Raw genomic sequence first — 144,179 nt, 5'->3', positions numbered from 1 at the left:
GTCACTGATCCTTCCACCCATCCACCCTTTCAGTCATCCATCATCCTCCCTTTCTCTCTCCATCGACTCTTTCACTTAGCAATCCTTCCTTCCATCCATCCACCCACCCACCCACCCATCCATGCATCTACTCATCCGCTCATGAATCCATCCATTGACCTTATCACTCATCCATCCTTTCTCTCATCCATTTATCCTTTCACTCCTTCACTGGTCTATTCACCATTTTGTCCATCTACCTTCCCTTTCACTCACTCATCCATCCTTACATCCACCCTTGCACTTATCAATTCACGAATCCACCCATCATTTCACTCATCCATCTACCCACTCACTCATCATCTACCTTTTCACTCATCCATCCTTTCACTCATCCATCCACCCTTTTACCCATCCAGCTACCCTTCCACCCATACATCCAGCTATTTTGTTTTCTCTCTTCCATCCTTCGACTCACTCATCAATCCATCCATCGCCTCCCATTATCCATCTGTTCAATCTTTCATTCATCCATTCACCTTTTCACTAATTCATCCAGCCATCCCTTCACTTACTCACTCGCCCACCTTTTCATATTCATTTTGAGTTGAGCCTTTTTGAGAAGAGATCCATCAAGAACTTCACCCTCGCTGCAGGAGCCATTCCAGGACTGGGACAGAAGGCACCCAGGGCAGAGACAGGATCCACTACAGGAGCCACCACAGGCGGGGGGGAGGGGCAACAGGAGCCACCACATGGGGAGACAAGAGCCATCACTGGAGGGGGAACAGGATCCACCAGGGTGGACACAGGGGTGGGTATGCAGTATTCTAGTATCATCTTGGTCTCTTCCAGGGTGGGGGAGGGCTCCTCACCCCCTCCTGGACAAGACAACGAGACGACAGGCTTTGTTTCCAAAATGTTAGTTTTGCCCCCTCCCCCCACACTGATGTACAGTACTGCAAGGAGATACTCCAAGAAAACTGATTTAACTGATTGTACTCCATACTTTGTTAATCAGTGTGAGTGCGATTGTGCCATTTCTCTATTTTATTACAATATAGACTGCATGTTTGAAGAATCGAGGTTTGTTTACAATTTAGTGACAGTAATTAAGCTCTGTGAAGTGAACCACGTGCTGCCTCGGTGTAATCAGGGCCGGTTCTAGGATGTTTGGAACAATGGGCAGAAAGGGAATGTCTCACACCAATTGCAGATACAAGACCATTCAGTGCTGTTTGCATCTGAATAGATGCCCCTGCTCCTGAAGCTGCCGCCCCTCCCTCTGTCACCTTCAAGCACCTCCTAACAGCTCATCAAGGGCTGAAGGTGTGAGGGTTGCCATCCCGCTGTGCCTCGCCAATGCTGATGGGTATGTGAGCTTTTGTACTGCCTTGGAGTCTGTTACACCCGACCTCAGCAGCATCGCTGTCAAGAAGGGAGGTGGGGGCCAGCTGTGCCGGTTGTGCGACCAGTTAAAATTACGGACAAATGGTGTCCGTTGAAGAATCCTTCATGGACAACGGACAGACGGCCGAAATTACGGACTGTCCGTGAAATTTATGAACGGTTGGTCACCCTAGGATTGACAGATAACGGCAGTTACTCACCTTGTTAGGCCCTCATTACCAGTTTGGCAGAATAGGGCGGGACATGTACCACATGTGGTAAATACATCCAGCTCGGAGCTTTGAGCAAGAAAATGAGGCATACTATGCGGTATCCGTGTTTAACACCCCGAATTCCACGATTTAGGTCGAGGACCTAAAGGCTGTGCTTGCGCAGTCTGGGGTCGGAAAATTAATGTCCCTTAGTAGGGCTTTGGAACCCGCCTCCCTGCCCTGTCTCTCCTCCATTGGCTGGCTTCCTAAACGGAGGCCAGCCATTGGAGGAGAGATGCGTCACTCCGATTTAGCCCCGTCTCTTTCGGATTCGGGGGCGTAAGTTTTGCTGTTCTTTAGCTCGTGACGTCGTCCGTCACTCAGGATAGCAAAACACGCCCCCGAAGCCCCGAAGCCCCCGAAGCCGAAAAATTTTGGAAGCTTGAGGCCGCCATTTTGCTGCTGGTAAGGTTGAGGTAGGCTGCCCTTTCCTCGTTCCCGCCATCTTTTTTTCCGCCCCCTCCCGCTGTCCGTGTCTTTGTTCCCGTTGTATCCCGCCCCCTCCCGCTGTCCTGTGTCTTGGATCCCGTTGTATCCCGCCCCCTCCCGCTGTCCATGTCTTTGTATCCCGCCCCCCTCCTGCTGTACCTGGATCGCCACCTGCGCCGCCATGACCCGCTGCCGCTCCACATTCTCCTAACTAGGCAGTGAATGATGAAAGGTAGCAATCTGCGAATGTGGGGTGCTTTTTTTGATTGCCCGGGCGGAATTGTGGCCACAATCCAACCCTGCTCGGTGGTGCATCCGGGCGAGGGCCTCCTTGGATAGCCCGGGTGGATAACTACACATTCAATGAATAAAACCTGGGTAATGTAGTCCGGTTCTTTTGTGAAGTCCACTAACGCCCTTGGCCCAGGTCACGCTATATAAAATTGCCAAAAATGCATAAATTACACATACGTGGATACACTCTGGCAAGTTGCCTGTTCTTACGTCGCTGTCTGGCAGCAGGGCAGCACGGAATCTCTTTTCAGCAATTCACCGGTAACATATCCGAGGGCTTCACGGGCGTGAAAGCGAGCCGTGATTCCCGTCAGAGGTCTGGCGACACTCTGTTTTCACAGCTGTCTTTGTGACCCTGCGCAGAGCCAGTCTGCCGCGGGGTTTGAGGCCTGGCGCGAGTTCACTCAGAACCAACACCACGGAAAAGAGCAAAGGGTGTATTAGGGCTTAATTGCAGGCCACGGCTGCAAATGTTAATATGTTCGTTTCACCGCTTCCCACGGCCTTAGTCCGGGGCTCTGCTCCTGGGAAATCTGACCCACAAGGCGGAATATTTACAAATTAAACATACGCAGTAATTTGTTTTAATCCCCTTTACTGGCCACAGGGGGAGACGGGGTGGGGGCGCCCCATTCATCCCATGTCGATGAACATGTGCGAGATATTACCAGGGCTTAAGTGGGCCAGGTCCTGCCGGTGCTCGCCGGCAGTTCTCAAAAGCAGGTGGCGAGAGGGGTCCCTGTGGGGCTCTCCGTTTGTGCCATCACCATCAGGGTGAAAAACAAATCTTATCTCTGCAGCAGTGCCACCCTTTACTGTCTTTGATGTAACTTCAAGAGACTCGTTATAGTACTTTCACAGTCTCATCATTTCAGAACTGAAGCATTTTCAATATTCTATACAACTAAGCCATAGTTGTTGCTTATTTATCTTCTGCAACCAACAACCATTGACAAAGTCAATAGTTATGGCTTGTTGTAGGTGTAATGTTCCATGTTGTATTATGTCTGGGCTCTCCGTTTGTGCCATCACCATCAGGGTGAAAAACAAATCTTATCTCTGCAGCAGTGCCACCCTTTACTGTCTTTGATGTAACTTCAAGAGACTCGTTATAGTACTTTCACAGTCTCATCATTTCAGAACTGAAGCATTTTCAATATTCTATACAACTAAGCCATAGTTGTTGCTTATTTATCTTCTGCAACCAACAACCATTGACAAAGTCAATAGTTATGGCTTGTTGTAGGTGTAATGTTCCATGTTGTATTATGTCTGGGTGCAATGACAATAGCAGCAAAATACCAGTGGGGCGGCACACTTTGCGAAGCACAGATTTTTAGGGCTCGACCTCTGCAATGTGCTTGCGCATTCAGAGGTCGAGACATATAGGGGCTTATCCAGAGTTTACCAAACTGGCGATTTGATGCTGTGCCCGTGCGCTTTTTAGGTCAATGCGCAAGCGCATTGAGCTAAAAAGCGTGTGCACATCAAAGCCAGCCATCTGTTCCCTAGCTTGGTGCCGCCAGCAGCTCTTCAAAGGATTTCTCCTCCCCTAATTATTCACGGCCGGCCGGCCGCACTTTCTCCCTCTCCCCATCTCCCCCTCTGCCTGCTCTCCTCTCTCTCTCCCACCCCCTCTCTCCCCTCCGTCCTTCGCACTCGCATGCTCAAAACATGACATTTAACTGTCACATTGGCATCTGGATCGTAAGCACCATTGCTTTTTTCTCTGATTCGGGTTCATAGTTTGTAAAGAACTTTTTACGTTATTATTTGTGCCAGCGATCGTGTTATGTCAATTACAGTAATGTCGTCATCATGCTAAATAAAAGTATTAAGACTTGGAAAATCCAACCTCATTTTCAAATGTGCAAGATTGGTGTGCCCCGGGACTTTTTAACCCAATCTTTAAGCCAGTCATTTTTTATTTAAGAAAGTTTTATGCGGTTTGTTTTTCTGTAAGGTGGTTTACGGACCCACCTTCAGCCGCAATGATCAAATGCTGAAAGAATGTGGTTTTGTTTCATTTTCGTTCACTTGCATCTGAGACTGCTTCCTCCAGAACGCTGGTATTCCCCTTGTGCCGGAAGTCACTGCCAGATCTGATCATGCCTATACTGTTCTGCGCATTTTTTTAGGCTTGCTGCTATTTGTTATTGAGTATCTTGGCAGCCAGGCACATTTCAGACTTGTTTATATAGGGCTGACCCAATTTGCTAAAAATAAACCTTATTTTCTGCTCTGTGACACCCGTTTTGGCTTCTTCTGGCTGCACCTCGGTGACGCTCTGTCTTTAAAGACACTACAACAAAACACAGTATTCACATTTACATCTGTATATACATGTCTGACCCAGCAGTGATTAGCCAATTTCCTCCCTTTCCTGTTACAATATGGCCCCTTTCAACATCAAGGTGCACCATACATTAACACGCATACCTCTCTATACGACTACTGGAGAGGTGATGACTGAGTGTGCATTTTGCGAATTGACTCTACTTTTTGAGGCACTCGCGAACTATCGGTATTTTGGGGTTCTTATAAACACTATCGCTTGCCAAAGAGCCCGCTCATGGTAGTTCGCCTTTTCCTTATAAGTGGCTTGTCAACAAACACCGGTTATCTAGGTGTTTGCATATTACTAATAACAGACGTCTTTGCGTTCCCCACTATAGAAAGCGAACTGCATAGTGCTACAGTGAACCACGTAATGCTACAAACACTATTTCTTGTCATAGAGCCTGTTCACGCAAGTTCGCGTTTGTTTGTCAACAAACACCGGTCACCGAGGCAATTGTATCTAACCAATGGCAGGCGTCTTTACATTTCCTTGGTACAGGGAGCGTATCACAGAGCGTCTTAAAGAACCACGTGGTTCCTCCAACCAATCAGTGTGGTCCTTATAACATGGCGCAATGCTATCCGCCGATGCCTCCCCAGTCCGTTCAGACGCTGGCTCAGAAGTACCGACGGATAGGTAAGCACGCCACGGCCATTTTTTGCCTCTTACTCTGACGCTAATTCGGCATTCTTTAAGCATTCAGCACTATGGTGTCTCGCTAGACGGACACACTGCCCGGTTATACATCTGCACATGTCTCTACACGCTAAGGCTTTAATTAACATTGAGACATTCTCAATACTAACGCTGAGATAAGTAACGAGATCTTGAATAGTTCACATCTTGAATCGGACCGCTGATTCAGTGTTTCTCTATTTTTCACTATGGGGATTTTCGGAAAATGGGTGCCTGTTTACAGAGGAGAGACAAGTTCTTGAATTGTTGTTTACTTGTCCCTTTAGAGCAGTGCTTCACTCTACTCCTGAGCCACTGCCAGGTTGGGTGAGGTCTTCACTTCTTACAAGTTATGGTAAGAGTCCCTCTCATTTGGGCATATAATTTATATATCCTAATACTGTTAAATCAACTGCACTACGTATATGAGTGCCTATAGTCAATTCTTATAATCTGACTTAGCTGTAGGTTTATAATCATTAGACCTAGCTGCCCTGTGTGTGTTTGTGTGTGATTCCAGTTTTTCTGACACTTGACCCTTCTTGTTCTGACCTTTCCTTGTGAACGACATAACCTGTAAGGAACAAGACAAGACTCTTCACCTAGAGACTGCAGGTGAAATCAGCACTTGTCTTTGAACTGTGTTTCTTATTGTCACTTATTATTTCTTTTTCATTTTGGAGTAGCATTAATTTGTTGTAAGGTCCTGAAGAAAGCAAGGACAAACCTGTCCGTTAATTGCTGAAACATGTTGACCTGGTCCATTTCTAGACAGTTCATTTCTTAAACTGTCTTAACGAATTTTTTAATGTTGGCAGAGTGAGTATCACCTGAATAAATTCTGTTCTGTACTCCCTCATCCAATTTTAAGCACACCTTTTTATTTTATTTCTTTCACCTAGTTTTTTGCACTGCACTCCATCAGTCATCTTACACTTTTCCTCTTACTAATCTTGAGAAGTGGTACACCATACTACCTGTTTTTTCAACTAAAGGGATCTATTAACATCTTGGTCTCCTTCTGTTTGAGAATAACATACCTGGTTAGATGGTTTTGGAAGAAACCCAAATGATGAAGGGCGGTTCCGAATGGTGACTGATGGGTATCTTTGACCATCCATCAGGGTGTCATTGAATACTTCTTCTCTATAGGTCAGTTGAAAGGGTGACTGTCGTTTGGTTTCACACATCACAAACCCATTGTTTTTCTCCTAGACCCTCTGGTACTCTTTTGTTGTCATATAAAGACACTACAACAAAACACAGCTGCAGTTTGATAAAGATTTTCCCAGATTTTTGCCAGAAAGGTACAGATCTGTGAAGGACTTGGAGGCAAAGGCTATGGATGTAAGTAGCAAACCCTTTCACGTGAGATCCTTGGGTACGCTGTAGCGAGAGGTGCTGCTACTCCGGGACCTCGCCTTGGAGGAAGAGGAGGAAGTCGATGCGGAGAAGGAAGAACTCGCAGTGGTAGAAGAGTTGGGCTGCAACATGGAGATTGCGGCGGAGCTGAGAGTTGTCTGCAGGTAAGGTTGTTTCACTGAAAGAATACATTCTTACAGAGTAACAGGAACTGCAGACATAAGCCAATATATGTTTCATGGCGCTACGCTTCCGCCAGTCGGGTACGTTGCTTGTTGCCCACACCTTACATGGCGGCCGCCTCTGCTCATGCATTATGTGTTCTATTGACAATACGGTGACCAGGTTTTTGAAAGCCAAAAACAGGGTCGTTTAGTAGACGTAGAAGAAGGACTACAATGTTATATCTGAGTGGTAGTGGCGACTTAAAAGACAGCGCTTATCAACATAGGAGTACATACAACGATGCACAGATGCAGCTTGTACACCTATCCTGTTATGTACTAATTAAATTGCTTTCTGATAAGAACTGCTGACTCGTCCTTCCTTGGAATACATATGAAGACAAGCCTCCCTCTGTTTCCAGTCGCTCCTGTGTGAAAACCTGGACATCCGCTAAATTTGCCAGAATAGCTTGCTCCCCTGCCCCCTGGCTGTGCTTGCTCCCCTGCCCCCTGGCTGTGCTTGCTTCCCTGCCCCCTGGTTGTGCTTGCTCCCCTGCCCCCTGGCTGTGCTTGCTCCCCTGCCCCCTGGCTGTGCTTGCTCCCCTGCCCCCTAGTTCCCCTGACCCCACGCTGTGCTTGCTTCCCTGCCCCCTGGCTGTGCTTGCTTCTCTGCCCCCTGGCTGTGCTTGCTTCCCTGCACCCTGGCTGTGCTTGCTTCCCTGCACCCTGGCTGTGCTTGCTCCCCTGCTCCCTGGCTGTGCTTGCTCCCCTGCCCCCTGGCTGTGCTTGCTCCCCTGCCCCCTCGCTGTGCTTGCTTCCCTGCCCCCTCGCTATGCTTGCTTCCCTGCCCCCTCGCTGTGCTTGCTCTCCTATGTGTGTGTGTAGCTCTGGGTGTGTGTGTGGCTCTGGGTGTGTCTGTGTGGCTCTGGGTGTGTGTGTGGCTCTGTGTGTGTGTGTGGGGGGCTTTGTGTGTGTGTGTGGGGCTCTGTGTGTGCGTTTGTGTGTGTGTGGGGCTTTGTGTGTGTGTGGGGCTCTGTGTGTGTGGGGCTCTGTGTGTGTGTGGGGAGCTCTGTGTGGGGGGGGCTCTGTGTGTGTGTGGGGAGCTCTGTGTGGGGGGGCTCTGTGTGTGTGTGGGGGCTCTGTGTGTGTGTGTGTGGGCTCTGTGTGTGGGGGCTCTGTGTGTGTGGGGCTCTGTGTGTGCGTGTGTGTGTGGGACTTTGTGTGTGTGTGTGGGGCTCTGTGTGTGTGTGTGTGGGGCTCTGTGTGTGTGGGGCTCTGTGTGTGGGGGGCTCTGTGTGTGTGGGGCTCTGTGTGTGTGGGAGCTCTGTGTGTGTGTGGAGCTCTGTGTGTGGGGCTCTGTGTGTGTGTGTGGGGAGCTCTGTGTGTGTGGGGGGGCTCTGTGTGTGTGTGTGGGCTCTGTGTGTGGGGGGGCTCGGTGTGTGCGTGTGTGTGTGTGGGGCTCTGTGTGTGTGTGTGTGGGGCTCTGTGTGTGGGGCTCTGTGTGTGTGTGGGGGGAGCTCTGTGTGTGTGTGTGGGGGCTCTGTGTGTGTGGGCTCTGTGTGTGGGGGGGCTCTGTGTGTGGGGGTCTCTGTGTGTGTGTGGGTGGCTTTGTGTGTGTGTGGCTCTGTGTGGGTGTAAATGCAATAGGTCATGCATTTGCGAGCGATTAACCTATTGGCATTGTACATGACAATGCCATGTATTTAAGATTTTTTTTTAAATTTCATGAGCAATGCCAATAGCTCTACCTTTGATAATACCGAGACCATTGCATTGCAAATGCTTGTTCTGCATGACCTGTGGGAATTTAAAGGAAAACTACGAGGGTGTGATAGTTATTATCACACAACTGTTTGCACCGGGATCGGAGTTCAACCCTGAAGTCGCACCTTACCGACCTTGGAAGCATGAAGGGCTGGGTGGCTCAGTAAACAAGGACGCGCTTTTTTGGACCTGCCTTGAACTCCAGCCTCCCTTCGGCTGAGTCGATTAATAGCCCCCGGCCCCACGGTCTGCCGCATAAATATCCGTATATTAGCGCTGGCGGCGGAAATCAAGCGCACGTTTAACACAGCGAGAAACAAACCCCTGGCGGCGAGGCACAATCTGAGTGTAAATACAGCGAGAACAGAGCGCGGGATGTTATTACAATGAATTATGCGCATTCACGCGCCTGCCAGTGGAAGAGAACTGTGGGTCTAGGTGAGGGTGGGGGGTGCATGAGAGATCTGCCCTGATGCCCACCCCGTGCCCTGCTGCTGGGCGCTGCATGCCCCGCCCAGCCTAAACGCCACCGCGCCCGACAGACCCCCCTGATCCCCTCCCCGTGGGTGTCACTCATGGTCCATTGTGTGCATCAGTGATGGAGTTTTACATACAAAGGCAGCTCTGAGTGGCGCCCTGGGGCTGTGCTGGGCCTCGAACCGCTGTCCTGCACTGACATCCAGCGGCTCCCTACGGAAGTGCAGCGAGTTGGCACTTATCAGTAGGGTGGAGATCCCAGCATCTCTTTGTGGGGGAGTCGAGATAGCGATGCGTTTAAAAGGAATGCTGCTGGTCTGAGGGTCAGACGGTGCCGGGTTACAGAACACCCCACATTTCGGTCCCTGTAGCTGAGGTTTGCGGATTATAAATGCATTACCGCAAGTATTAGAGCGCACATAGCAAACCAGCCCTCTCTGACTGCTCACTCGCACCTGGCTGGAGTGTAACCCCCTGCGCTCTCTGCACCCTGCAGGCCTCTCTCCTTGTGTACTCTCCTTCGCCCTCGGCTGCGCACCCCTCCTCTATCCTAGACAGCCAGCAGGTCCTGTAACCCAAGGCTTTAATCGGTCTGAAAAAGCTGGCGTCTGTGGTGGGCGTGGCTAATGCAACTAAGGGCGCGGCTTGAACATGTACACTAAAGTTCTGTGATTTCCATAGAGCGCCACCGACCGGTAGTCTGTGCCTCTCTGAGCTTTACTCCATCCAGATAAATAACACAACAACAGATGTACTCCTAAACCAGCCGGGACTGTTGACTTTGTCAATAGTTGTTTTAGATGAATAAGTAACACTGATGGTGCTAATAATGCTGAAAACGCTTCTGCTCTGAAAGTGAGAGTGGATTAAACATAACCGAGGCTCGTGGAAATGATCTTCACAGAGTCCCAATGGCTCCTGGAATGTTCACTTTATGTTGCATATTTTCTCTTTTTTTATCTCCACATCTTGTCCATTTCCATATCTTACTCCTCATTTCACCTCTTTCCTCTTCAGTACTCTCTTTTCTCTCTCTCCTGAGTGCATTTCTTCGCATCTCCTGCTCTTCACTACACACTAAACACATAATACACGCACCCCCCACTATCAGTGTATTTTCTTACTTCCACTTTGTCAAATATTCAACAGCTGTTTGCCTCCTTCACACAGATTTGCTGGGGGGTCCATATGACCCCCTTTTCACCCTGCAGAGGGCAGCTCTCAGGTTGTGCACGAAAAATACAGAAACAGAACATTAGAAATAGCTTATTAATTTTACATTCCCTAAGAGTTTTAAACATGTGAAATATAAACAGGAAATAAATCACTGACATGGATCACTTTGACGTTTTTTCACATACATTGTATTAAAGTTGATCAGTGTTTTTGACAGCACAGTTAAGGACATCAATATAGGGCCTGATAGGGACTCAATTCAATGTCTCATTTTAATTGTTACTGGATTTGAGACCTGGAGGGACCCAGCCCGCTTAAAGCGCCTCTGTAACCTAAGAAGAGACCTCCCCCTTTCCTGTGGGCAGAGCTCCCTATGCACTTTGAGTAGAGAGCTCCCTCTGAAACCTAGGCAGCGAGCTCCACTTGCACTGTGGGTAATACGTTTTTGGCCGCTCCAGAATCAACTATCAACATCCTTCAGCGCGTCCAGAACTCAGCGGCCAGGCTGCTGACAGGCACCCCCCGGAGATCATCGGCCAAACCGGCACTTAAGGCCCTCCACTGGTTGCCAGTCCGGGAAAGGATTACATTTAAGTCCTTGTGCATCACCCATAAATCCCTTCAGGGCAAAGGGCCCCCTATCCTTGGAAACATGCTCTATTCCTATAAAGCCACCAGGACTCTGCGCTCCGCTCATGGTAACTTGGCCACAGTCCAAAGAGTTAGGAAGGCCCGAACTGGAGGGCGCCGTTTTTCGGTCAATGCCGCGACCCTGTGGAACTCCCTTCCGGTTAGTCTTCGATCCGACCCGAGCTACCTACAATTTCGTAAACTCCTGAAAACTCTCCTGTTCCCACAGGATCCATAATAAAATCATACCCCCCCCCCCGTTCCCCTTGGCTGTCCTCTGTACTCCAGCGCTGGGACGCTCTCGGCAGCCATGCGCTTTAAAAATCCATTTTCTTTCTTCTTCTTCTTCTTCTTCTTTCTTTCTTTTAAGTTCCTCCTGCACCCTAGGCAGTGAATTCTTCAGACATCTTAGGCAGTGACCTCTCCCTGCACTGTAGACATAAAGCTCCCTCTCTACTATGGGCACTGATCTCTTCTTGCACCCTAAGCAGTGAGCTCCACTTGCACCACGGTTAATAAGTTCTTCTGGCACCCTAGGCAGTGCACCTTTCTTGCACCTGAGGCAGTGAACTCCTCTGACCACTTAGGCAATGCGCTGTCACTGCCATGTGGACATAAAGCTCCCTTTGCACTATGGTTACTGAGCTCCCCTTATAACCTAGGCGGTGAGCTCCTCTTGTACACTAGGTAGTGAACTCATGCTTTTCCCTGGACCAATTCACAAAAAATAAGTCCATAAAAGAAAGGAAACAAACTCCCCCAAAACATTGAAAAGTGCAATAGATAAAAAAAATATATATACACAGGGAAAAATTCTCAAACCTGGGAAACCTTAAAAAAACACCAGAAAATGTGAATTAGAAAAACCGCTCCATGAAAAACAAAAAATAAAGGAAATTAAAAATGTTGTTAAACATATAACCAATCTTATTTCCTTTAAAACAATATAACTCATTCAAAAAATAGGGACAAAACCTGGAATCTGATGACAAACCTTCAGAAAGTGCTGTATACCCACCTATACAAAGTATGTAAGAAAAGGAGGTAGCCCCGACTAGAGTTCCTAAATCGGGATCACTAAAGTATTTGAAAAGACGAATATTTAGGAACATAAATTTCAAATGGACACAAACTGACAACAAAAGTTACTGACTATGGATAAACAATACACATTAGAACATATACAAAACAATGAATCACATAAACATTATCATGAACATAATATTAACTATAAATAGATATGCATATAATACCAAAAACAAAACATAACATGAACATAGCATACTAAGGCCTACTGCACTATACCACAAAACTTCAAACCCCAACCTAACACTAAACTAGAACAACCCCTAACTTACGCTAACTATACTAATCCTAAACACATCCTGCCAATCACCAAATACACCAAAAGTAACTTGAAAGTACTCTTACCTTAATCATTGAGCAGGTTCACGACTGACATGAACCTCAAAGGACCTAAAAATTAGGTGAATAGACTAAAAAAAAAACAAGCCAGCAATAAAAAATGGCAGCTTAATTAAAATACAAAAATGTCTGTTTAGCCATACAAACAATTTGAATAAAAAAGAAAGTGCAAAAATAATTATTATTTATTTTAAAAAAGTAAAACACAAATATCGAGAAATGTATTCAAAATTATGTAAGTGGTATAAGCAGAAAAAAATATAAAAGTATCGAAAATAATTGGAAACGGTATCATTTTTTTATATTGTGCTACTTATTAATATATACTAAGTATGCTCATGTGTTTCAAAAATTGCAAAATTGTGTATGTAAAGAAACATGTTTGCTCAAATATTATTGTTTCTAACATGTAAACATATTATCATATAGTGAAATATAAAATGCACAGAAATGAAACTATAAACATGTTACAAAAATATAAAACCAAATGTAATACTGTTTATTTCTTACAATGTAAGTGAAAAAAGTGTGTACACAAGAAAGAAAAAATGAAAAATATGTTAAAAGTATGTAAAATGTGAAAGTGTCTGTATAAAGGTTTCGAATTGTGGGAAAATAAAACTAACATTCAAAACAAAGGGCCTCATTTACAACAAAATGACATAGCTTAGTGCTGCAAGCACTTTTGCTGTGCCGTCTTGCATCATTTTAAAAACACTGTGATGCATCATACTTACAACAATATGACACAGACCTGTGCTTTCCCCAGCCCTGGAACACAATTGTCTGCCATACGCCAATGCAGGCACCCTTGCACCACCATGCAATGGTGCTTGCGTTGTCAGAATGTTTGTTTTTGTGCAGGAAGAGACACCTTCCTGCACAGAAACAATAATTTATGGTGTTTTCCTCTTTCGATGGTTACATGCATAGAAAGAGGCAAAAACAAGGAGAAATAAAAGTATTTCTTCTCGGAGGCATAGGATTGTGACGCATTACCAGGTTTAGGAAAGGTTGTAAGTCTGGGAATGTGGGAATGTGGAAGAATCCATGGGTGTTGCATTGGAACATCCACAGCAACACCCATGGCATGCCCATTTTCACCCAAAGTGATGCGTGAAAAGGGGCCATATTTACAAAGCCATGAAAAGCCACGCAGGGTGGCTTTGCATGGTCTTGTAAATATGGGCCAGCACACTGAGTCGGTGGTGCATCTAAAAAGAAAAGTGATGCACCGGTGGCGCAAGGGGCTCGTAAATAAGCCCACAAAATGTTTAAACATCGAGGCCCTCATTACGATGTCGTGCGGAAAGCCTCAGACCGCTGGTGATGAGAAAGGAAGTAACAGATTTCTTTAGTAGACTTGAAGAAATGTTCATGGCCCACAGTGGACAGAATATAACAGATGCAGGGCAACGCATATTTGCCATTCAGTTTGTTAATTAATGATTGATTTAGGAGACAGTATAAAAACATATGAGATTACCTGGACAGCAAAGAGTCCAGCACAGTTATTATTATTAATGGCTCCTACCGCATCCTCACTCTATTTATGTCTCTCTCTCCCTCCTCTCTCAATGTCTTGAGACTGAACTATTTTGTCTGATGCCCAATGAAGCTACTTGGTTTAGCTCTAGGGGAGATGGGCCTTGGATTCCCTCCTTGGTTGTCACCTACCCAGTCAGTCTTTAGGCAGACTTCTTTTCGTCTCTCCTTATTGTCTCTTCCCTAGCCCCTATCCTCTCTACCTTGAATCTCTCCCCTTGCCTGCTACTCTGCCTACCCCCTGTCCTTTGTGCCCTTTGACTAAGCACTCCTTCTCCCCTTGTTGGGGAAAGACCCAATATTTATACTCTGGAGTCTCAGCGAACCCGCTGAGCGAGTCCACTGCGCCAAGGGAGCCACTCACAACTGAGGTATGGTATGGCAACCCTTGCCAAAGCACTTCCTTTCCCCTTTTTGGGGAAGGATCCAGTATGTAGGCCTTGGAGTCTCAGAGACCTCTCTGAGAGAGTCCACTGCATAAAGGGAGCCTCTCGCAATAGAGATAGAGAAGGGTTACCACTTCCTTTGGGATCACAGCTTACTGGACTTTGGACGTTGCCTTGGCTCGTCTACCGGTTTGTGTCCCCGTCACCCTTCCCCTCTTCTCCCCAGGCTGTGTCTCTCACCCTCCTCTCCCCTCCTTTTTCCCACCTTCTTTATCTGTCTACTTCCCCTACTCCAACCCCCCCCCCTGAATCTCTCACCTTGCCTTCTTTTCCCCTTACGTTTTTGTGCTTATTGTTTTTCTCGACCTTACAAGTAAATATGTTGCCATGCTCTAAGAACTGTATAACCTTTGTAACGATGTATCCTGTAACTAATGATCTGATGCTCATGTAAAGCGCTCTGATACCTCCGGGTCTAGCCAGCGCTATATAAAACTTTTAAAATAAAATAAATAAATAAATAAAATTATGAGAAAAAAATAAATACTTTAAAGGAAAAAACAGATAAGAAAATGAAAGAGTTAAAAACTAAAGCTCTAATGCAGCAGGCACATCTAGAAAGAGGGTGTGGAAGTAATATGAGGGCAAGAAGAAGTAGTAGAGGGAGAGGCCGAGCGCAATCAGCTCTGCCACCGCATTGAACTGGGATAGGCTAAAATACTTGCGTTCATTGCTTTCAAGAAGGGCACTGGAAGAATGAATGTCCTTCCCTTCAAGGAATAGGTCTAGGGATACAATCAGAATTAATGAGAGGCAGGGGCAGAGGTAGAGGCTGAGGACAGACAAGGGCAGAAAATATAGGACACAATACACGTGCCAATTGTTTGATGGATGTAATAATGCTTTTCACACACAAGAATACTTGGATAATGGGGATTATTGGGAGTGGATCAAGTAAGGAGTCCCAAGAGAGAGAGAGACAGGAGTGAGTACCACTACCTGTAGACAAGTCTGGTCCAGATGTCAAGATAACAGTTCATGGTGAAGAGCATACGTTTCTAATAGCTACAGGCACTGCTAATGCCTCTATTTCCAACCGCTGGCTCCCTGATGCATCTCTCTCTGGAAAAATAGGTACGCCTGTGGGATTCTATAACATTGTAGTGACGAGCCCCATATCAAAACCACTTGATTTTACAATTGGCCCTCTCACAGAGCAAATGCCATTCGTATTACCTTACAAATGCTCCCTAAATTTGCTGGGGTTGAAAGCGTTAAAAATGATGTATGGCACCATTTATTGTACACCAGATGGTGTAAACTTGATATGTAAAACGATGCACTAAATAAGAGCTATATGATGACAGGGAAAAATGGTTTGCCCCAAGAATTGTTGTCCATAAATCCAAGATTATGGGCCCAAGGACCAAATGACACTCTTTATATACAAATATACCCAGTCCATATACAAGTGAACAATAATGCTGTGCTGCCTCGCATACCCCAATACAAGATATCGAAGGAAGGTTAACAAGGACTTAAAGAGGTTTTAATGGATTTATTGGATAAGGGAATAATAGGAGGGGTATCTGCAAATGTATGTAATAGTCCTATTTTACCTGTAGTCAAACGAGATGAAGTACGGGAAAATGTTAACATCGTATGGGTGTTGATTTGCGGGCAATTAACAAAATAGTTCTAACCAGTACCCAGTGGTCCTAGATATAACTGCAATGTTTTCTTCTATCCCAGTTAATGCAAACTGGTTTACAGTAAAAGATCTCGAAAACGTGTTTTTCAGCATTCCCATTCACACAGACAGCAATATTTGTTTGTCTTCAGTTTTCAAGGTAAATCTTATGTTTTCTGTCAGGCACCACAGGGGTATACAGAAAGTCAAGCCCTTGAGAAACAGCTAGATAGTTGTTTGCTGCCAGCAGGAACAATGTTATTACATTATGTAGATGACCTGTTAATAAAAGCAGAATGTGAAGAGGATTACAAGAATGCCTCACATTAAGTGCTGTCTTTTTTGGCTTCACACAGACATAAGGTGTCCCTATCTAAATTGCAGTATTGTTAACAGGAGGTCACCTACCCAGGTCACCTCCTGTCAAAAGGGGGAAGAAGAATGTCACAAGATTCCGTTAAGGTAATTCATAATTAAACCTCACCCTACCACACAAAAGGACTTATGTGCCTTTCTAGGCATGGTCTCATTCTTTAGACGAAGGGTGCCAAATATTTCCTTTATAGCAAAGCCTTTACTGTTTTTGACACATGAAGCCATATCTGACCCCGTTCCATGGCATGATGAACATCAACATCGCCTTATCACTTAAAATGATCCTCTTTGTAAAGCACCTGCTTTGGGTACCCCTGATTATACTAAACAATTTGCTTTATTCTTCCATGAAAAAGATGAATGTGCTTTGGCTGTACTAACACAAAAACAAGAAGAGAAGAATAGACCATGTGCCTATTTTTCCTCAACATTGATCCGATAGCAAGAGGCCTTCTGAACGGCCTCTGAAATATTGCTACAGCTGCATTAAAGTAGGCAGATTCAATTATTTTGGGACATGAGGTTGAGGTATATGTACCTCATTTGGTTGACATACTATTGAATAAAATAAAACCTCAACATTTAACTAATGCCAGATTGACGCGATATGAATTAATACTGGTGGCCCCAAATGTCACTCTGGGACGATGAAACACAATAAACCCAGCCACTCTGATGCCCCTTCCTTGGGCACAGAATGAAGTACAACATGACTGTGTGATTTTTACTGAAACTGAGACAAAGGGTGGACCTGTGGCTGTACCAACGCCGATTGTTGATGGTACTTTGTTTGTAGATGGATCATTTCTACAGAATCCATATGGGACTATCTCATCTTCATACGCAATTACCACCATTTACTCTGTACTTGAGACATGTAGAATAGAAATTACATCAGCACAGTCTGCAGAGTTGACAGCCTTGACTACAGCATATGAATTTTCAGAAGAGTTAAAAGTAAAAATATACAACGATAGCCAGTACGCATTTGACATGACCCGTAGCTTTTGTTGCCTACGAGCCGAAAGAAGATTTATTATCACTTGTGATGCTAAGATACAGCATGGACATCTAATTTCTAGGCTTTTGAATGCTATCACTTTCCCGAAAAGTTTATCTATTCTTAAATGCAGTACACACAAGAAAAGAAAAGATGAGGTGGGACAAGGAAATGCATTTTCAGATGAGAGCGTGAACTACAGCTTTGGCAGAACAGTCACTGATGTGTGTGGTAGTGAAGAATGATGATGAAGGAGAGGTGCACGACCCTTATGAAGAGGTGAAGGAAGTACAAAATGTAGCCGATGAGCAAGAAAAGAAAAAATGGCAGGAGAAAGGATATGTGTCTGACCAACACTTTCAGGGTTGAATGGAAGGTCCAAATGGAATTAGATTGGATTCTACCAGACAGTTTTGTTTTGCCTGTGGTCCAAATAGTGCATAGAGCAGCTCGTGTTGGGGTGGATGGTATAGTAAACACAATTTCAAGAATATAGGAAAACAATACGATCAGAAAGGTGGCTATAAAGTTTTGTAAAAATGTTATAGTTTGTGTCCAGCATAATGTGACAAAAAGAATTCCAGTACCAACAAGTCATTTTCGCATTCCAGTATATCCCTTAGAATGTTTGCAGATGGACTTTATCCAGATGTCTCCCAGCAATGGGAAGCATTATGTGATTTATTTATTTATTTATTTTTAGAGTTTTATATAGCGCGAACAATATCTTTGCAGATATCAGAGCGCTTTACAGAAACAGTGGGTAGGAAAACAAACTTTTGAAAACAGTGTAATATACGGTAGGGCGTGAGTTGCAAAGTAGGGTAGTACTCGCACAAGAGTATGCACGCTAATAACAATCAAGAAGCAATAATATTGAAGCCGTGCAATGACGATTCGAGTAAGATTATAGCACCCCAGAGGGTGAGTAAACACACTGTTGAGAACAGAATAATAGGCAGTAGTGAATGGATTGCAAGTTAGTAAGGCACTCAGGTCACAGTGTACAGCCCTAGTAAACAATCTGGAAACAAATATTGAGGCATCCGTGCTATGATTTTGGTCCAGTAGCAGTCGTATAAGAGTCTAAGATAAGCAATCAGGTAGCCGCTAGACTAGGAGCCCTGTACTGTCATTGATCCAGTAGCAATAGGGTTCAGGTGAACTTAGCCATAGGGATGGCTTTTACCTCTTTCTTGAAAAGTACAGAGGAGGGGATAAGCCTAGTTTCTGGCGGGAGTGCATTCCAGATCCTGGGTGCCATTCCTGAGAAGGAGCGTTTGTATGTTTTTTCCTTCCGGAATCTGCGAGGTTTCAGGAGGAGATTCTTTGTGCTTCTGTTGGATCTTGAGCCTCCTGATATAGTCAGTTTGTGAGTGAGGTAGTTGGGTGCCTTGTGGTGTAGGGCCGAATGTGTCATACAGGCAATTTTCAGCTGTACTCTGGCTTCAAACGGCAGCCAGTTCAGGGCTTTTAGGTCAGGGGATATGTGCGAGTGTTTTCTTGAACCAGTGATGAGCCTTGCGGCCGCGTTCAAGGAGGCTCGTAGGGGCGCCGTTGTTGTTAGGGGGAGCCCGCTGAGAGCCACAATTCCGTAGTCTATGCGAGGAATGACTAGGGCTTGTACAACAGTTCGGAAGTCCTTGGGTGGTAGGAAGGGTTTGAGTTTTCTCAGCGTGTTGATTTGGAAGTTGGCACCCTTGGTTGCTTTGCTAATATGCTGCTGCATGTCGAGATTGGAGTCAAGTGTGATGCCAAGGGATTTCGCCGAGTCCACGATGGTGGGGTGGACATTTAGTGCGGTTAGATGATTGAGCCAGGTTTGGGTGATGGCCTTTTTCGCAGGAGGTGACATCAAAAGGAACTCAGTTTTCAGAGCATTTAGTTTAAGGTGATTGTCGGCCAGCCATGCTTGGGTCTTTCTTAGTGTGGCATTCAAAAGTTTGATGTCTTCAGGGGATTGAAGTTTGAGGTAGAGCTGAGTGTCATCTGCGTACATATGGAAGTGTACATTTGATGCTTGAAGCAAGGTGGTGAGTGGTTCCATGACGAGGTTGAACAGTGTGGGGGATAGGGAGGAGCCTTGTGGGACGCCTAGTGTTACGGGCACAGGCGAGGACAATGCGTTGTTGGTCTTGAACTTCTGAGACCGGTTGTGCAGAAAGGAAGTGAACCATTTGAGAACCGTCCCAGATATGCCCATTCTGTTGTTTAACAGCTCCAGTAGATTCTCGTGTTTGACCGTATCAAATGCGGAGGAGAGGTCAAGGAGGATGAGGAGGCAGGACTCGTGATCAAGGATTTGGAGGGCGTCATCAATTATGTGTGTCATAGCCGTTTCCGTGCTATGTTTTGCTCTGAATCCTGATTGGTGAGGGTTGAGGAGGTCAAACTGCTCAATGTGTTTTGTCAGATGGAAGAATGAGTTGCTGCGGTGGTCTGACTGCGAGAGTGTGCTCCGGATGAAGCAGGCTGTCAAGATGGGGAATGAGAGGGCATTGGATGCGGCACGTGCATGGGAGTTAGTGGTGCAGGCCTTGCGAGACTCCTTGGTAGAGGATGAGGATGATGAGAATTGAGCCGGTGGACACCGCGGGGCGAACACAAAAGTATTATAACCCGCACTGTAGTGGATCCATCCAACTCGACAGGACGAGGCATACACCTTAGCAGTTGCCGGGGGGGGGGGCATTGGGGGGGTTGGTTAATGGGAGTTTGGGGTGGGTCGGAAGCCATTAGATGGTAGCCCGCCAGGGCACCTTGAATCTACTAGGATGGTGGGTACTGTGTGGAGTGTGGAATGGCTAGGGGGAAGCGGCAAGGCATGACAGAACCATAGCGCCTAGGGCAGGTCCCGACATGGGTGGTACCACTGATTATCACTGGGATGGCTGACGGGAGCGATGTTGAGGGTGGGGGGGTAAAAGCAGATACGTAAACCGACATTTCAACCATGGTCCCTATGGGACGTGCACCGTGATGTTTTCCTATTGAATGGAGTAATATGTGATGGTTGTAATATACCGTTTTACCAATTGGGTCGAGGCCTTCCCTTTGAAAGACAACACAGCTTTGAGTACGGGAAAGGTACTATCGAGGGTATATTTTCCCAGGTTTGGCTTGCCCAAGAGCATGTGGAGTGACAATGAAGTACATTTTGTAAATTAAGTACTGGATTTGGTGTGCAAAGGTTTACATATAACACGGAAATTCAATTCAGTTTATCACCCTACAGTTGCAGGATTTGTTGAAAAGTGTAACGGAACACTGAAGAATACGTTTTGTGCATCTAGTGAACTGAGTTGGCGGGATGCCTTGCGTTTACCCTTGTTCTCCATGAGAACGACCGTAACAGCAAAGAATAAATTATTGTCCTATGAATTAGTGATGGGTAGGCCGGCCAATGTCAATGGGTTTGCATCTCCATCGTGACTGCGCGATATGCCACATCCTGTATTACTGGATACAGAAGCTTTCGCTCAGTCACTCGTGCTTACTTATTCCCAGAAAAGTATACAGAGAATACACAGTGGGACGTTTAAATACGTTTATTGAAGCAACGTTATTATTGCATAAAATACGTGTGCTGCAATGATTAATAGACCGAAGCAGATAAAAGTGATTACAAACACCAAAAACATAAATAGTAGATATACTTCTACCATGCTGCTAAAACAGTGTATATATGAAGGCATATAAAACAAAGCAATAATCAAGCGTACTCCTATGGTTGGGACCCTACTCTAAGTTTACCTAGAGTGTGTGTAGGTGTAAAGCCAAGAATCCCACCAAGGGACGATCCAACCCCATTACCTGATGGGATAGAATGAAGGACCCCGTCGTGATCACGAACTGGACAACCCTCACAAGATAGTAGACCGCTGCATGGTAATTTCTTAGCATGCAAGGACCCTCGGTGTCAGCGGAAGTACCTCCTCTGCTAATCTATCAGGATGCTCATATTTTACAATAGAAAGCAGCCTTGCGATGTGCGTACAGATTTGTGATGTTATGGATATGTAGATAGCCCTGTCGCCCCGTGGATGTAGATAGAGATGACATTTGTACATAGTGCAAGAAGAGACCTTGTACATGATGTTCAGGGCGTTGTGATAATATTGTGCAAAGCTAGATGTGTAAACAAGTTTAGTGTCAGGGAGACTAATACCACATTGTCGTACACGCAAATATGTGCAAAAGGTCTCAGCTGAAAGTTTTATCATGAGGACAATGTAAGAAATAAGCTGCTTTGCTACATGGGCCCAGTTTGGGAATATAACACTCCCTACATGCGCTCGCCGTGCGCAGGAGACAGTTTACCCAGGTCCTGCCTTCGGATGGGAGCAGAAGGATAGCTTGCTCCCACCAATGTGGGTGGACAAAGATGAATGCCATCTCCCACATGGCACCAGAGGTGTGTGCCAGGAGCCGGCAGGCCAGAGGGATGTAGGGGTCCCCAAGGGTCCCCAATGAACCTCAAAGACTGCTGGCGCCCCGGATGGGACTGGGGCACCCAAAAGCAAAAGAAGGACCACGGCAGGAGGCCGCATTGACAGCAGGAAAGAGCAGAGTCAGCTGCTTATATTATTTGTGTTGCATTTTCTTCTTATTTACCTGTTTTGGTGCTTCCTGATGCTTTACACTTGTTCCTCTGATAAAGCCTGACCGCTGAAAGCCTCAGCGACAGAGGACTGGCCTAAGGTTACAAATGGACTTGACTGGACCTAATATGGAATTGGGACTTTATTATATGGTGAGGTCACACAACCACACCATATCATAAACCTTAGGCCATACCACCTCCCCTGGATTGGCCTTGGACGGGTCTGCTTCGCTACCCTGAGAGAGTCAAGTGCTATAAAGGGGTACCTGGTTCCCAGTAATAAGACAATTGTAGGCTTATTACTTGTGAAGGACTCACATCTCTCCCAACTCATAACCCAATTTCTTGCAAGCAGCCAGTTGGTAAACTCCATATAGATGGTGTCTGCTCTTAGCACAAAGCATGGATGTGGGGGTAAGAGGAGGGTGGGCAAGTGTTGCTCTCTGGCCAGATCACAGCTTGAGCTTCTGACACAGGTTCACAGTCCGTCACCTGTAACAAAAGGCCCTTCCTCTGGATGGCGATACAAAGCCAGACACCGCACTTGGCTTTACAATCGCTTCTTTACATCTCACAGTGACACTTAGATATGGGATGATAACAAAAAGTGCCCAACCCCAACATATCTCTCCTCTTCTTTCTCCCTCCAACCATGCCCTCTCAGTTCCATAACAATACACACAATCTCCGATTGGACGATCCTGCGCAGGAACCACCTAAGCAGACTATATCATATGAAATACCCTATAGGACCTGTTGAAGCTACCAGAAACCTAAGACCATAAAACAGTGCATCGCTCTCTCTCACTTCATCATCCACCACACTGCCGCACACTGCGTTCCATAACACGATAATCGCACTACGGTGGCCGTCACGCACAACATGGAAACACTTTCCACATAGGATGAAAAAAAACAACTTTGTTCGGCCCACACACCCTACATGGTGGAATGCTATTAATGAAGTAAGGGCTTCAACGCCACACATAGAGGTAGTAAGCGCTAAATAAATGCTGCAATACAATGCAAAGGGTTTCAGGGAAGAGAGGCAATCTGTGGAGCAGAGACATGCAGGGAAAGTGGAATCAGGGTAACTGGTTTCCAATAATCGTCTGAACAAACTACAGCTTTATGGACTACATACATACAAGGGGTGCACCCCACCGAATGTTACCCAAGCACGCTCAACCACATTCCACAGTCCTGGGAATTCAGGGGCACTGTCATGACATACGACATACAATCAGCGGGGGAAGCCAGTAGGCAATGTCCCCAGTGAGGTTCAGGTAAAAAGGTCTAAAAGCACAACAGAACAGGACTGCCTAAAATCAGTGCTTAATTTGAAAAAAGAGGGGTGCCAGGGTTCTCGTCAGGAGACCACTGCAGCTTGCACCATTCACTGCCCCTGCCAGCGCTGCCAATGATAGGAACAACACAGCTACTAACCATCACACTCCTACAAGTGTAACAATTCAGACTATGTCAGGCCCCCAAATCTATAAGGATGACTTGGGTGGCAGGTAATAGTCATTGTTAAGGTATGTTGAATTAATAATTGCCTGTTGTTTTTTTCATTTCTAAATTAGCCTAACAGCGCCACCTTGTGGTAGACTGTCAGAAGCTCTGGTGTTGACAATTAAGTGCCAGTGCTGAGCACCAGAAACCACCGGCTCAAATTAAGCACTGCTTAAAACTCAACACAGATAAAACAGAAGTCCTGATCTTTGGGAACAAGAGCTCTCCATGGGACTCCTCCCGGTGGCCAACAGGCTTGCGACACCCCCATCGACCACGGCAAAAACCTCAGCATCAGACTCACAATGGGCAAACAAGTAGACGCCGTCACCACCTCCTGCTTCTTCAGCCTCTGTACACTCCACATGGTCACCCAGGGACTCATCACCAGCAGACAAGACAACGGCAACGCACTCTACACCGACATTATGAATCAACTCATACAAAGACGCCAGACCACCCAGAGCGACGCCACCAGACTCATCCTCGACATCCCTTTCAGAGTGCACATCACGCCCCACCTCTGAGCGCTACACTGCTACCAATCCAGAAGCAATGCCAACTCCAGCAGCTCACCCACCCGTACAAAGCCCTCCACAACACCGGACCTACCTACCTCAACCACCGCCTCAACTCCCACCAACCAGCCCTCCACAACGCCGGACCTGCCTACCTCAACCACCGCCTCAACTCCCACCAACCAGCCCTCCACAACGCCGGACCTGCCTACCTCAACTACCGCCTCAACTCCCACCAACCAGCCCTCCACAACGCCGGACCTGCCTACCTCAACCACCGCCTCAACTCCCACCAACCAGCCCTCCACAACGCAGGACCTGCCTACCTCAACCACCGCCTCAACTCCCACCAACCAGCCCTCCACAACGCCGGACCTGCCTACCTCAACTACCGCCTCAACTCCCACCAACCAGCCCTCCACAACGCAGGACCTGCCTACCTCAACCACCACCTCAACTCCCACCAACCAGCCCTCCACAACACCGGACCTACCTACCTCAACCACCACCTCAACTCCCACCAACCCACCAGGCAACTGCCCTCAACCACACTCAGTCTCACGCAAATGCCCTCCATCCGCAGGAGTAAGTCAGGAGGACGCTCCTTCTCCTACATCGCCGCCACACCCGGGAACGACCTTCCACACTACATTAGTATCTCCCCATCCATATTTGAGTTCCGCAGGAAGCTGCAGGCATAGCTATTCAACTAGGAGCCCGACCAGCCTACTCATCCATTCTAGCGCCATGAAACTCCTCGGGTGCTAAGTGCGCTATACAGATACTCATAACATAACAACTATAATCACTTGGTCAGCTACCATTGATAGTGACCTGGACATGGGGCAAGCATATCCACTGATAAAAGGAGTTCCCCTTTGTAAGGGCGTCATCCCTCTTAATGAGCACGGCACTGTGGGGTGAAAAACATGCTGTAATCAGTGCTTAAAATGGAACTATGGAAGTGCGAGAACACACTGCTTAGAGTGCCGGTATGCTCCTGAGAAGGGCAGGTCCTCTCATATGGAATGTATTGCAGTAGTGCTGAGAAGTCGCACCTGCTCATTAAAGCACTTGCCATAATGATCGTGATCAGCAGGCTGGTGGCACGGGTCTTCTGCACCAGAGAACACGGCACGTCTGCCAGAATGATAAAATGAGGAGCAGGTGCTCGCGTGTGCACACGTGCAGCCAGTCTGCCTATGCGATGGCGTCTGTAAACCGGACCAGGCCTGAAGGGGGGGCAGGTACGGACGCCGGAAGCAATTAGTGCGTGCGGCGGCCGTGGCCCCGGCTTCTCACCGTCATTATGTCCCATCCCAACCGAGGGCGCCAGCCTCCAATTCTCGGTCATATTAAAGACCCCGTAGGGGTGTCCGGGCCCCTCACACAGGCACGGGGCCACCGCTGGCTCGGCCCGCCCTAGGCTCAGCCGCACCGCTCACACCCGAGGGCCGCCGGTTTATTGGTGAGGTAGCGCTCAGCAGCGCGCCGGAGAGCGCTTCGAGGCACTAATGGGACCAGCGAGGCCACCGCTGGCCCGGTATATTAGAGCCCGGAGGCGAGGGCGGCTAACGAGCCGTGGCCACTCACCGGAGGAGCGCGGAGGAGGCCACTAACGAGGCCAGACGAATTAAGGACACTTACTGCTGGCTGTGGGGTGACACACAGAGGAGGGAGCGGGGGCTGCCTGTCCATCAGCCCCTGCACACACATGCCTACTGGCTCCAGTCTCGGACTTTGGTAGGGTGGGGGAGGGGGTTTAGTTTTCCAGAACCAGCTCGCGCCTATAGATATCTGGGGAGATTTTCTGAAACCCTAGTCTAGAAGGTCAACCAAGGTCACTGCCGTCTCAGCCTCTACTAGCTAGGCCTGTGGGGCTGAAGCTGAGTCAGTCTGGTGTCAGATTCCTGCGGAACAGATCAGGCTGCGCGCATCCCTTCAAGAGATGGCCCGGTGATAAGGCATGGTGATACCATGTGTGGTATTACCAACATTGGGTGTTATTACCACCTTACCAATAGTTATCACATCGGAATAGAGAATTCGCTCCGTACACTCAGCTCAGATATTTGGGGAACCCACACTCAGCCCATGTTTGGGTGGTACCCACATTGAGCCAGACAACCTTGATGTGTGCTTTACCCACACTCAGCTCAAATATATGTTGTACCCACACTCAGACTACCCAGATATGTGCAGTACCCACACTCAGCACGGATATGTGCAGTACCCACACTCAGACAACCCAGATATGTGCAGTACCCACACTCGTACAACCCAGATATGTGCAGTACCCACACTCAGCTCAGATATGTGCAGTACCCACACTCAGCTCAGATATGTGCGGTACCCACTCTCAGACAACCCAGATATGTGCAGTACCCACACTCGTACAACCCAGATATGTGCAGATCCCACACTCAGCTCTGATATGTGCGGTTCCCACACTCAGACAACCCAGATATGTGCAGTACCCACACTCGTACAACCCAGATATGTGCAGTACCCACACTCAGCTCAGATATGTGCGGTACCCACTCTCAGACACCCCAGATATGTGCAGTACCCACACTCGTACAATCCAGATATGTGCAGTACCCACACTCAGCTCAGATATGTATGGTACCCACACTCAGACAACCCAGATATGTGCAGTACCCACACTCAGCTCAGATATGTCCGGTACCCACACTCAGACAACCCTGATATGTGCAATACCCACACTCAGCTCAGATATGTGCGGTACCCACTCTCAGACAACCCAGATATGTACAGTACCCACACTCGTACAACCCAGATATGTGCAGTACCCACACTCAGCTCAGATATGTGCGGTACCCACACTCAGACATCCCAGATATGTGCAGTACCCACACTCGTACAACCCAGATATGTGCAGTACCCACACTCAGCTCAGATATGTGCGGTACCCACACTTAGACAACCCAGATATGTGCAGTACCTACACTCAGCCAGCTCAGATATGTGCGGTACCCACACTCAGACAACCCAGATATGTGCAGTACCCACACTTAGCTCAGATATGTGTGGGACCCACACTCAGACAACCCAGATATGTGCAGTACCCACACTCAGCTCAGATATGTGCGGTACCCACACTCAGACAACCCAGATATGTGCAGTACCCACACTCAGCTCAGATATGTGCGGTACCCACACTCAGACAACCCAGATATCTGCAGTACCCACACTCAGACAACACAGATATGTGTGGTACCCATACTCATACAATCCAGATACGTACAGTACCCACACTCAGCTCAGATATGTGCGGTACCCACACTCAGACAACCCAGATATGTGCAGTACCCACACTCAGCTCAGATATGTGCAGTACCCACACTCAGACAACCCAGATATGTGCAGTACCCACACTCGTACAACCCAGATATGTGCAGTACCCACACTCAGCTCAGATATGTGCGGTACCCACTCTCAGACATCCCAGATATGTGCAGTACCCACACTCGTACAACCCAGATATGCGCAGTACCCACTCTCAGACAACCCAGATATGTGCAGTACCCACACTCGTACAACCCAGATATGTGCAGTACCCACACTCAGCTCAGATATGTGCGGTACCCACTCTCAGACAACCCAGATATGTACAGTACCCACACTCGTACAACCCAGATATGTGCAGTACCCACACTCAGCTCAGATATGTGCGGTACCCACTCTCAGACATCCCAGATATGTGCAGTACCCACACTCGTACAACCCAGATATGCGCAGTACCCACTCTCAGACAACCCAGATATGTGCAGTACCCACACTCGTACAACCCAGATATGTGCAGTACCCACACTCAGCTCAGATATGTGCGGTACCCACACTTAGACAACCCAGATATGTGCAGTACCTACACTCAGCCAGCTCAGATATGTGCGGTACCCACACTCAGACAACCCAGATATGTGCAATACCCACACTTAGCTCAGATATGTGTGGTACCCACACTCAGACAACCCAGATATGTGCAGTACCCACACTCAGCTCAGATATGTGCGGTACCCACACTCAGACAACCCAGATATGTGCAGTACCCACACTTAGCTCAGATATGTGCGGTACCCACACTCAGACAACCCAGATATCTGCAGTACCCACACTCAGACAACACAGATATGTGTGGTACCCATACTCGTACAATCCAGATACGTACAGTACCCACACTCAGCTCAGATATGTGCGGTACCCACACTCAGACAACCCAGATATGTGCAGTACCCACACTCAGCTCAGCTATGTGCAGTACCCACACTCAGACAACCCAGATATGTGCAGTACCCACACTCGTACAACCCAGATATGTGCAGTACCCACACTCAGCTCAGATATGTGTGGGACACTCTTAGGCAGACAACTTTCTCTTTCATATTCTTTTTTTGGGGGCGCACCAAGACTATGGAACTCATTCCCGCCCGCCATCAGAAGAATCCCTTCTCTGGCTAGATTCAACAAGCACTTGCAATGCAATAGGTCTCGCATTATTACGGTTTGAGCTATTGGCATTGCTAAATAATGCAACACCAATTGCTCAAACTTTACTAATGCGAGACTTATTGCATTCAGGACAGAAGGTCAAAAGGCACAAGCTGTTTCAACCTTCAGAAAGATAATTTTGCAAAAGCAGCTTTGAAAAATAAAACTATCTTGCTCCCAACGGTTAGGTGACATTTCCGTGCTTTAGAACGTCTTCCAAAAACAAATGAATTCAGCTCACTGCATTTAGCTCAGGCCTTTTCCCATTTGATTCACTTCTGCTGCATTCACTCACTTTTCTGTCAAATATATATAATCAGTTAACATCTACTTTGCATCGTAAACCAACTTCTGGTAACACCCTCCTACACGCTTCCAGTCTCCATCCTAAGCACACTATTTACAGTATCCCTCTGGGTGAAATCCTAAGAATCAAGCGTATCTGCAGCTCTACATCTGATTTTAACAAATGTGTCAATGATCTCAGAATGCGGTTCCTAGAACGGGGTTACTCTAATCAAATTTTTAACCAAGCTTTGGCTAAAGCAAGGTTAAGAAGCAGAGAGAGTCTATTAGAGACACCTGGCCCTGACAATGTTGAGTTGCCTGTTGTTTCCGATATGACTGTTAATACCTGTCCCAGGTTCTTTATAAAGTCAGAGAACAGGTTTTTAAGTGTTCAGAAATATGGCGCTCAACTTGTCACGGTAAGTATTAAAGTGTCGTGGTATAGAGTTAGGTGCTTCTTGGCAGAGGAAAACCTTAACCTCTGTAAGAGAAGAGGTTCTGGGACCTCTCTCTAATGTAATTGGACAAGAATCCAGAGCACACTTAGTGTATCACATCAAATTTCAATCTTCAAATAGTCAACTGTTCGAAGCAATGGGATAGATCAGACACGCATAAGTATTTCAAAAAGGTTTTATTGTTCAACAGTGTTCTTTCCTCAGAATCACTGTGCTTATCACTCTAGCCTACACGTGTTTCATCACAGCATGTGGCTGTGAATCTTCAGGGCTAAAAAGGATGTATACAAAAAAGAAAAAATAAAAACAAAAGGAAAAGAATCAAAACATACATGTAATATGTGTGGAGGGTGGGGACACCAGTGAAGTGGATACCAAAGAAGAAAGGGATGGGAAAAGACAGAAGGTGACTTTGGGTAAGATAACTCGCGAGAAATTTATATATCAGGTCTATATTAATGGCGCGTGTAATAGGTTGTGTGTAGTGACATACGGCCTTAAGAAAAACGGTTGGTATAACTTATACTTGGTGAGAAGTTCTTACGTTTGTCATAAGCATATAATTTGTGTCGTGGGGTGACTTTTCATGGTTAAGTATTGTCCTTAATGCGGTCTAAACCGTAATACTTCATTCATTAAAATGTTTCAAGCCTCAAATAAGCATACAGTTTCTTAAAGTAGAAAATGAGTATTTCAATAATGGGTTCTATATCTTAATTCATTAAATGCAAAGGAATTTAACGCTCAAAATAGGCATATGAATGGGTAAAGTAGTGCAATAATAAAACTGAGTATATCACTTGTACGGGATTCGAAAATCGTACCATCATGCCTTGACATAAGCAACTCTTGTTAGTAAATGGGACAATTGTCCATAAATAAGTAAATGTATACAACTAAAAGAACGTCTATCATTACTCAAAATCTACAAAATACTCAAACTCGACATGCTATTTGTCTAGACGTATTCTCTGCTTTAGAATGAGTACATAACGTATTAGCTTTCACCACGTATCCAATAAACCCCTTGATGCTATTACTCATCATAATTATTTCCGTCTGTATGCTTCATGAAAAGTGGAAATAAGTTATCACATTCTTTCGTAATTAGTTTATGCAAATACTCGCTACGATAGAACCCTAGAAATTTTTTTAAAGCATAGTGACTGTCCCAACCGTGTTAGAAAGTCTCTGTAGAAATTAGTGACTATAAGTTCTGGACCAGTTAGCACGCACTCTATGCATTTAGAGAACATGGGCTAAAATACTACGCTGCAAAAGAAAAGCGAACAAATCAGGAAGAAAGTATAAACAATGGTAAAGGGGGGGTTTGGGAATTACCTGATCTGAATGATCAAGGCGCGTTATCTGTTGAATGAGGATAAAATTATAATCAGCACAAATAATGAAAGCCAGTATCAGACAAGCGTCAAAAGACTACGAAGGAATAATCGGGATTAATGAAAGAAAAACTCACCGGGAGACCGGTGATAATTCCGTCCCGGTCCTAATCGGGATGTTTATGTTTGCAGGAGAACGGTACCGAAAGTAATCGGTTGTCGTTCCGTCAAAAATGGGGATGGTGTGTATAAGTTCACACAGCGTCGGTGCTATTACGGGCTACACAACCAAAGAAGGGAAAATATCGTTTAGGTGAAGTAGTTCGGTGACAAGATGCAGCGAGAGGCGAAAATCTCCAAAGAGACCGCTTCTATGGCTTACCTGTTTGCTCGTGGGTTGAGCCGAGTGCAGCTCCTGTTTCCGAATGCGGGAACAAACACCACGCGGTTCACGCCCATTAACATAGGGCAGTTGCAAAAAAGACTAGACCGCTCAGGTCGAGTAATAGTGGGCAAGAATTAGAAGAGTTACTTAAATGGATAGTCAAAGTCCCCTTCATAGCTCGAGGTGCATATGTACCGGTAGGGGACGCGCAAATGCGTGAAAAACGGACCGGGTGAAAAATAAAAAAACTGATAATAGACCCCCGGGGATGAGAATTTACATACAAAAAAGTAGAAGTCAAATTAATCGGTGTGTTTCAGAGTTTTGTATGGACCAAAATCTGTCCACAGAGTAAGAAACTAATACAGCGTGTTTGTTAATGATGTGCCTGTTGAACAGTTGAGTCACAACATTTTTAATTGTCCCTAATATATTTTTTGTGGTGAGAAACGTAGACCATAACAGTAATATGGGTTGTTCCATAGAGAGTGAAACGGAGTAAAAAGGCTCTCCTTTGCAGCTGGCATGGAACAAACTCCATGGGAAGGTTAACCCATTATGGAGGTGTTTGGAGTATATAACGCGACCTGAGATATAAAATGGAAAGAAATGATCCATTTTAATATTTTTTTAAATTTCTTAATTTCTTATCCCTGTGATCGGCAGAAAAAACTGGAAAACAACTCCCAATCGGGAGGAGAAGGAAACATTACCCTCAATGTCTTGGAAAAATACCTAAAATCCCTAATGGGTGTAATTGGTGACATTATTCATGGTAATTCATTCTACATTTTTTTCAACATAGTTATTCATAAAACTCAGTTAGATAAGTTCATATACACTGGACATTTCTTCGTGAATTCAAGTCTACACAGTAATTGCATATTACTACTTGTTACAATTTACTACTGCACATTGTCCTCATATACAGTAGTGATACTTTATAACTGTTTGTGATAGCCTCCTAATGATCCGAGCCTAAGAAGAAATGTAGTTCATCATCTGTGTTTTGGCCTCTGTTGGTAGAATCCAGACGCATGATCCATAGTGCTTCCTGCCTTCTGAGGCGAAGTTCCCTGTTTCCACCTCTTACTGAGGGCTGTATCACATCAATGCCGTAGAACGTGAATGACTTGTTCTCTCCTTGTGCAGGACAAGAGGCCATATGTATGGCCATGGGATATCGTGGGTCCTTAGTGGCATAAGCTCTAGCATGTTCTCTGATGCGTTCCTTAAGTGCCCTGATCGTACTCCCCACATACCTACTTTTACAGGCACATTCAATGATGTATACAGTGAATTTTGTGTTACAGTTAATGTTGGTGTTAATTGTATATTGTTTCGATCTGTGATCCTGAAATGTCTTAGTTCCATGTTTAGCCCACCTGCACATTGGGCACATGCCGCATTTAAAGAAGCCTTTGGACTTTTGAGTCAGCCAGTCACAAGTTCTTGTAGCTTTGGGCACAGTAGGACTTAGTCTATTCTTGAGATTTCTCCCTTTACGAAAGGTAATTTGAGGATGATTGCCTACAGCCTCACTCAATGTTCTGTCAGCACTAAGGATGCCCCAATGCTTCTGGAAACTTTTTCGTATTATAGGACTCAGTTCATTAAAGTCTGTCACAAGTCTCACTGGTTGTTTTCCAATATCAGTTCTTGGGCGTCTGGCTGCCAAAGTTGATTCTCTGCTGGTTTTTATGATCTTTTGGCCAGCTTTGGAAATAATTTGAGGATTATAACCTCTGTTACAGAACCTGGACTGCATGTCTTGTAAGCAAGTTTCAAATTCCTGTTCCTCACTACAGTTCCGCCTTGCTCGTATGAATTCTCCATACGGGATTCCGTTTTTTTGATGATCAGGATGACAACTCTTGTTGTGAAGTATTGAGTTACATGCTGTTTCTTTGCGGAATAATCTACTCTGTAGGATACCATCCTTGATGTATAATTCTAAATCCAAAAAGGAAACACTCGTAGAGCTGATGTGTGTGGTGAAGCGCATGTTCATATTATTGTCATTTAAGTATACACAAAATTCTTCAAGTGTGGTGTCTGATCCTGACCAAATTAAGAGGCAATCGTCTATGTAGCGACCCCAATACACAATATTATCAATCCATTTACTGCCCTTGATGCTCCAGATCATGTCAGCCTCCAGAGCACCCATATATATGTTGGCAAAAGAAGGAGAAAACCTTGAGCCCATGGCTACTCCTCTAGTTTGTCTGTACCATTTTTTGTCAAATACAAAGAAATTCTGATTCAAAATGATATCCATCATCGTTATCAGCATCTTAGTGTGTTCGAGCAGAGTAATTGGTCTGGTGTTTAAAGCTTTCGTAACAGCCTGTAATCCAAGTTCTGGTTCAATGGAGGTATACAGCGAAACCACATCAAGGGTTGCCATAATCAGACCTGGTTGCCATGTGATGTCCGTTAAGATACTTAGGATATGTTTCGAATCCTGAATATAGGATGGCAGGTTTTTCACCAGTGGACTCAAAAACTTGTCCACGTATTGGGAAAGCCTCTCAGTTGGGCCCCCAATTCCCGATACAATTGGTCTACCAGGGGGAAAGGGTGCGGTTTTGTGAACCTTTGGCAGGGTATAGAGCCACGGATAGGAAGGACGTGTGACTTTCAGAAACATGTATTCCGCATCATTAATCAGACATGCCCCTTTCCACTCTCTTAGATGGTTATTGATCAATATTGTAACCGGGCCCATGGGATTATTAGGAATGGCTTCATAACAGGAATTGTCTGAGAGTTGGGAGAAAATTTCTGTGTTGTAGTCTACTTTGTTCATGACAACTACGTTCCCTCCTTTATCAGCTTCACAGATGATAATGTCCTCATTGTCACTCAGAGTTTTTAGCGCTATTCTCTCTTCTCTGGTTAGATTGTCTTTGATTATAGAACCACGTTTAGAGATTTTGTTCTCGTACTTGTTGATATCATCCAATACGAGTTTGTAGAAGGTGTCAATGGTGTTACCACTAGGAAGTGTTGGTGTCCATTTGGATTTATTTTTTAGGCCACTGTCTATTGTGTCATCAGTCTTAAGTTCCAAGTCTGTTAATAGGTCATTGAATGAATTTGGGGGATCATCAAAATCCGTGATTGACAATAAGAGGTGTGATGCCAGAACCTCTTGAATACTAATAGGGTTAGTTGTAGTCTCTTCTAGGTCATCATTAGAAATTGTATGTTCTGTTGGGGTGCCCCAAAAATATTTTTTGAGTTTGAGTCCTCTGATATATTTGAACAAATCAATCTTCATCCTACAAGGGTCGCCTTGGTCCATAGGATTAAAACTGAGACCTTTGCTCAATAAAGAGATCATATCCCTGTCCAGGTTCACGGATGAAAGGTTAATCACCTGTACATCCTGACCAGATGAATTCTTCACTTCTTGGTGCCCGACCTCAGTTTCTCTCTGTAGTCGTCTTTGGCCTCCTCTCTGGCCTCTGCGGGTTTTGCGTGGGTTGGGTTTACTCTTGTTCGGTTGGTAATTTTCATTGTCCTGACTTCCCGAGAAAAAGCAGTGCTGGTTCCGGAGGTTGTTGGCATCATTCTCGGATCTTGATTGGCGGTTGCGTTATCTTCAGGTTCACTCTCAGTTTCCGGAACACTGCTAAGAGAGGTGTTGCTTGAGGATATATTAGATGCTCCAGTTTTGGCAGCTTGTTGGTTGTTAGTTGGTTTGCGGACTTGTTGGTCATATTTCTTGGCAAAAGTAAAAACTCTTCCTTCACGGTAGTCCTTCACCATTGTTTATACTTTCTTCCTGATTTGTTCGCTTTTCTTTTGCAGCGTAGTATTTTAGCCCATGTTCTCTAAATGCATAGAGTGCGTGCTAACTGGTCCAGAACTTATAGTCACTAATTTCTACAGAGACTTTCTAACACGGTTGGGACAGTCACTATGCTTTAAAAAAATTTCTAGGGTTCTATCGTAGCGAGTATTTGCATAAACTAATTACGAAAGAATGTGATAACTTATTTCCACTTTTCATGAAGCATACAGACGGAAATAATTATGATGAGTAATAGCATCAAGGGGTTTATTGGATACGTGGTGAAAGCTAATACGTTATGTACTCATTCTAAAGCAGAGAATACGTCTAGACAAATAGCATGTCGAGTTTGAGTATTTTGTAGATTTTGAGTAATGATAGACGTTCTTTTAGTTGTATACATTTACTTATTTATGGACAATTGTCCCATTTACTAACAAGAGTTGCTTATGTCAAGGCATGATGGTACGATTTTCGAATCCCGTACAAGTGATATACTCAGTTTTATTATTGCACTACTTTACCCATTCATATGCCTATTTTGAGCGTTAAATTCCTTTGCATTTAATGAATTAAGATATAGAACCCATTATTGAAATACTCATTTTCTACTTTAAGAAACTGTATGCTTATTTGAGGCTTGAAACATTTTAATGAATGAAGTATTACGGTTTAGACCGCATTAAGGACAATACTTAACCATGAAAAGTCACCCCACGACACAAATTATATGCTTATGACAAACGTAAGAACTTCTCACCAAGTATAAGTTATACCAACCGTTTTTCTTAAGGCCGTATGTCACTACACACAACCTATTACACGCGCCATTAATATAGACCTGATATATAAATTTCTCGCGAGTTATCTTACCCAAAGTCACCTTCTGTCTTTTCCCATCCCTTTCTTCTTTGGTATCCACTTCACTGGTGTCCCCACCCTCCACACATATTACATGTATGTTTTGATTCTTTTCCTTTTGTTTTTCTTTTTTCTTTTTTGTATACATCCTTTTTAGCCCTGAAGATTCACAGCCACATGCTGTGATGAAACACGTGTAGGCTAGAGTGATAAGCACAGTGATTCTGAGGAAAGAACACTGTTGAACAATAAAACCTTTTTGAAATACTTATGCGTGTCTGATCTATCCCATTGCTTCGAACAGTTGACTATTTGAAGATTGAAATTTGATGTGATACACTAAGTGTGCTCTGGATTCTTGTCCACCTGTCCCAGGTTCATCACGGCTTACAGTAGTGATGAACATGCCATCAAGAGAATCATTCAAAAAAATTGGCCCATTATCCTAACTGATAACGTCTTGAGCTCTACGTTACCTGCGAACCCTGTAATAACATATCGCAGAGCCAGAAATATGGGCATTTCTCTTGATACTGGCAGTCCTGAATTAAAACAAAAAGACAATTGGTTAAAAGCTAAACCTGGATTTCGGAAGTGTACTCACTGCAGGGCATGCAAATTTGGTGAGAATAAAACACATTATCGGACGCCATTTTGTCCCAGTGAGATTCCTATTAAAGGCTGCTATGATTGTAAAACAGATTTTGCAGTCTATGTTCTGACGTGCACCTGTGGACTACATTACATCGGTAGTACCAAAGCCCAGGTGCACATCAGAATCTTGCAACATCTGAGGGCAATACTGCACACTGATCCTTCCTATCCTGTAGCACGCCATTTTGCTGCTAAACACAACAAAGACCTTAACTGTCTTAAATATTTTGTGATAGGATCAGTATTGCCCTTACGGAGAGGAGGCAATAGAGAGTTGTTAGCTCGAAACACGCTTTATTTTAGCGTTCGACAGCAAATGGCCGAATGGCCTTAATAATACTGAAGACTTTTACAATTTCTTGTAATACATCGGGAACTCTCTATTTTTCATTTATCAGGAATTAATTTTGCCCCTCTCCAGGCCAGCGTTATGGAACATGACTATTTGCACTTCATTATGTATATGAACTGATTGCATAATTCTGTGTTAATTTTCTATTTTGTGCCGTCTACCTACCATTTTTAGATCAATGGTTTTTCTCGGTAAACAGACATAATATCGAGTCCAAAATATCGATTGGACAAAATATCGAGTAAAAAATATAGACTGGACAAAATATAGACTAGACAAAATATAGACAACAAAAATATCGAGTAATATCGACTAGAATAGCCAAAATATCGAATCAAAAATATAGACTAGACATAATATAGACTAGATAAAATATAGACAACAAAAATATCGAAAATAAGGTAAGTTATTAATATTTAATAATATTTGTGTAATATAAATCTGTAGCGGGTTGTGGGTTTATAGGGGAATAGGGTGGGAAGTAATTTAATTATAATTAATTAATTATGTAAATTTAATCTAATTGTTAATTAAATAATAATTGGTAAATAATTAAAATATAATAGTAAATTGATAAATATTTAATTTTTTGTAATTTATTTTCTGTAGCAGGTTGTGTGTATATAGGGGAATAGGGTGGGAAGTAATTTAATTATAATTAATTAATTATGTAAATTTAATCTAATTGTTAATTAAATAATAATTGGTAAATAATTAAAATATAATTGGTAATTAATTAAAAATAAATAATTGATAAATAATTAATTTTTAGTCATTTATTTTCTGTAGAGGGTTGTGTGTTTATAGGGGAATAGGGTGGGAAGTAATTTAATTTTAATTAAATAATTATGTAAATTAATTATATTTTTAAATTAATTATTAATTGGTAAATAAATAAAATATAATTGGTAATTAATTTAAAATAATTAATTGGGAATAGTAATTTTCACCCCTATGCTATCCAACGCTTTCCCTACTGTTGCACCCACTGGAGTTGGAATAGTCATTTTTACCCCTACGCTATCCAACGCTTTCCCTACTGTTGCACCCACTGGAGTGGGAATAGTACATTTTACCCCTACGCTATCCAACGCTTTCCCTATTCTTGTACCCACTGAAGTGGGAATAGTAATTTTTACCCCTACCCTATCCAACGATCTCTTTAATGTAGCACCCACTGGAGTGGTTACATTAAATTTAAACCTTTTCCTATGCTACGGTAAATATATTCTGGAGTGGGAATAGTAATTTTTACCCCTACGCTATCCAACGCTTTCCCTACTGTAGCACCCACTGGAGTGGGAATAGTAATTTTTACTCCTACGCTATCCAACGCTTTCCATACTGTAGCACCCACTGGAGTGGAAATAGTAATTTTTACCCCTACGCTATCCAACGCTTTCCCTACTGTAGCACCCACTGGAGTGGGAATAGTAATTTTTACCCCTACGCTATCCAGCGCTTTCCCTACTGTTGCACTCTTTGGAGTGGGAATGGTAATTTTTACCTCTACGCTATCCAACGCTTTCCCTACTGTTGCACCCACTGGAGTGGGAATATTAATTTTTACCCCTACGCTATCCAGTGCTTTCCCTACTGTTGCACTCTTTGGAGTGGGAATAGTAATTTTTACCCCTACGCTATCCAACGCTTTCCCTACTGTTGCACCCACTGGAGTGGGAATAGTAATTTTTACCCCTACGCTATCCAACGCTTTCCCTACTGTTGCACCCACTGGAGTGGGAATAGTACATTTTACCCCTACGCTATCCAACGCTTTCCCTATTCTTGTACCCACTGAAGTGGGAATAGTAATTTTTACCCCTACCCTATCCAACGATCTCTTTAATGTAGCACCCACTGGAGTGGTTACATTAAATTTAAACCTTTTCCTATGCTACGGTAAATATATTCTATATGTTTTACTAATAACATGTATTTATATATGTATGTATTATTATTATTAAATTTTAAATTTACATTAATTATGTAATAATGTTACATTTATTTAATAATTTTAACAATGTTTATATTAAATATATGTAATATTATAATATTTTTAACTTATTTTAAAGACATTAAAAAATCGATATTTAGACAGTCTATATTTTTAACACTCAATATTTTAAAGTCGATATTTTTGTACTTACCTTAGTGAAGATAGAAAGTCGATATTATGTCTCTCGATATTTTGTCATCGATATTATGGCAACTCAATATTTTGGTAGTAGATATTATTTCAGTGATCCCATTTTCTCATGTTCCCTCTTTTTTTATCACATTTTATCACTATTTAACTTTTAGATACGCTGTCTGTTGTGTTTTTTTAGGATAATAATATTATGAAATCAATGTTTTTAGAATTGCATTTTTAAAATGAATGACAGTCCCTGATTTTATGACGGGTAATTGTTTATTTTTTCATAATGCACTCTTTGATGTTTCATAACATGTATTTCATTGTCTATCAAACATATACAGCTTGCACTTTATCTTTAGCCTCTTTGCACACTAGGCAAGGTTGTCCTAGCTTTTTGTGGTTGTTATTATTATAGTTCCGTCAGGCCTTGAATCAGTTGACATAGCTCAACTTTATTTAGACATGGTGTCTATACATGTCAGTATATTGATTCATGCTAACTCTTGATGTTATGTTTGATATGGTCGAAACATTTTATGTCTACACGATTTACTGGATTTAACCAGTCATGATGGTAATTTTCTGAATTTATTCCGTGATTTGATTGCTTTGCATATACAGCTACTTGAGTGTTTACATTATGCATTTATGCCGGAAAAGTTATGTTTTAACAAACTTGTGTTCTATGTTGAACATTCTGTGAGATAGTCTGTTTTCCCTCTCAGGGTGGTCACATGACCATTCTGGGAGGAGGGCCAGAGGCGGAGCACTTTAGCACTTTATAAGCACTGTTATTTGCACTAATGCCTTGCATGTGAACAAGGGCTGCAAAGCCCGAAACGCGTCATGGTTGGGTGATTAAGGAAAACACTGGAAAAATAAAATAACTTACCTGAAAGCTGTGGTCTGTCTCCTGCTTCGCCGGTCCGGCTGGATCGGAGGTGGTGTTACCGAGTTACCTTCAATATATATATATATATATATGTTTATATATATATATTAAATTCCACTGCATGCTCCACCCGTCCCAACCGTGACCCATAGCTGTCGGCTCTTATCCCATACAATGAAAATCCAGAAACTGTTTTGTTCCACTTTGAAGTTGAAGGTCTCTACAGCCACAGCACACAGGCTTTTTTCTCTGGTGCAGAGAAGGTACGATTCTTAGGCCTCCCAATGGAATTATGGGTTAAACAATGCATTGTTCTGGTCGTTAAACCCACAGATAGCATTGAGTAGCAAGCATTGTGGGATAAGCGCGTCGGGGAGGGTCAACGTATATCTTTCCTGCCAGCTCTGGCCTTCAATACCAGCTTTTCCCTTTAATTGGGTGATCTTGAGCTAATAATCAATTATAAGTAAAAGGATGATGCAATTTGAGCTCTTAGCGAGACCCCCTGGGGAGTCACGCCCGATGGAAGAAGGAACACGTTACACACGGTGTTCAAGCTGGTGCAGCGAATACTAGCTTCAGTAAACTGAGACACAGCCAAATGCGTAATTGCTTATATGTAGGCCTTTTATTAAGTACTCACTACAAACACAATATATGCAACGTGAGTAAGGTGGCCGCATGTGTAGATCTGGGAAACCTTAGCAGCAGATATGCTAGCTCAAAGGATTAGTGGGCCCGTTGCAAACATCTGTGTGCATCATGAAGTCATGTGCTCTAAAAGCAAGGCACCAAGTCATATTAGTGAATCAATGCAGGTGCTACCGCGACCTATGTCGCGAACACGGGTGGTGTGCACTCAACCTTTCATCATTTCCCAAGTAATTCATTTTACGCAAGGTCCATGAAATGAGTCATCTGGTTAACAGCACTAAAATGTAATTGCATAACAACAAAATAAAAATATTCAACAGCAAGCACAAAAGGCAACTATTAGCAGTGGGGTGTAAATCTATCCTTGAAAATCAGTACATATGAAAATCCCCTCAGCTTTGCTAAAACGCCTGGCCGCCTAGGACCGCCTTGAAATAACTATTTATTAGTTCCAATACTGAAGCGACTGGGCTTCACGACGCCCCCCAAAGCATCTTTAGTGTGCATTTGGCCTTAGTGTAGTGATAGTTAGCTCAGAAGTTGATGCACGCCCCCTACAGGAGAGTGAACATTAGCATTAGGTCACTAGCAATGTACCTGGTAAGACAAATCAGCTAGTAAATACCACTGAGTTGAATCATATTAACACCTGCTATATAAAGAGCGTTTACACTTCTAGGAGCTTGCCGTATTTAATAATACATTATTGGTAAACCCATCGTCAACATAGCGCCGTACCTTGCAGCTGCTTTAACCGGCCCTCGAGGACGTTGGCATACTGCACTGCGTTGACAAAGGCGGCAGGAGACAGCCCTGGGCAAGAGGGCGTCCGGGGAACATCCAACTGCCCCGATTCGAACTGGAACATCTTCGATTAATTCGTTATAGCGCCTCCACGGTGAGGATAGCAAAACACACAAGATGATGGATGGAATGTCGCACAATTGCAAAACATTCACCCCCAGTCACAGATCTAGGTTTAATCCATCGTTATTTTGCTCACCAAGCCACCCCAGTTCAGACATGACCATATGCAAATCAGTCTTGACCCTGTGCTTCATGGGAACAGTCCAGCCCGAACTGCAAAGCCATGTCTTTCCTGGAGCAGAATCAAGCATCCTAGGACCGGTTTCTGGCTATCAGCCGTCTTCAGCCAGGATAGCTTGACTCCAAAGATAGCTTGACTCCAGTGGCCAAGTGAGCACGGGACCCACGTCTGGGCATACCCTTCCCACATAGGGTGAACAGTAAAACACACAAGGTGATGGAAATATCTCTCCTTGCAGGCAAGGAAACAAATAGCTGTTGCTCTCATCGGCTCGCGCTTGGACTACTGTAATGCACTGTATGCTGGGCTTAATAAAGGCTAGCTGCAGCGCTTACAGGTAGTCCAAAACGCCATAGCTAGATTTGTCCTGGATATCCCCAGACGCTCTTCGGCCACTGCAGCCAGGAAAACGCTGCATTGGCTGCCGGTAGAACACCGTATCCGGTTCAAAGTTCTATGCATGACCTACAGAGCCATTGCCAAAAATAGCGACACAGGGATTGGGTCCATCATTTCCCACTATATTCCCGGAAGGAACTTGCGTTCCTCTGGGAAATTGCGTCTGACAGCCCCCCGTGTACGAAGAGCCAAATGGGGTGGCAGAGCCTTTTCCACTCTTGCCCCTAAGTGGTGGAATGACCTTCCCCTGGACCTGAGATCTCTCCCGTCTTTACAGCACTGCTCTGCTCTAAAAACTCTTCTCTTTCAGAAAGCTTATATGTAAGGTTTTCCTGTCTCCTTCTTTGATCACTCTCTGATCATTTTGTTAGGCGCCTTGATACCTGCGGGTTATTGTCTTGCGCAATATAAATCGCCATTCAATTCAATTCAATTCATGGACAGAATGTTGCACAATGGCAAAACATTCACCCCCAGTCACAGATCTGGGTTTAATCTATTGGCATTTTGCTCACCAAGCCACCCCAGTTCAGACATGGCCATATGCAAATCAGTCTTGACCCTGTGCCTCCTGGCTTGGTGAGCAAAAGAACGATGGATTTAGGCCCAGATCTCTGTACTGGGGTGAATGTATGACATTGTTCTGCATTCTGCCCATCAACTGTTGTTTTTGCATTCGTCACCCCGAGTGGGAAGGGTATGCTCAGGCGTGAGTCCCGTGCTTTCCACGCCACTGGAGTCAAGCTATCCTAGCTGATGACGGCTGATAGCCAGAAACCGGTCCTAGGTTGCTTGATTCCGGTCCAGGGAAGACATGGCTTGGCAGTTCGGGCTGGACTGTTCCCATGAGGCACAGGGTCAGACTGATTTGCATATGGCCATGTCTGAACTGGGGTGGCTTGGTGAGCAAAAAAACGAAGGATTTAGGCCCAGATCTCTGTACTGGGGTGAATGTATGACATTGTTCTGCATTCTGTCCATCAACTGTTGTTTTTGCATTCGACGGTGATGATGGCACAAAGAAATAGAAATAAAAGATTAATCCATTGATATAAGCAGATCTTTAAGTCGGTACTCAATAAAGTATGATGTCGCTTTTCTTAATAACCTCGAAGAGATGCAACGAGGGCTCAGTGATCTTCGGGTGAAGTGTTCCAAACAGAGCCTCCACCATCCCGAGACAGCCAGATGAGTCAGAGGAGTCCATTTGACAGGACTCCTGTCACAGGAGAGCAGGTTCAGCTAGTACAAGGTGCGTGCTCGGGACACCGTGCTTGGCTGTCTCTCACGGGCCCCAAACTACAGAGTCCTGTAAGGGGGAGGTGGCTGCAGTCTGCAGTGCGATGGTCAGGGTCCAGCAATGCCATCTGCACTTAGTGGTCACCAGTCTCAAAGTAAACTCTCGGCAGCAAGCAGTGTGCGTGCTCAGTTGCAGGAAGCACTTCGCCCGCCCTTCCCCGCCCAAAACTACCTGCACCCTGTGAGCTCAGCCAGCTTATCACCGAGGCCATCACATGGCTGAGCCAGGAGCTGTAGCAGAACGTCGCAAACCCACTTGCATGGAACATAGAAGCTGCCCTGTTGTTATTAATAAAATTAATCCTGCTACAACATCAAACCGGTCACTCATTAGCATTGCAGAGTAGTATAAACAAAACCCACTGGTTTAGGACAATGTATTGACGATTAGGTAACAGTCTTCTCCTGTGTACGGTCAAGCGTCAACTACCATGCATCCTTCCATACCCGGTTTTGCAGTGGTTTCAAAACCTGAAGTTAGAGCAGGTCCTGCTCTTCTCGTGACCCCGCGACGGAGAGCTCTTCAGCCAGGACAGCACGCACCTTAGAAAGAGAGGAGGGCACGAGGATAGACGTGTCCGGCTGCGCATGGCGTGCTTCTCTCCGGGCGCCTGGGGGCCAGTTCTCACCGTGGTGCCTGCGCACACTGGAGAGAAAGCACACTGGAAGGCTGCCCTTTGTCGGCAGTAAGAGGAGAGCAGTGGCACAGTCTGCTTCACGGACCGACAAAGACCCCGCAAGAATTCCCCCAGTCGGGCTCCATTCACACAGCAGCCAGGAGATCATTTCGAGCCACTTTGAAATGTTTTCCGCACTAAAGTCTCCACCACGCACTTGCTGCCATGAGCTCAAACCCCACCAAACTTACTGCGGTTAACAGTTTCAATAAGCCCTAGAGTACGACTAGTACTAGTAAATAATTATTAGCCACGCATTTTTTCGACAAAGTGTATTTGGAACCCCAAAGCAACAAGTAAAGCAATCGCAAAACCGAAAAAAAATTAAATTGATACTTGTATAGCGCACTACTCACCCGCAAGGGTCTCAAGGCGCTTGTACGAATACCGCTGTGGAACCCATCCGGGCTTTCCCTGTGAGGCGTCCACTCCTGGGCTCCCCCAAGGTGGAGGCCAGGCATCCTTAGCGTTGTGGGGGCATTTGTGGAGATTAAGCAAGCTATTGCCCAGAGTTGCAGAGTGGGACTCCATGATTGGAATAGGCACTGTGGCGAGAATTATCAGGTCCGTGGAATTTTGAGCACAAGACCCGCCGAGGCGGGGAATTGAACCCTGGTCCCAGGCTAGACCTCTGCATCAGGGTCTGCCACTCTAATCATTGAGCCACACTTCTCCAATCGCTTTTCGAAGCAGAGAAAGCTGCGAATGGTGCGCGCACGAGCACCACAGCCAGCCATATGGTTTCAATTATTGCGCCCGTGTCTGGGCACCATAATTGAAACCACATGGGCTTTGGTGCGCGTAACAGACACCAATAGACCATGGGCGGGGAAATGCGCCCGCCTTTGGTGATCAGCCATCACAACGCGGGCATTACCACGCGCTGCCATTACGATGCTGCTTTTACAACGCAAGTCGTTTCAACGACTTGCACTGGAGGGCACTGTTGGAAAAGGAATAGTTTAATTTTCTATTCCAACATCTTCCCTACTGTAATGTGGGCTGGAGTTGGAATAGAAAATTAAACTATTCCACTATCCAGCGCTTACAGAGCAAGTCGTTGTAACCAAGTATGGGCGAATTTTGCGAATCTCGCGTTCGCGAATTTTGCGGATTTGCGAACTCGCAATCCGCAAAATCCACGAATTCTTGCGAATTTGCAGATTTTTTTTTGTGTTCGCAAGGATTTCTGCCAGTTCGCGAGGGTTTCGTACCAGTTCGCAATTGCGAACTTACATTTCAGCGCGCAACAGTCGCAAATTATGTTGTTTCTACGTCTGGTTCATCATCACAGGTTCCCAGCACCCTCTGTTTCCCCACTGCAACCCTCTGTTACATCAATGCCACCCTCTGGTTCATCATTACTGTAGATTATGGGGGGGAAAAGCAAGCACACCAGCCCTGCTTCAACTGAGATGAATTAATTTGGGGTTAGTTTATTAATGTGTCACTGTTTTAAAATTCCAGTCTGGCACCTGCTTCCTTATCTGTAATTTTGCTTTCTGTTGTAGTGCATTTTTTTTCCCCAGGACCTTCTTTGTGGCCTACTTGTAGCTATTGTATGAGCCTGCTGTGAGGGTCAGAGCAGGGTCATACAATTGTTGCAACTAGCAACTGAATTCTGGAGGGGCCCCAGTCAGGAAGCACTACCGGGAATTGTTACTAATGATGAGTTTGAACTCTTGCCCCTGCCGAGTGCTTTCAGTTTTGAAAAACTCGTTTTTCTGCAATTTCGCGGGGTTCGCGGGGCGCGAACACGCGCGAGATCGGATTCGGAAGCCGCAAATTCGTGCGAATATGCAATTTGTTTTTTTTGCGGCGTGTTAGTTGGCAAGGTTTTGTGCGTTTTTGCGAGCCGCTCGTAGCGCAAGACGCGAAGTTACCCTCGCGGTCGTTCAAGGGCGCAGCCATCTTGTTTGCCTGACGTATTTCCGTTTCCGGGCGCGAAGTGTAATCTCGCAAAGTCCGCGGCTTGCCAGTACAGTCTCGCGCGTGTTCGCAAGGAAAATCTTGCGCGAACTTACCCGCGCGGTCGTGAACGGGCACGGCCATCTTGTTTCTCATTCATTGCTATGGTTCTGGGCATGGTCTTTGTATCCTCTGTCAATCTCTGCCATCCTTTGCTTGTTTGAAGTTTTTTTTGATCTATTTTACTTATTATCTATCCCTCTATTTTTCTAGCCCTATATTTTTGTGTTTACTGCTACTTTTGGTTAATTTTAAACTACTTTTGTAAACTCTTTTCTTTTCTTCTCTTCCCTATTCTATTTTCTTTATTCCTTTCCGCCCAGACCATGGTGAAGGGAGCCGGGAAGCATCCCGAGAAGGGGAAGGGTCCCGCACCCCGTGTCCGGCTCCCGTGCGGGCGTTTGAGGGGGGAGCTAGTGATGCCACGGGAGATCTTTACCCCGGAGGAGGTGGCCCAACTCATTTTTTATGTTCAGCGCCGCCTCCCCAGGACCATCATGGGAGGCGGCAAGATCAGTGCCGGGTACGGGGCCCGGGAGCGCCGGAAGCGGTGGGAGAAGGTGTGCCAGGCCATTTACCACCACTCTCGGGTCTGGCGCACCTACAACCAGGCCACCCACTGCTGGACAGATGTCCTGACCCGTGAGCGAGATCTGCTCGACCTCCTTGGCCTTGAGATCCCCGGGCTTGGTGAGTAGTAGTAGCTATGTCTTTACTACTATGTTTTCTCCTGCTGTGTTATTATATTGCAAATTTTTGTTTTTTACCAAGAGCAATAATGCTGCTCATTACATTGTAGGTAAATTTTATTTCAAAATCTTCTGTGCATTTCAGGTACACTGCTCTCCTTCTTCTCAGTAGTGTTGCTACTATGCTTATTTGTTTTAGATTTTGTGTTCATTTCATTGGCCTGTGAAATTATGTATGAGTGTAGTTGAAAGAACTGCGTAATACTACACACTAAGGTTCAGATTTTTAATTACCGGCGCATCCCTGCAAAGTTGCAGGGATGCGCCAGTAATTGTGCGTCACGCCACCATCACCCATGGTGCGCCGTATTTACAATGCGGCGCGCCATGGGCCCAAAACGTCACCAAAGCGTTACGCATCTGTGCCGTAAAGGCGGCGCATTGCTGGAGTTGCGTCGCAACGATGGTGCAGCTCCATCAATGCTCTGGGGTGCCCTATCTCCCCAATGCTGCGTCAAGCCGTACGTCTGCTTCAAGCAGGCGCAGGGTTTGAGTCACGCATCATTGTCCTCAAAGTGACTGATTGAAATCTTGTAGATTTCCCTCAGCCACTTTTAGGATGCGTTCCTGCGCAGGAACGCCCTCCCTTGCGCCGGAACGCCCCCTATTGGCGCAGGGCTTTACAACGTGATGCATCTCCCATATGCGTCACGTTGTTAATATACGCCGCACCATTGCGCCTCTTTTGTGCTGTCGCTGCGTCACAAAAGTCACGCAACAATGGAGCAAAAGAGCCGCAAGGGCCTTCTAAATCAGCCCCTACAGACTCAAGTCCAGTCCTTCCTTTGTACACATGGCGATAAGAAGAAATAGTGGTGGTGGATTAATAGTTTGAGTATTTTAATGACTGGTGAATGTAGTAGGAAACTTTAGTGTTGTCGCTGATCTTCAATCACGATGGACTTTGGCTGTCACTTTGCGTGCTGCTGACTGCTGCCTGCCAATCCTAGGCAAACCTTTTTAGTACTTTGTTTAGTGAGTTACATAGGGTAGTTTCCAATTCGACGGTCCGCAAATCAAGCAATACTAAAGTAATGACGTAGTCGACCACATGAGATTGGTCAATAATATATCCCGTGGAGTCATTCCCTATTTGCTATTTCGCAAAAATATTTTGTTACTTTGTTAGTTCTTTTGAAATGTTTGATTTGGTTGAGAAATATCATCCATGTTTTCTGTTTTTCTTTCTTTCATGTTGTACATCAGCTTCCCCCAGGGGCAAGAGGAGGACACAGGAGGAGGAGGAGGAGGGTGCTGTTGTCGATGCAGGCCAGGACCGGGCAGTCGAGGGCTCCTTTGCTGGCCCCAGAATGATATGTGTTTGCTTGGTCCCCGAGGTGGCTGGGAAGGTAAGAAAATGGTATGGTGCATGGCTGGGTGAATGATGAAGCAAGGATGGGTGGAAGGAGAACAGCCTGGGTGGGTGAGACAGAAACTGTATGTGTGCAATATACTTTGAATGGATGGATGCCTGGATCATTCATGGTACTATCTGACTCTTAGATAGCATATGTGTATCTAGAGAGAGTAGACGGTCACTGGATGAACTAAGTGTTACTTTGAAGAGCATGTAACACCGCACCCGCACGTCCGTTCCAGTGTAGGAAAGGCAAGGAAAAGAAGTTGTAACGTTGTCCAAAGACTACCATGAATGGTAGCAGTAGTTTGTATTGCAACTGCAAGCACAGCATATATCCGGTTATTACGGTGGACACTCCCTACCTCCCTTAATAACTTTAGTTTAGTAGTAGTACGTCATTCATGTGTGGGGGTATCACTGTTCACTCAATAATAAGCAAAGCACCTAAAGTCATCCCATATGTCATCAAATACATCCCATGTGAAGTGATAGATAATCAGATAATTTAGCTTCTTCATTTTCCTTTTCTAATACTCATTTGCACTGTAGGGTGAAAGCTAAATTAATTAAGCAGTAGCCCTTGTAACAGAGTATTCTCAGTGCCACCCGTAATAGAAAAGTGAGAGCTTCACCACCTGCATGTACTGGACCGGTACAGTAACGCAAGTCTGTCTCACTCACCATGGTGTGCGTCTGTTTTTCTCGGGTGCAAGTTCACTGCGCTAGCATTATGCCGGCTTGCATAAGATAACGTACCAATTTTCCTAAACAAGAGAGAAGAAGAAGAATAAGAGTGGTGTACTGTCATAGTCGACTGTAATAGAAGTCCATAGTGCTCGTAGAATTTGTTCCTTAAACTCCCACTAATGTTAGAGCAAGGATGAAGAAGTCGGAGGTTACATAGATACTGTCCTCAATAGTTATGTACTGTGCTTTCAATTTGCTACTTGTACTGTGACAACTTTCTGCTCAATCATTTTGTGTTAATCTTAAGGAGCATTGGTTACAGACTATGTCTTTCTTTTTTCATGTAGTTGCTCCTTCCAAATCCAAGGCACCATCAAGGAGGAAGGAGCTGGCTCGAATGGCCCGGCAACGGAGGCTGGATGCCTCTGTTGCTGAATATCGGCGGCTGGTGGCCCTGGAGGAGGAGGAGACGCAGTCTGGTACAACAACAACGTCCACTGGGACAGCTGCATCCTCCTCCGTGCGGGCTGCCAGCCAGCGCAGTGCTCCAGCGGTACGGAGCCGGGCTACCAAAGCCAAACGCCACCGCCCAGCAGCAAAGAAAGCAGCTGCCCCTCACAGGATTTGCAAGGCACACCGGCGCCGCTTATCCCTCAGACTGTCCTACCTGGAGCAGGAGGTCCATAACTATAAGAACGTGGTGGAGGGCCTCCGCTTCGAACTTGCCACCCTCCGCAAGGAGCATGATGCCCTGGCTGCTAATTCAAACAGCACCCTGCCATAGTGTCCCTTGCCCCTTTTTTAGAGACTTTTGGGGGGTGGGAATTGGGAGTTGGGATTTTTGGGGACTTTTGAAGGACAATCGTTGGGGTTAGGGAGGGTCTTGCGGGAGATTCTTTTGTTAGGGCTATAAAAATATACTTTTTGAAACTTTATCTGACCATACCTGTTTTCTACTGCTTTTGAGTCTGGTGGGTGGGGGTTTAACATAACAGTAAGTTTGTTTTCCTGAATAGTCCTAGGACTTTAGTAGTACTACCGTCAATCAAATCTCTCGTCTCTCCTAATACTCCATTATACTACCTCCAACCAAACGCCTATCTTACCTGTAATTTCTGTTTGCAAGTAGGGCTAGGCCCAGGGCTGGCTCCACGGGAAACAGCAAATAAGGTTGGCAATCCTGGGCGGATAAAATTTCCTCATAGCGGTGGTACTAGTGGTGTGACACAGTGGCAGTTGCTTGCCTATGAAAAAAAAGAAAATGAAATCTGGTTTGTCCTCCTGAGCAATACAACGGTACAATACAAAATATAGCAGGTGACAGAAGTACACTAGAACAGTGCCAAATTGTAGCCTAACAAATGTTAAAGTATAACTAATTCGGTTGAAGTTCTTTGACATTAGCCATGGGTCTTTGTCAAGCAGAGTAAGAATATATCCTCGGATTTTTTCACCAGCCTGTTGCTATCACCTTATCCTTCCCAGCAAGTGTGTGGATTTATTGCTGTAATTTAGTCACACATCAATCAAAACCACACAGCCCGGGGGAAGAGGGTTAGGGTTTGAAAAATGGATGGGTACGGGGGTTTTTGGGAAAGGTTTTGGGAGACAAGAAAAAATAGCACAGCATGGACAAACAATTGTGAACATAAACAAATCTTTGGGTACAAACCTATCCATCAATCTTTGAAAGTGCATGCACTACTGCATGCATGTCAGTTAAAAGTAAGTAGTACTTTCGACAACTGTGGAAGAAAGAATGCCACAGTACAGGGCGTGGGTGGAAATATTGATAACTATATTCAACATAAGGTCTCTGTAGCCAGATACCTGAGAGCCTTGCTGGTCACTATAAATCCATTCACAACAACACTCAATGGGGTTGGTCTGGAAGGTATAGTAGATAGAAAAGGAGAAATTGTTTTTTTTCTAGGTGTCCCCTCACTCACCAGGGTTGCCCCTTGGTGACATGCTTCATCATTGGGGCCATCCCAGTCCTCTACGGGCTGGGGCATGCTGCGACTTGCGAATTACGTAGGAGCACTTACAAATGACTATGTGTGGTGCAGATGTGATAGTGGAGTGGACTAAGTGATGTGTTAAGGGATCAATTTAGAAGCAGAGAGAGATCCAAGAAATGCAGTCACAGTCAGAGAAAAAGGCAAGGGATACTGTATCTATGTTGTTGTAGTTGTCCTGTTGGAAGTGGTAAGTAAGTTGCCTGCAGAAAAAAAATCCTCTTATTAGCGGCACTCCTCCATTGCAGCCGACGCTTCGCCCATCGATGTTGGTCACCAGAAGACACCCTGTAAAAAAAGCACAGCAAAGACAAACAATTGAACATAAACAATTCTTTGGGTACAAACCTATCCATCAATCTTTGAAAGTGCATGCACTACTGCATGCATGTCAGTGAAAAGTAAGTAGTACTTTCGACAACTGTGGAAGAAAGAATGCGACAGTACAGGGCGTGTGTGGAATTATTGATAACCATATTCAACATAAGGTCTCTGTAGCCAGATACCCGAGAGCCTTGCTGGTCACTATAAATCCATTCACAACAACACTCAATGGGGTTGGTCTGGAAGGTATAGTATATAGAAAAGGAGAAATTGCTTTTTTTCTAGGTGTCCCCTCACTCACCAGGGTTGCCCCTTGGTGACATGCTTCATCATTGGGGCCATCCCAGTCCTCTACGGGCTGGGGCGTGCTGCGACTAGCGAATTACGTAGGAGCACTTACAAATGACTATGTGTGGTGCAGATGTGATAGTGGAGTGGACTAAGTGATGTGTTAAGGGATCAATTTAGAAGCAGAGAGAGATCCAAGAAATGCAGTCACAGTCAGAGAAAAAGGCAAGGGATACTGTATCTATGTTGTTGTAGTTGTCCTGTTGGAAGTGGTAAGTAAGTTGCCTGCAGAAAAAAAATCCTCTTATTAGCGGCACTCCTCCATTGCAGCCGACGCTTCGTCCATCGATGTTGGTCACCAGAAGACACCCTGTAAAAAAAGCACAGCAAAGACAAACAATTGAACATAAACAATTCTTTGGGTACAAACCTATCCATCAATCTTTGAAAGTGCATGCACTACTGCATGCATGTCAGTGAAAAGTAAGTAGTACTTTCGACAACTGTGGAAGAAAGAATGCGACAGTACAGGGCGTGTGTGGAATTATTGATAACTATATTCAACATAAGGTCTCTGTAGCCAGATACCTGAGAGCCTTGCTGGTCACTATAAATCCATTCACAACAACACTCAATGGGGTTGGTCTGGAAGGAATAGTAGATAGAAAAGGAGAAATTGCTTTTTTTCTAGGTGTCCCCTCACTCACCAGGGTTGCCCCTTGGTGACATGCTTCATCATTGGGGCCATCCCAGTCCTCTATGGGCTGGGGCGTGCTGCGACTTGCGAATTACGTAGGAGCACTTACAAATGACTATGTGTGGTGCAGATGTGATAGTGGAGTGGACTAAGTGATGTGTTAAGGGATCAATTTAGAAGCAGAGAGAGATCCAAGAAATGCAGTCACAGTCAGAGAAAAAGGCAAGGGATACTGTATCTATGTTGTTGTAGTTGTCCTGTTGGAAGTGGTAAGTAAGTTGCCTGCAGAATAAAAATCCTCTTATTAGCGGCACTCCTCCATTGCAGCCGACGCTTCGTCCATCGATGTTGGTTACCAGAAGACACCCTGTCCACTGCCTGCCTGATGCTGAATTGTGGCTCGCTAATGTGAAGCCTGACTCCATCCTTTTTTCCCCATTGCAGAGACTGAAACCCGGCCTGTAATTATTCAACGAAAAACAGGAAGTGATATAATATTACAACACCACTGATAAATAAATATAAGGTATGTAGGCTGTGGAGTACAAAAAGTCACAATTTGATTTTCCTAGTAGACAGTACAATATTTTTGAAAGTGCGTACTCTGTCTGAGTCACCTTTTGAAGGATAAATAAGTAGGGGCAAATTAATGTAGCGGATCTTTCCCCTCAAGCTAGGTGTACTGTAAACTGTGTTTTAGAACAAAATTAGATCTTCCTAGCAGTGCTCCCACCCAGACCCTTACTAAAGCCAGTCGCAAAAATGTAGAAGACCCCCAATCAAATCTCAAAAAACGAGGCCTAGCAGAAAACTGGTGACAAAACTTACTTTGAAAGTAAAAGTAGGCCGAAGTACCCCCTTCCTAATTACCCCTTACCCACCGTGGATTGCCTTCAAACCACTTGCAAGCAACCAAGCAAAAGTATCCATAGCCAGCATCGCTCCAAGACTCGAAATCCCCCCCACTAAAACCCATGCAATAGAAATACTGCTAACCCTAACGAACCCTAAGTTAAGAATAGTGGCAAAGGCATTCTTTAACTATGCCAAATCCCCCCTTTCCCACCATGGATTTTCTTCAAATGACTTGCAACCAAAATTACACATTCTCACGAGTGCTCTAAGACCCCAGAACTCAGTTGCAAAAATCTAGAACACCCCGAAACACATGCAATCCTGCTGCTAGGGCTAACCCTAACGAACCCTAAGTTATAAAAAGTGCCAAAAGGCTTTTCAGCGAGGATTCTACCACTTCTACCCGGTATTAGACCTTCCCAGGAATGCCCCAAGACCCGCCAACCCACCCGCCAAGAAGCATAACACCCCCAAACAGGCCAAAAGCAAAATCTCATACTTGCAATATTTCTCGGCCTTCGGTCCAAACGCGCTGCGTAGCTAGGCCATAAGTCGGGGTTGCCACGACGGATTTCCTGAAAAGCAAATGCAATCAAGATTAGAGTGGCCCAGCAGTGCTCCCAGACCACGAAACTCACCCACAAACAGACGGAAGCCCCCCTAAGAGCACCTGAAAGGCAAGCAAGTCATCAAAAACACAAAAAAATTTCCGCCTGGGATTTGGTCCAAACCACTTTTATGCGGTATTAGAGCTTCCCAGCAATGGCCCCAGAGCCGTCAACCCAGGAGAAAACGAGTAGAAGTCCCCCAAACAGCCAAAGAGCAAAAGTACAAAAATGGGGACTTTGTCAATTTTTCACAAATTTCCCAAATCACTCCGCGCGCGCTCTGCAGCTAGGCCCTAACTCCCCTCTGCCACCATGGATTTGCTTCAAACCTCTTGCAAAGTAAAGTATATATAGCCAGAAGTGCGCCCAGACCCCGAAACCCACCCACAAACACCAGGAAGCCCCACAAACAGGCCCCCGAAAACGCTACATTGAGCAAAATGTCAGAAATAGCCAAAACAAAATCGGCCTGGATTTTGTCCCAACCACTTCTACCCGGTATTAGACCTTCCCAGGAATGCCCCAAGACCCGCCAACCCACCCGCCAAGAAGCATAACACCCCCAAACAGGCCAAAAGCAAAATCTCATACTTGCAATATTTCTCGGCCTTCGGTCCAAACGCGCTGCGTAGCTAGGCCATAAGTCGGGGTTGCCACGACGGATTTCCTGAAAAGCAAATGCAATCAAGATTAGAGTGTCCCAGCAGTGCTCCCAGACCACGAAACTCACCCATAAACAGACGGAACCCCCCCTAAGAGCACCTCAAAGGCAAGCAAGTCATCAAAAACACAAAACAAATTCCGCCTGGGATTTGGTCCAAACCACTTTTATCCGGTATTAGAGCTTCCCAGCAATGGCCCCAGAGCCGTCAACCCAGGAGAAAATGAGTAGAAGACCCCCAAACAGCCAAAGAGCAAAAGTACAAAAATGGGGACTTTGTCAATTTTTCACAAATTTCCCAAATCACTCCGCGCGCGCTCTGCAGCTAGGCCCTAACTCCCCTCTGCCACCATGGATTTGCTTCAAACCTCTTGCAAAGTAAAGTATATATAGCCAGCAGTGCGCCCAGACCCCGAAACCCACCCACAAACACAGGAAGCCCCACAAACAGGCCCCCGAAAACGCTACATTGAGCAAAATGTCAGAAATAGCCAAAACAAAATGGGCCTGGATTTTGTCCCAACCACTTCTACCCGGTATTAGACCTTCCCAGGAATGCCCCAAGACCCGCCAACCCACCCGCCAAGAAGCATAACACCCCCAAACAGGCCAAAAGCAAAATCTCATACTTGCAATATTTCTCGGCCTTCGGTCCAAACGCGCTGCGTAGCTAGGCCATAAGTCGGGGGTTGCCACGACGGATTTCCTGAAAAGCAAATGCAATCAAGATTAGAGTGTCCCAGCAGTGCTCCCAGACCACGAAACTCACCCACAAACAGACGGAACCCCCCCTAAGAGCACCTCAAAGACAAGCAAGTCATCAAAAACACAAAAAAAAATCCGCCTGGGATTTGGTCCAAACCACTTTTATCCGGTATTAGAGCTTCCCAACAATGGTCCCAGAGCCGTCAACTCACCTGCAAAGAGGTACAACAACACCCCCACAAGTGCTGAGTCTTTCTTCATTGGGCGTAAACCAGCCCTCTGGTTTGATGGAAATAGGAGTCTGGAGGAGGAGGATAGAGGAGCATGTTCTTCTGAACTTGTGAACCTGAGGAATGCAGACTGCGGCAACTTCAAATCAATTAGCAAACCGGTGAAGACAGTTCTGCTGATGGGCTTGATTTTGTGATTATCTGATTAAAGTTTGAAATATATTAACTGTGCACAACAAAGAAAGACAGACACACAGGAATAAAAGTGAATAAGGACGAAAAAGAAAGTTATTGATTCGTTGTCTCATTTTCAGGGCTCGGTATCACGGTCCAGGAATAAGAATAAGGCTTCGTCATCATACTCTGCGAATTCAGGCAGGGTGAGCTCAGTGTCACCTGACAGAGTAGAAATTCCCTCATCTATGTTGCTGGCCACCTCCTCTTCATCCGGCACGCTTTCTCGTACTCTGAAATCTGGTGGTATGAGGTGCTGATTCATCTTGATCATTGTTAACCTCTCCACATTTTTGGGCGAGAGGCGGCTCCGTTTGGGAGTTACAATGCCACCAGCAGCACTGAAAACCCGTTCAGAAGACACGCTTGCGAGTGGGCAAGACAAGTAGTTTAAAGCCAGGTTGATGAGCTGTGGCCACAATTCTTTTTTCCCATGCCAATACGCCAATGGGTCAGAATTAACATAGACCTCTGTTGAGTCATTCAGATAGTCCTTCACCATCGACTCAAGGTCCTCATCCAAGGTTCCTCCACTTTGCTTAGCTCTTGCTGTGCCTCTGACCTTTTGAGAACCAAACCCACGCAGAGCTAGCCAATCCTCTTCAGCCTCCAATGTTTCTGTTGTGTCTCGTGCAGATGATCCGGTTGCCGGTGTCTTTAATGGCTGAGAGGTCACTTGTGCCACAGCCACAGGTGCAGAAGTGGATTGTTTTGACTGGGGATGGCCTGCTGATGTACTGCCATTTCCTTCAATTTCCAGCCGTTCTCTTTCAAACCTCTTGGCTGACGAGGCTAGCCAACGTTTGTACTTTGGAACATGTTCATCATCAAAAGGAAAGAATGCTTGGCCTGCCAGCGCCTTTTTGTAGCGTGGATCCAGAATAGTAGCACAAATGTAATGCTCTTCTGAGTGGATCTTTTTAAGACGTTCATCACCTTGTAGGAGCTCTAATAATTTCTCAGCCAGAAGCAAAGAGTCTTGGTTTTTTTCATCTTTTTCAAACATAGAACACACCTCCTTCAGTTGGTCCTCCAGCATGTACAACAATGGGATAGCTTTTCCCAAATTAGAGTCCTCCTTGCTGACTGCACGCGTGAAGAACTCAAAAGGACGAAGCATGCGTGTCAGGCTTTGAACTATGTTCCATTGCGCCGCACCCATCCTCAGCTCCTCTGTACCCTCTGTAAGGAAATATTGATCGAGTTCCTTATACTGCTCATACAGACGCTCAAGCATGTAGAAGGTTGAGTTCCAACGTGTTACCACCTCCTGGATGAGTGCTTTCACTGGCATTTGACGTTGATATAGCAGGCTCCTCAGCTGCTTCCGGGCCTTAAAAGAATGGCTGAAATGCTTGCACATTTTTCGGCAGGTGTCCAATACACTGTACGCTGCACTGCCTTTATTACCCAAGAATTTTTGGACAACCAGGTTTATACAGTGCGCCAAACACGGCACTCTGAAATAGTCACCGTCCCTCATGGCCTTAACTATATTGGAGCCATTGTCCGTGGAAACATAACCAACCTGGCGTTTTAGTGGGGACAGCCAGTTAAGGACCTTTGTGTTAAAGACATCCAAAATGTTATCTGCTGTGTGACGTTTCTCCAAACCAAACATGGCTAGTGTTGCATGTTTCCGAGCAGCTTTAAAAACAATGTCCGCGTCAAAACCTGCGTTTAGCTTTGCTTTAGCCCCTGAAAAAGAGACCCAGTGTGCAGTGATGCACATGTAATCAGCGCCTGCGCCACTGGTCCACATGTCTGTTGTCAGATATATAGTGTGAACAGCACTCTTCTGCAAAGCTGCCCCAATCACCTTCAGAACATCTTCATGTAGTGCTGGAACCGCAACTCGGGCAAAATAGAACCGGCTAGGAACCTTCCATTTAGGGCAGAGCGCTGCCACTAATTCTAGAAAACCAACCTCTTCTACAAAAGAAAAAGGGAGAAGGTCCAGAGCTAGCATTTTAGCCAGCTTAGTGTTATACAGACGCGTCAGTGGGTGGTTGCGTTCATATTGCGCTTCTGTAAACAACATCTTTTTAATGTTGCCCTGGACCAAGGATTTACGGGATGATGATGATATCTTCGACCCAGTTACGCTCGCTGATGAACTTTTCCGCATTGATGTCTCACTCTCTCCCACACTCTTAGTGTGCCTCACATGGGGTGTGCTGCTGACAGGGGTACTGGGTGTAAGTGAAGTGTTTGAATCGTCTTCTTCCTCCTCGTCCTCATCAGATGAAAAATCAACGTTTTCATTACGTGCAATTCCGGCTTGCTTAAACGCCTCTAGGTGCGGAAACCATTGGACAGGGTGCGCTCTCTTAAGATGACCTCTCTGGCCTCCAGTACCATAGTTAGAACCAAGCTTACCACGACCAACTCGAAGCTTACAAATGCTACAAATGGCTACGTTTTCCATTTTTGGGCAAACACTAAAGAAGTCCCAAACTGGAGACTTGAAATGTCTTTGGGGGCCGGAGGAGGCGGCGATACTGGTGGTGGTGGTCCTGCTGCTAATGCCAGATGAAGTGGAGGATGTGGATTACCGAACTTCAGTACGTTTTGCACTTTCACCACCACGAATTGAGGTCGAGGTGGGTACCTTCTTGCGAGGAAGAAATATGGAAGCGGTAGGTTTTGGTGTACTACTTAACTCCAAATCTAATGATTCCATTTCCATTGCCTCCTCGTCGACATCATCATCACGCTCAGCAGCTTCTCGGGATAGGGTCAAAATGTCTCTTTGCTGCATGCCCGGTGGGGCTGCAGTGACCTTTGTGATGACTGGCTCGTCGTCATCGTGAGAGGCTTCATCACCAGCAGTATCTGTCACTTCTTGTTGAGCCTCATCACAATCCATAGCTATGAGTTTTTCGACGACCTTCCTTTTACGCTTAGGTACCTTTGTCAGATCATGGTGTGCCTCACTGTCAGACCGCAGTTGTGGTTCCCAAGACGGATCACTTGCATCAGAAGGAGGTGGGCTTGAAGAAGATGTAGACACCCCCCTTGATCTTTTCCTTGCTAGGGATGTGGAAGACAATGAATGATCATCAGGAGGAGTGGCTTCCAATACCTCGGCTTCATTGTCGATTTCCTGATGTGCCCCTACTTCGGGAGGAACAACTATTGTGGGCACTTGTGAACCTCCATGCACCTTTGCTTGCGCATCTCCTTTTGCTGCCTCTCCTTCCACATGTACTTGGGCGTGAACTTGCACATGGTGTTGTTGTTGCGGCTGTGGTTGTTCAACACTTGTCAGATGAGTTACAACAACCTGTGTTGATTCAGGGACATTGCTGCTACTTTCTTGCGATGAGCCAACATCACTGGTCGATGGTGATTGGAGAAGTACACTGACTGCCTCTGAAGCACTCAAGGGCTTTGACTTAAGTTGGCGTGGTGGTGGAGGCACTGAACCCAATGGAGCAGGCGTGCTGCTCCCAGCTTGGTCCCCAGCAGATCCTGCTGCTGCAGGCGTACTTTTTTTTTGCTCCCAAAAAACGTGGCGGGTGGCACACCAGCCTCCTTGGTAACTTGCTTCTTCTGCTCCTTACTAGCAACTTTCTTGCTAGAGGAGCTACGGAGAACTTTTTTTGGGGCCATCTTCTTCAGAGCAGGTCAGACAGCAGGCCGCAGTTGCACGAATTGTAGAGTTGTCTGAGGCCAGACGTGACGTCGCGTGACGTTATGCTGCACACACACACCGCTGCAGGACTTCTTCCTGGCACTGGTGGTTCTCTTGAGTCTTGTGCACCTAAAAACAATGGAAGACAGAGGAATATCAGTTCAGTTATACACCACAAAAAAATCGAAAAACACTGCAAAATCAGCACAATCCCATTCCATCCATGCCCTCCATGATGTTTAAGTTCAAGACAGCCCACGGAAAGACTAGGCCCATGCTAGACTCAAATACCCTGCCCTGGTGAAAAGGCCACAAGTACAGGCCCAAAAAACGAAAATCACTGTAAAATCAACACAATCCCAATCCATCCATGCCCTCCATGATGTTTAAGTTCAAGACAGCCCACAGAAAGACTAGGCCCATGCTAGACTCAAATACCCCTGGTGAAAAGGCCACAAGTACAGCCCCAAAAAACGAAAATCACTGAAAAATCAGCACAATCCCAATCCATCCATGCCCTCCATGATGTTTAAATTCAAGACAACCCACAGAAAGACTAGGCCCATGCAAGACTCACTACCTTGGCCTGGGCATAAAGGTTGAAAAGTAGGCAAAATGGTTGCAGGCCTAACAACAAAGCCTGCATTCAAAATGGCCACTTGCCTCTCCCAGCACATGGCCAGTGCCTGTAGCAGCACTCAAAATGGCCACCAGCCACATGGCCTGTCCCTCACCATGAACACCCCCAAAAATCGAAAAACACTGCAAAATCAGCACAATCCCATTCCATCCATGGCCTCCATGATGTTTAAGTTCAAGACAGCCCACAGAAAGACTAGGCCCATGCTAGACTCAAATACCCTGCCCTGGTGAAAAGGCCACAAGTACAGGCCCAAAAAACGAAAATCACTGTAAAATCAACACAATCCCAATCCATCCATGCCCTCCATGATGTTTAAGTTCAAGACAGCCCACAGAAAGACTTGGCCCATGCTAGACTCAAATACCCCTGGTGAAAAGGCCACAAGTACAGCCCCAAAAAACGAAAATCACTGAAAAATCAGCACAATCCCAATCCATCCATGCCCTCCATGATGTTTAAATTCAAGACAACCCACAGAAAGACTAGGCCCATGCAAGACTCACTACCCTGGCCTGGGCATAAAGGTTGAAAAGTAGGCAAAATGGTTGCAGGCCTAACAACAAAGCCTGCATTCAAAATGGCCACTTGCCTCTCCCAGCACATGGCCAGTGCCTGTAGCAGCACTCAAAATGGCCACCAGCCACATGGCCTGTCCCTCCCCATGAACACCCCCAAAAATCGAAAAACACTTCAAAATCAGCACAATCCCATTCCATCCATGGCCTCCATGATGTTTAAGTTCAAGACAGCCAACAGAAAGACTAGGCCCATGCTAGACTCAAATACCCCTGGTGAAAAGGCCACAAGTACAGGCCCAAAAACGAAAATCACTGAAAAATCAGCACAATCCCAATCCATCCATGCCCTCCATGATGTTTAAATTCAAGACAACCCACAGAAAGACTAGGCCCATGCAAGACTCACTACCCTGGCCTGGGCATAAAGGTTGAAAAGTAGGCAAAATGGTTGCAGGCCTAACAACAAAGCCTGCATTCAAAATGGCCACTTGCCTCTCCCAGCACATGGCCAGTGCCTGTAGCAGCACTCAAAATGGCCACCAGCCACATGGCCTGTCCCTCCCCATGAACACCCCCAAAAATCGAAAAACACTGCAAAATCAGCACAATCCCATTCCATCCATGGCCTCCATGATGTTTAAGTTCAAGACAGCCCACAGAAAGACTAGGCCCATGCTAGACTCAAATACCCCTGGTGAAAAGGCCACAAGTACAGGCCCAAAAAATGAAAATCACTGAAAAATCAGCACAATCCCAATCCATCCATGCCCTCCATGATGTTTAAGTTCAAGACAGCCCACAGAAAGACTAGGCCCATGCTAGACTCAAATACCCCTGGTGAAAAGGCCACAAGTACAGGCCCAAAAAACGAAAATCACTGAAAAATCAACACAATCCCAATCCATCCATGCCCTCCATGATGTTTAAATTCAAGACAACCCACAGAAAGACTAGGCCCATGCAAGACTCACTACCCCGGCCTGGGCATAAAGGTTGAAAAGTAGGCAAAATGGTTGCAGGCCTAACAACAAAGCCTGCATTCAAAATGGCCACTTGCCTCTCCCAGCACATGGCCAGTGCCTGTAGCAGCACTCAAAATGGCCACCAGCCACATGGCCTGTCCCTCCCCATGAACCCCCCCAAAAATCTAAAAACACTGCAAAATCAGCACAATCCCATTCCATCCATGGCCTCCATGATGTTTAAGTTCAAGACAGCCAACAGAAAGACTAGGCCCATGCTAGACTCAAATACCCCTGGTGAAAAGGCCACAAGTACAGGCCCAAAAACGAAAATCACTGAAAAATCAGCACAATCCCAATCCATCCATGCCCTCCATGATGTTTAAATTCAAGACAACCCACAGAAAGACTAGGCCCATGCAAGACTCACTACCCTGGCCTGGGCATAAAGGTTGAAAAGTAGGCAAAATGGTTGCAGGCCTAACAACAAAGCCTGCATTCAAAATGGCCACTTGCCTCTCCCAGCACATGGCCAGTGCCTGTAGCAGCACTCAAAATGGCCACCAGCCACATGGCCTGTCCCTCACCATGAACACCCCCAAAAATCGAAAAACACTGCAAAATCAGCACAATCCCATTCCATCCATGGCCTCCATGATGTTTAAGTTCAAGACAGCCCACAGAAAGACTAGGCCCATGCTAGACTCAAATACCCTGCCCTGGTGAAAAGGCCACAAGTACAGGCCCAAAAAACGAAAATCACTGTAAAATCAACACAATCCCAATCCATCCATGCCCTCCATGATGTTTAAGTTCAAGACAGCCCACAGAAAGACTTGGCCCATGCTAGACTCAAATACCCCTGGTGAAAAGGCCACAAGTACAGCCCCAAAAAACGAAAATCACTGAAAAATCAGCACAATCCCAATCCATCCATGCCCTCCATGATGTTTAAATTCAAGACAACCCACAGAAAGACTAGGCCCATGCAAGACTCACTACCCTGGCCTGGGCATAAAGGTTGAAAAGTAGGCAAAATGGTTGCAGGCCTAACAACAAAGCCTGCATTCAAAATGGCCACTTGCCTCTCCCAGCACATGGCCAGTGCCTGTAGCAGCACTCAAAATGGCCACCAGCCACATGGCCTGTCCCTCCCCATGAACACCCCCAAAAATCGAAAAACACTTCAAAATCAGCACAATCCCATTCCATCCATGGCCTCCATGATGTTTAAGTTCAAGACAGCCAACAGAAAGACTAGGCCCATGCTAGACTCAAATACCCCTGGTGAAAAGGCCACAAGTACAGGCCCAAAAACGAAAATCACTGAAAAATCAGCACAATCCCAATCCATCCATGCCCTCCATGATGTTTAAATTCAAGACAACCCACAGAAAGACTAGGCCCATGCAAGACTCACTACCCTGGCCTGGGCATAAAGGTTGAAAAGTAGGCAAAATGGTTGCAGGCCTAACAACAAAGCCTGCATTCAAAATGGCCACTTGCCTCTCCCAGCACATGGCCAGTGCCTGTAGCAGCACTCAAAATGGCCACCAGCCACATGGCCTGTCCCTCCCCATGAACACCCCCAAAAATCGAAAAACACTGCAAAATCAGCACAATCCCATTCCATCCATGGCCTCCATGATGTTTAAGTTCAAGACAGCCCACAGAAAGACTAGGCCCATGCTAGACTCAAATACCCCTGGTGAAAAGGCCACAAGTACAGGCCCAAAAAATGAAAATCACTGAAAAATCAGCACAATCCCAATCCATCCATGCCCTCCATGATGTTTAAGTTCAAGACAGCCCACAGAAAGACTAGGCCCATGCTAGACTCAAATACCCCTGGTGAAAAGGCCACAAGTACAGGCCCAAAAAACGAAAATCACTGAAAAATCAACACAATCCCAATCCATCCATGCCCTCCATGATGTTTAAATTCAAGACAACCCACAGAAAGACTAGGCCCATGCAAGACTCACTACCCCGGCCTGGGCATAAAGGTTGAAAAGTAGGCAAAATGGTTGCAGGCCTAACAACAAAGCCTGCATTCAAAATGGCCACTTGCCTCTCCCAGCACATGGCCAGTGCCTGTAGCAGCACTCAAAATGGCCACCAGCCACATGGCCTGTCCCTCCCCATGAACCCCCCCAAAAATCTAAAAACACTGCAAAATCAGCACAATCCCATTCCATCCATGGCCTCCATGATGTTTAAGTTCAAGACAGCCAACAGAAAGACTAGGCCCATGCTAGACTCAAATACCCCTGGTGAAAAGGCCACAAGTACAGGCCCAAAAACGAAAATCACTGAAAAATCAGCACAATCCCAATCCATCCATGCCCTCCATGATGTTTAAATTCAAGACAACCCACAGAAAGACTAGGCCCATGCAAGACTCACTACCCTGGCCTGGGCATAAAGGTTGAAAAGTAGGCAAAATGGTTGCAGGCCTAACAACAAAGCCTGCATTCAAAATGGCCACTTGCCTCTCCCAGCACATGGCCAGTGCCTGTAGCAGCACTCAAAATGGCCACCAGCCACATGGCCTGTCCCTCCCCATGAACACCCCCAAAAATCGAAAAACACTGCAAAATCAGCACAATCCCATTCCATCCATGGCCTCCATGATGTTTAAGTTCAAGACAGCCCACAGAAAGACTAGGCCCATGCTAGACTCAAATACCCCTGGTGAAAAGGCCACAAGTACAGGCCCAAAAAATGAAAATCACTGAAAAATCAGCACAATCCCAATCCATCCATGCCCTCCATGATGTTTAAGTTCAAGACAGCCCACAGAAAGACTAGGCCCATGCTAGACTCAAATACCCCTGGTGAAAAGGCCACAAGTACAGGCCCAAAAAACGAAAATCACTGAAAAATCAACACAATCCCAATCCATCCATGCCCTCCATGATGTTTAAATTCAAGACAACCCACAGAAAGACTAGGCCCATGCAAGACTCACTACCCCGGCCTGGGCATAAAGGTTGAAAAGTAGGCAAAATGGTTGCAGGCCTAACAACAAAGCCTGCATTCAAAATGGCCACTTGCCTCTCCCAGCACATGGCCAGTGCCTGTAGCAGCACTCAAAATGGCCACCAGCCACATGGCCTGTCCCTCCCCATGAACCCCCCCAAAAATCTAAAAACACTGCAAAATCAGCACAATCCCATTCCATCCATGGCCTCCATGATGTTTAAGTTCAAGACAGCCCACAGAAAGACTAGGCCCATGCTAGACTCAAATACCCCTGGTGAAAAGGCCACAAGTACAGGCCCAAAAAACGAAAATCACTGAAAAATCAGCACAATCCCAATCCATCCATGCCCTCCATGATGTTTAAGTTCAAGACAGCCCACAGAAAGACTAGGCCCATGCTAGACTCAAATACCCCTGGTGAAAAGGCCACAAGTACAGGCCCAAAAAACGAAAATCACGGAAAAATCATCACAATCCCAATCCATCCATGCCCTCCATGATGTTTAAATTCAAGACAGCCCACAGAAAGACTAGGCCCATGCAAGACTCACTACCCTGGCCTGGGCATAAAGGTTGAAAAGTAGGCAAAATGGTTGCAGGCCTAACAACAAAGCCTGCATTCAAAATGGCCACTTGCCTCTCCCAGCACATGGCCAGTGCCTGTAGCAGCACTCAAAATGGCCACCAGCCACATGGCCTGTCCCTCCCCATGAACACCCCCAAAAATCGAAAAACACTTCAAAATCAGCACAATCCCATTCCATCCATGGCCTCCATGATGTTTAAGTTCAAGACAGCCCACAGAAAGACTAGGCCCATGCTAGACTCAAATACCCCTGGTGAAAAGGCCACAAGTACAGGCCCAAAAAACGAAAATCACTGAAAAATCAGCACAATCCCAATCCATCCATGCCCTCCATGATGTTTAAGTTCAAGACAGCCCACAGAAAGACTAGGCCCATGCTAGACTCAAATACCCCTGGTGAAAAGGCCACAAGTACAGGCCCAAAAAACGAAAATCACTGAAAAATCAGCACAATCCCAATCCATCCATGCCCTCCATGATGTTTAAATTCAAGACAACCCACAGAAAGACTAGGCCCATGCAAGACTCACTACCCTGGCCTGGGCATAAAGGTTGAAAAGTAGGCAAAATGGTTGCAGGCCTAACAACAAAGCCTGCATTCAAAATGGCCACTTGCCTCTCCCAGCACATGGCCAGTGCCTGTAGCAGCACTCAAAATGGCCACCAGCCACATGGCCTGTCCCTCCCCATGAACACCCCCAAAAATCGAAAAACACTGCAAAATCAGCACAACCCCATTCCATCCATGGCCTCCATGATGTTTAAGTTCAAGACAGCCCACAGAAAGACTAGGCCCATGCTAGACTCAAATACCCCTGGTGAAAAGGCCACAAGTACAGGCCCAAAAAACGAAAATCACTGAAAAATCAGCACAATCCCAATCCATCCATGCCCTCCATGATGTTTAAGTTCAAGACAACCCACAGAAAGACTCAGTCCACCCACCACTGAGTACCCCTGGGCAAAAGGCCCCAAAACAGCCCAAAAATCGAAAATTCCAAAATTTTTGTTGCAGCAACTGTAATGCCCCAAACAAACTTACTTGTAAAATTTCTAATCCAACAGTGATCCAAAGAAAGTCAAAAAGGCCTCAAATCCAAATATCCAGCAGCATCCACAAAAAGTAATCCTTCCAGCTCCAGATCCAAATGAAAAGTGACCAGGAGATGGACAAAGCACTGGGAGGAGCCTGCTGGACAGGAACAGGAAGTTGAAGACTGTGGGGCACTTCCTTCCTCCCACTCCCCTCCCCCCCTCCCCAAAATGGACTCCTCGCTAAAAAAGTGCAGGCAAATGTCAACCTAAGGAGTTATTCAGATAAAAATCATCATTTCAAGAAGGTTTATGCTGCTTGCTGGTGGATTTCTTGTGCAGAATTGCATATTTGATATTTTCGCTTCTGCGAGATTGTTGCTGCTCGCCGCATCTCAAATCTCGCAATTGCGAAGTACCGCGAGACGTGATCTCGCCGTACTCGCGTTGACAAAGTCTCGCTGTGCAAGTTGGCAAGCCGCGATGACGTAATCGCGCTCGCCAAATTCCCGCGGGATCACACAGCAAGATCCAAAATGGCGCAGCACTCGCAAAATATCGAGTAAAACAACTCGGCAAACGATGATAAACGCCGCGCGCCGCAAAAATTGTATCACAACGACGCGAGCCGCAAAAAAAATCCGCTGCGTGCGAATTTGCGGATTTTGCGGGAAATTCGCAAATCTCGCGGATTGCGAATTTCCCAAAAATCCGCAAAATCCGCGAGCGTAACGGATTTTCCGCCCATGCTTAGTTGTAACAACTTGCGTTGTAAAAACAGCATCGTAATGGCACGCAGGGTAAAAGCCTGCGTTGTAATGTCATACAACCCCCGCCTTTGGCCTATTGTGTGCTCTGTTTAAAAAAAACACACACTCAAAGCCCAATAACAGAAGACAAATCTAAAAACACATGCACGAGCGTGTACAATTCCAGGGTCCATTTCGGAACCCCGGACAAAGGGACTCTTGCTGCTCGAGCAATGCTGCGCACTGCATCGCTAGGCGCAAGACCTAAAATGGATGCCAAAACCTTCCTAATGGACAAATTCCTCGCCTAAATTCTGCCTTCTATTTCACCAGAGACCTTGCCCTATTTCTTCTCTAATGCATCCACTGGAGTACACAGACACTATCATTCCGGCACCTCGGGGCAACACCCCATGGACCTTGGGACCTTCGTTTCTCACAAAATGTAAATGTAAATTCTACTTTGTCACTTTTATCCCTTTGTATTCAGCCCTCCCCCCCTCCAAGTCCTTTGTATACTACTGCAGATTTCTGTAAAGCACTCCGATACCCTAACGGGTCAACTCCCACTCTATAAAACTCATAAATAAATACATTAATAATAAATAAAAAATAAAAGAACTCAGGTATGTGTGCTCCACACCCTCAGCTCAGATATGTGTGGTACTCACACTCAGTTCAGATTACCCAGCACTCATTTTGAGGCTGGGGTCCTGAGGCTGCAATCTCTCAGCTGGTTTTTCAGCCTTGGGATTGCAGGCTTTGAAGTGCACACAACAGAGGGGTTGGCTGTAGACAGCCGGCCAATCTTACATGCGCACTGGCAGGGGTCTGGCGTAAGTGCAATTGCACTAATCAGTCCCACCCCCTGCCCTTGTGCTGAAGCAACGCAAGTCAGCCACACATGAATGTGTGTGAGCTGGCAGCAGGTGGGGCGACGCTCCGCCGCCATAACGGAGGAGCCGCCGCTGGTCCCTACACACATAACTGGACTGAGGGTGCGTTGTGGCATAATAACTGGTCTGAGTATGTTGCTGCACATAGAACTGGTCTGAGAGTGTGTCGCTGTACACATAACTGGACCGAGTGTGCTCTGCGGCACAGCAACTGGTCTCCGAGTACGTTGCTGCACACGTAACTGGTCTGAGAGTGCGGCGTTGCAAACATAATTGGCCTGAGTGTGCGTTGCAGCACAGTAATTGGTCTGGGAATACGTTGCTCCATACGTAACTGGTCTGAGACTGTGTCACTACACACATAACTGGACCGAGAGTGTGTTGCTGCACACATAAGTGGTCTGGGAGTACGTTGCTGCACACGTAACTGGTCTGAGACTGTGTCTCTACACACATAAGTGTTCTGAGAGTGCATTGCTACACACATAACTGGACTGAGAGTGTGTCGCTGCACACATAAGTGGTCTGAGTGTGCGCTGCTGCACACGTAACTGGTCTGAGAGCGTGTTTCTGCACACATAAGTGGTCTGAGAGTCTGCTGCTGCACACGTAACTGTTCTGAGTACGTTATGGCACTAACTGGTCTGAGAGTGCACTGCAGCATACGTAACTGGTCTGAGTGCACAGTGCAGCACAGTAACTAGTCTGAGAGTGCAGTGCTACACACATAACTGTTCTCAGTGAGCACTGCAGCACAGTAACTAGTCTGAGAGTTTATTGCTACACATGTAACTGGGCTGAGTGTACATTGCTGCACAGTAACTAGTCTGAGAGTTTATTGCTACACATGTAACTGATCTGAGTGTGCATTGCTGCACATTTTGGGGCTTCTGAGTGAGGGTGCCACACATATCTGGCTGAGTGTTCCTTGCTCCAGCTATCTGGCTCTGTGAGTGTGTGTACTGCAGGTATCTGAGCCCATTGTGTGTAACTGTACGTATCTGGGTGTCTGAGTGTGGGCATCACTTGTATTTGGTCTGAGTGTGGTCAGAGCAGACTCGTGGAATCAAAAGAAGCCCTGGGAAAAATGCTCAAATCAGTCCCTCACCCTTCATTCCCTCACACAACCTCTCCCTTTACATACATCTATTCTTTTTATCCTTCTCTCCTCTCTTTCTTCCCCACCCCGCTGCATTTTACTAGTCTAAGATTAACAAGGGGTAACACGGAAGCACCCCTTCCTCCGCTGAGTCTCACTACTCAAATATTCACAAGGGGTAGCAAGGAAACACCCCCATCCACCACCTAGTCCACTAATCAAAGATTCACAAGGGGTAATACTTCCTTCCCTGCTGAGTCTTACTACTTAAATACTCACTCTGGGTAACAAGGAGACACCTCCTGCCCCCGCCGAGTCTCGCTACTCAAAGATTCAGCTGGGGTAACAAGGAAATACTTCGCCTCTGCTGAGATTACTTACTGTAAGATTCTCCAGGGATAGCAAGGAATAGTATGCATACAACGTGCGATTCACCCACTACTCAACTACTCAACCCTCCGCACAATCATGCCTCGAAGAGTGACAACACCGTTTTGTGGGTCGGCCACGCCTTAGTCCTTTATTCACATTAACTTTGGTCATTAAGCAAGCATAGGCATTATCAAGAATGTTCTCAAAGTCAGATGAAGAACAATCAGATGCAACAAGAGCCAGAAGATTACATTAAGCGAAAGAACGTATTTACATTGTATACATCGCAGCAATCATCAAGAACCTATACAATGTGGTAAAATCGTCTGTGCTTATTGTGTCAGCAGGCCCCAACTTGCACCGGCCACCGAGTTCCACCCAGGGCATCCTACCCAGGGCATCCCTGCATCGTTGATGGAACACACTGACCAGCAGTCATTGGTAGCAACTTTTCCAAACCCTCCATGCTGGAGGGAACTACCAAACCAGGGCCCCGCATTACGCGTCGGCACCGCCAGGGTACCTGTACACAGACGCAGCCCCCAAAGTTCTAACTTGGGCACCTGAGGTAAGGCAATCCATGCTTCTCCATTGTCCTCATCTTCCCACAGCAATGATCCAGGAGTTCTTGAACTTCCACAATTCCATGACAAAATTATATTACATTTAGAAAGTTTGCTAAAATGCCAAATCTTACCATTGCTAAGCTTGGCTGAACAAGAATACACCTTACCCACTTTGAACGGTTCAGAAACGTAACTGCTATCCTTCTAAACACTTCTATCCATGTTAACCTGCACCAATTCACCGTCTTTAAGAATGGCATCCCTGACACTAGTCTTCTTGACGTAATACTTTTTGTAAGTTTGGCATGCATTTTCTAAGTTTGCTCTAACCACATCAGGTGACTATTTACTCTGAATTCCTTGAGACATCCAAACAGAATTGTCTTTAGTAAATGAATCAAGTCCCTTCAAAATCTCAAAAGGGCTATAACCCATTAAGGTAGGAGTTATGCTGTATACCCACTCCAATTTGTCAAGCTCTAGCTCCCAGTTTTTCCTTGCATTTAATGGCAGCCTGAATATTGTCCATGATCATTTTTTTGAACATCTCCACAGCACCATTACTTGCAGGGTGATAGACGGGTGTCTTTTTTACTTTGAACACACAAGGGGGAGTAGTGTGTTTGGGTCTCTAGATTAGACCTGAAAATGTAGGCATTTAAAAAGCAGCCGAAACATGTCAACAATTTGGCAGTAAGGAGGGGTGTAGGAACTCCTAATACTCTCCTATCACCACCATCCTTTTTGTTTTTTAATCCTAGTCGGTGGATCTAGGAATAAAATTACTTCTAAGAGATACCACTGAACTAGTTTTAATTTTCACTGCACCTTTTTCTTTAGGTGATCCTAGGATCCTTCACGTATATTATTATTTAGATGTGTTTGTATTGTCTTCCCCTCCCTTTTACTCTACCCCAGGAGTTGGTTGGTGCAGAGTTGTATTGAAGCAAGCGCAATGATGAAGCACGTGACAATTATGTGAGTGAAGGCAGTATTTTTTCACAAAGCATGTGCCACCTCTAATCTAGAGACCCACACACACTACTCCCCCTTGTGTGTTCATAGTTGTGAATGGGGAGGCTGGAGTATTGGCTGTGTTGCGCCTCTCCCCCCTTCATGTGCATGAGAAAGTCTTTTTTTTAACAGCATTTCTTAATAGGAATTAAGTACATTTTTCAGCTGCAAATTGGGGACCATTATCACTCAATAGTGACTTGGGAATCACTTCTCTCAGGAATGTCCTTTCCAGGAACATGACTATATATGCTGCATCTGCACACTCACACACCACCAACTCAGGCCACTTGGAGTATGTGTCCAACAATACAATCATGTTCTTGGAAACCCCCTTCCCATCCAAAATCGACCCTAGACTATCAATTGTTAAAACTACTTATGAGTTTGAAGGTATTTCACAAAGGGCATGGGCGGTCTAAAAACTATCCCAGTCTTATCCGCATTGGCACAGTGTTCACAATTTCTCCATTCCCAAATCAATTCTAGGCCACCAATAGGACCTCTTAATCTTGTGTTTGGACTTAACAATTCCCAAATGCACTTCGTGCATTAAACCTAGAACTTTTTGATGGAGATAGTGTGGACGGATAATTTTATTCCCTCTGAAAAGGAACCCTGAGTTAGAGATCGATAATTACTCCTTAATTTTCAAAAACTTCTTGCATTCTACAGAGATTTTTCCTTTATCAGGCCAACACTGCAATGGATATTCCTTCACCTTACCCAAAACTAAGTCTTCATCATAACCAGCTTTCCATTCACTCTCAGAGATGGCTCCAGTTTCACAATCCACACTGGCTACACTATAACCATCCACTCGCTGGTTTCTTTTTCTTTTCCTTGTACAGGTGATCTGCTAAGATAGTCTCCTACCTTATTCTTCTTGCCTGTTAAGTACTCAAAATTATATGCAGAGTCAAGCAGACGAAGAAACATTCTGGCTATACGAGGTGGGGTGTTAGCTGAGCCAACAGTAGTTAAAACATTTACCAACGGTTTATGATCCATTCATAGAGTGAACTTAGTGACTCATAAAAACTGTCTACATTTTTCTGTTGCCCACACGCATGCTAGCATTTCCCATTCAATACCAGAGTATTTCTCTTCGGGTGATGTCAAGGAAAGAGAAGCAAAGTATATTGTACTCTCTATGCCAATGACTTGTAATTTGGGACAACACAGCCCATAATCCCTTTCCGTTGTCATCTGTGGTCAAGACAGTACAAGCCTTGGGATAGAACCCTTGAAATGGAATAGCTACACATATGTTATCCTTAATTCTATCAAACTGCATTTTCAGCATCTCATTCCACTTGAAGCTCTGGTGAGCTTTCAACAACTGTCTTATATGGTATGTTTTCTACGCAGAATTCTTCACAAATTTTGAGTACAACTCAGCAAGTCCTAAAAATTACCTTATTTCCTCCTTACATGTGGGGTGAGGTGCATGCCTGATAGACTCTTTGATCTTCCTCTTATGGAGAGATTCCCTTCTCACTGACCTTGTGTCCTAAATATGTCACAGATTGCCTACAGAATTTGCACTTATCTGATTCTGCAGATAATCCATATTTCTTTAGCTTTTCTTGTAACTTGTATAATGTGCAAACATGTTTGTTTTTGCTTCTTCCCATGATCAAAATGTCATCTTGGAAGTAAGCTACCGCAGGAAGATCTTTCAGGAATTTTTGCATCAGTCTTTGGAAGACAGCTGCGGCTGATGCCAAAGCAAAGGGCATGCAGATGAATCGGAAACAACCCTTAGGTGTTATAAAGGCGGTCAGGTTCCAACTCTCAGAATGTAGGGTTGTCTCGTGGTATGCTGAAGTCAAGTCAATCATGGAAAACCATGTGACTCTCTTAGTTTTGGCAAGCAATTCACCACTCTCAGGCAAGGGAAATTTGTATGCTATAATGTTTTTGTTAAGATCTCTAAGGTCTGCACATAACCTTATTTTTCCATTTGCTTTCCTAGCCACCACCAGTGGTTCAAGCCACTCTGCACTCTCTGTTAGTTTGATGCCTTTCCTTTTCGTAGATTCCATCTAATTAGCAACCTTGTCCCTGACACCTAATGGGATGTTGCTGACCTTGTGGCAAATATGTACTGCACCTTCCTTCAACACAATTTTGGGAACAAAGTTCTACAGTCTGCAAACCTGGCCAAAAAACGACTCAGAAAATATCTCTTTCATTTCCCAACAAGTGTCTGTTTGGATTCTTCCAATAAAAGTACTTGATTCACACTATTAGGATTCAACAATATATACAGAGCTCTTTGGTTCGCCCATCCTAAAACAGAAGACCCTGTCCCAGCAACATACAATTTGCTAACTGTTTTCATACCTTTAAACTCAAAAAGTAATACACTGTATCACAGCAGGGGAATTTGCTCGCCTGTGAATGTGACCGGATGAGTGTCTGTGTCCTTCAAGTGTTCACCTAATACATCAATACATTTTTCCTTCCACACTTTTTTATTAATGAGTAGGGTGAGCCTGAATCAGCTACAATAGAGTGGTGTGGCTTACTGGTTAGAGGCGGCAGACCCGGAAGCAGAGAACGGCCCGGGACCAGGGTTCAATTCCCAACGCGGCAGGGTTGTGGACCAGGGTCAGTGGACTCGATAATTCTCGCCTCGGTGCCTACTCTAACCAGGGAGCACACTCGGCAACTCTGGGCATTAGCTTGCCTCATCTCTACAACGGCCCCCCCACATTCGCCGGGGATGCCTGGTTTCACCTTGGAGATACCAAGTAGGGACCATCTCACAGGGATAGCCAGGACGGGTTCCCCAGCGGTCTACAGCGCCACGACGCCTCAGGGCAGCAGTGCGCTTTACAAGACACATACATTACATTACATTACAATAGCAATACTAATCCCACCAATGGTTATATTGCACACTGATTTGTTCTTAGGTACTATATCCATATTTAGTACAGGGCATTTCACACATAACACTCCTTCAATATCATTCCCATTATCTTCACGTGACTGTTCAGACACCGAATTCTCTGAAATCAATTTCACACTCTGTGACTTCTTGTTTTTCTTCCTACACACCTTCGCATAATGTCCAGTAACACAGTAAAATAGACATTTGGCCTTAAGGACTGGACAATTCTTTTCTTGTGCAAGGTGATCTTTACTACTATATTTTAAACAACAAAAATTCTTGTCCCATGTTTGCCCTTTGTTTTCCCCTTTTGTCCTTTCACTATCCTTTGTTTTATATGTGCACACATTGGAAACCCTACATATTGCCATGTTCTTCTCTGTAAGGCCGGATGTGGTAGACGCAGTGGTGGAAGCAGCCTTGGCATATCTTTTAGAGAGTTCACTCTTTTTGACCAAAGCAATTATATCCTTAAAAGAAGAATCACCATTAACCCAAAGCCTTTCTTGTAAGTTTGACTAGCTGGTGTGCGTGATAATTTGGTCACGTATGAAATCATCATGAAACGCTCCGAACTTAGAAGAGATTGCTAACTTTTATAGAGCAGACATGGAACCTTCAATGGGTTCAGATTTACTTTGTTTCCTCTGAAAGAAATTGAACATGTGAATCGCTGCACAAATAGCAGGTTGATAATAAATGTCAAGGTCATTAAGGAATACACCCTGACCCCCCCCCCGACCTTGTTCTCTTTACCATCTGCTTAAATACTGGTAATCCTTCTGGCCTAAAGCTGTGTAAAAAAGTCTTCTTCTTCCTGGAAGCAGAACATTCTTCCGACCCCTCTTCCTCAATGGCTAATATGTCATTTAAGAAATACTCTTTCCACTCCGGCCATTTCATTTGGGTTTTGCCCGAGCAAGGCGGAAATGGAAGGGGAGAAGCAAGTGAAAGTGTTTGGGCACACATGACAGCAAATATAATCCAATGGAGACACAAGACAGATAGCTTCAGTAACTAGCAATATTGCACAATGAAGAATTAGTACTGTTCACCTTAGTACTTCATAATAATTAACTGTACAATCCAGGAGCATATAAACACAATTTTAAGCAAACTCTAAATACACTTAGTAAAATGTTTATGATTTCCCATTGGGAATTAGTTAAAGGTCCTTGACTCCTCCCCCAAAAATATATGCACCTACTAACTTTTATGTAACAGAGTGTGTGCAACGCTGAAGTTATGACACACTGTATTAGGTGTGCGCTTCACCGTTGAACCAAAACTACACGCTCAATAGGTGTGCGCATCACCGGTACAATAAATGGTGTATACACTGCTTGATTGCTAAGTGCACTGTTCCGAGATTGCAGTGTAAGTGAGGAAACAAGAAAAAAGGGCTGCTGTATAACTTTGATGCGACACGCTGTACAAGGTGTGTGCGTGTCACCGTAAGCTGTACCGCTAACTACAAATTATGCAAGACACGCTTTAGGGTGTATGTGTGTGTCCCCTTGCTCTACGTAGTTGAAGATGAAGATCCTTAAGATGGCCGCCGACCGCCGCGAACAAGTCCTACAAGGCTCAAGAAGAGCCCCTTTTCCTCCAAGCGACATGTTCCTGTACTGTCGCGGCTCATGCTCGCTAGTGCTTGTAATAGCACCCGCTAGGACTGCGAGACCCAACTTTACGAAATGTCTCACACACTTGGATTGCGAGTTCTCCATTTTTTTAGAAATGTCTCAGCAGCTGTTCGGCCCATTCTCCCCAATCTCACCAGCATAGGTTCAGTGTGGTCCTCAGCTCCTCACCAATTTGTAGTGACGAGGTCACACAAATTGTGAAAGATTTAAGTGGTTTATTCATAATGATGGGGAGATCAAGCGTGTACGTCCTTCCTTGACAAAGTCTGCACCGTCCCACCCCACATTCCATGTTCAGAACCATAATGTCATCAGCTATGACAACCCTCACAAGTAGCAACCTTTTACCTAGCATCACCACAACCTCTACCTCTCTCCCCTGTTCGCCAAGGGTATTTGCTGCAGGCATAGTGCCAATATCGGCCCACTCTCCAGCCCGCTCGCAGCAACATGCATGTCGCAGAAATAAGCAGACAAGACAAATTTTTGGTGGAAAAAAGTAGCAGCAGGTTTATTAGCATATACACATGCCAACAAGGTGGGTTATCTTACAGACGATCCAAAGGCAAGCCGCCCCTCGCGGCCTACCACCTGATGGGCCAATTTGCAACGTGGCCTCGGCCAATCGTTGCTTAGCGGTTGTGGTGAGGAGATAGCCCCTCCCATTTCTGGTGAACCATTGGTCCACCCTCTTGCTCACGCCCCCTCCCCCCCTACGAGGGGCGGGGCGTTCAAGCGACCCCCGGTTGTACAGGTTTCCAACCGCCCGTAGGATAGCGGGGCGCCGTCGCACCCCAGGGTCCACCGCACAGACTTCCTGGGGATAATAGGCCTCAGCATCCTTTGTGCTCCTGAAGAGGGTACTCCCGGGCACCTTTCGGCCTCTGGATCGCCCTGTAACTCCTCCTGCAACACAAATGAGAAAAGATTAGAAGACATTCCCCCCCCACCCCCCACCCTGAAAACGCCGGGTATGCGGTAGGGAGGGAAACATCGTCAGGGTGAGGGGACGGCGGACAAAGAGGCCGCTAGGTGGGCGGGGGAGGAATATATACTCCATACATGCCAACATTTTAGGACAGGGACGTGGGAGATTTACAATAAAAAATCGGGAGAATGAAAATTCCCCATTGACTTCTATTATAGATAATGCAATTTCAGGCGGGAGACAGCTCAAATAAAGCCATTTTTGCCTTGAAAAATCGGTAGACTCCCGCCTGAATCGGGTCTATTGGCATGTATGATATACTCTCCCCCGCCAACACAGGCAGGAAGTGACGCGCGAGACCCTCCGGGATCTCTTAGCGCTGGGCTGCCCCGTGTGCAATCTTGTGGCACTGGGGGCCGCCCTCTTACTTGTGTCCCCTGCGGGGACGTGTCGGTCGGCCTGCATTGGGGCTTCAATAGACAGAGCGGAAGAGAAGGAGAGAGCGAGTGATCAGAGACAGAGAAGAGAGAGAGAGAGAGGAGGCCCTGGTCTGGGGTGCAGCCTCGCAGCTCTGGCACAACTGTTTCTATTTATATGGTTAATTATTTTCTTTAAATGCAGACAAACTAAAAACAAGCAGCAATGCGTTCAAAGCACAGCTTCATTCCAGCATTCCACAGGCCCTTTCTTTGCTGTGATGAAGAGGCTGCAGTTTGCACTCTCCCTGATTCTCTGGCGACCCCCACCAGGCCCCTCCCCATCGAGGGGCGCCATGATGCCGCTAATTACCGCTCCTCGCCTGGGCCACACGTCCGACGGATCTGCCGGAAGCCGCCATCTTAAATCATCCTAAATGCGTCTTTAGGGCCTAAGTGTCTGCAGAGATCAGTTTCAAGAGAGGTGTCAATTGTGCAACCAGACAGGGCCTTAATGAGCGGCTGATTAACGTACCCCGGGGGCACGAGAGGAAAGAGAGCAGCAACGAGGAAGAGCACGGATGAGTACAGCGGCTGAGAGGATGTGGCCTTATGGCTAGAGCTGCCGACTTTGGAGCTGGTGAATCAGGTTCGATCTCGGCGTCGGCTCAGCACCCTGTGATTCTGGGCAAATCAGTTCATCTATCCGTGCCTGCCACCAATTAGGGCACAAGAGAGCACAGAGTGAAAGAGCAGGAGCAGCATGGGGAGCACATCACCAAGGAGCTGGGAGACCACACTGCGAAAGAGAGCACACAGCATTACAGGAAAGCACAATAGGAGAAAGGCAGCAGAGCACAGCAAAGGAGATAGCGACACAAGCAAACGGCAGAGCACAGTACAAAGAGCACAGAGGCCTAGAGCACGAGAGAGCAGAACGAGAAGGCGAGAGAGCACACAGAACAACAAAGAAGAGAGCATAGCAACTCACAGCACTGCAAGGGCATGGGAGAGCACAGAGTGAGAGAGCACAGCAGCAGCAGCAATCAAGAACCCACCACAGAGGAGACCACAGAGAGAGAGAGAGAGAGAGAGAGAGAGAGCACAGCAACAGCAAGGAAGAACACAGCGAGTGAGAGAGAGAGCACACCAAGGACAAAGGAGAGCATGGAACCAGAGAGCACAACAGCATCAAAACAGAGCACAGCTACTGACAGCACACCACGGACATGAAACCCACTACGGAGGAGACCACAGAGTGAGAGAGCACAGCAGCAGCAATCAAGAACCTACCACAGAGGAAACCAGAGAGAGAGAGAGCACAGCAACAGCAAGGAAGAACACAGTAAGCGAGAGAGAGAGCACACCAGGGACAGAGGAGAGCATGGAACCAGAGAGCACAACAGCATCAAAACAGAGCACAGCTACTGACAGCACATCAAGGGCATGAGAGAGCACAGCAAGGAAGAGCGCAGCAAGGGAGAGCTAGCACAACAGCATCAAAACAGAGCACAGCTACTGACAGCACACCAAGGGCATGGGAGAGCACAGCAGCAGCAATATATAACACAGCAACTAAGCACATGCCAAGGACATGGGGTGCCACAAAGCAAGAGAGCACAGTCGCCACAAGAAAGAGCACTGAATGAGAGAGAGTACAGTGGCAGCCAGGAAGAGCACACCAGGAACTTGGAAGAGCACGGAACATGACAGAGCACCACAGCAGCACGGAAGAGCACAGCAACTCAGTGCACACCAAGAACATGGAAGAACACGGAACAGAAGAGATCACAGCGGCAGCACGGAAGAGCACAGCAACTCAGTGCACACCAAGAACATGAAAGAGCACGGAACAGAAGAGATCACAGCGGCAGCACGGAAGAGCACAGCAACTCAGTGCACACCAGGAACATGGAAGAGCACGGAACATGACAGAGCACCACAGCAGCACGGAAGAGCACAGCAACTCAGTGCACACCAAGAACATGGAAGAACACGGAACAGAAGAGATCACAGCGGCAGCACGGAAGAGCACAGCAACTCAGTGCACACCCAGAACATGGAAGAACACAGAACAGAAGAGATTACAGCGGCAGCACGGAAGAGCACAGCAACTCAGTGCACACCAAAAACATGGAAGAGCACAGAACAGAAGAGATCACAGCAGCAGCACGGAAGTGCACAGCAACTCAGTGCACACCAAGAACATGAAAGAGCACGGAACAGAAGAGATCACAGCAGCAGCACGGAAGAGCACAGCAACTCAGTGCACACCCAGAACATGGAAGAACACAGAACAGAAGAGATCACAGCGGGAGCACGGAAGAGCACAGCAACTCAGTGCACACCAAGAACATGGAAGAACACGGAGCAGAAAAAATCACAGCGGCAGCACGGAAGAGCACAGCAACTCAGTGCACACCAAGAACATGGAAGAACACGAAACAGAAGAGATCACAGCGGCAGTACGGAAGAGCACAGCAACTCAGTGCACACCAAGCACATGGAAGAGCACAGAACAGAAGAGATCACAGCGGCAGCACGGAAGAGCACAGCAACTCAGTGCACACCAAGAACATGGAAGAACACGGAGCAGAAAAAATCACAGCGGCAGCACGGAAGAGCACAGCAACTCAGTGCACACCAAGAACATGGAAGAACACGAAACAGAAGAGATCACAGCGGCAGCACGGAAGAGCACAGCAACTTAGTGCACACCAAGAACATGGAAGAGCACGGAACAGAAGAGATCACAGCGGCAGTACGGAAGAGCACAGCAACTCAGTGCACACCAAGAACATGGAAGAGCACAGAACAGAAGAGATCACAGCTGGAGCACGAAAGAGCACAGCAACTCAGTGCACACCAAGAACATGAAAGAGCACAGAACAGAAGAGATCACAGCGGGAGCACGGAAGAGCACAGCAACTCAGTGCACACCAAGAACATGAAAGAGCACGGAACACGAGAGAGCACCGCAGCAGCAAGGAAGTGCACAGCAAAGACACAGGACAGCACAGTGCTAGAGAGCACAGAAGTAGCAAGGAACAATGCAGCAGCAGGGCACACCATGAATATGGAGTGCAACTTTGGAGAGAGCACAGCAGTGTCAAAGAAGAGAGAGCAACTGAACACACGGGAGAAGACAGGAGCAGCAAGGAAAAGCACCTGTAAAAGGGAGCACGTCAAGTACCCTGGAGAGCACAGTGCAAGAGAGCACAGGAAAAACAAGGAAGAGCACTCCAAGGACACAGAAGCACACAAGCAGCATCAAACAAGAGCACAGCAACTAATATGACGCATAGGACCAGGGAGAGCACGGTGCAAGAAAGCACAGGCACAGCAAGGAAAATCACTTGAAAAAGGGAGCACGTCAAGTACCCTGGACAGCACACAAAAAGCAAGGAACAACACAGGAGCACACAGCACAAGAGAGCACAGCAGCATCAAATAAGAGCATAGCAACTAATAGTGCGCGTAGGACCAGGGAAACTACAGCGCTAGAAAGCGCAAGTAAGCACAGCAACTAAGCACATGCCAAGGACATGCACATCAACGGAAAAGCACATCAGTGGCAGTGTGAGAGAGCACAGGATCAGCAAGAAAGCACCTGGCCAAGTAAAGCACCTGAACAAATGAGAGCCCCGTGTAAGAGAGCACAACAGCATCAAAAGACCACAGCAACTGGGAGCACAACAAGGTAGCTGAACAGGACAACCACGAGTGGGACTGGCCCTGGAGAGGTCACTATCAACAGGATTGCTCCTCATATTTCATTCCAGCTTGCTCAGGTCCACACCGAGGTTTTACCAACATTGGAGCTGCTCCTGGCTCAGACATCTACAGGTGGGCGAATGGGAATTTTGTTTTTATTTGTAGAGTTTCATATACCACGAACTAGACCAGAGACATCGCTTTACAGGAGCTCAGTTGCGTTACATGAGGTCACATTCATTTCTTAGGTCTCGCCTATGCAGCGCGCATGCATTGCATAGGAGACCTTTAGCCGTTGTTCAGCTTTTTTTCGAAGCACATACTCGTGCTTGTGGCGGCATACACCTTGCGCGAGCACGCAGGGGCGTGCCACAAGCACAAGTGTGTGCTTAAAAAAACAGCAGACTGCACATGCATGCACACACGCAACCAGCTGCTGCTTCCCTGCACCTCTCGCTTCACTCGTTTAGTGCCAATGAGCTTCAGGAGTCTGCGAATCCGAACACTTTTGCCCCTGTTCACTTTCTGACAGGCTCTCTCTGCCTGTCTCACGGGACTGTCCTACCGGGGACATGTGTGCAAAGTTTCTGAGCTGTGGGGTTTACCTGTCAAACCAAGCTGTGCCACTCAGTAGCGCTACAAGCGCGCAGCGCCTGACGGAGCACATCTTTCCCGCCCATCTCGCCTTTCTTTAGGCGCCAGACTGAGGGCTCTCAGACATAATTTGTACGCAGCTCTAGTATACATCTGCAATTCTTTTTTTCAAGCATGAGGAGTGCAAGTAAGCAGTGCTTGCCCCCAATAACCGCCTCTGGCAAACAAAAAGCACCCTTCCATACATCAAACAGGGATCACGCAACTACTCAAGATCAGCTTTCGGATGACCTATAAAATCTAGCAACTGGCCTATGCACTTCTCCTCTTTCGTTCGTCTTTCTTCGGTTACGTTCCTTCCTTTCTTTTATCACCCCGAGCCCCTCTCCACGTCACCCCTCTCCATCCACTCGTTGCCCTACACATATTTTGTCTAACTACCCTGCTCATTTCTCGGCATCATGTGTCTCTACCGGGCCAATTCTCGCACAGACTTCTGTCCCACTCAGCTGTGTCTGACCCATGCTGCTTGCTCACTCGACACCCTTGCCAGATTTTGCCCTCACTCTACTCCATCTCTGTCCCACTTCGTTAACTCTGGTGCACTTCTTTGCCCCACGTATTTGTCGCTGCTCCATCCTGCATGCTCGTTAGACTCCCTGCCAGGCTCTCTTAACTTTTCCCTCAGTTTGCCTCAACCCACTCACTGTTTCTCCCTTACACACTCCATCACTGCTGCTGCTGTGTGCTTACGCGACAATGAATTAACACCACGAGTGCTCCCACGTCAACTGCTCTGTGCGGCCCTGTCTTACCTTTCATAAATGTTCATAAGTCCTGCTACGCTGGCTTCCACTCTTGTTACTTGTGCTCTGTGTGCTTCCTAGCACTGTAGTTGTTTTTACCGTTGCTGCTCATGCAATGTGTGGTTCCACTTTAGCTGTTCATGTATACACCTATCCCAGTTGTTCATGCGCCTGTCTTAGCTGCCCAGTCTACGTGTGCCCCTACGTTACCTGTTCTTGTGCAGTGCAGCCCCCCCTAGAAGTTAGCGCCATGTGTCCCCCCCCAACTTTAGCTTCCCTTGCTCTCCGCTCCCATCTGCCCCTGCTGCCCGTTGGAGACCTCGTCCCACTCCAGACCCACTCCTCTGGTACTTGGAAGCTTTGAGCATAGTCCGAATGTGCAAATTTCCCCTCTGGTCTTGGAGAGGACTCTTTTTCCCACTGCCCCCTGTGCTTTTCTGTTTCAATGGAGATTGCCGCTCGGTACCCCTACATGGTGGGTGGACTTGGCTGAGCTCACTAGCATCTCCGTGCCACTAGGGTCTTAGTAATATTAACCCCCAGCAGACACAGGTTTGAGGCACTGTATTATATAGCACCCACTCTATTTGTTAGACGCTTTATTTTCTATAAAACTGCAGGTGCCTTAAAGTATTTCATTCCTGGTAGCAACAACTATTCTCTGTGAGTTCCTTTACTTTTTATGGACATGGCACATCAAATATGCAATACTTGTAAATTGTAAATGTAAATTGATACTTGTATAGCGCACTACTCACCCGCAAGGGTCTCAAGGCGCTTGTACGAATACCGCTGTGGAACCCATCCTGGCTTTCCCTGTGAGGCGTCCACTCCTGGGCACCCCCAAGGTGGAGGCCAGGCATCCTTAGCGTTGTGGGGGCCGTTGTGGAGATTAAGCAAGCTATTGCCCAGAGTTGCAGAGTGGGTCTACCTCTCTAATCATTGAGCCACACTTCTCCACGTTATCGAAGAATACGGGCTTCAGTGTTACACCCTCCATGCTCAGATGTCATAGTTTTCTACTTTTTCTATCCTCGTCCGGGTCCTCTGTCGGTTGCAGGGCCCTGGTATTCACCCTAGAAACCCCCACCCCAACTTTCTGTAGTATACTCACTTGAGCTCTTGTCAAGACGCATGTCCCACAGCTCTCTGCACTGTACCCATTTTAACCTTTCGTCGCCATCACAGAAGCCCTTCCTGCAAAGGTCTGTGTTTGACCTGCTTTGATACAGCAGAGCGAAGGGTTCCCTGCTTGTTTGAGTGTCAGCAGCATGTTGGTCCCATGTGTGCTTCGGCATCAGCAGCTTTCTGGGCCCCCTGTGTGCTTGGCTATCAGCAATGTGCCAGTGGTCTCTCTGCTTGCTTGGGTGTCTACAGTGTGTCTGTGGGCTCTCTGCTTGCTAGGGTGTCAGCAGTGTGTCCATGGGCTCCCTGCTTGTGGACTCCCTGCTTGTTTGGGTGTCAGCAGTGTGTCCGTGGGCTCCCTGCTTACTTGGGTGTCAGCAGAGTATCCCTGGGCTCCCTGCGTACTTGCATGTCATCAGGGTGTCCGTGGGCTCTCTGTTTGCTCAGGTGTCAGTAGTGTATCTGCGGGCTCCCTGCTTGCTTGGGTGTCAGTAGCGTGTCCTTTGGCTCTCTGTTGGCTTGGGTGTCATCAGTGTGTCCATGAGCTCCCTGTTGGCTTGGGTGTCAGCAGTGAGTCCATGGGCCCCCTGCCTATGGGCTCCCTGCTTGCTTGGGTGTCAGTAGCGTGTCCGTGGGCTCCCTGCTTGCTTGGGTGTCAGTAGCGTGTCCTTTGGCTCTCTGTTGGCTTGGGTGTCATCAGTGTGTCCATGAGCTCCCTGTTTTTCTGGGTGTCAGCAGTGTGTCCATGGGCCCCCTGCCTATGGGCTCCCTGCTTGCTTGGGTGTCAGTAGCGTGTCCGTGGGCTTCCTGCTTGCTTGGGTGTCAGCAGTAAGTCTATGGGCTCCCTGTTGGCTTGGGTGTCAGCAGTGAGTCTGTGGGCTCCCTGCTTGTGATCTCCCTGCTTTCTTGGGTGTCAGCAGTATGTCCATGGGCTCCCTGCTTGTGGGCTCCCTGCTTTCTTGGGTGTCAGCAGTATGTCCATGGGCTCCCTGCTTGTGGGCTCCCTGCTTTCTTGGGTGTCAGCAGTATGTCCATGGGCTCCCTGCTTTCTTGGGTGTCAGCAGTGTATCAGTGGGCTCCCTACTTTCTTGGGTGTCAGCCGTGTGTCTGTGGGCTCGCTGCTTTCTTCGGTGTCAGCAGAGTATCCCTGGGCTCCCTGCGTGCTTGCATGTCATCAGGGTGTCCGTGGGCTCTCTGGTTGCTCAGGTCTCAGTAGTGTATCCGTGGGCTCCCTGCTTGCTTGGGTGTCAGTAGCGTGTCCTTTGGTTCTCTGTTGGCTTGGGTATCAGCAGTGAGTCCATGGGCTCCCTGCTTGTGGGCTCCCTGCTTTCTTGGGTGTCAGCAGTGTGTCTGTGGGCTTCCTGCTTGCTGTGGTGTCAGCAGTGTGTCCATGGGCTCCCTGCTTTCTTAGGTGTCAGTAGTGTGTCCGTGGGCTCCCTGCTTGCTGTGGTGTCAGCAGTGTGTCCATGGGCTCCCTGCTTTCTTGGGTGTCAGCAGTGTGCCTGTGGGCTCTCTGCTTTCTTCGGTGTCAGCAGAGTATTCCTGGGCTCCCTGCGTGCTTGCATGTCATCAGGGTGTCCATGGGCTCTCTGTTTGCTCAGGTGTCTGTAGTGTATCCGTGAGCTCCCTGCTTGCTTGGGTGTCAGTAGCGTTTCAGTGGGCTCTCTGTTGGCTTGGGTGTCAGCAGTGTGTCCATGGGCTACCTGCTTGTGGGCTCCCTGCTTGCTTTGGTGATAGCAGAGTGGCCATGGCCTCCCTGTTGGCTTGGGTGTCAGCAGTGTGTCCATGGGCTCCCTGCTTGTGGGCTCCCTACCTGCTTGGGTGTCAGTAGTGTGTCCGGGGGGTCCCTGCTTGCTTGGGTGTCAGTAGTGTGTCTGCGGGCTCCCTGCTTTCTTGTGTGTCAGTAGTGTGTCAGTGGGCTTTCTGCTCACTTGGGTGTCAGCAGTGTGTTTGCAGGCTCTCTGCTTGCTTGGGTGTCAGTAGCGGGTCCGTGGGCTCTCTGCTTGCTAAGGTGTCAGCAGTGTGTCCATGGGCTCCCTGTTGGCTTGGGTGTCAGCAGTGTGTCCATGGGCTCCCTGCTTGTGGGCTCCCTACTTGCTTGGGTGTCAGTAGTGTGTCTGTGGGGGTCCCTGCTTGCTTGGGTGTCAGTAGTGTGTCTGCGGGCTCCCTGCTTTCTTGTGTGTCAGTAGTGTATCAGTGGGCTTTTTGCTCGCTTGGGTGTCAGCAGTGTGTTTGTAGGCTCTCTGCTTGATTGGGTGTCAGTAGTGTGTCTGCGGGCTCCCTGCTTTCTTGGGTGTCAGTAGTGTGTCAGTGGCCTTTCTGCTCGCTTGGGTGTCAGTAGTGTGTCAGTGGGCAGCACAATTTATCTTACTGCAACAACAGTAACTGTTGCATGGCTAAACACTTATAAGGTCCCAAAGACGAGACCTATTGGCTATGCCAATGCTTGTTTTTTTTGTTAGGCATGGGAAGATATAGGGCCAGATGTAGATAATTTTAATTTACTGATACTAAAATACTGAATTTTACCGACTCAGTATTTTAGAATCGGTAATTGTGATGTAGATAAAAATGCGGTACACTTTACCAAATTGTTAATATTCTGTATCATCCATTCAGTATTTACCGAATCGGTATTTACCGAATCGGTAAATACCGATTCGGTAAACACTGAATCGGCTACTCGAAAAAAGAAAAAACCCTGGATTCAGCCAATCAGGTTCAACCACCCCCCTTCCCAACCAGAAAGTGGCCACACCCATGAAGGTGCAAGCAATTAGAAGCTGCTAGAGAGGCAGTGATAGCAGAGCAGAGCCCTTGAGACACAGGAAAACTTTACTCCTGGGAAACAGAACAAAAAATGGCAAACAAAGACACTGAGAGGGAAGGTTCAGAGAGGAGGAGGAAAATCAAATTCAGCACGATGGAGCTGCAGGTCTTTGTGGAGGAGGTGGTAAAGGAACACCAGAAATTGCTTGGAAAGCAGTCCCTGCAGGTGGCAGAATCTGCCAAAAGAAAGATCTGGCTGACGATACAGTCAAAGGTAAATGCTGTCGGTGTCACCCCACGGGAGATTGACGACCTGAAGAAGAGGTGGTACGACCTCAGGAGCCTAACTAAGCAAAAGATGGCTGAGCTTCACAAACAGGTGAATCTGACTGGAGGAGGGAGGAACGGGGCACCTGCCCTGACTGAGCTGGAGGAGCTGGTGGTGTCCACCATTGAACCTGACAGCGTCTGTGGGATTGGAGATGTAGACAGCTCAACCCGAGCTGCCACCAGAAAAGGTAAGAAGCATGCACAGCAATCACCCCCACCCCTTCCCTTTCCCCTTTCCCCTTCCCCTATGTGGTAGTGTTAACCCCTCTCCAGTAGAGGTTGCAATATACACTCTCAATGCATTATGGGAGATGTAGTCATCCAAACACCTACCATGTCAGACAGCACACCAAACAACAAGGTATGCGACACACATTAGTGAAAAGCAAGATGAGGCAATAGTGACAGTGTATCAGAGATTAGAATTTAATTGTATAAGCAGGGCTGTAGGACCACAGAGCTAATTTCGAGATTTCTGTCCACAGGCGACACATCTCGCAGGCGTACCAAGGAGAAGGAGGGCAGTGCACCAGAGAGGGAAGACACACAGTAGGCCATCACAAGTGTAGGGAATCCCACACAGGAAACTGGTGCACCAACAGCACAGCCAGCCTCCCAAGACTTTCCAACATCACCACTGCTGCAGGGATCCCCAGAGCGCTTTGGCTCCCCTCTACTCCTGTCCTCTCCTGAACTGCCTGCATCACTGGCTGCCACAACACCTGCATTCCGGAAAAGCAAGAGGCATGTAGTTGCCACACTAGTGGAAATGGAACCATCAGCAGAAGAAATGGTGGTGGGTGAGACACCAACCGTGGCTGGTGAGGAAAGCCCTGCCATTCAGCAGTCCAATGCAGCGGTGGTCCGCACAGGTACCAGGCGCTGCAGGCCCAGAGACAGTAGTGATATGCAACATGGCGAGGGTCCCAGTGTCTTCCGTGGACTGGAGGGTAGCATGTGTTAGACCTGGCACCTTGGCGTGAGTCTCCCTTCCACTTTTTGCTGATGTGCGTCAGATGTTTTGCTGGTGTTCGCTGCTCAGGGCACTGCGCCACGGCCAATCCGTGCCGCAGTGCAAGTGCTCCCAATGTAAAGTGTATCTGTAATTGATTTCCATGATTGGCTCATTGGATTTACTGTCAGTCCCCAGTAAAGTGCACCAGGAGTGCCAGGGCTTGTAAATACCAATACTGCTAGTGGGCCTGCAGCGCTGGTTGCGCCCCCCACAGAAGCAGCCTTTTAAAATATGTCTAGGGCCTGCCACTGCAGAACCTGCGTGCAGTCTGGTACTGTCATGCTGGATGGGCAAGTGCACACACTTGCCAGCCCCTAAACCTTCCCTTTACTTCATATGAGTCACCCCTAGGGTAGGCCCAAGGGCTGAATGCATTGTAAGCATAAGGTAGGACAATCCCTGATTTGTGTGGCTGTCCTAATAGTGAATTACAGCCATTTTCGTTTTTCACTATTGTAAGGCTACCTGTTCTCATAGGCCAGAATGGGCTGCTGGAATTATTACACTCTATAATCCCAGCAAGCTCAGGGAACATGGTAGAAAGTCAAGTTTAGTATGCCTGAACTCCGAATAATAAAATACTTCTTTTAGTAAAGTTTATTTTAATATCCTGTGTTTGCAAATGCTACTTTTGGAAAGTTAGCATTTGCTTGCCTGACCATTTCAGCCCGCCTCTGCTAGGATGTGTATCTGCTGTCTGGTTTCTGTGAGTGACAGGGCTGGGGAATTCCAGGGGACAGTCTGGGCTGCCAGGTGGTGAATAGAGAGATAACCCCCAGGATAGGTGGGAAGAGTACCCCTTGACTCTGAATAGGGCTGTGCTCTACCACCTCAATGCTGGCTCCACCTCCTGCGGAGCGTCTGATGTCCCTGCCCTGCACCCTGACAGAAGAAGGCAGCATCCTGTCAACAGAGTGCTCCAAAACTGAGTTGAACAACGTGGGTCTGTGGCCCCCGAGCTACAGCGCACACCGTGAAGACCGACTGCGCAGGAGCTCGCCTCTCCAGGATGGCACCCTGCTGACAGCGCCTCACCGCTGGATTCACCCCAAGCCGCTGTCCCCTCCCTCTTCAACCGCGGAACGGACCGGGAGATCAAGAAATCCCAACGCACACTGCTGCTCTCCGAGTGCAGGATCTACTGTGCCCTCGAGCCGTAGCTCGCAACGAAGGAGAAGCGCACCTCGACGTGGGACGCCCGATCTCCGCGTGGGTTGGTCCGCCCGCACCCTTACGAACAAAAGGTACTGTACTTGTAGCCGTAGTACGAGTCACACACCAGCAGTACGACTCGTACCCCTATAGCAAAACCGGCCGCGCCGTACGCGTCTAACGCGAGGCCCGTGAGCTTTGGCAGGATTGTCTATTTGTGATCGTACGAGGCGTACAAAGGCGCTACGAAACGCTCAGGCAGTCGCGGACTGCGCGACAACGCTTGGAACATCGTATACAGCACAGGGAAACCATTTGTGAGAGTCCTATAACCTAATCTAGACCTTGAACTTTACATTTAAAGAACTGTGGCAATCTGAAAGTAACTGGAACCATTTTTGTTTGAAAGCCTTAAGCCTGTAATGCAAGCCTGCTTAAAAGTATATATGTATAAAGAGTATTTTTTTTTTCATAAAAACAGTCTTGTGTCTCTGTGTGCTGGGTTGATTTCTTATTGTGTGTGTTGCACTAAATGCTTAACCCTGTGTACTCTGTAGTTTAGCCTTGTCTGCTCGCGCCACGCCGCCTAGAGGGTGTGCTGGGGTTATTGCTGAGAGTAAGTCCTTTGCCTTGACTTAGAGGAGAGGATCCCTGCTTGTCACAAGTGAATACTTGCGCCAACCAGAGACCCCCAATTCTAACAGCATGGTTAAAATCCAGTGCTTGCAGGGGAAGGCCATCCTGTCTGTGCAACTCTAGATGAGGACCCTGAATCAAACCATATCAAACATGGAAAAGGGCATCAGCTCAATTGCGGAGGGAAACAGAGAGATGGCAGCAGGCATGAGAGAGATGGCAGCAGGCATATGGGACATGTCCCAGTCCGTGTTGCTCTTGTGCACAAAGCTTGACCAGGATAGGGCAACAAGGCAGAAGGACATGCAGCAAGCACAACAACACACAAAGGCAGTCAACCGCCTGGCCACTGCCACGTCCCTGCTTTGCAGGCGATGTGTAAACATGCAGGAGGGACTGGCACACAGCAGCAGTGAGGTCTCCAGGGGCTTCGCAAGTGACAAGTGCTGTTGAGGTACTGCTCACTGCGCAGTCGGCACATACTGTTGCTCTGGATGTGATTTAGAGCGAGGAGAGCCCAATCGGAGCAGCATGACAACCCCCCCTATTGCTGACACACGGAGGAGCAGCAGGCTCCATGCGGCTGCCACTGCCCAAACACCCAGTGAGGACAGCCAGCCAATTACATCTGGCACCAGTAGGCATGGCCACAAATGACTGATGCTGCCCACACTCCCTGACCTGGAATGGGGAAGTCACCTAGGACTCCCAGTATGGAGGGATACAATTGGGCTTGCACATTTGTGCCTTTGTGTACTGGCGTAGTGCCAAATAATAAAACTACGTTGGGTACATACTACACCTGGGTGTGTTTCTTTACTTACTTAGAAGTAGTTGAGTGTGATCTCTGCCCATCTCTGTCTCCCATATGTTGCTGGCACCACTCCTGTTGTGTTGGGCTCAGACTGTGCACATTCGTCATCGTGGTCCTCATAATCACTTAATTCCACTTATGTACCTTTCTTGGCAGCAAGGTTGTGCAACATTGCACAAGTTGCAATGATCTTACAGCAGATGAGTGGTGGGTACTGATGTGCGCCTCCGCTTTCGTGGAGGCAGCGGAACCTGATTTTTAACAGCCCAAAGGTGCGCTCCACAACGATACTAGTAGATTTGTGTGCCACGTTGTATCGTCTCTCGCTCAGGGTTGATGGGTTCAGGTAGGGTGTCAGGATGAACGAGCAGACGGCATATGCACTATCACCTATTTGGAAATGAGAGAGCTAGTAATCACATGCGCACTAACACATACATCTGCAATATATATCAGGGTGTGTCACAGTGTTTTACCTAGCAGGAATCTTTCTCCAAATTACCCCGCTGTCAGGCGTGTGTAGATCCCATTGTTCTGAAAGATGTAGGAGTCGTGGGTGCTTCCAGGGAATTTAGCCTCAATGTCTGTGATTATGTTGGCAGCATCACAGATTACCTGCACATTGATAGAGTGGGTTGACTTTCTGTTTCTGTAAATGTACTCTGTGGCTGCAGGCGGGCATATTGGGATGAGTGTGCCATCAATACAGCCGATGACGTGTGGGAACTGTGCCAGTTGATAAATGTCAGTCATGGTCTTTAGCAGTTCTGCATGTGTGTCAGGGAAGCTGATGTAATGATGCATTCTATGCATCAGGGCCTCCAGGAACCTCTGGAAGAAGCGGAACAGGCAGCTCTGGGACACCCCACCTATCTCAGCTATCACCCCCTGGTAACTCCCAGATGCAAGCAGGTGTAGGCTACAGAGCACCTGCACATGGGGTGGGATGGCATGCACCCTTGGTGTTGGGTGCTTCAGGAGTGGGAGCAGGTCCCTGATAAAGACCAGGATGGTGTGGGGGTGTAGCCTTTACCTTTGCAAGATCTCTGCCTCAGTGAGTTGGAAGAGCGTTGTTAGAAATGGGGATTTCTGTTTGGCTAAGGCTTGCGCCAAAGCCAGGCAGAAACCACCACTCTAGTCAGGGCAAGGAAGTCACCCGCCAAGATAACCCCTGCTCACCCCCTTGGTAGCTTGGCACGAGCAGTCAGGCTTATCCCGGAGGCAAGATGTAAAGCATTTGCGCACGCACCCATCAGCAACAACATCCAAGGACCCCCACAAAAGGAACTCCACACAGGGTTTATCAAAAATAGCCATTGTATTATACCAACACATTAGATAATAAACCCACAATTTACACTGTGCCACTGGCACAGGCGGAAATTACAGGGGATCATATTTACAGGACAGGGCCACATGGACCACTGTCAGGAATAAACACTTGGTAGAACTAGCACTTTGTAGAAATAACAACTTGTAGAAATAGCACTTTTAGAACAAAGAATATATAATAACTGTAGCACCAAATAGCAAATGTAGTACACAACCAGTAATCACTGGTAAAAGGTAAGTACATCCTACGCAATCCTAAACACCTTAGGCATACATCACACAGGGAACCATGAACTCACTAGGATAACTATACTAGGTAAAACAGTTAGAGGTATCAGAACACAGGGTGCGCAAAACATACTACACACAGTACATTTCCTAACACCCAAAAAGCAATAGCACATGAATCATAACAGCACATAAATCACATTAGGGTCCAGGTTGCGCCACTGCTCCAAACCCTAAACGTAGCACTCACCAGATGGCTGGTTCCTGGCGAGTGCTCCTCCTCTTTGGGCGGCGTTAGCTCTCGGCAGGGCTCTCTCTCCTCATGGGAGCCCCACCTTCACCATGCGTCCGCTACACCCGCTCTTTACCCGGTCCCCCATCTCGGGACCGGGACTTGATGTGGAGCCTTCGTGGCTCCGGGGCCACAGTCCCCTCTTCCGGCCAGGCACCGGCCAATCACAGAGCGGCGGCAGGCGGGACTTCCTTCTAAAACCGGAAGTCCCACCCCTCATCAGGCACTACGGTGCCTGACTTCCTGTTTGCGGCGCGAGGGCTGAGGTGGTGATCTTTCCACAAAATGAGGGGTGGGAACCCTCGAAACACAAAATAAAAGTAGGAATGGGCTGGGCACCCGTTAAGGCGCATAAGTAGCGGGGTGGGCACCCGCTCCAGAAATAATAAAAATAAGCTTGGTGGGCACCCGTGCTGCCATTAAGCAAGGCAGCCATGAGGGGTAGGCTCCCTCAGTAACACAGCAATTTGAAATAAAGCGCTTCCAAGGCGCTAGGGGGCACAGAGACCATCAAGCCCCCAAGGAAGGACTCCTAGAGCAAAGGGGTCCCAGCAACACAGTCCATCAGGCATCCAGGGGCTGGGCAGGGCCCAGGGAGGCAAGCCTTCCCCTGGGCCCCAGCAGCAGCACGCCCCTGGTAGATTCTAGTCAGGAAAACAAGAACATTTAACATGAGGTCATAGCCTCTTTTCATACACCAAATCCCTTTGTCTCTAGGGTGCAGGGTGGGGGAAAACCAGACGCAGCTGGCTCTGGAGTACTTTGTTTTGCTCAGCCCCTCTCCCTATTCACAGGACAGGCTAGGGTAATCAGTCAATCCACAGGGGGCGGAGCCAGCATTGTGGAGGGAAAGCCCAGCCCTATTCAGGTCCCAGGTGCAGCCCCTCCCTGCCATCAACATGCAGATCTCCCCATTCACCACCGGGGGAAACCCATCCGGACTTCTGGAGCCAGGCGCACCAGCCAGCTCCAGCCAATCACAAGCCAGACAGTCAATTCACATTTACTGCACAGGCAGGCCAACTTCTAGAAGTGGCACTTTCACACTAGAGACATTAAAGCAGCACACATCATCGCACAGCATTTAATCACACAAGTCCGCACATACCAAACTCAACCATGCACTCCCCACGCATCAGGAATTACCATGGACACTCATATTCCCCTTGCATTCCTATGGGAGGGCAGGCCAATCTCACACACGCACTCAGAGAGCGCACGCACTTTATACTGCGCCACAGTGCTAAAGTACGCAAAGACCAGAAATCATTATACTGATGTAACATTAAAAGGCAAAAAGTTCGGGTGTGAACCTGCCAGAAGGGCCAAGTCCAACACAACCCACTTCCAGCCAAAACGCAGGGCAGACCAATCAACACTGTGATGGACTTCCCTGCTTTGGGCGATAAAACACGGACGCGGGCCCGCACTGCAGGGACACCCTCCGGTTCTACGCCACGTTGTTCCAAAACAAGCATACATAAGAAAAACCAGGCTACCCCACCGGTACTCCTTAGTTGTCCACGGCCAGGACCAGGCCCTAGGCCAACAAGCGTGATCCGCTGTCTGTAGACTTGCTCCTCCCATCTCCAGATCCTCTCTCCTGCTGCCTGTAGCTGTAGCCGCCTTGCTATCACATAGAATGCCGCCATTCTGGTCACACTGTTGCATTTTTGGGCTTTTTCTATAGCCTGCACCTGGTTACCACCTGCTTTCAATCCATGGTCTTTACAGACTCTTAATTACCGAATTTCATGAAATTCGGTATTTAAAAAAGTTACCTACATCTCTATTCACATTTTTTACCATTTCTTATTTACCGATTCGGCAAATAAGAATTCGGTATTTTCCGAATCGGTAAATTCCAAATCGGTAAATTCCGATTCGGAAATTACCAATTCGTATTTACTGAATCGGTCTTTTTTGGGCTCCTACATCTCATCTCAAATGCCCAATTCCGGTCGGTAACGGCCGAAATTCAGTAATTTCGTCCGTTACCGACCGGTATTGGGCTACCTACATCTGGCCCTAAGTGATTTGCCCAGAATCACGGGATGTTCCTCGTAGTTGCCGAGACTCGGACCCGGTTCCCCAGCTTTGAGGTCAACCACTCTAGCCATAAGGCTACATCCTCTCTCTCAGAGATGCTTTAGGGGATGACCACTCCTAAAGGCAGGCCAGAGGACAGCATGGCAAGCTCATAACCCCCACACCCCTACTAACAGTAAGCCAGACCCGTTTTTTTCTTTGAAGTCCTGGTTTTATATTGGCTTAAATAAGACTAATCCAAACCTATAAGCACTCCTCTGTACCTGTCCCCCACTTATACCTGAATTGTTAGTTGCACATCACATTTATACCTCTCACAAAGATCCTGTACAACAAGCCCTAAAAATTCATGCATATGCGGCAAAGTTTATTTTACTGCTCTTTATACACCCGGATTGATTGTTCATCTGGAGTGGAAGCCATTGTAACTGCAGCAGGACAAAACAAAGGGCAGGTCCTGCAATGCAAACCACCTACGTAGAAAAGTGTGCCCCATCACATTCAAGCCACCTACATAGACCGGTGTGCCCCAACGCATGCCAACGTCCTACATAGACTGGTGTGCCCATACACATGCAGACCACCTACATAGACAGGTTTGCCCCTACATGTACACACCACTTACATGGACAGGTGTGCCCCTACATGTACACACCACTTACATGGACAGGTGTGCCGCTACACATACAAACAACCTACATAGGCAGGTGTGCCCCTGCGCATGCAAACCACCTACATAGACAGGTGTGCTCCTATGCATGCAAACCACCTACATAGACAGGTGTGCACCTACGCTAACAAGTTGACTAACACACTATAAAGGATTGCTCTGCCCTGTTTTTTTAATCCGAAACAGAAATGTCAAGATGTGTTTTCCAGTGCCTTTTATTGTACTCAGATCTAACCTTGTCATGTACACTGTTACTTTATTATAGAGTGCTACTTGACTCTTTTAAGACCTTGTGTTATTGTCCCACCCACCACTTTCCACAACACTGCTTCTGCTTCTAGCTGTGCTGCAACACCTGGGCTGGGGTCACGCAGCAGTCGGATGGTACACACTGGTAAGGCCAGTCTCTGCTCTTCTGTCTAAGGATCCAATATCTTTATGTGTTACTGACAGGGTAGCTGTATGTCTTTTCTCACACATCCTTGCTGGCACCACACTCAATGTCAGCCTATTCTTTAACATTTTACTATTGCCAGAGAAAGTTACCATGAAGTGTATCGATGTAAGGCTAATACTATAAGATACGCCGGGCCTTGTTTTAACTTGCAGAATATCAGTTTTTGTGCCTCTCAAAATGAGGAGTGAAATCATGCACCTAGCACCATCTTCTTTGATTTACTATGACTTACTCCTGTGTGTATGTCTCTCTCTCTCTCTCTCTCTCTCTCTCTCTCTCTCTCTCTCTCTCTCTCTCTCTCTCTCCAGTCGGGTTCTGTCATACAACAACCCTTGGTGCAAACCTTGAAACCATCATCATCTAGGACTTCAGGGGACAACCCGGCAGCATCAATTAGGCCCTCTACCGTCCGTCCGTCCATCGTGTGAGTCTGGAAACCTATGATTTTTACTTCAATATCCTATTATTAGACCTTGCACTAACTCATTTTCTCTTTTTTTGTAAGCATATTCAGTGTTTAAAGATTTATTTCAAGGAGGTGTCTTAGCTCTTGTAATTGCACCTGTGGTCATGATGCCTTGTTAAGGTGGACAATATCATTTGAACCTACATCGTAGCTTCATTGCTGCTGGATCTGGACATACTTTAGAAACACCATCTACCAGGGCCTGGGTTCTGCAGCTGACCTCTCAGGGAATCTCCAAATAAAGTCATCTCTGTGGCTGGAGCTGGTGAGTTCACATTTTTGAGATATAGGGCCAGATGTAGGTAATTCATATTTACCGACTCTTAAATACCGAATTTTACCGATTCGGTATTTAAGGGCCTGATGTAGGTCGGTCGGTAACGGCCGAAAATCGGTATTTTCGGCCGTTACCGACCGGTATTCAAGGATTGGCATGTAGGGGCACAATTTTACAGAATCAGTAAATTTACCGATTCGGTAAATTTACCGATTCTGTAAAATACCAAATCGGTATTTTTACTGATTCGGTAAATCTCAGATGTAGGTGGGACTCTTCTGAGTCCCAAAGGCCCTACAAAATCGGTATTTTACCACACAATCCTATTGTGTGGTAAAATACCGAATTCAGGTGTGCATGCACATGTGTGCATGCACACCTAGCCATGTGACAGACAGACATGCCCTTAGGGCATGTCTGTGTGCCACATGGCGCACATGCATATTTGTGGGGTGCCAGAGGGTGTCAAAGTGACACCCCCTGCACCCTTGCAAAATTCGCTATTTACCGATTCTGTAAATACAGAATCGGTATTTCCCATTGATTCCTATGGGCTTCAAAGCCCATAGGAATCAACGGGAAATACAGATTCTGTATTTACAGAATCAGTAAATACGATTGTTACAGATTTGGTATTTCCACATCTGGAAATACCTACATATCCACCCTTTAGATTTACCGATTTTTAATTACCGAATCGGTAAAATTCGGTAATTAAAAATCGGTAAATCTAATTTACCTACATCTGGCCCTAAGAGTCGGGAAATATGAAGGGGGGAGATGTAGGTATTACAGATTCTGTAAATACCGAATCGTTAAGATTCGGTATTTACCGAATCTGTAAATACCGAATCGGTATTGGCCATTGATTCCTATGGGCCTTAAAGCCCATAGGAATCAATGGGCAATACAGATTCTGTAATTACAGAATCGGTAAATACCGAATTTTGCAAGGGTGCAGGGGGTGTCACTTTGACACCCTCTGGCACCCCAAAAATAGGCATGTGCGCCATGTGGCACACAGACATGCCCTAAGGGCATGTCTGTCTGTCACATGGCTAGGTGTGCATGCACACATGTGCATGCACACCTGAATTCGGTATTTTAACACCCAATTGGATTGGGTGGTAAAATACCGAATTTGTAGGGCCTTTGGGACTCAGAAGAGTCCCACCAACATCTGGAAGTTACCGAATCGGTAAAAATACCGATTCGGTATTTTACAGATTCTGTAAATTTACCGATTCGGTAAATTTACAGAATCTGTAAAATCTGGCCCCCTACATCTCAAGATGCCAAATACCGGTCGGAAACGGCCGAATTCGGCCGTTTCCGACCGGTATTTGCCACCTACATCGGGCCCATAATGATTGAATCCGTGGATCAACCCATAATAGTATAAGTTGACTTAGGCTCAGATAGTATTAATCCTATTCTTTATTTGCAGAACAATGTTTATTAAAGTATTGTGGCAAGGTGACAGTATTATGTGGTGTGGCAGGGGTGCCTTACCATGTAATACTAACACAATACACATAGGTGGACCACGGATACTCTCTCAGTACACCTTTTCTCAGTCCTTGTAGAGTGGAGAAGAGCAGACAGGATACTTAGAAGAACCTGTGTTACGCATTTCACATCACAAACATGGACGATAAGAAATTGACATGACTCAAGAGAAATCCAACATCAATTTATAAAAATAACTCAGATTTCTATATATTTGTAGACACCAAAACAAAGTCTATACATAAAGGATAACCATAGTTATACATTTTGAAGCATTAAATAAACATGCAGCAGGACCAGGAGTCTCCAGGCAGATCCAGTCTACCTGCCTCGGGTACTCGGCGCAGACGTGCTTCTCGGTATCCTTGGTGCTGGTTCGGATCTGCGGCAGCTGCTGCTGGTGGGCGTGGCAAGAGAGGGTGAAAACAGAGGCAGGATCTTCACGATGAAACCACAGAAGTGGTTAGTCATTGGTGCAGGTGGATACCTTCTCTTGAAGCGTCGAGTAAAGCAGATTGCAGTCAGATTGACTACCAACAAGCCTTGGCACATGGAAGCACTGCAGTTGAGGAATTCTTCTTCCAGAGGACCAAGGGAATGTTGTAGAAAGCTGGGCCTCCCTGAGGATCTGAACTACAGTTCCCGGAAGCCACCTTCCCAGTGAGTTTGAGCAGAGATACCAGACGGCTCTGGACAGTATTTCAAGGTTGAGAATTTAGCGGTTTGTGCCTGGCGACTGCAGGAGACTAGTTCCTCTAACCCAAGGGAGTTCTTGTGAAGTCTGGAGTTTGCAGAGGGGTTCACCTTCCTTTGGGATCCGCCTCTTTCCTTAGTTGAGTCAAAATCCGTTGTATGCAGAGTGGCTGCCACAGGTGCTGAACTTAGCACCTCTTCTTTGTGGAGCACTGCTTTGTTGTAGAAATGGTTCTCGTCTTGGTAGCATGTCGAATCTGAACTTCTGGTGCCAGGGGTGTCCTTAAATCCTGGATTTACGGGGTGGTAATGGGTGAGAGGACTAGTAGCCAATTGACAGCTAGTCCACCCTTGTAGTGACTACATCCTCAAAAAAATGACCTTCGATGGCCCCAAGCCAGAACATTTTCACACCATCTCCTTACTCATTACATCATTTCATTTAATTTCATTTCATTACTTCCCTTTGTGGCAAAATGACCAAATCCCACATCAATTCTATCCTAACCGAATTCATAGCGTCCAATGAAATCCTGGACTTCACGCAGAATGGCTTTAGACCCCGCCATAGCACCGAACCCGCCCGCTGGCGGTCACCGAACACCTACGAGCCTCCCTGGATGAGGGCCATACCTCTGCTCTGATCCTCTGGGCCGCAGCGCCACATTTGACACTGTGTAGCATAAGATTATGCTGCAGTACCTACAGGAGATAGGCATTGGAGGTGCCGCCCTAACTTGTTTCACATCATTCTTGTCGGAAAGATTCTTCCAAGTGGTTTCATCCCCTATGGCTCTCAGGTATGCCATGGGGTGCCGCCAGGATCAGCTCTGAGCCCTATGCTCTTTAACATATACATACAACCCCAGGCAGTGGTAGCAAAAGGTAGAGGCCTCTCCCTTGTTTCTCATGCTGATGATACTCAGCTCGAGATCTCTTTGTCAAACAACTTTGACCAAAACATGGTCAAGTTCCAGGAGGATATGTTGGCCATCGCAGATTAGATGGTGGCCAACTGCCTGCAGTTGAATGGTAACAAATCAGAGATCCTTTTCCTTGAAGGAGACACCCATCAATGGAGCAATTGTTGATGGCCTGCTGCGTTGGGGGGACATCCACCGCCCAAGTAGTCTATAAAAACTCTGAGTTGATAGTTCTTTGGCCTTTCAGACACAGATGAAATCAGTGGCTGGAGTCTGTTTCAGACTTCTACGTGGACTTAGACCTCTGCTAGGGTTCTTTAATGCCCAAACCAACAAGATCATTATCCAGTCTACCATTTTTTCTACACTGGATTATTGTAACTCTCTGTACCTGGGCGTAAATAAAGCAGGGATCAATCGCCTTCAGAGGGCACAAAATGCGGCAGTGCAAACCCTTTTCATGCTCCTTAAATAATGCTCAGTCTCCAACTCCATTCGCAAGCTACACTGGCTTCCGGTGGAGAAGAGAATCCACTTTAAGACATTGTGCATCTCACAGAATTCTTAATGCTCAAGCCTCTCACATCCTATCCAATTTTCTTACTCCCTATGTGCCTAGCTGCAGACTGCGCTCTTCAGATAAACATCTGGCATACATCTCTCAAGTAAGAAGAGCACGGGTGGGCGGGCAGTCGTTCTGTGTCTTGGCTTCTGCCCTTTGGAATGCCCTCCCAGGTACCATCAGGAGCATTCAGAATCATGGGGCTTTCAGGAAGGCAGTAAAGACCTGGCTATTCCCGGCATAACCCGCCCGCCTCATACTCAATATTTGTCTTTTCATCTGGAGTCAGCACTAGGATACCCCGTTGCTGGTGCTGGCTTGCGCTCTATAAATTTGGTAACATAACATAACATCCTGTGGGTGTATGTCACTAAAACTAGTTAGAACCTGATTTTACACTAAATTCAAGATGGCCTCAACCATCCTCGGCTGTACACCTCCGCTGCCATTTCCTAGAGCTGTGGTCAGCCTTGTGGAGGTGTACACCTCCTGAATATCTCATTTTCCCACCTGCCTGTGAAAAACAGTTTGTGGGGCAGGGGGAATCTTTGTCCTCGAGTGGGGGACTAGTTCCTTTGTCCACCAGCGCCGGTGAAGCCTTTGAGGCTCACTGCCCTGATGGCCCATTCACTAGCCATCCTGTGTGTGTGGGGGGTGTCACCTCCTGCACACACAGGTCTTTGTTTCTGGCCTCAGGGGGTGGCACGCACTCCCCAGCATAAGGTCAGATACCTGTCTTGGCAGCAAACTCTAGGAAAAGCCCTCCAATGCACGAAAACACTGGGTGAACTTGGTGGGCCCTGTCTAAGGTGTCACCTAGGTACATGCTGGGTAAACCTTGACATTATCTTCGTGTGAGGGGATAAAAAGCACTGTTTTAGGTACAAATCATGAAAGAAATCGACCGTTCCATAATGGTGCTGAACATCTGGTATATGTGCAGTGTCCAGCCCATGTTATCCTATGGCGAGTCGGTCACACGTGGTAGAATTATGTTTAGAATGCTACCACAGAACACTATATACTTGCACATATATTCCCACAACTATGATATACTATATGCTGCACCCTGCCTCCTGGGCTATAGGAGGTCCACCTTAGGGGTGACTTACATAACCATATGCAGTGAGGTGACTCTGTCGTACATGGGGTGTGCTGGGTCGAACTCGAGCAGACGAGCTCCTCGTGCAGGGCTGACCTGGCAGACCTGAAGCCCTTGGTTTCACTCAGGGTGGCACAATACGTGCTTCAGCCCTGGTGCCCCTTTTACAACCCTACCCTTGGTACCACTGGTGCCATATACTAGGACCTTATAGGGATGTAAATGTACTTGCCAACTGGGTGTGCCAATTCCCATTTACAGTATGAGGGACAGAGCATTGGTGCTGGACCTGGTAAGCTAGCCCAGCAGACTAATTATCACAGCATCTAGCAGCAAAAAGTGGGGGGATGGCCATCTGGAAAGGGCACTTTACAACAAGTATTGTGTAGACAATTTGGCAACAATGTTTTTCATGTATTCCCTTTGTTAAACTGTTTTTCCAGGTACTCAGGACACTGAACAAGACGATGATGCTGAACCATCTAAATATGGAGCACATTTGACAATCTGACGAGAGAATCCAACCTACAATCTCTGTCGTCAGCAATGCTCACAAAGAAGAGGATGTGTTGGAGCTGGCTGAAGGGGAGGATGACCTGGACAAAGAGCAGAGCATTGTTGCCCACACAGATAAAATCTTCAAGAAGTCCACTTCACGGCCAGGCAGCAGGACTCCAACAATTAGCCAAGCAGCCACAAATGCTGTTTCTGCCTATGCAGCAGTCACGTTCACACAGTCCTTAAATCAACTAATAAATCAAGCCAGACTTATATAGAGTGGTTAATAACCCGTGAGAGTATCCAGGTTCTGAGGATCTTCCTGCAGACAGTCGGTTGATCAGGCAGGTCTTGATCACAGGTCCATCCGTACAATCTCCTACACGCTCCTCCCATAAAGGTGCATCGCCAGTCTTCTCTCATTCATCTGAGGGAGAAAACACCCCTGTTGAGGTGGAGGCACCCCCATTCATGAATCTCCCCCAACAACCTCCTAGATGCCTCCCCTCATGTCAGACTGCCAGGCACGGGATGGGGGAGGTGGCATAGGCTGATGTCGGCCACTAGAAGATTAGTTTTACCAACAACAGAGAAATAGTAGGCAGGATATTTGTGTTACGGGGGCTACTGTCTGTGGGATTGCTGACTCTATTTAGGAACTCCTTCAGATGAGTGACAGTCACACCCATGTAACGCTGCAAAATGTTACCAAGACATAGCAAAGATACACCAAGAACATCTGAGAACGTTTAGGGAAGAGGGTGCAAAAGATCATGCCTTGGCTGAGAAGATGATAGAGGCAGTAAGCAAACAATTACAGTGAGGGTCCTCACGGCCAACACATGCAGAAGATTATGCATAGACACCTGCACCACCTTCACCCCCTACTGAAGAAAATAGAAACCTGCTCAGGGGTCTCCCTGATACTTGGTCCCTTTAAACCAACAAAGAAGAAATTGGCACAGAAGCTGTGATATAAAAGTAACCTCTTTAATAACCTCAAATGAGGGAGACTACGTCACACAGAAGCCTTAGCAAATGAATGAGGCAGTCTAAGGAGTACAGAAAACAGGGACCTTATATATGCTTAGGGTTACATAGTCAGCATAAGACCAAGGGGAGGTCCTGGCACATGTAAGCATGCAAAATGCTTAATATGGGGAAACAAGATCTGCTTGCTCAACCAAGTTGGAGGAGAGTTACTTCTCCAAACAGCAGCAAAAATAGCCTGACCGTTCTATAAGAGGAGCAGGTGCATTCTACTAGCTTGGCCCTTCTGAGCATGTGCAAAGCTCTGAAGAGGGAAACAGCACATGGCGAGCACATGGCTACCTAAAATGGCTGCCAAATACAAAATGGCTTTCAGCTCATGCTAACAAATCCCTGCAATCTTTAACAGATTGTCCTTTTAGCATGAGCTAAAGACATTCCTATGATCCAGTAGGAACACAGAAAATATTTGCACATTAATTTTCATAAATTTATCAATATCCTAATTCATTGCTAGGTGGGCATTTTCCATTCTAAACATTTCATTAAGAGGGTATATATAAGGTATAAGCAGGAATACAAAGAGAACGGAGCATTGGGTCATCCTTAACATACAGACAGTAGGAGAGAGTAATGACCACTATCACAAACAGAATTATAGTTTTTCTAGTCCTAAGCACATCCTAGAACCATCTACTAAAAACATTTTCACTATACTTGTCCATTTTCCTTTTATGAGGGCTAGAACATCAATTTAATACATTCAAGGAAAGGGCAAAGTTACATTTTCAATTGCTCAGAAAAATGAATGTTTTCCGTGCATAATAAATATAACTAATGCAAATATTAAAGGTACTAAACAGATTATTACAAAAACAATCCTGGCTCCAAGGGAACAGGAGGACCACACAGGGCTATAAGAATTAGAACGAAGAGCTGCAAAGGGCTGCTCCTCCTCAAAAACGGGACATCCAAAGGGGTACATTATTGACAAAAAAAAAAGAAGTCCTTGGGGAAACTGAATCCGCTGTGCAACCAACCAGAGGGGAGTCTTCTCCCTGTGTCCGTTTGAGCCTCACAGGCAGGCTCTTGTTGTTTCCACGGTGGAGCTGCACAACTCGCAACTCAAGAATCACAGCCCAGTTTCAAGGAAAAAGTCTCTTCTTTCAAGATAGGGCAGTCACCCACCAGGGCAAATGCTCCCAACGATCCTGTCCAGTGTCTCAGGCAGTGCACCCGTTTTCTTCATTCAATCTAACAGGCACCAAAGACGCACCACCTGTACCCTAAACTCAAGACCTTCCCTAACTCCTGTTTCGCTCTGCTGGCGTACTGCTCATTCGTTGGGGTCACACATTTGCATCAAGTGTGCTCAGGTATCTCTTGACCAGCAAACAAAGGAGCAAACTTGCATTCACTTTGGGACCAGTATTCAGAGGCCTGATGCTGGGATCTTTGAAGCATCCCTTGTTTCAAAAGGGGTCACCTCAAGCAAAGCCTCCTCGCCATTCTGGTCGGTCTGTGACTCTCAGCTGGGCATCACCACTTGATCCATGATTTCTCCTTTCTGATTCGTGATCCCGTCTTTCACCCAAGACAGTGGCAGGGGTACACACTTCATCACAGGGCTTCCGCCTTCACTGAGGTCCTAGTTGCTAGCAATGCCTGTGCTGGTTATCTTCACTTTGGCTTCAAGCTGGACTGGTGCTGACGCTGACTCCCCAAGCTGAATCTGATGTCCAGGCCCCTCTGGCAATGGTTGTAAGGCAGCAAATATCTATTGGTGGACAGAACAAAAGGTCTTTAGACAAGGCACAGAAACAGTCTATCAACAGAGAGGATAGTCTCAGAATTGTTCCTAGTCTTGGGACGCCCATCAATGCACCCAAGTACGACTTCCTACTATGTATGTGAGAGTACAAAAAAACAACAGCCTGGACCTATTGGCAAGTTTAAAAGGAACTCTTTGGTGAACTGACAAGAGTAATACATCATCCAATCCAAAGCAGCCAAGGAAGTCTATATTCATTTACTAAACTCAGAGGAAAAGAGAAAAAGAACACAGACATACCCTAAATCCTTACATTGGTGTATTCCTGTGTGCTAATCTGAAAACACTCAAGAAGAAAGGAAATGTTCTACACTTTTGCTCATAAACTTTACATTACTTGTATTCGACTGCAGACACTTCTAAAATGATTCTTCCTAATAAAAGCACGTACATTGTACGCTTAGGACCATGCTCTCATGTTATAGGAGCAACAGGAAAGTCTAAAACTGCTAATTTAACAGGGATTCTTATCTATAAAACAATATTTCCTTCAAAACATTTTTTGCTAAGGGTCACTTGGGCATCTTCCCTGCGTTCTACTTTTCATGATCCAAACTATGCAACATCAGCTCTAATAAGGACTGTCAGTTTATTTACACGGACTAGCTAATAAAAAAACTAGCAATGCGCTTGCAAAACTATGTAGCATGAGAATAACATACAATAATGGTGTTATCACCTAAGACTTGTAGAACAAAAACTACCCACATCTAGTTCCCCTTAAAGATCAAAATAAGGGAACGGCAATCTAGACTACTGATCCTGTCATAATTTCATCAAACAGGATGGGCAGTAACATAACATGTATATTTATTCATTTTATTAATGCTAACAATGTTTAAAACAGTATTACTGAATAGCCAATTAAATGTCTCATTGCTATTTCACAGACAGCTTAGACAAGCTAAAAGAAAATTGAGAAAAAGAGAGAAAAACATACATATTGCCTTCCCTTAATTTGTAGAGGAGCCAGCCTCCTTCCCCCATTTTGACAGTAGGAAACCTGAAAAAGGGTTCACTTCTGTCAACACTATCAACCCCTATTTGTATCAACTGGGCATAAACAAAGTTATAGGAGGTACATAGCACTTTTGAGAGGGCTTAAAAAACATAAATACCCAAACCCCAATCCTTTTAGCAAATGTACAAGGGAAGCATGAGGGCACATAAAGTCAAACTAAATTTCATTGCCTTAGCTTTTGTACAGTAATCCTCAGACTAAAAGCATTAGTGCTTTGTAAATATGGCAATACTTTTTGTTAATCAACGTGCACATATACCATTATATTGCTGTTTTATTCATATCTGTGCATCCCTGTTGTCTTTCAAAAAGTTTCAGAGGCCAAAATATCAAAGCAAACCTTCTCTGAGAGCCCTGCTAGGCTTCTAAATATGGAACTGATGTTTGACTCTTCCCAGCTGTCCTATTCTGTATGCAAAGGTTCCCATGCGGCTTTCCCTAATTCAAAGTCACCCTTAAGACAGAAAGCTGGAATGCAGCCCCATTCCTCTGTTTGTCAGTTTATAGTTAAGAGAAGAACCTTTGCTGGTTTTTGATACATATTTTCAATTATAAGCAGTGTGCAGTAGATTTTTCTAACAATATAGAAGTCAGCTGTTTGTATTATACCTAAATGTATGCATTTACTGAAGAATAAGGCAGTTTAAAAGCTGCTCAGAGTGGCAGAATTGCATTCAAATTAGTGAATTTTGCCCAATTTCGACTTTGATATTTGGGGCACTTAAAAATGAATATCCTATACTTTTTTTGCATAATAGTCATCTTCAGAATGTTCTCTACACATTCTAGAGATTTGGCATCAGAAATATCTCGTGTATACCCTTAAAAAAATGAGTTTTTTTACGCCTGCGCAGAGTGATATTTCACATGCAAGTTTCCTCATCATGCGGTACAACACAACTTACATTTAATTTTAATGCTAGGAGGTCACAGTATGAGTATTAAGCTTTATAAATATTTAAAAACGAATTTAAAAGCACTTCCTTTTTAATAATTTTTTTCATAATTTATTTTTTATTTTGAATAAAACCAATCATTTTGATAATTCCACATAGGAAAAGAAAGCTTCATTCCTTGGCTATCATATTTAGACGCATTTATTCATAAGCCTAAGCACAGAAGCCTAGCTTGAAACATGAAACATTTTGCACCACTTTTTAAAAGGACAATCGTTATTTAATATCAGAACCACGGATATGCTTATGTAAAAAGGCATTCAGAAAGGAAATCCCTACTTTAAATGTTTTCCTGTTATCCAAAATAATGAACCTGATTTTTGTAACTTTTTAAAACAGCAGTCTGAAATGCAGGGTTTTACACCATGTTCGCACTGACAAAATCCTAGCTGAGTCAACATTCCTGTCTCTCCGTGGCCTACAATCAAAATGACAGCTGTTGCTCAACGGCAGTTAAAACACAGCTGTTGGAAAGCTTTTTTTAGTGTTGAAATATAAGCACGGTGACAGTCTATTTAAAACTGAGGCATTTCAAGTTCTATAAAGTGTGTTTAGTTCATCAACATTCAAAGTACTCAGATGATGTGTTTGCCTGTTAATATCTAATACAATGTATCGAAGGAAAATGTTGTAACATCTTATAATTGTTTATTTATTGCAAAACACACATTTTCATTTTTGAGGCCTATTTTATTCCAATTGAATGTGAATTCTAATGTTATCTTTTAAGCATTGGCAGTTTGTACATGTGCATAGTTTCTTACTCTATCAATTTAATAGTAACATGTAGTTATTTAGCATATCATATGGTTCATTTCTGGATTTTTATTTAATTTTTATTTAATAATAATTAAATGACATTTTGCATAACAGACTGATGACAGCAAAAAATACACAAATAAACACATTGAGCTCATTCCAGACACATAGACAAGGGGTCATACACTCAGAACACATAATACAGTGTGCTTCAGGCTAGCCATTATTTCACAAAGAGCGTAATCGCTATTTACTCACAGAAGTACCACTAATGTGAAACCACGAACCACATAGACATTTAAACACACATTTAACCCACAGATCAACACTTAGGACAGAAACAAAGGACAGCCCACAGACTGTACTTAAACCAAACCATTTGTAAGTACTAGTTGTAAGTCATATTTACAAGAAGAGCTTCTCAATAGTATTCCAAAAGACTGCAAAAAACAGCCCAACAGACTGTTTTATTTTCAAGAAGCCAAAATACACTCAATTCATTAGCTTTGGCTGACAGAACACCCAAAAATCTCTCTGCATATTGCCATTTATAAAAGTGTGCAGAAAAGGATCCTTATTTGTATTATTGTCATATTTTAATTCCATTGGGTTACAGAGTCACCAAGGAAGAAATATGTTTTTATACCTAAACCTATTTAGGTATTCCCTCAGGGGAGCCGGCTAATTTACTTCACATCTCACTATGGTACCTCCAAAAAGCAACACATTCTTCGATGTGTGCTTGAAACAAGCATGCCTAAAATATTGCAACATATGCAAATATTACACGCAAAGTAGCACTTAAAGTACGCTTGTACGTTGTGCTGTTCAAATCTTATACAAAGTAGAGAAAAGTCTCCTCATTACCTGACTACACAAATTGCAATTCATGTATTACAAATTCCAAATACAAATATTGGCCAATAATACAAATACAAAGCCACAGTAAGCGTTGCTAAACTACCTCTGCACCTTGAGTCTGGTGTTGGGTTTGACATCAGCTGATGAGCAAAGTGCAACAGTCCAGTGAAAGCCTTGGTTCTCGGAAGCATTTGAGGAAACCTAGGAACTGGCGAATAGCGGCAGCCTATGAACCTTGAACCAAAATCCATTGTCTTTTGATTTAGGCTCTCAAGTTGCAGTTCTGTAGGAAGAAGGAGGACACTCTAGCACTAGTCAAGAGTCCAGGACCTCGGTGGCACCTCTTGGGGAATAGGACTCGATATAACAGGCTACACCAGAGGATTCCAGACAAGTCCAGTGGCAACTGGTCAGGTGTGCACTTTGCAGGGTCAGACTTCCTAAGATTGTGTGTCCCTGAAGCTTAACAGGAGGCTAGCCAAAAGGAGGGCATGGCTATGCACCTATGGCGTAGGTCGCACAATATAGAGCTCCTACATGGCGATCCCCCATCCGTCCTCATCCTGACTCACAGATACACCTATGGGGCAGAAAACTAAAGTAATGCACCACCCTGCCGTGAATGCAGGACTGGTGGAAATCTGATGAGCTGATGGTGACAGACAGGCACTGCTCTGATTCACTGCTGAAATTGCGGCCTGGTGGCAATGGAAATATCAGATGTGCACTGTTCGATTAAATAGTAGGAGACCCAGAACTGTCCTACTACCCATGCATTCCTGAGCCAAGTGTTGAGCAAACCGACAATACTGGGTCAATGGCAGAATAAACCCCCACTGACCTATTGATGCAGGGAGGGACGGCTATGTTGAAGGAGATTTGCAGAGCACACGCCCTGTTACCGTGAGGAGGGGACTTTATATGGAAGCAACGCCCTGCAGACATAGGTCCCCTCTGGGATCCGCCTCCAGAAATACTGAGGACTCTGAGGGCAAGATCCCCTACCCAGATCTGTCTCAACTGAATTTTTCCCATGGAGGAGTGGGTGACTGAATCCGCTGCCCTGGGGGTGGAGCCATAGGCCTAGCGGTGCTGCCGACTATGATGGAGAGGCCAGCGACAGACCTATTTGTGGCAAGTTGATCGGCTTTCGAACCGCCGCAGGCCCTGCCACTGATGTGATGTGCCTGTCTGAGGCGTGATCAGAGTGCCCTACCATGCAACCAGGTGGCCACTGGACCAGAGTGTTGAGTCTCCGGCACCAGCTTAGGGGGCAAATAAATTACTGATTACAGGGCTGTTAATTACTGCTGGCTCATAGGGGAAACTCTCTGGGGCACATCTTAGATACTGGCGCAGCACGACAGGTGTCAATAACATGGGAGGAGATCGCATGGGCTTGGTAAGGTCCCTCTTGTGAGTGGCAGCCTGCCCTCCCTGCCCTTGCTTTCTGACACTGGGGCCCCAGCACATTGTGGACACTGATGGTACAAACAATGAACACTGAGAAGCCATGCTACTCATCAACCCCCGCTCGTGACCACAGAGAGTGAAACAAATCTTACCTGGCCCGACACAGACCATTGACTAGGGCTGTTGCTCAAGTGCTGGGGGACCAGTACCTGGGGGCAACTGAGGGTTTCCAGATTGAAGCACACCTCCAAAGTATATCAAACTGTTTTGTTGCCTCAACTATTTCCAGTTGAGAACATGTTCCCTATCTCGACTTCTCTGAGAGAGTCCTCAAAACAACCTGGTTCACACAGTGACGCCTGAGACCCTGTGTGGCTGGTTATTAGAGGCCTCTGTTGCCCAGACCTCCCTGAAAAGTGAAATCACAACTGGGCAGGGAGGACCCCTTACCTGGTCCGATCTGTGCCCCGAGCATGCTCTCCTGTTCGACTGTTCGACTGTAGGACCTAGACACTGAAGTGTGGGAGAACCCCGGGTACCGGATGTATGACGTTACAACGCATACTTTTACTCCGCATACCATTACAACGCGGTATTTACAACGCATACCGTTACAACGCATAGCGCTTTGGGGTGCTGGATAGTGGTAAGTATAATTTACTATTCTAACTCCAGTCCCCATGGACCCTAGGGAAGGTGTTGGATAGTAAATTAAACTTACCTCTTATCCTAGAGCGCCCCCCAGCGCTATGCGTTGTAATGGTATGCGTTGTAATGCCTGCGTTGTAGTGGTAGTGCGTTGTAAAAAATGCGTTGTAACAGGTGCATACCCCGGGTACCACTTTGCTCACTATTGTTTTGCACTGTAGCAGCTGTTCTCGGAGAACTGGCCCTGAAACTTTGCGAGTACTCACCTCCCAGGCTCCCAGGCTGAGCTCTCCAGGCTTCAATCCCAATCATAGGGAAAGTGACCAGGAAAAAAGATCAGGGTGGAGGAGGCTTCGCCTTAAATGCCCTTGATGGGCCTGCTCCTAGTTATGGAACGTCTGCACCCCTACAGAGACCCCTGGAGGACCCACATTAAAAGACACTCTACAGGCCATCACCATATCCATGGAGGCACTAGAGATGAAGATTGACACACTAGGTGCAGATCTGGGCATACTGAAGGATGAACACCGACGGCCCATAGAATGGGTTTCCACGGCCCAAAGAACCATAACTGAGATCACCTCAGACCTAGTAGCCCTCCTAGAGCTCAGGGCAGAGGCCACTGAAAACAAGTCGCAGAGGAATAAAATCTGTGTGACCAGTCTACCAGACCGAGTGGAAGGGACCACATGTTAGACTACCTAGGAAAATTGTTACATGAAGTGGTGGCCCCTGAAGGTCGATCACCCTGCTACACTCTGGAGAGGTGCCAAGGGTACCAGCATGGCCTCTGATGCCGAGTGTGCCTCCACAGCCAGTGGTAGCCTGGTTGCTGAGCTATAGGGACTGCAATTTTATCCTGGACGTGGACAGAAAGAGGGGGAACATACAAGTGGATAATAGTAGGATCATGAGCTTCCTGGGCTTCACTAAAAAGTAGCTAAAACAGTTCTCAATGTTCCTGGATGCAAAACGGTGACTCCGCCACATAGGCTTAGCATTTGCTATTCCCTGCCAGGTTGAGGTATGAAACCGCTGACGGAGTACATATTTTTCGGACAGCACAAGAAGTGTGGGATGAGTTGACCTACATCCTCAAGCAAGCCCCCGCCAGAGATCCCCTGGACGATCACACAGGCGGAAGAGGTTGATGCGCTGAATAGAGGAGGGCTGTAAGTTTATTGGGAGCAGCAGAGGACAATGGAGCCAGTTGCAGTGATGAGTGGCAGAGGAATGAGACCGACTGCATCTTGTCCTTTCACATATTTTTTGTAAGGGTAACACTATGGAGCATATGTAGGTAGGCGTTTGCGATTCGCAAACGCTGGAATTCGCAGAATTCCGGCATTTACGAATCGCAAACGGCGATTTGGTATGTAGGTGCCACATATCAAAATAAGGAATCACAAAAATTGTGATTCCTTATTTTGCTCAAGCATTTAAGGAATCGCAATTTTGCGATTCCTTAAATGCTATGTAGGAGTGCCTGTGACATTGCGAATATGTCTTAAGGGATCGCAAAATACCACCTACTCCAAGTAGATGGTATTTTGCCATTTCCTTTCAAAATGATATTTTTTTTTTATTCAAAGTGCCATGTGGCGCACAGACATGCCCTCACATGTACTTACAGGCACATTCCAGGGGGGCAACAGGTGTCCTTTGGACACCCTGGCACCCTTGGAATTGCGATTCTCAAATTGCGATTTTCTCCTAGAAAATCGCAATTTGAGAATGGATCCCCATTCATTCCTATGGGCCTCTTGGCCTATAGGAAGAAATGGGACACTCATTCCTTAATTGTGATTCACAATTTGCTAATCACAATTAAGGAATTTTTGAGATTCGCAAAAAAATTGCGATTTTCTACATACATTCTATTTTGCAATTCTCAAATAGCGATTTCTCCCCGATCTCTGGTCCCCTCTTCTAACAAAGGTATTGAATGCAGCCAAGGAAATCAACCTTCCCAACTCATGGTCAACATCAATCTTGGTCCCTATTTTCAAGAAAGGCAACAGAGACAGTCCTTCCTGCTACCGACCCATCTCACTTCTGGACTCAGTGGGAAAGATGGCAGGGAGGATACTTCTTGATCGTCTTCAGGAGTGGTCTAAAGAACACGGGGTCCTCTCAGATCTACAATACGGGTTCAGGGCAGGCCTGAGTACCGTGGACCAAGTTCTGAATTTAACCTTACTGGCCGCAAAATATACAACTGTAAAAAACACTAGTCTCCACATGGTCTACGTTGACCTTACGGCAGCGTTTGACTGTGTGGAACATTCAAAACTCTGGCTAATAATGTTGGAAATGGGGATTGATCCCGCAATAGTGGACATTTTACGCGAGCTATACTCTGGCGCCACAGGCAAGGTAAGATACGGCCTGGAAGGTCAACTTACAGACAGCTTCCCAATACAGAAGGGGGTCAGGCAGGGGTGTGTGCTGGCCCCCTTCTTATTCACGCTGTATACCAACGGACTTGAGGCAGCAATGCTACAGGGAACAAAAGACTTTCCAACAGCAGGTCGGCGACCAATTCCAGCATTTTTATACGCCGACGATGCGGTGATTCCTGCCCGAACTCCGATCCAGCTACAGAGAGCCTTAAACAACTACTGCACTTTTATGACTAATCTTAACTTGAAAGTCAACATAAAGAAAACCTTTGTGATGCACACCGGCAGTAAGGGGAAAAAGGCGAAAACAATCTTTGTGGATAATCTACCACTTGAAACAACAAAAACGTATCCATACCTTGGCATTACCATCGACGAGGAGTTCAAATGGAAAGATGTAATCAACTCCCGTAAGCTATCGCTCATACGAACAGTGGGCGCCCTAAAAGCCTTCTCTCTTCGCCTAGGAAAAAAACCCCTGGCAGAGATGTTAAAGATCTACAATGCAAAATGCATTAGCACGGCCATCTTCGGAGCAGGAGTTTGGGGAACAGCAAATGTAGAACAAATCAAAAAAATTAAAAATTCCTTCCTCAAATTTTTATTAGCAGTACCAAAGAGCACGACCACCTTTGGATGCCACCTAGAATTTGGAGTGGATCACATCTCCGATCTCATTAAGATCCAACCCATAATGTTATGGCGTAGAATATGGGCTACGGATGAATGCAAACTCACAAGAGCAATTATAGAGGATTGCAAGAACCTAGAGCATATGGAAAAGATAAAGTGGATACAAAACGTAAAATCTTTTCTTATATTGGCCTCTTGAGGTTCTTCAATGATCCGCAGTCAGTAACAGACATAGCGAAAAAAGAACTAAAAAAGATATGCCTGTCTCACTTAGCCCAATTACGGCTGATGACAGAAATAGGCAAACCATCAGTACAACACTGCCTCATGATACAAACTGTTCCATCCATACAACCATATCTGCAGCAAGACCTGACCCAATTTGAAAAATTACTTCTCACCCGTTTCAGGTTCAATCTTTTCCATATCATGGTTTAATTTCCTACTCAGAACAACTGGACACATAACACAACAGCGTGCCCTTGTGACTCCAATTCTCCTCAGTCCACAATTCATGTTCTTTTCTTTTGTACTTTTTATACGCCATTCCGCAAGAGGTGGATCTTACCAATTTTAAAAGTAATGAAGGTCAGAAGATGTCGCCCAGCATACCTGGCATTGCAGTTCTTGGAGAATACCCTAGTGTCAAAATCTGTGGCACACTACCTTAGAATGTGCCTTAAGCATCGTATGAACTTATGAGAAAACTCAGAATTTGTCATAATATGGACTCGAGTAAACGCATTGTTTAGTATAAGAGACCTTAATTTTAACATATCATGAACTTTTAATGTTTTTAATGATTTTTTACTGTGTAAATTTGTACTTTTGTGGCTTTCATACTGAAAACCGAATAAAGTTATTTTGAATTTGAATTTGAAAATAGCGATTCCTTAAAAATCGCTATTTGAGAATCGCAAAATGTGAATTACCTATATATGCCCCATAGATTGGTGTAACCTGTGTTTGACACACTATTAAAGGTACACCCCTATATATCTATAGAGGGTACGTGGACATTGAATGTCATTTGCAAAAAGTTTGTTTGAGAAAATTCAGGCAGTAAAGTAGAAGTACACTACCTCTGATAAAAGTGAGGAGTGGTAGGGAAAAAGAGTGATGGAATCCCCACCTCCACTTATATGAGTATCCTCAAGATGAGTATCCTTGGTTGAACAGGTCTTTGTATTTATAATGTACATTGAGAAGAGGGCGACCTGTTTATTTCTTTCCCTTTATAGCTCCTTATTGATTGAGTATTGCCTTTTGTGATGGCTGGCACCGCTGATGAACTAATATGAGGCAGACACTGCAATGTAATCCCTGGGCCTTTTGATTAGGGGGGTGCAGGAAGTGTGTTATAGGGGAAATGTGCAGACGATTTGTCGAGCCCTGAGTTTCACAATCACTTTACCAACCAATGTCCAGGTAGGGCAGTCCTGGGGGTGAGATCTTGATCGGTCGCATCTCCCCTTTTTGTTTGTTTGTGCTGTGCTTGGGTACACCCATGAATGTTAGCGATTTGGCTGTGAGTTTGGATGAGGGGCATTTCCCTGCTCATACTGAGGTCAGGAAGTTGGTATGTTTGCTGTTTGACTATTGGGGGAAGTTGCATTTGTCATGCCCCGTGGGTAATCTATTTAAACCCTTCGCTGCAGCGGTAATTCCCCCACGGCGCGGGGGAGGCCGCAGCACCGTGGTGCTAGCGACAAGCCCAGCTCGTCATGAGGCACAGTGGAGCTGTGCTCATGACGAGCTGGGCTCGTCACGACTCAGCCCACTGATTGATTCTTTTTTTACATTTTTTTATTTTTATAAATTCACAGCAACAAGATTACAAAAAACAATGTAGAATTTACTCAGAATATCAATTAATAGCAGTTAATACTGAACAGATAAATACATAAATAGATAAATCAGTAGATCACCCTTCAAAGTAATCCCAAAAAACACCCCAGATACTTAAACCAATCTTATGTTTCCTAGATCCTTTAACCGAAAACAAAGCCCATTCTAGCTTACAAAAATTATACATTTTCGCCCGCCACTATTCAAATGCAGGTGGATCTTTCTGAAGCCATTCGTCAGCAATACATAGACGTGCAACAGTCATGGAAAAAAAATAAGCTGTCGATGTACATAAAGTAGATTCACCATATTGCTTTCCGGCCTTTTCCCAATCAACATCATGGCGGGTGTAATAGTGAAACGAACATTCATAACCAAAGACAAAAACTTTTCTATATCAGTTATGAGTTTAAGCAATTTATCACATAAAAAAAAATATGTACGCTATCCGCACTATCCTCCCCACAGCGGGAACACTTGCCATCAAACTCAGGCCCCCATTTAGCCATCCGTGCAGGGGTATAATATAAGTCAAAAAGGGACTTATAAAATTGAGCCTTCAGATTTGCAGACATTAATATCTCCCTAGAAGCTGCAATAAGCTTCTCGACCCTAATGTCTACTACTCCCAACTCCCTTAACCATTTCATGTTATGTTTATCCAGCTCGTCAGGGCTGTCGGCTAATAGTAACTGATATACCTCTCCGATTCTGGATTGTGGTCTAACCATTTCTATAAGAGAGTGGGGTTTTATATTAGGATTAATCCGAAACAAAAAGTCCCTGATCTGCAAATATTAAAAAAATTGTGCTTTAGGGATACAATACTGTAAGACCAAATCATCAAAAGATTTACAAACCCCATCAATAGAATAGAAATCGCCTAAAATCCTAATACCTTTTTTCATCCAAGCTAAAGCTGTGTTGTCCTGAAATATTCCAGGTAAGATCTTCGCTGCATGCAAAGGTGTATAGCATAGAATTTTCCCCACTATAGTCGGCATCTGCAGTTGTTTCCACACTTTATAAACACTAGTCAAGACCTTAAATCTTGTTCGTTTGAAGTAACTACCATCCACTTCCATAAATAAACATTGTTTAGCAATAGGTCCCATAAGAATTTCAAAAATAGTAGGTGAATTAGCCCTACTGATGGCACCTTCCCCAGTAAGTAACAATCACATTTTCAGCAAAAAACATGTGTAGAAATACAGGGCAAAATCCGGAACCGCTAGGCCCCCTCTCGAGAGAGGTAGCGTCATAAAGCGTATCGCCCGTCTAGGCCTACCCGGACTCCAAATAAATTTCCCACAGATTGATTGGAGATTTTGTAATCTTAGATTTGTAACTTCCAATGGTAGCAAGCGAAATAAATAAAGAACTTTGGGTACAACCTTCATTTTGATGATGTTGTATCGCCCTATTATTGTGAAATATAATCGTCCCTACCTGTCCAAAGAATTTTTAATATTGCCAATCAGTAAGTTCCAATTTACTTCCATCAATTCAGACATAGAGGATCGTATTTGAATACCCAAGTAAGTCACTTCTTTAACTACCCGTTCGTCCATCCAATCAATACTGTCAGAGCACAAGATTTGTGTTTTAGACACATTGAGCTTATAACCTGCCATCACCCCAAACTCTGTAGCTAACCGCTTAATTTAATCCATTGCACAAACAGGATCCACAGTAATCACAGCTATGTCGTCTGTATATGCAAGAACAGAAAAATTGAAAATCATAAACCAAAAAAGGGGGAATCCGGACATTATGCGATAGTTGTTCTATAAAAGGATTTATATAAAGGGCAAATAAAAGGGGAGAGCAGGGGCAGACTTGACGGGTACCTCGAGTTATGGTCACCACCTCCGATAACAAACCCATTGCGGAGATCTTAGCAGTAGGAGCTTCATACAAAGCTTGTAACACTCGTATAAATGTATCTCCGAAACCGCTTCGAGCCATCAATTGCCACAAGTATCCCCATTCCATGCGATCAAACGCTTTTTCTGCGTCCAATAAAATCAGCGCTAAATCCCTTCTTTCAGTGCTAGCAATATCAAATAATGTGACGACTTTATTGATATGTTCAGTGGTTCCACGTTGCGGAATAAAACTGTGTTGGTTTAAAGATACCAAGGAAGAAATAACTGTAGAAAGTCGGTTGGCCAGAATTTTTGAATAGATTTTAGTATCACAATTTAGTAAGGAGATTGGGCGATAAGATCCAACCAACTCAAGAGATTTGCCCTTTTTACAGAAAACCGCAATTGTAGCTTCTGACCAGGATGTAGGTGGTTGCTTAGACTGTGCCACCTGAAAAACCTTCAGCATCTCATCTTTGATTAGGGGGAAAAACAACCTATACACCTCCACGGGGATCCTGTCGGGACCCACCGCTTTCCCTACAGCTAAACTTTTTACAGCCATTTCTAATTCCTTCATAGAAATCTGGGAGTCAAGTTGCTCTGCCAAAAAAGGTTCTAATTGAACCAAATCCTCCCACCCAGGTACACTTACACCCCATTCGGACCTCCCTGATGAGTGTAAAGGGTAGAGTAAAACTGTTGAAAAATAAAGCGTATCTGTGGAGGGTTAGAGTGCAACACACCATTCTGATATTTCATTGCCTGAATAGTTCGAGTAGATCCCTTCAGTCGAAGCCGCAGTGCCAATGATCTTCCAATGGTCTCCCCAAATTCATGAATTTGTTGTTTAAAAGTTAGATATTTCCTGGTATTCTCTTCACTCCAAAAACCCAAAGCCCTGGCGCTGCATTTAGCCACAGTGTTCACTAACCCAGAAATATCCTGCTTACCTACAGCAATCCCTGTAGTTAAAGCCCCTTCCGCCGCTCTCAAAGCCTCATAGTATCTAGCCAGCTCCAGCTTTCGTTTTTTCTGTAGGTGTAAACTAAAGCTAAGAACTTCCCCCCGAAAGCAGGCCTTAAAAGAGTCCCAAATAGTAGTAATGGGTGCAGATAGATTATTATTTAAAAAGAAATCCTTAATCCAGTAACCCATATGTTTCTTGAATTCTTTATTTAAGCAAAGTTTCCTATCAAATGAAAAAAAACTACAGGGCCGCCTACCCCTAGGTACCACTAATTCTAAGACAACAGGAGCGTGATCGGAAGAGAATCTCGGAAATACCTGAATAGATACACCAGTTAAAAAAAAAGTGGATGCAAAAAAGTAATCCAGCATTACTAATGTTTTATGTGGATGTGAATAAAAGGTAAACCCCAAATTGTGTCCTTTTATTTTACTCCAAGCATCCACTAATCCATGATCACGAGTTAAATCATAAAGTGCTTTAAAAACTTCAGGTTTCGGTCCAACATATTTCTGGGGACCTTCCTGTAAAGCCTGATTAGTCAAATTAATATTTATATCCCCACATATTACCAAGAAGGATGGCCATATGGCCAATTCTGTATTTAAATCAACCAAAATCCCAGGATCTTCCAAATTGGACCCATAAATAGTGCAAAACGTAAACTTATAAGCCTCAACCCCACATTCAGCAATGGCCCATCGGCCAAGTTTATCAGCCAAGCTCCGCCCAATAGTCACAAAATTACTACTGGCTAAGATAGCTACCCCCCGAGTCATGCCTGATTGGCCAGAAACAGATAATAATGAGAATCCCAGATCTTTCAATAGCACTCGATTAGGCCAAAGTATATGCGTCTCCTGTATGCAAAGTGAATCAGGCCGAATGTGTCGTAATTCCGCAGCCACTTTTTGTCACTTTGCCCAATTATTAAGGCCCGAAACATTTAGTGAACACATTTTTATTCCATCACACAACATTATTAAGGTTGTATGTTAATCTTCCCACTACCAGCAATGCCAACCTTAAAAACAAAAACAAAAAAAACAGAAGGACCTGCCATCTGACACCAGCTTATTGTCTTTTTTTGAGTTTTACAGATTAAACAATTACTTGCCGCTGTGAAGGTTTTCCCCCTTTTCCAGCCCACCTAAGTGCTACCCACATCCCCCATACCCTCCTGACCTCCCCACCCTTTCCTACCTTAGAGAACCACCTCCCTCGACCCACCCTCCAGCCCCCCCCCCTTTAACAAGGCTTTAGGACTCATAGTTTTGTAGATGCGAGCTCACCCTCAGCCCCCTGCCTTTGCCCGTGGGTCTCGAACTCCAGCCCCTACATCAAAAAAATAAAAAACGATAAAGGAAAGAGAAAGGATTAAGAAGGAGAATCAAAAGAGAAGAGAAAAAAAAGGGAACCCCTGACAAGAAAGCATCTGAATACACAGATCAAGATTGGCTAAATAAAGCCCAAACATTCTTTTGCGGTTCCAATATTAGTAAAGAAACGTGTACGTTCTTTATGTATAACTTTCAACTTAGCGGGAAACATTCGAAATACCTGAGCCCCCTTAGATTGAAAATCCGGAATCAGCTGTCGATACTGCCAACGTAACTCTATTGATCGTTGACATAAATCAGGGCGCACAAAAAAAATCTAAATCGCCCCCACTTCTTTTCTTATCCGGCTCTGCCTTCAAAAATACCTCCTCACGCACAAGAAAACTGTTAAACGACACCAAAATAGCCCTAGGTTTTTGCTCTTGCTGTCCAAGTCTCGGGGGTCTAATATTAAATGGGAATCGATGTACCCGCTCCACCTCCCTATCCCAATCCCACTTCGTCACCTCGGGGAAGGCTTTTTTAAACAAATCAATGATAAACCCTCGAGGATCTGAACCCTCCTTCCCTTCCGGTATCTGAAGAACCCTCAGATTGTTTCTACGAGACCGATTTTCAATGTCCGCTAATTTCCAGTTAATGTCTTCCTTAGTTGCCATATGCAGATCAATGATAGTCTTATGTTGTGCTAGTTCATCCTCTAAGGTGGAGATACGCGCTTCCGCTTCATTAAATCTCGATATAAATTCGGCATGCGATTTCACCAAGCGTCTAACCGAGTTTTGTAGATTCCGACAAGAGTTTTGAACCCTTTGACTCTCTTCTCGAGTCTCATCTCGATGTAGCATAATAGATAGGTAGATCAGAGCTAAAGAAATTTCTTCCGCCTCTACCCCTGCTTCAGCCAATTGACCCCCCTGCACCGAAGAATTTCCAGAAGTCCCCTTCTTCCCATTCAGATCAAGTTTCCTAACAGTTTGGGAGCAACCCTCTCCCTGATCTTCCAGGTCTAGACTACTATGCAAACTTCCATCTCCCATACTCATATGAGCTGAATATTGAAAAGTAAGGTCCTCGCAAGAAGACATCGACTGTTCAGACAGAGAAAAGAAATCAGCTGAGTCGGTTTCTAGGGTCAATATGTGCTGTTCTTGGCCTCCTCGATTTCCCACCACAAGGTTAGAGTCATTGCTCAGCACTTCACTGCATATATTTGCTTCCGGGGCTACACTAGACGCCTTATCACCTACAGCGCCGGCAACGATTTTCTTTTTCCCCATGATTACAAGTGCCTCTCCCAGTTGTATATCCACCTTATTGCCCACCTCTTTCACTGTCGGTGAACCAACGGGACAAGCCTCCAATTTAGCCAAGGGATTAGCCACAGTATTTACGGAAACCTCTTCAGCTTCATCACCAGTTTCACTTGCCGCATCAGCCAAGACTCCTAGGACCGCCACTTGTTCCACACATTTATACCCCCGTTGCAATCTCTCTTTCTCCTTATCTTTAGCTACCAAAAATATCTCTGGTATTTTTTCCCCATACTTTGTGCCACTTTAGCTCTGGTTATGGTCGCAACTGAAACTGTATCCACTAAACAGGCTGTGTTTCCATTATTGTTATCAGCTTGCGGTGTTCTTCTCACCTGGCCCGTTCCCGATATACAGTCCGCAGCCTCCACGGACTCTCCTTCCTGCACTCGATTCCTCCGCGGTTTCCTTGCGGCGGCATCTCCTTTCGCTGCTTTCGCTGCATAGAGCCCGCGGCAGACTTAGGGAACACAGAGCAGGTGAGCCGATCCTCCAGACACAGTGACGCCCACCAAACTAGATTCCTCCGTTTACGTCACATACTCGAAACCCGCAGCATCAGATTCTAGCACCCAACAAAGCAGGCAGTGGGAACGCTTATTTGGCAATCCGACGATAAACAACACCGACGGCAAAAAAAAGCTCCCCAACTTCTACCCACACAGCGGTCGGCAGAAAGTACTGATACCGGTAGGTTTACTCCGATAACTGAAGCCCGTCTCCTTCTCCTTCTCCTTTATTCCAGCACTCCATTACGCCCAACAGGGTCCGGCAGGAGCGGCTTGCTCACGCGTCCTTCGCCACCGCCGGCCTGGAGGATGCGGAAAATCCACAGCGGACCGACCAAAGACCCACCACCACATTAGGATGGCTGGTGGGTCCTGGTTTCCGTCCGCAGCTTTTCCTCCGCGGTTGGCTTACAACCGTGGAGGAAAAGCACTAATCTGGTGACGGTGTCTCTCAGACACCGTCCGCCAGATTAGTATGTGCCTGCAAACATGCTTTTCCGCGGCGGCTTTTCCGCCGTGAAAAAGCATGTGTAACTTCACTGCGGGGGCCTGTTGAGGGCCCCCTAGGTGAAGGGAGGATGGGGGGTGCACATGGGGGGTACCTATGGTACCCCCCTGCATTTGTATGCAGAAAGCGGCAGGCACCGCGCGGTGCCTGCCTCTTTCTGCATGCAAATGCAATGCGTGCATTTTTAACATTGCCGCGGGTGCAGCTTGAAGCCGCACCCGCCGCAATGTTAAAAATAGAGGATGTGACCGCCACCCTGGCGGTCACATCCTAATCGCACAGGAGGGGACTCCGCAGCCCATGCGGACATCCCCTCCTCCTCAATGATCGCGGACGGACGCAAGTCCGTCCGCGATCATAATCGGCCCCTAAATGTTAGCTTTGGCTTCCCTCCTTTTGAGTTGGGTTTGAATACCAAGGGCCACTGGAGGGCTTGCACATCCCCAGCTCTAATAACTTAACAACCTCAGCTTTGATACTGGCCTTTACCTGGTTAGAAAACCAGTGCCTAGTGTTGCAGAGAGCAATCCAGCAAACTGTCTTAAAAGGTTTGGACAGTCGTTCTGTTGTTGCTCTGTCAGTGTGGAAGAGAGCACTGCTCCTTCCATTGAGCCATCCTTGGCATTATGTGACAGGAGGTCTGGGAGAAGAAGCTCACTTTCCTCTTTCTTTCCCCATCTGTTACCACGCGCAGTGTCATGTCAGCACTGTCATGGTGGGGTTTTAACCTGCTTGCATGTATTTTGCTGATGAGAGTTTCTGGGGTGCCTAGGTCCACCTCCCCTTTCTTTCCCAGTATCTCATAAGGCTCAATCAGCTTGTCCTAGAGGGGTCTGTAAGCCAAAGACTGCAACGCCCACACCTTCTGACATGACTGGTACTTAACCAAGGCAGCCTTCTTGTAATACCAATTATTCACCAGCTTCTGGCTTGTTCCTAATTCGTGTTTGCCTTATTCATGTACTCTGTAATGTGTCATCACAGGCCCAGTACATAGTCCACATTGGCCTGACTTGGTTCTCTGGGAAGTTTCTTCCAACCTTCCCTCACCATTTTCAAGGTATTTGTTATAGAATACCCAAACAATGGTTCAAAAGAGCTGAAGCTCACTCCATTTTGGGGTACCTCCAATCGCAGTAGAACATCACACCTTCTTCTGAGTTTGTCAGGCAACCCACATTCTTGCCTTTCGTGGTTTTGTTAATTCGCTCAACTAAACCATTGGTCTGGGGTGATAAGGGGTGGTACACTTATATGTTACACCAGACTCATCTCACATAGACCTCAAGTATACAGAGAGGAAGTTTGTTCCCCTGTCTGATACTACCTCTTTAAGAAACCCCACTCTGTTGAGTCCTCTTCTCCACATCAGACCAAGCAGACGTTTCAAGGTTATTTCCCAGCAGACACTCTATTTGAATGGCAGTGAGCACAGCTACCTTCTTTAGGCCAGTAACCCCTCCCCACTCAAAGTTCACCATTGCCATGAGGTGAAACTTCACTTCATTTTCAGCATTGCCTACTCTCTGTAGCAGATCTGGGATGATCTGCTCTGGGAAAACCAAGCTGTCCACTAAAGTGGCCATGCTAGCTCCTGTATCCCTCAGAGGATCTTCTTTGGTATCATTGATGCATGGTTAGTGCCTGTACTTTACCATACTGGGAGTTAAGGCAGCCAGGGTCTCAATATCCTCCCCACCTGCGGATACAAAGATGACTTTAGTATACTCTGGTCTTCCCCGGTCACCCGTCTAGCTCAATACCTACATTAGCAGTTCCTTAGGACTGTCCACCTGTCAGGGACTTCTTACAGTAAACTGGATCACCTTTCTTGTGCCCAGACATCCGACAGTCATAGCATACCCCAAGCCTTAAAGGGTCAACATGTTTCCCCTGGTCCCCCCTGCCCTTTGATTTGGATGGGTCACAAAGTTCCCCCATCTTTGCCAGACTTTAAGGACCCTAAAGAGAACTCCTTCTTTTTTTTCTTTAGAGCCCTCTTCTTTCCCCTGTTGGGAGGCCTGACCCCCTTCTTAGGATCACCGCCTGGGACTTCTTGGACACTCTAGAGTGCAGGGTCGGTCAAAAAATAGGGCAGGGTACCAAAATAAAAGTGGCCCTCATTAGCGAATTAGGGAGCTACAAAAATGGCTCACATTTGCAAATAGAGTAGATTTTAACCTGTAAAACATATTGAATAGGTATTTTGCAAGGTATGGGAGACTGCATGCATTTGTGCTTGCTACTGGTAATGTCTGTAGAAATATAAGGAAAATCAGCAGAAACAAGCGGCCTGCCAGACCATAAAACAGGCCCACAACCCTCACAAAAACCAGCCCAAATACCCTACCAAGCTGGCCCCTGGGGCACTGCCTGATTGCCCTATGGCCCAGTCCAATCCTACTGGTGCATACCTACTCATCAGCTATCATACCCAGCTCACAGGGGCTACGCTGGTGGAGTTTGCCTGAAGAATAACTGGTTAAATGTGCTCCTTTGCAATCAAATTGTTCTGCCATTTATATCTCTTAACTTCCTTGCCCTTCAGCTAACCTTCTAGTGTCTTTACTGATACAGCTACAAAGTCTGCCCAGGATTTCTGTATATCTTTGTGGGTGTCCCCAAAATTATATCTGTACTCCTCTGAGGGTAAACCAAACCTTTCAAGGAGGGCATCCTTAATGTGGGAGTAAGACTATGCAACTTCCTCCTCTGGGGTCAGTTGCCCATCCCTCCTAGCTCCCACAACAAGGATCCCCAGTGCTGTGCACCCTCCTTCCTCACCCCTGGACCTCTCTCAAAGGAGGCAAACAACGTATCTATGTCGTCCCAAGCACAACACTTGGCAAAATCCCTTTGGGCAGTCTAGGGTCTAAGTGTCCTCTTACTCATTTTCTCCAATGGAGGAATGCTGTCTTCCTCCCCCTCTGTGGCTTCTTCTGTTTCACAGTGGCCTTGACTGCCTCCCTGCCAGGCTCTAAGGCCTTTCTGTAAACCAGCTTTGGTGTCCCTGTTGTCTATCTTGAGGTTTCTCTCCTTGCACAGGGCTTTCAGCTCCAAGAGGGGCTGTTTGTGCAGGTTAGTTGGGTTTCGCTCCATGGTTCCCTTAACTTTTAAAAGGGGCACAAATTGGAATAAAAAATATTTTGAAAAAATTACCTAGGAGGGCAGCAGGCTGTGTTAGCAGACAACTGCTGCAGCAAATCAGAACCTGTTACCAGAAGGGTGGGGAAAGAAAGTGTTGACTTTCTCAAGTCACCCTTAAATTAAACATTACTTTAAAATCAGACTTCAACATCCCAAAGTTGGGTCTACTGTTACAATTAATTTAATACCTTTGGTGGTCCCAAATGGAAGTTAGTATTTAGCAGTTGGACTAGTGTAACCCCATGTTAGCCACTGGGACTCTCAGCCTTGTTGCAGTGAAAATGACATTTCTGAGTTTTCACTCTCAGGACATGTAAAACATAAAAGAACCATGTCCTTTTAAAATGTAGACTACCAGGGGGTTCCCTAGGGGGACTTATAAATATTAAAAAAGCAGGGTTCGACTTTGCAAAAAGGGTTCTTTTGCCATGTTTGGTTCGCCGTTTAAAAGCTGCCCAAATAGCCTGCAGTGGCAGACCCAGAGCAGTGTTTTAACTTTGTCACTGCAGTGGTGGGAATAAGCTCTGATGTCCATTACTGATCTTTAAGTTACTAGCCCTAGATGTACTTTGAACCGCATACCTGGGACCTATGGGCAAGTTAAATATGCCTCTCAGTCTCAGGTATTATTAAATACACTTTGAGGGCCAGAGTACATGTTCAGCAGGTCCCAGGCACTTAGGATTTGAAAAAAGCAGCAGCACCAGTTCAAAGGTTTAGGAGGTAATCATGGAAAAAGAGGCACTTTCTTACAGCTGACCACACAGTTGTAATAATCAGTGTGTCCTATAAAGGCTCTCTCTTGTATTTAGGTGAAGGGCACCTCCCACTCCAACACAGACTGAGTTCTGGCATCCACCTTTAATACACCTATAGGCCCAGAAATCCATAGGAACAGTTTTGATGATAATAATACAATAGATATAAATAGATCTGGGGCATTGAGTAGGAAACATTCAACCGCTCCTCAATATGGTTGATTGGTTCTGGATTGACTGCCCCCTGTTGAGCAGCATGAATATATATGTGTTATTTTCTAGAGAACCCGAAAATAATTATAGCAAGGATGTAATGTGGTTATTGATTTGTAGAAATCTTATAAATGCTTCAGAACTGTGGACATAATACTAGTCTGTTTTTATATGTTTTAACAGTTTTTTTACCATAATGGGAATGTGGATATAGAGGTAAATCACACATATGATTTATGTATTTTGTTCCAACACGGGCACCCATGACTTCGTGTTGTTTTCCATAAACAGACAATTATCATGAAAGGTCCTGATGAAGGTGGTGCAAAATTTGTTAACACACCAAAACACGTCGACACTCCTGTGGTGTTAAATTCGATGAACTATTGAGTCAGAAATCTTTTATAGGGATTTGACTTTTAGAATATAGATTCAATCGAATTAATGTATTGTTGATGATTTTTAATATGTCACTTGTTGCTGTCTCTTTTTGTTGATTGATTTATTAATTATATGAATTGTTTTGATGAAATGTGTATATTGTTTGGCTTTTTGTTTATAAAGAACTGTATCAGTCATTGGTGTTCATATATATTGAATACATTTATGTGATTTTTATACTAGATTATTTATTTGTGTCTATAATTATATGCTGGGTTCTCTAAAATATACACCGATGAGAGTGATTCATATTACGTATGGTTGAATGTGGTTTATTGGATGGCAGTTGATTCCAAGGGAATCATTTTTTGTAATATTGTTACCTATAGCGTCTGAGTCTACTGATTCCAAGTCAGCATTACTTTCTGATCGTATTACTCTTCTTCAGCTCTTGGCTTGCCCAAATGTTTTTCTTTGCCTGACTCGTGTATTATACCACCAACTTCCTGAGGCCAATCTCATAGTCTACCACATCCTTCTCAGGTTTCAGATGAGGTGTCCCACCCTTCTCTGATCAAAGTGAGTAGGCAGAAGTTCAAAGGGACTGAAATCTATTCCCTTGTGTGGAATGTCTCTGTATCCAAACAAGAGAAATGGCAAGAGAACTCCATGCTTTCTGCTGAGGTTCTCTGGCAGAGTTGCCATCATGCTGTTAAGGGTCTTTTTGAAACTTTTCTCTAACCCATTGGTTTGTGGATTGTATGCCATTGGGGAGTAGTAGGTAACATCAGCTTGCTCAAACATCTCTCTCATGTATGAGGAGATAACGTTGGTTCCCAGTTGGAAAACACAGTCTTTAGAAAAAATCCAACACTATAAGAGATCCCTATGTTGCCCTAGATACTACCTATGTAGTTGTGCTCCTCAGAGATACCATCTCATGATACCTGGTGGCGTGGTCAGCACAACCAAGGTATACTTGTTACTTGATGCCGAGGGAGTTCAAATGCACCAATAATGTCTATTCCCCCTTGCTTGAATCGAGCACCTCTAACTGGCAGAGACACTGACAGTGCATTGCTCCTATTTCCTGACTTACCACTAAGTTGGTAAGTGGCACACATTTTACAGAACCTCACTGTGTTCCTGTACATTGTTTTTTTTTTAATTTGTTTTTATTGTTGCATCAAGAAGTATATGTATAAAGAGAATCATCTGCTGGCGTAGCGTCAACATTCTGCCACTGTCAGCCATTTGTGCAACTTTTTGGTTCTAAAACTCTTATTTTGCATTTCTATGTTCATAACTTTAACAATACAGGCATGATAAGATGCAGCGCACACCCCTCTACTCTCCCCCTCCCACCACAAAGCACAGACATTACATCATCCTATTCTTGATCTCGTGCCCACCGCCTTGTCCCTGTAGTGTGCCTATTCGGTGCTTTCACAGTCAGCAATGTTACCTTAGGTAGTTCCGTAATGGTCTCGATCTCCCCACCTCCGGGCTCCCCCCCTTACTGCCCACCCTCCAATCCATGGTATTGCCTCCATTTTGCCCATACTCTCCGGAACTTTTTGGGACAGCCTCTTGCTTTATAAGTCACTCTTTCTGCAGCCATATATAAGTCCAAGCCCCTCCTCCATTCCTCTATGTCAGGCGTTTCCTTTGCCCCCCAGTACTTTGCAATGTCCCTTTTGGCCACCGCCAATGCGAGTACCAAGAAGATAAGTAGTGGACGTGGCAGGTCCACCTCATTTGTCATGCCTAATAGTGCCAATTTAGGGTCTTGCGACAGAGTCACCCCTAGGACCTCCCCATGTTCCGTGAAAATGTGCGACCAATATGTTTGTATTCTGTCGCATGCCCAGATAGTGTGATAGAAGTCCCCTTGCTGGTGACGGCATCTATGGCAGGCCGGATCCTCTATTTTCCCCATTTTAAGGAGTCGTACCCTATCAAAATAGGTTCTGTGGAGCACATTCAGCCGATGAGGCGTAGTCTCGATTTGATCGCCACCTCCCGGGGGTGCATTAGGACAATCTCCCAGTCCAGATCTTCCATTTCTCCCACTTCCGCTTCCCACACGCTCCTCAGCCCTGCCAAGTCGCCTAGCATATTATTTGTCAAAGTTTTATATGTGAGGGATACCGCCTGACCCATGATCTGTTCCTGAAGCAGCCTACCCTCCAATGGTGCATATTCCGGTATCTCCGTGATCCTGATATTTTGGGCTCTCCACGCGTGTCTCAACTGTGTGTATTTGAAGAGTTGTGTGTGGTGCAACCCAAATTCAGTCTTAAGTACCTGGAAGGACTTCAGCTCCCCCTTTGCAATCATATCTCCGATAGTTGATATGCCTATGTCATACCACCTTCTGAAGCCGCGCAGCTTACTGAGTTCTTTTTACCATTGACAGTGCCATAGCGGCATCTGTCGGGTAGGTCTCCTGTCCCACCCCATTCGCCTTGTGGCCTTGGTCCAGGCGTTCAGTGTGATCACCGTTGCCGGTAGAAGCGGTACCCGCACCACACCCCCGTAGAGATAGTACAATAGATTTTTGGTGGACATTTTGAACCTTTCCAACGCATAGGTCGGGTGGTCCGCCGGGGCGTGCATCCAATCATTTATTGGTGTTAGGTGTTTTGCCCAGTAGTAGGCCTCTAGGTTGGGGAGCGAAATCCCCCCACTATATTGGTGGCGTAGGAGCGTCGATAGGGCTACTCGCGGCTGCTTCCCCAGCCACAGAAAAGTACGAAGGTCCGCGTGAATTTTGGGTATCGTCTTGGCCAGGAGCAGGTAGTATTCGTTTTGGAGCGCATATAGGAACTTAGGGAGGACAATCATTTTGTACATCGCCGCCCGACCCAATAGGGTGAGCGGCAGTTGCCTCAATCTGGACATATCCGCCACCGCGCTATCCATTACCCGCTCTATATTCTTACTGAATGAAAGTTTCCCATCTAGGGTAATGTAAATATCCAGGTACTGAAGTCCTTCCGAGGTATTGACCAGTTTCTCAGGTAGGTTCCCCCCTCAGTCCATTCCCTGTGGATCATAGAGGACCGATTTGTGCCAGTTTATGGTATGAACCGCCCTTGCGCCATAACCATCAACTCCCTAAACAGTTCCGGGACCGTAGTTTCAGGTTTAGTAATGAACAGTAACACATCATCAGCGTATAGTGATATTTTTTCTTGTGCAGAGGCTGATATTTCCCGCGAGAAGCCACAAATCTCTGGATTCTGTCTTATCTTTGCCGCCAAAATTTTGATGGTTAGTGTGAATAGAAGGGGGGACAGAGGGCAACCCTGGCGCGTACCCCTTTCGATTCGGAATTTCGTGTTTGATACTCCTCCTCTAAGGCCAAGATTGTTGTTTCCCGGCCCACAACCTCGGCCTGCTTTGTTTGTCATTCCTCCCCCAACCTACTCTGTATTCTATCCCGTAAGACCGGTTTCATCGCCTCCCAGAAGGTGACCCCTGAGTCGACTGTTCCTTCGTTCTCGGCCACATACACCTTAATGTCAGCTCTGATGCCACGCAGTGTCTCCGGCGTTTGAAGGTCCCACGCCGCTAAACGCCATTCAGCTCCCCCCCTCCCCCGCACCCGTCCCATCTGTGCATATAAGGGAGAGTGGTCCGAGATACCCCTATCTTTGTATTCCGCCACGTCATCCGCTGTTAGGTACTGTCTCGATGTGAATATATAGTCAAGCCTCGAAAAGACCCTATGTGCCCCTGAGTAGAAAGAGTAAGCTGTCTGCGTAGGGTGGAGACATCTCCAAACGTCGGTGAGTCCTATGTCAGTCATCTGTTGTGCCAAATGTGTTCCTGTACATTGTTAGCCAGTAGAACAGAGGGTCCAGACTAGGTCTTTCTCATGTCATGGGAACTTTGAGGATCAGTGACAACAGAAAGGTCCTGTGCACTAGTGGAACCACTAGCCTCTTGCTAGCACCTGACTCAGTGTTCATGGGCTCACTGTAAAGTAGACCACCTCCTCTCCAACATAATGTCTCTGACCACTCCCGGGCTGGCCTGTTCCTGGACTTCCTTCCAAAGTTCCACAAGCTAGAGCACTTAATTTGTGCTTTGCAGAATTCCTCAGAAGTAGGTCCTCTAGTAGCTAACAACCCCTGCAGCACTGGAAGTGACTTGGACTCCAATACCTGGTCTACTTGGGGTCCATCAGGAGCAAGAGCAAGAGGTGCCAAGGCCAGTGCCTTCTCAGCATCTGTCCTGAACCACCTACTGCCACGTCAAAGTCCACGCAAATCTGTGATGGTCCCGGTCTTCTCCTGGGATTGAAGTGCAGGCTGTACGCTGGTCCACACAGATGACGTGGTTCAATCTTGCCATCCAGCATGTCCCCATTTAACACCTGATGCCTAATGTACACTATAGAGGACTGCCCCACCTGGCACTTTTGTTGCACTTATGGTCAGTTCCAACCACTGTATCCACTGACCAACACCTATTCTATGTGTTCTGGTGGTCCTCCCATGAACAGTTAACCACCACATGGCACAGGCTACACACAGAACAACATACACTTGGGATGTTAGCAGTAGGAGTTGGTTAAGTGCATAGAAGCAGACTTTTACATGCATAGGACAGTAAGATTCCATTCCAGTAACAAAGAGAGAAACGTCTGGCCAGGGCTATGCAGTCACAAAACGGAGTACGCTGATCCCACCCCTATATGTACTAAACCTTCAGCAGGAACAGCAGTGCACTGTCTGTCAATGAGGGCCTGGGGAATCGTTGAGGCTACACTAAACAACCAAATGTTAGGAAGTAGGAGGCCTACAGGAGACGTGTGCAGTGTCAAAACATAGCCGCGAGTTACCATTGACTTATAATGGGAAACGAAGAAGTTACAAAGTTACTGTTTAAGGACACTTCCGGATGGACTACGACAAAACCCCTTTAGACTAGGACACTTCGAGAGTCAAGTCCGACGGGAGCACCGGAGTACTCGTGTTACCTCACCCAGGGAAGCCGGGTGCATAGGTGCCTTTTGGTGTCGGGTTTCGTCGATGTTTTCAATGGAGATCTGCAAAGAAGTGCTACAGGCGACCAGAAGAAAAGTGTCCGCATGGATCCGAGGGTGGATTGAAGATCTGAAGAACCTGAAAGCAAAAGGGACAGAGTCTGGGTCACTTGCCAGTGACCAGCAAGGTACCAGGAAGGAACCAGGCGATGTCGCGATGATCTCAGGTAAAGAGGTCAAGCTTGTCTCTGGAGCCACAAGGACCAGGAGGTGTCGATGACAACCAGGAGCTGTCCCACAAAGGATCTAGTTGACTGCGGTGTCAGTATCCAGACTGGACCCAACACACCTTGGCAAACGCAATCCACGCAGGAAGTGAAGATGGGCTTCGGTGCAGACCAGCAAGATCTGAGGAGCTTCTCCTTTTCAGGGAAGCTGGAACAAGCCTGGAGCAACCAGGAAAGCAGTTTGGTTTTAAAGTAATGTCTTCAGGGGGCTCAATAGCCAACTGGCTAACAACCAGGAAGATGCGTCAAGCTGAAATGCAAGAGCGGGCCCCACGCGGCACTCGTGGAGTGTGGAGGGCTGAGCTATTGTGCAAATGGTGCTCGGGTGTGGGGCTTCTTATACCCCAATGCATAACTGTGAGTTACCTCATGAGTCGATGCAGTTAGTAAAATGCAGGATGTCCAGGGTGTCCGGCCCCACGTCTCTCGTGTCCTCCACGGGTCTCAGCTTTGCTGTGGATGTGGGTCGGAGTCAGAGAAATCTGAAAGTCCAGTTCCTGTGTTGCTGAGTCTTCGGGTTCCGGTAGGACCGTCGACAAAGTAGACTGGCAAATCACTGATGGTGCCTGTTTGCACAGGGTGGTCACTCCTTGACCACAAGGGAGATGTCTTCCATCTTCTAGTCAGAATAGAATGTCGAAGGTCCAAGAGTTCTGTATCAAAGTTTCGTTCCAGGATATAATCTAAAGTCCTGGGGACACAGCTCCTATACTTATACTAGGAAAAGGGGCAGGATGACCTGCTAGGTCCCTCCTATGGGTGGTCCTGGGAAGGGGGTGGTTACACCGCTTTCCCTTTGTCCAGCTTCACGCCAGAGCGGGGCTAGAGTGCCCCAGCAACTGGTTTGAACCGGGCTATGCATGGAGCACCTTGTATGCCAGAGGCAGTGTCTCAAAAAGCATCTGCTGATGCAGCCCTCCCAGCCCCAATACACAAAACCCTGTCTGGGGAGGTGCCAGCACCTCCCTGGACAGGAAACCTATTGTCCAGGCCGCCCTTGCTAGAGTTTCGTCCAGCAACAGGAGGTCAGACTCGTGACTGTGGCAGCAGCATCCATTTTGTGGTGCTGGGGCTCTGTTTAACTTTAACCGGGGTTAGCAGTAACTACATGTCTTCTCCTTCTAGAAGGGTGGAATGCTACCCCAGCCACCAGAACTGGTGGGGGGAGGGTAGTATTCCAAAGTGTTTGACAGCTTACACAACATGTTTTGATAAAGCCAAACCAAAGTTAGCCTTAACCGCTAGGATTATAATGCACTTAAGAGTATATGGTATGGCTATTTCATAGAACAGCTACAAGGAGATGGTTCCGAAAGCTGCAGAGGGGCTATGCTCATGCTAGGGCACCCTCTCACATAAAACCAAGCACTCTGCCTCCAGGATTGTTAAGGTCTGCCATAGGAGTGACTTATAGGTTTCTATGTGTCTATATATAAGGTAGATATAGATATACTATATCTAAGTAAGGGGTGATTACACCACCTTACCCAGGCTGGGTGAACAGCCTGTGGTGTCAGTTTAGAGGGCCAGCCAGGGGTGGCATAATACATGCTGCAGCCCCTGGTAGGCCTTGGATGCACCTATGCCCTGGGTACCTATGGTACACTATACAGGGACTCACAAAGGTGACCCAATACCCAATCTGGTATGTACCTAAAGTACATGGTATCAATTTAGAGAGAGAACAGCTGGGCTGTGGGTCTGATTAGCAGGCCCACAGCCACATTAAAGTCGAAAAAACAGAAAATCACAGCAAAAAGTGGGGGTGACCATAGGAAGCAGACCATACTCTCCTACAAGTGCAATTAAATATCATTGCACCAAATGCATTGTCTTGAATCTACCTTGTGCCTCTTTATTCAGTTACCAGACACACCCGTCACTTTTTCCTTACTCTTGCAGATTTCTGTTTTCTGCCTTTGTGGTATTTTTTCCATCTTTCTCTTCATCATTCTTTCCCCTTTGTGTATTTCTACCTCTGTTGCTCTCGTTCAATATCTGATGAGGAAAAATGCCGGTCCCCAAAAATGAGTGCAGGCGGCCCCCACTGACATCCACCAGCTCAAATTAAGCACTGGGCCTAGACCCCTGAACACATTCTAGACTAGATAGATAGATAAGTATCTTTATTCGATATTTAAAATCATAAAAGCACATCAATATACAATAGGTTTAAAAAGAGAAAAAGTAGTCCTCTTATCAAGGCCTCAGAATAAAATAATACTGTTGGGCACGAAGTACATAACCCATGTTTCTTGATCGCAGTTCACATTGGCATTTCCCAATAATTGTTCAGTTTGGGGTACATCCAAGGACCATGTGGTGACTTCCATTGACAACCATGCATGTATTGGTGTTTATTAAAGTGTCTAGTGCTGATACCATTAAAATGTCTGAGATAAAACTATACCAAAATTGTGATATATATACAATAAGATCAACAATTTGAACCTATCATCAACTGGTTAAATTTTTTTTATCATTTGTTAGAATATTGACACTGCCGTTAGAGGTTAAAATCCTATTATCGCATTAGGCGGTACTCTCAGTGAGCGGTAGCCATTTCATAAGCAAATATATGTTAGCTACACCGGTGTGCTTTAGCCTTTTGTTGTTAACATAATGTCACCATCGTTACATACTACATGTATCCGTTAATTATAATCTCATGGAGGATACATATCCTTATAGCTTGATTCGTCTTCCCAGCATTGTATGCACTTTGCAAACATGATAATAATTGTAAAAAAAGATCATTTGCAAGAGCAGATAAAATGTTTAGGTTTAGGGACCGTCCTTGTAGTGGCCAAGCGCGACATCGCAATGGAATCCACCCCACCCACTATAACTAAATGGCGCAGAGGAGTGGACTGGTGTGCCGCACAGGAGCTACCACTATATGAGGCCAGGGGTTGTCCGGCCAAACACCGGAAGGTCTGGGGTAAATGGCTGGGAATGCTAGACTAATTTACTTCCATGTCTTCCCAGGTCTAATTCTGTGTGTCCTTCTGAAGATGGAGAAACAACAATGTATAATGGCGCAAGACTGTTTCACTCACGGAATATCACATGTTGAGGCGCTGCTGATCATGCTCTACTGTTTGCACTTATGTTTTTATCATTATCTCTTTGCAAAATCAATAAAATTCACTATCATAAATAAAAAAGATCATTTGATGTTCAAGATTTTTGATGTCCTACTCCTTAATGTCTATGCATGGAGCAGATATTTAGACAATCCAAAGACTAGGCATTGCGCTATCACTTTTAAGAATTCTAACAATCTCCGTTAAGGGGTTAGTTGGCAGAATCCGGCAGATTGGAAATAGCCAGGTTCTTCTAGTCTGTTTGTACATGGGACCAAAAAATAGGAGGTGTACTACTGTTTCAAGAGCGACCTCTCATGCTGGGCCACTGGGTGAGATATCAACACCATTCGAATTTCTGCAAACGCTATTGATTGGAAGAATAGCATACCTAAATTGTAGGTATAGTGATTTTGCAAACAGTGGTTCTATTTGGTTCCAAACATCTTCTTGCTGCATTTTTTCTTTAATACTAAGGAACCTACAAGTCACTTTCCCTGCATTTCTTCTGTTTAGCCAACTGTCCTCCACATAGTTCTATATCTCTTTTTGAGGAGATTTAGAGACCTTTTTTGGATGTTACTGGGATTTAGCCACAGATCATTCATACCCAGTTTGACCAGCCATGCCTTTATATAATTGAACCACTGAACACACCCTCTGGTGTCTAATGATAAGACATCTCGGAGTGATTCTTTCATGGGCAGTGGTGAATTGTTCGACCAATACGCATCTAAAAAATTTAGGGCCAGAGGGCAATCGCATGGGTGCCACTCCTCATGCCCAGATCTAAGCACATTGGTATCAGTGGAGCATTTTGGGGGAATTCCAACACTGATCTCATGAATTTATTTTTTCAATGGGGCTACGTTAACGTGTCACCTAACTCTGCACCATAAAGTGCGACTCCTATTCCTTTCGCATGATATACTTGAATCACTGGGGTCACCGGTCTGTAAGTTGACTTACTTAGCTTTTTTTTTAAGGCGGTCCCCACTTGTTGTAGTGAGAGTTGGCTTTTTAGTAATTGTGATGACCATGATAATGTGTTAGTAAGCCTCACCCCTAAATAATCAAGTCAAGTCAAGTCAAAGTAACTTTATTACGGCCAACGTAGCCCAGAAAGTGCATAATTCACGATACATCTAAAAAAACAAATATAATCTCATAATACTTACAATAGTTAAAAAGGTTAAAAAACATTATATAAATACATAAAAACTTCATCCCTTCACTTTTTCCCTATATATATGTTGTTTTTTTAAAAGGAGAGAAGGAGGAGAGTGAGGATGGCATTATAACACAACATATTATCACATAATCACCAAGAGAATTACATGTAAAGTGCATAGTGCATTAGCATACATTTTCCCTCCCTAGAAATTCCAGTAGTCAAGCTAAAACATTGCTAAAAAAAAAAGCGGAGCAAGAATGCTGGAATTGATTTGTGTGTAGTATTGTGAAAGTTTAAATCTTTCATTAATTATTTGTTAACTACAGGCACAATCAAGAGTTTTAAGAAGGGCCCTTCTGGTACACCACATGGAAAACAGGAATCCTGCCACAGAGTAGACACTTGGGATACTGAGATCGTATTTCAGTACCCTGAATGCTTCAACACAACGTCTACTGCCTAAGTTTCTACAAATCTGTGCAAGCCATCTTTTTCTCATTTTACTATATCCCGGGCAATCAAAGAAGACGCGGAACTCGGTTTCATCGCGATGGTTGCATTACGGGGCACCTGGCTTCATTTTGGGGTTTCCACTTAGAGGTCAGGCAGCGCAGGGGCAAGACCCCATATCTGAATTGCAGAAAGAGTTTTCTAGCAGTTTAATAAGGTCGAACACCTTCTCAAAAGCAGAATTATCCTTTATTTCCATAAAAGTTAGAGTTGATTTTCCTATGTTAGAATTAGAATGAAGCAGAGCCATTCTATAATTCTCGTACATAATCTGTTTTTTTCAGAATTGGGGGCATGCTACCTCTGGATCAAACCAACATTCCCCCAGACCCATGTCAATTAGTAACTGTTTGACATGGGAAAACCAGGGAAGCCTAGAAGCACCTCTGATCTCTAGAACTTCAGATAATTCCTCTCTGTAAATAAGGAGTTCGGGAGTCGACCATAAGCGCCGCCAGTATAGGAGGGGCCTAAGACATAGGACTGCCTCCAGCTCCATCAGACCCAAGTTTAGGCGAAGCGGAACTAGAGGAGTGCTACGTGGCTATCTAAAAAGATTCCTGATATACTGGTTCTCAATCTGAAATAGGGGTTTGGGTCTACAGTAGCCCCAGAATTCTGCACCATACAGATCACCCGCCCAAGCTTGAACCTTGTAAATTTCCAACGCCGGGCTAACGGCACTCCTATCTGAATTATTAAAAACCTTCAGTACTCCCCCTGTTGACTTGGCAAGTTTTAGTGTGGACTATATGTGCTCCCCAATCCATGGTCTCAGTGATTGTAATTCCTAGATATATAAACAATGTTATTCTTTCAAGGGGTTCGTTGTTTGATAGAGGGTTTGGACGAGTACTCTTCGGTTTATTAAAAACCATAAACTTTGTTTTCTGGAGGTTGATCTCAAGCCCCCTTTCCTCACAGAACATCTGAAATTAGTCCAACACCCGTTGGATCCCCCTGGGAGATTTAGACACCAAGAGTGTATCGTCAGCAAACATCATAGCTGAGATCTTTCGGGTAGCTAGTTTGGAGGCATCTAAATCTTTTTCCTGCGACAATCAATTTATAAGGCCATTTATATACAGGCTGAAAAGTGTAGGGGCAAGTACGCAGCCCTGGCGTACACCACGTTTGATTGGTATGGGAGCCGATAGGTTTCCATCCCTTCCGAATCTTATTTGTGCAAAGGTGTTCTCATGCAAGCGTCGAATAAGGTGTATAAGGTACGCCGGGGCCCCCAGCTCAAGTAAAACGGACCATAATTTTGCCCTTGGCACCAAGTCAAAAGCTGACCTCAGATCAACAAATATCAGATACAAACTGCCCCCTCCAAGCAAACAGTCTTCCAGTGGAGCAGTTGTAATCTTAATACCTGATCCAGGGTAGACAGTTTTTCCCTGAACCCTGCCTGGAGCTGTGAGAGGATATTCTCCTCATCGATCCAGGACTGTAATCTGAGCAGTAAGACTCGTGCAAAAATCTTTTGCGGGATGTCTATTAGACTGATTGGTCTGTAGTGACTAGGCACTAAGGGTGAACCCTTTTTAAAAATGGGTATTATTTCTGCGCCTACCCAGCTTAGCGGGATCATCATGCCCATTAGAATAGCATTGAAGAGAACCACAGATACGGGGGCCAGATGTCTGGTTCACTTCTGAAAAGATCCCCAGGGATCTTATCCAGACCAGGGGCTTTACCTGGGGCTATTTTCTGTATGGCAGCCTTTATTTCCTTTAAAGCTATTGTCGGACCGGGGGTTTTATCCCAATGCTGCTTGCCGGGTGGCAATCCTAGATACTCTTTTTCTTTGTACAGGGATTCAAAGTGCTCACGCCAAACATCTTCTCCTAGGGATGGTCCTAGTGCTCTTCTGGGTATCGATGACCCTGAATTTACAATTCCCCAGAAGGTTCGCATGTCTCTTTCCCCGAGAGAAGTTTTAAGTAAATCCCAGTTTTCCAGTTCCCACCCATGTTTAGCTCTGTTTACTGCTTCTTTATAGGCCCTCCTCAAGGTTTTAATTTGGGGGCGATCCTTTATTTTAATTGAGGCAAGCAATGCACTTTTTGCATTCTGGCAAGATGAGTCATACCATGGATGGGGCACTGGTCTACCGGTTATTTTTTTGTTTAGTAGGGGAAAAAGAATTCTAGTACAATTTTCTTTAATTTTTCAAGATTAAGCTCAATCGCCTCTTTGTCCATAAGGTCCCTTTTTATTGAATGATATAGGGTAGAGGCTTCTAAAAACACCGACAAAAGAGCATCATAAAGAATGCTCATGTTTTCCTCTGATTTGATCAAATTAACCCAACGTACTCTCCTCCTACAGTTTGATAATGCTGTCCCCTGATCTTCAAAAGAATCAGCACAGTTTAGTGGATTTGGGGTAACTGGTTGGAGGTCAAGTACTAATGCGTCATGGTCACTGTCAATACGGGGAAGAATTCTGAAAACAAGCATCCTGCCCCAGTTATTAATATTTAACAGGATTTAGTCCAGTATGAAGCCTCTATTGTTGCTATGGAATGTAGAGGCAGTTGATGTATCGGAGGGTGATCTACCATTGCATGCTCTCAGTGAGTGATTTAAAGTTAGGCAATTCATTTGGATTGCCAAAAGTGTCCATTTGGTCACCGGTGGGCAGCCAGATTCCGGAATTTATAGGAGGGAGTCCTCCTCGGGGATATTATCACAGTTTAGGCCCTCTAAGGGCTCAAACTGACAGTTAAAATCGCCTCCTAATATAACCATATTTTTCGCTGGGGTGCTAGATAGAACGGAGTCGAGCTCCTCAAGGGTAGCAGACTCCTTCCCTCTTGGTTTGGGTCTTGAATAAACATTGATTACTGTAATGGTATTAAGCTGAGGAAACTGCATCTGTACACAAAGTATGTCTCTCAAGCATGTGTCGAGTTGGACTGCCATACATCCAAGGTGTGCACCCACCCATATCACTAATCCCCTGAGGGTCTTCCCACACCCACTGAGGTTGCCGGGGTGTAAAAAGAAGCAAACCCCTGCATTGAGACTTCCACTCTTGCCCACGTTTCCTGAAGCATGCACATATCGTGCTCTGCAATAAATGATCTCCACTCCGGGTCATCAAGGGCCAGATGTAGGTGAAATAGATTTACCGATTTTTAATTACCGAATTTTACCGAATCGGTAATGATCGGTAATGAAAAATCGGTAAATCTATGGGGTGGACATGTAGGTATTCCAGATGTGCTGGAATACCGATTCGGATGATTTCGGTATTTATAGGAATGAATGGGCATTATCGATTCGGTATTTACCGAATCGGTAAATACCGATTCTCACAATCAACCGATTCTCCCTCTGGCGCACCCAAAACAGGCTCGGGTGCCATGTGGCAGGCATACATGCCCGAAGGGCAGGTCTGCCTGTCACATGGCATAGGTGTGCATGCACACATGTGCATGCACACCGGAATCGGTATATTACCATCAAATTGGATTTGATTGTAAAATACCGATTCGGTAAGGCCTCTGGGACTCTGAAGAGTCCCACCTACATCTGGGTGCCTCAGATTCGGTAAATTTACCGATTTTTTTATTTTACCGAATCTGTAAAATTACCGAATCGGTAATTTTACCGATTCGGTAAAATAATGCCCTCTACATACCTATCACCTATTTACCGATTGGTAACGGCCGAAAATACGGATTTTCGGCCGTTACCGACCGACCTACATCTGGCCCCTAGTTTGCTATTAATGCCTGATACATTCCAAGAAAGGATTTTTGTAGTTTCTTCACTGGCTAATTTCGTATTAACATTAGAGTGGCAATCCTTAGATCCTACTGTTAAAGCTGAATGCATATTTACCCTCTCTAAGCTATTGGCAGTTGGGAGACAAAGGGGGCCAGCTAACGCTACGCACCCCTCCCCCGCAGGATCACTGGATCGGGAACCGCTCAAGTACTCTCCATCCAGATAAACCTTCCTAGGGGAATGGGACTCAGAAGAACACCCCCTATTTTCTAAAGTGTCTAGATTTGCTAGTTTTTCCTCCTGTATTACTACTGAGTCTGCCAACAGTCAATCAACCCCCTCAAGGGGGCTAAACCTATTACCAATGAGTATATTAAAAATGTGCTGATTTCTCCAATTTTGGCCGAGATTAAACGAGAGGAGATTAGATCTAGCAGATCTCCATCTTGTTTGGTTACCGTAATCTTGCCTAAATGATGCCCTGGGAGAGTAGAAAAAGACCAAAGGGAGTTGAATAATACTGCCCGGATTAATAGCCGAGACAGATTTTAAAATCCTTTCGGTGACAGCAGGTTTTCTAAAATTAATTATAATACAATTTCCTTGTATGTCTTTGTGGCGTTGGCCTATCCAACCCACCCTTCTAGTTGATAACATTTCGTCTGAGTTTTCGTAACAGAAGTCGCTATGGTTAGTCAACCAATGTATGCTTTTGTTTTTTAATTCTTGGTGAGATTCTGGCTGTCCCTTTCTTAGCTCCGGTAGCCCAGCCAGGATCACCACATACGGGGTTGCAGCCGGCGGGAGATTTATAGTTGGAGGGTTGGACAATTGATCAATTTGTTCAGGCAAGGGGCCTGATTCAGGTTGGCCTTTCCCCCCAATCTTTTCGGCTTCTCCAGCGCACCTGTTACTATTTGTTGTGCCGTATTTCCCTTGACTTGGTTTATATTAAGACTCTCCGCCCCTTTTTCCATGGTGGGCTTCGCCTGTATTTGAGCACCATTATATTAATTATGGGTGATAAAACTCTTCTGCTCACGTTAGTATTGGATTTATCTCTTATCGGGGTATTGGTAGTAATGCCACAAGAGTGGCTCTCCTGGCAAGACTAAGTTTTGGTGGCAGCTCCTATAACCGATATTGAATTTAGTCCCTCCAGCCTTTCTAATATAGGCCTAAATTCCTCCTTTATGATGGCTCTCAATTGAATCTGTAAGTTAGCTACCAGTGATGTTACCCACCCGGGCTGGTCATCAGTATGAAGAGTATGGTCTCCTGCCGGTTAGAGATCGGGGATTTCACTGGGTCTACACTATTAGCATGGGTTTTTTTACGCTTTGCTTGTGGCTTCGCTTTTGGCCTGGGCTTAACTTTGATGTTTCTGTCTAGCCTGGGGCGAATGTTGGGCTGGGGATCCTTGTTTAAAGTGTCTGCATCTGTGTGTGCATTGTTGGGCTGCTCAAATATTGATTGATCTGTTTCATCAGCGGAGTGCAAAATCAATGGACCAGTGGCTAAATTAGGTGTAATCGATAGCCGCCTCTCCGTTCTTTCAATTTCTGAGGCTACTGCCCCTAAAGCTTTTTCTAGCATCCTGTCAATTGAGGTTTGTTTTTGGGCAGGTGTATGCTGCGGCTGTGGCAGTTTTTTTGCTGGGCAAACCTTTTTCCCCATTTTCTACTAGAGAGAATTTTGAAAGAGAGAGAATAACAATAAGTTTAAAATAGCTATACTAGCATAAGCAACAAAGCTTACAAATGACAATATGCACAAATTGCTTTTCTTACGAGTCCGTGTGGAAGTGGGACTAGCAGTAAAATAGTGAGATAATTCACAAGGACTCAGGGCCAAACTGAATTTTATCAGTACCTTGTTTTTCGTTGGTGTTGTTGTCAAAAGCAAGGGGGAATAGTCCGATCCGGCTTCTTCTAGTCCCTGTGCCAGGCCAGGTTTCACCCGTGGTACAAGATAGCGAACGCGCTTTCAGTGGAGTAGATGCCACACTGCTAAAATGTTCTCCTAATGGCTGAAGAGAAGTGTGGGAGATTGTGTGATATCCCCAATCCCCACAGTCCATTTAGACCTTTGCGCTTTCCTTGTGTACTCTTGTACTCCAGTTGTTAGAGGGGGGGCCCTGTCCTGCCTCTTCCTGTCACAGACGCGCGTGGGACCGGCCCGCTCTTGGCCCAGGCTTCGCCCGGGGAATCCCGCGATGCGTGGGGGTGGGAGCGCTTTGTAGGCTAGCGCCGATGCGTGCGTTGCGTTGCTCCCCTTGGCCTGCTGGGAGTTGTAGGCTATTGCTGTTTCCAGCGGTTCCCCTCATGGCGCTTTGCTGGCGAAGGAGCCATTCCCCTCACGGTGTGGATTACGGGAAGAAGCCATTCCCCTCACGGCGTGGAGTGCAGGTAGGAGCCGTTCCCCTCACGGCGATAAGCAAACTGATAGCGCTTGTCTCACCTCCTCTAGTCTAGTTGGGCCCAGCTTTATACTTCGTTGGAAGGACTTTTGACGGTTGAAAACCATGAATTTTGTTTTTGAAGTATTCATTTCTAATCTATGTTCCTTCCAAACTGGTCCACTAAGTTTTGAAGCCCCATCGGAGGCCTGGAAATTAGCAGGGTGTCGTCTGCAAATAGTGATGCCGGCAGCTCTTGCCCTGCAAGCTTAGGGAGATCACCCCTGCAATCTGTTAGTTGTTCAATCATTCCGTTTATGTAGAGGGTAAAGAGGGTTGGTGCGAGGAAGCACCCTTGCCTCACTCCGCGACTCCCCCTGATCCGGTCCGTTAGCCCACCCTCACTCCCCCATCTAATTTGGGCATCATTATTTGTGTGGAGTCTGATAATAATTTTCAAGAGATTTTTTGGGATCCCCAATTTGGTGAGAGCAGTCCACAGTTTTTCCCGTGGGACTAAGTTGAATGTGGCGCAAAGATCTACAAATACAACGTATAAAATGCCTTTCTTGATTGTCACATATTTCCACAAGATCAGAAGAAACTGATCTACAGTACTTGTCTTCCCTCTAAATCCTGCCTGCAAGGTGTGATAGTAAATTTCCTTCCCTCGTCCAGTCATGGATCCTCTCCAGCAGTTGCCAACAGAATATTTTCTGGGCAATATCAATTAGGATAATGGGCTTGTAATTTACCGGCTTACTTAAGTCTTCCTTTTTAGGTCTCGGCTAGCGTAGGCTGAGCTTGCGCAGTCTCGCTGGCGAGATTTTATGTTTTCTAGTAGTGGGCTTAAACCCGCCCATCTTCTCCATTGGCTGACCTCCTAAATGCTGGCCAGCCATTGAAGAAGAGGTTTGTCTTTACATTTAAGCCCCGTCTTATTCAGATTCCGGGGTGTGTTTTTTAGCTTCTTTCTCTCCTCTTCCCATTGGCTGGAATGTAAACAACAACAAGTCTAAACACGCCCGTTGTTTACATTCCAGCCAATGGGAAGAGGAGAGAAAGAAAAACACGCCCCCAGTCTGAAAATGATGGGGCGTTTCTCCGATCCATTTCTGCTGGACCTCGGAGAAACATGGTGGTGTTCATGGCGTGGTCCACCGCGTATGTGTTTGTTTTTACTGTGCGGGTCACATTATATTTTTAAATCCTAAGCAGGTGTCCACCCAGCTGTTTATTTTCAATTCGGAGGGAGCCTACGCCTCATCTGCCCCGTTTTCACCTCCACAACCCGGGACTGCAGGGAATCACTACTGTATGATAGCGGACAGCATCACCCCTGCGCTTCCAACTCTGGTGGCAACCAGAGGAGTGGCCCTGAGTATGATCGAGGCGTGGCCCTGATCGAGAGCACACCTGCAGCAAAAGCTCAGACATGGCCCTGGCTGTCCCTGGGGACCCGCCTAACTGCACCGCTGCAACCAAGCCTGCCGGACGTGGACGGAAGGCCTAGGCTGCTGCCCTCAAACGCTGTAGATGGCGCTGTGCCCTCAGAGGGCCCTCCTACCTGGAGTGGTGCCAGTGCAGCTATCCCGGTGGGTGGAGACCGCTGGGGGCCGCTCCCGGGGTTTGTGGTGCTCCCGCTTTGCCATTCCTCACCTCTGTGGCCTGACCGGGCTGCCCTGCACTGAGTCTGCTGTGCGCCGGTGCCTCATCCTGGGCCTCATGCGACTCAAGGCAGATCTGTGGACTGAATTGGGGGGACTGTCCCCGGGTCACCAGAACTTTCCATCCCCACTCCTGATTCCTGCTCGGACTGTCTCTGGGGTGATATCTGGCCCAGCTCACCCCCATATACCTCAGTGCTCACTGCTACTCCCGCTGAAGGAGGCGCCATCGCGGAGGCGGTGTGCCCCCCCACCCCGCTGCGGCCCGTTCTCCACACAAGAAGCCATTACTGAGTCCAGATAAGTCAACACTAACTGTGGCCCTCGCAGCCGGCGGGACTGGGCGCTGAGATGTGTGGAGAGTGCTGCCGCGCTCGCGCCCTGCGGCGCCATATTCTTGGAACCCTGTCGACGGGGCACAACAAGCGCCGGGAAGAAAAGTAAACAATCGCAGGCGAGATCAGACCCAGGCAGACCCGACTGCTGTAAATACTCCCCGGTGAGCGGCGCTGCGAGAATTATTGCTACGTGCAGTGGAGGCACCCGGTGTGACTGCCCGGGAGAGACTGGGATCCCCTGCTGTGTTGGGCGATGGGGTTGGTGCTTCCACCGAAGCTACTCTGCCTGTTGGGGCCGTCCTGAAGCCTGCGTTGATATTGGCCTAGCCGGGGGGCAGGTGTGGCCCACACTCGGCCTACTGTAGTCCTGATTGCTGAAACTGTGGCGGCGAGGCCCGCTGCTTAGAGACATTGCTCAAGAGCTGCGTCAAACTGAACTGAGCCCCGCGAACCTCCAGAAGGTAGGCCCAACATAGATACCACTGGAGGACCCCTATATGGAGAGAGGAGGTCATCTTAGCACTGTTTGGTGTGCGCTGAGTTTGCAGAGGCGGTCACAGCAGTGCAAATCACGAAACCGGAGCCGGCCTGGCCCTGAACTGTCTGTGTTAGCTATTTGGGAGTAGACACAATCTATGTACCACTCGGCTTCTAATGTAGTGAAGAGCCTGAAACACCCTGAGGATCGTGACTGTTGTATCGCTCTATAGTGCCCTGTACCTTACATCCTCCACTCGTCCTATACTTACCTGAGTCTGCACCTGCCCCGCTCACCCATCACTACTGATGTGCACATCCTGGGTCATTTAACCTGTGAAGTGTTAATAACCCTAATACCGCTGTAACCGAGAACGCATTGACTGCGCCGTATGTCCTGATGCTCACAGGTGAGAGCCCGCTACTGTATGTCAGCAGCCCACCCTGACGCTGGATCAGTGTGTCGACCTTGATAAAGCGGGGAGCTGGTAGATGCCCCATGCCGTAGAATCCTGGGCCTGTGCCATGGCTGTCGTGAGGAGCATCCGACGCTCAGCTAAACCTTTACCGTCCACAGTGAGTACCTGTTACACCTTTGGATTCCTGGCCCAACGACCTGCTGGACCTTGGACATTTCTTGTGTGTGTGTGGCGCTCTGTGTGTGTGTGGCGCTCTGTGTGTGTGTGGTGCTCTGTGTGTGTGCGGTGCTCTGTGTGTGTGTGGCGCTCTTTGTGTGTGGCGCTCTGTGTGTGTGGCGCTCTGTGTGTGTGGCGCTCTGTGTGTGTGGGGCTCTGTGTGAGTGTGGGGCTCTGTGTGTGTGTGGCGCTCTGTGCGTGTGTGGCGCTCTGTGTGTGTGTGGCGCTCTGTGTGTGTGTGGCACTCTGTGTGTGTGGAGCTCTGTGTGTGTGGAGCTCTGTGTGTGTGGAGCTCTGTGTGTGTGGCGCTCTGTGTGTGTGGCGCTCTGCGTGTGGCACTCTGTGTGTGGCAATCTGTGTGTGTGTGTGTGTGTGGTGCTC

Source organism: Lissotriton vulgaris, chromosome 9 (genome assembly GCF_964263255.1).
Source record: "Lissotriton vulgaris chromosome 9, aLisVul1.2, whole genome shotgun sequence".
Lineage (NCBI taxonomy): Eukaryota > Metazoa > Chordata > Amphibia > Caudata > Salamandridae > Lissotriton > Lissotriton vulgaris.
This window is presented reverse-complemented; position numbering follows the sequence as displayed.